Raw genomic sequence first — 144,179 nt, 5'->3', positions numbered from 1 at the left:
ACTTTCTCATATATCATTATTTTTGTATTAGTAGTAGTACAAACAGCAAACTAACACCTCCATGTTCCACTTTCTTTCAGTCCATTCAACAGATGATGGCGGTAATCCCATTTACCCTACAGAAGGTCCACATGTCGACAGTAAGTGTGATTTAGTGATGAATACATTTTTCTTATACATAAGTTGAACTTATCTGGTTTTACATTTTAGCCAATGAAGTCTATCTCAACAAGACATAGATTAGTTAGTAAAAAACACATAGGTCTTTTGAAGCTTCGAACCGAACGGTCAATGTACGACGAAGTTACAGGGCACTTCCTGTTTCATGGGGATTGGTTGAAATTCGCAAAAAATTCCGATGGTTGCCGTGGCCACATCCTTTTGAATCTGCGAGAATTTTTGATAACTTTTCATCGATGTGTCTACACTCTTAGAAATAAGGGTTCCAAAAGGGTCCTTCAAGGGCTGAGGTTCCAACTGGAACCATTTGCTTCTGAAAAACCCTTTCCCAAAGAAAGGGTTTCAAGGGTTCTTGGTAACACGTGGAACCATGTCACCTGACTCCAGGTGGAACCTTATAAAAAGGTTCCACCTGGAGTCAAAAAGGGTTCTCCTATGAGAAAAAGCCGAAGAACGTTATATGGTTCTACTTAGCAGTTTTATTTCTAAGAGTGTAGTGCAAACTGATGCATTTTTGTTAGTACAATTATCGTGCTCAGGCGAGATTGTTTATTTTTTTATTCATTTATGAAACATGCAAATTGAATTGAAAAAGTTGGACGCCAAATTTAAAATGACCGACTTCCTGTTGAGTTGAAGCCATGGTCAACACACAAGAACATGAGGTGTCGACCTACGACTAATGATGCCGTTCAAAAATTATTAAATTGAACGATGTTTTCACAAGCCCTGCTGACACATTTGCCGTTTGTCTCGTCGCACAGTGGGAGCGGCGATCGCCGGTGCCATCATCACAGTCGTCGTGATTCTCTGCATCATCGGAGCGCTGTACTACGTCTTCAGAGTCCGAGGTTACAAACTCAGTGGCCTGACTCTGCCGACACGAGCAACCAGTAAGGTCGATGTGGTAAGTTGTCGAACGGTCAAGGAGGATCGAGACTAAAGAGTATGCAAATGCTGAGTTGTGTCGTTCTTCTGTTGCAGCCTGCTTTCAACAACCCCAACTTTGGAGGAGAATCGGACACATAAACCTTCATTCAGGTTTTGTACAGTTGATCGAATCGTACGTAGTTTAAGAGTCTCCAGAGTTAAATTGTACTGTATATATATTGTGATTGAACTAGATAATCTTTTGTTGTTTTTATGTATACGGCCATTTCATTACATTAAGTCAGGACACATACTGTGAACCACCGTCCTGTTGAAGGACGACCCGCTCTACCACTGATCCACAGGAGTAATTAAGAAAAAGTTGTCTGGCAACTTTCGCCAAACATTAAAATAATGTCATTCTTCTTTCCTTTAAAGAACATTTAAGAGTAAAGAGAGATTTCATTTCCAGTGTTTATTCATCTGTGCACACTGCAACACAAATTCTTTACACATTTCACAAAAGGAAAAAAAAAAAAAAACAGCATCCTTCAAAAAGCTTCCTGATCTTTTTATTTTTTTTCTTCTCCCCAGTAAATAATTATTTGGACAATAAGTGTAAACTTGATTCAGAGTCATTCATAAACAAAGCACCAACACCCAATGATAATGAAAGTAAAGCCACAGGCTGGAAAGACAATAACCCCAAAAAATAAAAGGTGAATTTGGACTATTATGACTGTCGAATGCTTAATTTTTCATTTTCACCTTGTGTGCAGTGTTAAGATTAATACTATAGCAGCCTGTCGATGAGCTATATGTAAAAAATAATCCCTTGTTCTGTGGCACCAGGACACTCGCTCCTTCCTTCAAAAACATTGGATTTCTATCATTAACGTGAGTAAATAAAGTCAGGAACACTCTGTGGTCCTTGTTTAGCCCTTTTTCAGTGTGCTACTGCATCGACACGACGACTGAATTAACAGGCGAAAGAAAGAGAAATGTTTCCAAACTCATGATGCGATATTTAAACGCACAACTCTAAACCAATTTTTTTTTTTTCCTTGAATCATAATTTCATGCTGATAATGTTTGTGTGTCATGAAGACAATACAACTACAATGTCAATATTTGAACTAACAAAACTCATGCTTTATTGCTTAGAATTCAAAGTTGTAATAAAAGAAGAGGAATAGTTTTTCTCCACAAATACTCAAGTGTCTTTTTTTTTTTTTTTTTTATTAAGCTACAGTTGGCCATTTATTTCTCCTTAACATTTATTCAATATGTTAAAGAAAGTGTAGGGGAAAGCGAAGGAAAAGCAGCTAAACTAGTGCAAAAGCAAATAAAAGGAAACATTACTGTACTTTGTTTTCAGTAAAATTATCACGGTAGTTCCATTTTACACAAAAGGTAACGCAAACTGATCGACACGGCCAATGAAAACCACTGTTAAATACGGGTACATAAAGTGAGGGATCTGAAATTATTCCCTTTTTTTTGGGTTGTTGCAAGACGTCTGTGGTCAAAGGATGGATTCAAAGTCTTCAAAGAATACCAACATATGTACACCCAGAGGGTTATTAGTCGCTGTAATCGTCCTCTTTCACCGTTTGTACCGACTGCAAAAGACACATTTTCCTTAAGCTTCATTTATACGACAAAATCCACAGTCAATTTTCCTTTTTTTAAGCATTAAATGTCTTTAGTGTAGCAAGATGTAGACATATAAAGTCAGATGTGGTTACCAATATGGCTCCAATTTGAAATAACATCCCACTTAGTTTGTTAAACTAACACTGCTTATGTCTCAGATGTGACGTAGCGATGCAATTTTCCACAGAGAGGATTGTGAGAACTCTTCAGAGTCAGCGTGAACAGGAGGAGAATCACTGGAGACTAATTTGTTCATCGATAAAGGGCGGAAAGAGCAAACTGTAACAGGATGACGAGGATTAAAAACAAGTCGCTCTTTTCAGCACTGAGAGGCTGCGAACCTGAACCGCATCCTTCGACCATAATAATACCAACATAATAATAATAACAATAATAATACCAACATCAGCAACATGAATCACTGCTTTATCACGCCTCAGGAAACCTGACGCAAAAAAGAATTGAGAACTTATTTCTTCCTAAAACAAAAACAATGACCTAAAATTAAAAGAGCCTTCCTGCTCCATTTTGTCATCACAGGGATTGGATTTAAACGTGTCCAGATCAATATTTGACTCAATAACTTGCACATAATCCAACCCCAAATAATGTATTTTGTCTCACGAACAAACCAAGTATTTTCTTTAAATGTGTAAGAAATGTGTTTCTGACAACAGTGACTGAAAAAAAAACAGAGAATAGCAACGAGGAATGAGCTACAACAAATAATCTGAAAGCTGGTGTAATAGGACGCTGTATTTGATTCATCCTTAGTTCATACTTAAGACCTTATCACGTGTACATCAGTAAGAATCCTTCAGATTGAAATGGTGGAAATGCTTTAAAACTATAAAGTGATAAAAATGATTTAAGTGCCTTTAGTTTACATTTAGGTTTGTGTGAGTACGGCCTTAAGTCAAAGGTATGGTCACAACGTTGAGCTGTCAGTGCTGGCACCAACCACCACAACCCCCCCCCCCCCCCCCCCCAAAAATGGCACTTTTGGTTAAATCTGATGTACTTCCATTTAAATTTAGTTAAGGTCACTGTTGAATAAAGCCCTGATTTGACATTATTATCACGACATCAGCTCAGAGAAGAACACATTTAGGCACATTTAACCTACGGAGGGAGTCGTGAAATGTGTGGATTACAACAAAGTGCCAGAGAGAAAGACAGAGAGAGAGAGAAAAAAATAAATAACAAGTGCAAAAGTCAGTGTGGTAATATCCTTGCTGGTAAATTCCAAAACCAGCCTTAAAAACAATCATAGAGAACATCTGTGTCCATCTTTTGAGAAGAAGAAAAAAAAAAAACAGAAGACGAAATGAGCCTGAGAGACAGTTTCAGGTCAGTATGACGGTCAAAGCACAGGCAGGGAGAAGCAGCATGAAGGCTTTGCAGGTGTCCAGCAGGGGGAGCAGTTTGTTGGTCACTTTACCTTTTGGCTGTCCAGCCTCAGCCAGTGGACTCCCTGTCTGGTATAACGGACCATGGTGTTCATAGTCGACGTGAGACTCAGTGGGCCCAGAACCGTGTCCAGCACTGACAGCATACCTGAGACACCACAATAAAAGGATTAGTACAACATACACATCAATACAGTGTAATTTTTGTTGCTGTGTTTATTAGTAATCAACAACTAAATTGGTATTTTGCTCTTTTATCTCTAAATTTGAATGAATAAGCTGTCATCACTGAACTTTCTTTCATTAAATAACCCCAAAAAATTTAGTTTGTACATCCCTGGATTCATTTACATTTTCCAGTGTGACACTGAGGAGGGATTATTGGCAAAAATTAAATATTCTACCCATAATTATGTTTGTCATATTTGTATAATTGCTCTAAAAGACACATTGATTTGTATGTACTTAACACAAGGGCCTTGCTTTAGGGATGCTGCCATTTTGTGCCACCAAGGAGTGTGATTTCAAACCACACAAAAAGCTCACCAAGTATGCGAAAAAACAACGCGAATGCTGCAGTCGTTCACTGATAGGTGTTTCCAAGATGATCTAAGATAATTAAACTGTGATGTCAACAGACTGCCGGCCACTGATTGGTCAGAGAGTGACGTCACTGGAAGAGTAATGAGGTCGGACTGAAAACAACGTCCGACACAAGACTTAAGTAGAACAAAGACTTCTTTTTCTGAAAACATGCATTAAACCCCTTTCTCGTTGCTAGTTTGTGTGTTTGTGTTGCGCATAAAAACGGTACTATAGTCATGGAAAACCACCCAAACTGTGCCGAGTTTTGCTAGAGCCATATAGTGGAAAAGCGGTATAATTCTTACAGACTGAGCCTTTAATACATCTTCAGTATTTTTGTTATGCAGCACTTGTGTATTTGAAAATATCATCCCAAACTCTAAGTTGAGACTGTGTCACCTCAAATATTTAAGATGAGTCATGCAAGTGTCTTCATAAAATCATCATAAAACATTCAGTGATCAATGATGCTACACATCCCAAAAGCAGAAGTCCCAACATCCAACACACAACAAGTAGCACCGTATTGTTTCTATCTGTTCTTACCGCTGCCGTTGTGCGCCAGCGCCTCCGCCTGCTCCCACATGTCATGAGCGCTCAAGAATAACATGGTGATGTTGACATAGGAGAATGCCACTTGTTCAATGGCCTGTGGAACGACCACTGTGCTGCTGACAGGACTGTGGTTGGAGCCCGGACCTGAGCTGCTGGTCGTGTTGGCTGGAGACGGTGTGTCAGGCATCGGGGACGGCGTTGCTGCGGCTCTATGATGGAGGTGCAGAGGGGGGCGGATTAGAGAGAGAGGCGTCTACTGGACGTCTTTATGCAGTGAATGTGAAATAAGAAAAAGTACATGACTTACTTTGTTGTGTTAACAGAAGCATCGTTTGGTGCTTGAGATGAATTCTGAAAGACAAGTGACCTCAGTACAACTTCACTTAACTGTAACATAACAGTCACACTGGCATCAGGAATCACATTTTAATACTTACAGTGAAATGATCAGTGAGAGTCTTTGAATACTTTAAAGCAGTTTTGTGTTTGTGGCGAAACATGGCCATCTGCAGGAGAGACTGGCACTTCAAACTACAAGAGACAAAAGTACACATCATTAAATAATGCATAAATCACACAACTCACAAAGAAAAACAAAACATACTGATGAACAAGTCTTTCCATCAGCTACATGTTTTCCGAGGTCAACGTCAAACACTTTCAATGTCCATTCCCAGTTCAGAGTTTCCAGTACCTCACAGCTGTGGTTTATTTATATGAATACAAACATATTGATATTGATTTATTTAATTTTTTTAAGTCACAAAAGAGATGGTGTTATGCTATAAACAACTAAAACCCCTAATTTAATCTCTCTGGGACATTAAGGAAATTAAATGTATACGGCCCAATAATTATCTTACAACAACAAGAGCTAAAACAGATGGATAATTGCCTAAAATAAGGTGAAACACTAATGGCGGAGAAAAGAGCATCATCTGCATCTTACCATATAGCTATAAAGTCCTTTTCTGAGGCCGTAGTCGACTGATCCACTGAGTTTCTAAGTTTCAGAACAAACCTGTGAGAGCAAAAGTGTTGTTTTATTTAATGTTATTTAATTAATTCATTAGACAACGTGAATAACAAGGAAAGAGACGAAAGTTCTTACTTGAGGAGATCGACCGTCTCGGCAAACATGGTGTACGAGGACATTGATATCTGTGGATCCTTCTCCATGGCGATGCCACTCTCGACAAAGAACATGGCTGCGTCCAGATAGTTGAGGGCTTTACTGAGCTTATCAGACTGTAGAGAGGGAGCGTCAAGCAAAACACACAGGCTGCTATTTTATACTTGAAGGCCTGTTTAGATTGCAGGATATTTTAGATGATGAATTCAAAACATATTGAATTATAAATGTAGAAATGTACCTCTGCATCTGCTCTGTGCTTCAGTTTTTTGGCCTCCTTTATATAATGCTTCACGGGATACTGCCTACAAGTGGAAAAAAAGCTGTGTTAAATGGAAAAAAAAACATATACAAGAGAATGCAAACTGTAAATACATGTACATGGTTCTCGATTAAAATCAAGTCAGTTCTTGAAAAAGCACATGACTTGTGTTGCTGAAAGCTACATAGATTTGATCATCGCTGAGAACAAGAGCTTATACACAAATCTCCTGACAAATTTTTTTTATATATATGTATGAAAAAAAAGTCCTTTCAATAGCCCAGCTCTCAGGTTCAAACTTCCACAAAAAAAAAGAATGTTACCTGTCCTCAAACCTGAGCATGGGCCTGTTGTTCAAAACGTCCTTGTTGGATTGTGAAGATGATGACGGAATGGCAAGGCAGCTCTTTGGAGGCTTCTGCAAGAAGTGCATAAACAGAAACTTGTTCAAATGGTTCATGAATGCAACACATTCACACATTAGTCATCCATGGAGTTCTTCTTTGGTTCACTAAATACATTTGCATAATTTTTTCCCAGCCTTTTAATAAAGATTTATTACAGATACATACAATGAGGTTGTAATTAAATCTATCAAACATATACCAGCAGTAACATGATGTTCATGTCTTGACCTTTTACCTTTTCAGAGTGCGGCTGCTCTGTCTGTTTGACACTTTTCTGCTTGTGCTTGCACGAGTCCTTGCTCTTCGCTTTCTTCTTACTGGAGTCCTGGGTCTCGGAAGAGCAGCGTTTGTTTGACTTAGATTCTTTTGCCATTTTCTTGAGTGGCAGAGACGCAGCATTCTTCTTTGTCTTCTTTTTGTCCCTGTCCTTTTCTGGATTGCTGGAACTTCTGCAGACAAGATCAGAGAACTTGTAAGATCTGAATACACCGGTTTGTACATACATCACATAGTATTGGTCGTCTCTGGTTACAGGGACTTACTCCAGTTTGATTAAAACATGAGCTGATGAGGTAATCTTGTTTTCCAGTCGTCGTTTCTTACTGGGAGTTTTTTTGTCTACCTCAACCTAGAAGAAGATAAACACACGTATAAATAATAAAAATGGGCTTTGATATTGCAAACATGCTAACCTGGACTCTCAGATTTCTTACATTTGAAGCTTTGCTTTTTTTGCTAGGTTTATGTGTCATAGAAGCACCACCTCCGCCTTTTCCATCCTGCTCTATAACCGGTGCTGATCTCTTTGCTTTGCTGGATGTCTCCCGGTGGTTGTCCGATGTCTGAGGGACTCTTGTGAGCAGACTTAAATCAATCTTCACCAGCAAAGACAGAGGAGCCTTGAGGAGAACCTGAGTACCTTTGAGCGTCTCTGAGCGCTTGTGGGTTGTTTTGCGAGGTTTCTTGGAGGCCCCCTGACAGGTGGTCTCTGCTTTGGGTTTGCTACAAGTGATTTTCACTGGTTGATCAGAAGACAAGTGGACAGCCTGAGCAGGACTCTTGGTGGGGCAGGAGCAGGGGTTAGGATATTGCACACCACAAGATGGACAGTGACCGGCTAGGCTTGGTTTGTCATCGGGCTCTATTTTAATCTTCCGCTTGTCGAGAACGGTGTGTTTGGAAGTCCTTTTACTTTCTTTTTTAGTGTCACTGTCCTTGCTTTTCTTGCAGTGCTTTGTTTTCGTCTTTACTTTGGGCCGATGAGTGAAACACAGGTCTTTGTTTCTTGTGACAACAGTTTCTTCACATTTAACACCGACGGCTGCTGCACTGGGATCTGCGCAGTCTTCCTTTGCTGGTTTTGGCGCCTGTGTCTTGCATGACACTTTCCTGATATTAGGAGAAGGGAGTTTTTGGCTACTCTGCTGGTAACAGTTGTCCTGCAGTTTGTCTTTGTTGTCACTGAGCTCTTTTTGGTGAGTAGGAAGCTGAAGCTTGGACTGCCTGCATGAGTCCACACTGGAGTGCTTGGGGTTGGGCACAAGCCGTTTGTTCTCAGAGACCTGGGTGTTGCCTTGACTTTCAGTGCTCGAGTTCGGTTGGTTGGACCTGATCCAGTTCCCCAACTGCCAGTCACCATGACTTACTGCTGGAACATCAGGCTATGAAAAAAAAAAAACATTGCAATTAAAGAGCAAAAGGACCTCATCACCTTTGATGATTATGTAAAAAATATACAACAGCAAATTACCTCAGTTTTTACTGAGCTGATGTCTGGAGGTCCATGTGGCTCCCCTGTGGTGCCTTCACTGTCCGACTCCGATCTTGAGCTACTCTCGGAGTCGCTGGAGCTGGCGGACTCTACCCCACTGGAATGTGCCGCTTCAAATGAGCTACAACACACGAAACCACAATAACACTCATTATAGAAAACTCAACATTTCTGCCTGCATGCTGCATGCCCAGGATTTGCTGGAAAACTATATTTGCCATGTGTAAAAGAAGCAGTGAGAGTAATTGGGTTTTTTGTATGACCATTAAAGAAATACTTTGGTAACACTTTCTTTTACAGTCCCCTAATTACCTAATTTACCTGGTAAATTCATGGTAACACAAAAGTATTACTAGGTAATTGCCAATTGTAATAAGAAAGTAAATACAGGGAAACTATGGCCAAAATGTTGAGTATTTACCTGGTAACTATATAGTAAATTACAGTGTGTTATTGGGTAATTACTGCTGGTAATAAGCAGGTAGCTATATTCCCCTGATTACTAGCTATTTACCCAGTAAATATATGGTAATAGAAATGTGTTACTAGGATTTAACCTGTAATACAGAAGGTAAGAACAATGAAACCATGGCCAAAAATCCTGGCAGCTTATAACCCAATAATACACTACAATTTACTATAGTTACCTGGTAAATGCCCAGTATTTTGGCCATAGTTTCCTTGCATTTACTTTCTTATTAGAATTGGCATTACCTAGTTACACGTTTGTGTTACCATGAATTCACCAGGTAAATACTTGGTAATTAGGGGACTGTTAAAGAAAGCATTACCAATATTTTAATATATTTAAATTTTCTTAGTAAAACACAGGTGATTAGAAATGACTTAGTTGAGATATGCACAATATCAGCAGTGTCTGCAACTCAAAGTTCAGTTGCTTATCTAGTGTTGTGAATTTACAGCAAACAAAATGGCTTTCAGAAGAGCCGAGGAGTCACTTACAGCGCTGAGCTCTGCTGGTTGAGCTGGGATGGATCTGTAGGACGAGGAGACACAGAGGTAAATACAGACAACAAGCGAACAACAGAAGTGCAGGTCACTCAAATCTCACATGGAGCAGGCACAGATGGAGACAATGTATCTGAACTGCTGTCAAATCAACAGTCAATAGTCACTGTGTCACTGTAGTAGAAAAACAATGAAAATAATGTACAAGTGCATCACAAGCAAACATTATGCAACTGTTGCTGCACTATTTTCCTACCCATTTAAGTCTTGAATCAATATGGGAACACACGTGTACAGTTTATAATCTTCTAAACTCTGTCCCTGCTGTGTGCTTTACATTGAGCTACAAAAAGTTGTGTCCACACACCATTTTTAGTGTTATGCATTATGTAGCCGATGCAACAACAGAAACTTTGGCAAGATTTGCCAAACAAACCAAAAACACCTGGTTGAGCAGAGAGTCATTTAGTCACTGGAAGGTAAAGGACTGACTATAGAACTGACTTTTAAACTGGACTTTACACTTCCTGTGACCTCTGAATAAACAAAATGAGATTTGTAGAGCAACATTTTTTTTTCTGGCCAACAAGAATTCACTGTGTTTATACTGTTAAAAAACACACACACCACCTCCAGTGGGATTATTTCTGGCAGGTAGTTTGAAAGCTTGCTGACATAAGTTCTTTTGACTCATTTCTCATGACAGGCACTTAAAGTCAGTGAATAATTAAGATAACATCGGAGAGAAAAGAATATGTTCTGTCAGACGGTGGTGGATTAAAAGAAGGGACCAAAGCCAGAAGCAATAAAAGAAGAAGTCAAACAGAAAAGAGCAGTGAGGGTTCAGTCTTCCTCTGCTGAATGCTGTCTCTTTCTCTTAGCTGAGGTTAATTTGAGATAAAATTGCAGGGTTATTTATTCTCCTCTGGCATTTTGTGGTCAGTTCATAGAACAGGGCACACTTGGTTGAGCAAGTTTCCATGGAAACATCACTCTGAGGAAGAGCCACGGGACAGAGAAGATCATAAAGAAACTGCTCTAATACCATGAATATTAAAAGATGAAAGTGATATTTGGGTCACAGCAATTTTCAAACAATCAGTCAAACCTGTCATTTTCTTTAATCTCGAGGTTATGGAGGTTTCATGATGGCAGATTAATCTGCCCAAAAACATCTACATATATGTTCATATCCAGTGTACAGTTTGCCTTGTCTTGTTTTAATTGTATTTTATTCATCATGTTCTTGTTCTACCATTGAATTGTACTTTTCTACCCTCATTACTCACTTTGTGATGGACATGATGAGACATGCTCTGCTTCCTGTGAGGACAGAAAAAAACAAAACAAGCTTTAATCTGAGTCACATGTTTGCTGATTGGGATTTGCAACTACATTACACACTAAACCAATGTGTTGTTCACACAGTTGGCATTGCGAGAACATCAATCTGTAATTTATAAAACTAAAGGTCTTTCTAATTACTGTTAACTATGTGTTATTTCATCATTTCTGTGATTTGGTTTTAACCAGGATTTTCTCTTCTCTTTATTCTAAACTTTGACATAAAGCAGATAACAGTATGTAAACATCATCTGCGTACAAAGAGTATCCACAATTCAAATTCATACAGAACACTTCTTGAGCAGATGGTCTGTTGATGTGATTTCACAAGTGTTAGGATTTTTTTTCTGTGACCTTCAACTGACACCAGTCACATAGTAGATGAGGATTAGTGCAACAAATAACTCTCCTCCAGTGTACATGTGGGTAATAACAAGCACAAACATTATTTAGATTTCAGTCATTCTTCATACTTTTGCTCTTACCTTGGCTGAAAACAGGGACTTGGATGGCTCTTCTATGCTTGGTGTGTGTATAGCCGTCAGGAGAGGAGGCCATGCATGAGTCATTTCCTGTGGAAGGTAATAAAGAGAGTGTGACATGTATAAGAGTCTACAAGCATTGGCCAAAAACAGACATGGACAAAACATGCAGTGTATGAAAACAATGTTTGATTCTTGCTTTAAAAGTTACTAAAGTCTGACTTATTTTTTGCTTAAATATTCATGTTGACAAGCTGCAAAGCTTCTCGGAGAACATTCTTTCGCATCGTCACATCAGCTCTATGTTCACGGACAGAACACCCATTGTGAAACAGAGGGTGCTTGCTTATGTTTCAAGGCTGCTTTGCTGCATCTGGCATGGAGTGATTTGAATCTGTGTAGGGCACAATAAAAATCTCAAGACGATCGAGGCATCCGGGAGGAAAAATACTGCCCAGTGTTAGAAAACTCAGTCACAGCTCATGGTTCCTCCAATAGTATAATGACCCAAAACAAACACAAAAAGTACCCAACAAGTCCTCATTAACACTGGATGATTTTTTCCCATCAGTCCTGATGTTAATCCTGTTGGACATCTATGGAAAGACCTGATCTACAGTGTGGTGAAGGAGAAGGCACCCTTCAAACCTGAGAGAGAAACAAGAGCGGCTTGCAGGAAGAGCGGACCAAGCTACTTGTTGGCAGACGCAGATGTGTCAATGGGAGTTACAAAGGTCGCTTTTATAACTGTTGGCAGAAATCACTGCCAACAGTTATGAAGTCCATTATTTACAAATATTTACTTGGATGAAAAATCAAAAGCAAATCCAAATTTGTGTGTTTTTTTTTTTTTAAATGACTTGTAATTGACAATTAATTAATTTCATTAAAATGTGCCAAGAAGCAGCCATATGAGGACCTCATATTTAGCTTCGTCACTATAATTAAAAACACTATAATCTGTATTTTATTTTCTTTAACCTTTTCTGACTTATATTCAAATTTTTGTATACATGTTTATTTCCCTTTCAGATGTTTTTGTATGATTATTTTTCTGTGTGTACTTGTCAAATTTGGCCAGCAAAAAAAACAGTAAATACACCAAAACGTAGGATAAAGATAATAGGGCAAACAAATAAAGGCACATATGCATTTAAATGTTACTTGGGTGTGCTAAGTACACAGTAAGTAATTATTATACATTTGTGTCAAAAAATACTTAAAACTACTGGACCTACCCGCAAGATGTCCTCAACACACAGCGCTTCATTTGCCCTTGTCTGCAAAAAGCAAAGGAATAATTCAGTTTCTCAAATCACTAAGAAAATGTACCTAAAGAAAACATACGTCATTTAGCTTATAGCATCTGTTCAGCTGACTTGCGTTTTTCTGGCAAATTAAAATATTTCAGTTTCACTTTGATGTTAAAGGCTTGAAAGCAGTGAAAAAAGCCCAAAGACATAGATTAACAACTGACGACAACCTTAATAAAATGCAAAAGACAAAACATTAGAAACATCTGTGGCTATAACATAGTCATACACACTACATGTCTAACTACAGTGGATGTGGAGTGCAATATTACATATCAGGCAGCAACTCGGGCCAAATCCCAACATCAGATAAACAATGTGTGAGTGAAAGAGTCAACAGTGATTTCAGCATTTCAGTTTGTTTTCAGACCTTTCTTTCAGTTTTTCCTTCAGAATCAACAATGTCTGAGATAAGGTCAGAGTGAATGGGCCCCCAGAGTAGTTATGTAAGTTGGTGACAAAGCTCATTTATTGTTCTTCTGAGGCCAGAGGTGAAGGTATTGGAGGCAGCTGAGGTCATAAACCAAGCGCACACAAACAGAAATGGCGGACGGCTCGCATCTTACGCGATGTAGGTGTGCACCTAGTAAATCACGAGACTGCGTGTTCAAAAATGTCACATTAGCAGGAAACAATGCACTGATATCAGAGCACAGAATACATCCAGCTTGGTGTCACTCAACATTTTCCCTCATCACGATAGCCTAACTGTGAGTTAGATGTCTGATTGATATTGACTCTATTGTGTTTGCACAAGGAAGTCTGCTCTCTGACCTATGACACCTTTACATTGCCCAGCTTGGGAACAACACATTACTTCTCCCATGCAGTGTGTCTCCCAAAATAAGGCTCCCCATTTCGCTCTCTCTCTCCCTCACAAACACAGCCAAACACACTGTATGACCTGGTGCAGATGTGAACTTGAACTCAGGAGTGTGGAGTCGGTGAGCAACAGAGGAGTGAGTCACTGCTTAGCTATCCTGCACTGGATTAGTCCCAGCAGTGAAAACAACAGCACATTCAACCCTGCCGTCCTGCTGCAAGAGGGTTAGGGGGAGGTGCAGAGAGCTGCAGGTGCAAGGGTTGCATGTGTGCGCATGTGAGCGTGTGTTTACATTTGACAGAGACCAGATGAACAGAGCTGAGCTATTTTTTTAAATGCTTGAATGGTCCAACATCAAAACTTTGAGATTTCTGAGAACATTCTGGGCTCAGCAGAAACACAAGGACACCATATTCAAATCCAGACAAGAGTGCTGAAAAATAAACACAAGGACTTCCCTTGTCCCATCACCTCCTCCACAGTCCCTGAAAGCGCCACACAAGACGTTCAGTAGTACATTAAGCATCGCCACCAAGTGCACTACACCACAATACGCATTTTACTGAATAGCCAAGTTTACTTTCACAACAGTTAGATCATATTCTTCAAAAAGCAGAAATATTCACATATAAAATACAGTAATTGATACATACTACATTTCAAATCTGAAATATTAAGCATTACTTTAAAGCTTGACAGAAACAAGCCCATCAAGTGGTCATGGTTAGCCGAGAAGCAAGCTTTGACTTTCATAATGAACCTTGAGCTATTTTATTAAAAGGAACAGTTCAACATAGGATTGGATGCGACTTTCCCTGATTTAAGATCAATAAAATCACCTCAGAGGATTTATGAGTAATTACAAAAACATTGCCAGCAACTCCACATCACATGCCTCGGTGATCTCACACCAACTCCACCCCATTCACTACACACTTACAAAAAGCATTCATCCTATCAAACTACTGAAATATAATCCACTTTTAAAACTTTGTGTGGTCGCCAAATGGGGACTTTCAGCCTTTCTTCAAACATTTGTAGCAATCTTGTCTACCTCTGTTTAATTTTAATAATTTTAAAGCACACAATATCCTGTTACTGGTCTGAGGACTAAGATGATGCACTCACCTCCAATAATTGTGGCAATATCTTCTTTTTCCCCAGGTTAGATTTGGAGATCGACTCTGGTAGTGGTACATATGGCTCTGGTGAAGGCTTCAGTTCAGGTGAATCACTGACCACCTGATCTTGCCCATCCATAGGCCGCACATAGGCTGTTGGCTTCTGGGTCATGACTACGCTGGGCTGTTTAGACGGCAGGAGTGGAGGGAAGGTCTGGGAGGGCAAAGTGCTAGCCTTGGTGGTTTGAGTCACAGGCCCATCTTTAGGAGACAGCTTAATGTTCACTGTGGAAACATCCATGGCGCTGGTAGACTCCGAGAGGTGATCCGAGGACTGATGCGAATCAAAGGTGTCCTTAGTGTCCAAGTCATTGTCATTATGGTAACTGGAATGTAGGAACGGCTGGAGCTTATCATCAGGAGACTGAGCAGAGGTCTCCTGAGTAAGGCTGACACGCTCACTGACATCTGAGAGGGCTTCCTTCTTTATTTGTTGATGCGCTGAGTTTCCAGACTGCCTGCCCTCACTCTGATTCAAGGAAATATTGGACAGAGTGGATGAATGTCCATGTTGGTTCGGAGAAGAGGCAGCAGACATCATTGTGGGCTGAGAGGAGAAACTGCTACCAGAGGGGCATTTCTGATCGATGTAATGGATGTTGTTGTGGAATGGAGCATTTGCGGATTTATCTGTACTTGGCTGACCCTGATCGGACTGTGAGACGGTTACAAAACTAGGAATGGGTAAAGGCTCGATGGTGAGGGGACATGAATAGTTCACATCTTCATAACAGCCAAGCATCTTCTGGATTCGATTGGAAAGTTCATCCCCTTTGCTTGTCTACAAAAAGACGGGGTAAACATTAAGATAAAATAACGTCTCACTTATCTGACAACCATTTGTCTGACTGAACATTGTTATATTCATAACAGATCAAGTATTTTAAAGCACAGGGTGCTTATAAGGGTGTTATTATATAATTTCCTGAACTTCATGTTTACAGTTTCATTGACAATTTGTGAATTAAAACTCTGCAAATGTAAACGCATAAGGCTAAGAACATTACATTGTTCCTTACATATTGTACTAAAATGCAGTAATGTATAACTTCTTAAAAAAAGGTTGAAAAACAAGCTTGATTTACCTTGTATGGTTGCCCAAACAGTGGCACATTCTCAGGGTTGAGTTCTTTGGCTTGGTTGCTGTCTTGGTTCCTCTGTTCCCATGCTCTGAGGCGAAGAAGGTTCCTTTCTTCATTGTATACACTGTACAACATAAAAAAGAAAAAAAAACTCCTTTAATTAAACATCCATTTAAAATTTATCATTTGAACGTAATCCCTAAATACAACCTCCGATTATATCCTGGAGGTAATTCAGTAGGTGCCTAAAATACTAAAATAGAAACCTGATCATCTTCTTAAGATTAAAAAAAAAAACACAGCAGTTCTCTGTGACTAAGACCACAGCACAGCCTGAATACTTTTTAGATTTCTACACACCTATAACCCTAACCCAGAATGATGAAAGTGAACCATCCTTACAATAAAATCAGTCTCCACTGAAGACTGCCAAAACTATAAAGCGAGCAAATAAGTTGCATCTTTATTACACACCCCTCGACCCGAGGGGCAGAGCAGCAGTCTAATGGGAAAAGAAAATGTCCATCATAAATACAGACAAGTGTAATTACACTCACAGACGCCATGAGAATTGACTGCAACATCTGTTCTCTCTACTCCCTAAAGATATCATGCACCCAAACATGCATCAAATGGATAATTATGATCATTCGTGCTGATATTATGCCAAAAAGGTACAAAAAATAAATAAATAAAACAGTTTACTCTAGTAAATTATATTGTGGAACATCAGACGGCCCCATGGGCTCAGGGCTGTGTTTCACATTTAAAATATACCAAACTGAACTCAACACTTCATTTTGGCAGAAAAATAAAAAACAAATTCTATGAAGTGTTGATCATGTTCACCGGCTGCAACCCCAACGGGATGCTTCCATGGCAACAAGTCTAGCAAATGCAGATTTGGGACCAAGCCAAACAGATGGGTACTCACTCATTATAGTAGCAGAGAGACTGGACAAACTACTACGATATCATAAGGTCACAGACCCTTGATAATACCATCCAGTTAAGTAGCTTACTGCATCTGCATTAACCTTACAGACAAGTCCTCCAAAACAAACACAAAAAGGTTGGGTTGATGACAATAAGATGCAAAAGAACACTGAAAAATCAGAATTTAGAAACAACACCCAAGATAAACAATGGATCAGGGTTTAGGATATTATTTAACTGCCCCCCAGGCCCCCTTTAACAATAAACAACCTATACATAACATATAATTGTGTTACAATAAGTTAGATCAACTGTTGGGAGCTGTTGATTTTATATCTGTACAACAAAAACTGTAGACAAAACAAACGTGACTGAAACAAACTCAAGCAGAGGGGAAATAGAAAAGCTCTATCATGGGAAGCAAAGTATTTCTGTATGTTTGACAGATGTTTATTATCCAGAAAAGTATTTTCAACAAACAACAACAACACTTGTTAGGCAGTGAAATTCAAAGCAGCAACAGGAACTGCAAAATCTGAGGACAAAAAGCAGAGCACAGACACACACACACACACACACCTACTGTATCAACAGGACAGACTGTGACCCAATCAGAATCACATCCAGAGTCTTAACATGCTTTACCCATTTGGCAGAATTTCAAATTAAAAGAAGCCTCAACAGATGAAAAGAAGCCAGGAAACTCAAGTTCAAGAATCTGCTGTTAGCAGTTAGCAAAATTAGAGTTAGATTTTGTGTAAAATGCACTAATTCAATAAAAAAAATCCATGATTTAAACAGAAACTGAGATCTTTAAAGTATATTGTTCTTCAAGGCAATCCAGCAAACAAAGCCACACAGTGTTTAAAATATAAAGAAAGAGGAGAGCAGCAGAAATAATGTGAGGTAATGATTATATAGACACTGATAGGAGTTTTGAGGCCCACGGCAGACGGAGAAATAAACTGTGACAGATTGTGCCTTCATTTGGTGCCAACTATTTTCTATTCAACCTGCTGCAACTGTGATTTTAGTGTTTTTCATTAATAGGCAGAGATAACTCTCCTTTTTTTATGACTAGAAATAGCACACATTGGTCACATTTGTGGACAAGTTACCACATGGATAAACCGTTATGTCATTTAAGCTCTCTTCTAACAGTCCATGTGACAAGCAACTAATAGATTTAGTTAGCTCCTAAGTCCTCTGTCTCCAAGATCTGCACTTGGGAAGCAGATGGGAAATTAACAGTATTGATTATTGCATTCTGAAAACAATCAATTCAACTACAGTTAAATGTATAATTCATAATATATATCCAGGCTGAGACTATATGCTTTGTATCATAATATCTGAGTGGCAAATTGATTTGTAATTCTGATTTATTGCGATTTAACAGAGTTGATAATTGTGATGCGCTTTCCTCTGCAAACCAAAACTGAACAATGGTCAATTTACTAGAGAAAATAACCCATAAATCACATTTCCAAAATCGATGCATATCGCATCAGTCAGCCTGACATTGCTCTAAACTGAATGGAACAGTCGTACATAACATGCAACAGAATATTCTATTCTATGTTACCTGCCACCTTCAGCTGCCCCTTATAATAATAAAATAAATACAATCAGATCAGTCGAAAATAAAGTGGTATTTTCAGGACACAGCACAGGTTGTATAAATATTTAAACTCTGAAAAAATATATAAACATATATTGCAATAAATTACTTTCCCCCCTTGCCTGCTATTATATAAATAAATAATTACAGACCAACAATGAAAGATAGACATAAATGTGTCCTGTATTGTATGTAATTTATAGGGCTGCACAAAAAATCTATCATTATCGCAATATCAATAAGCGCAATTTACATGTCTTTAAAGTAAACTACTTGAACTGCAATGATTGTTGTTGATAGTTCCTTGTGCTTGTGTTTTGTTTGGCCAAGAACTTACCATAGAGGTGGCTAACTCTTTTTGTTCTGTTTATTCGGCCATTTTCTCCCTAAACCCTTTATACCAACTGGGTGAACAGAGACATCAGAAAAGGATTAGTTTCACAACTGCAGCGAGAAACAGAAAAAGATCATGTATACATTTCTCTAAAATTTACTTTGTTCCCAGTTATACATTTGTTTATTTATTCCAAAAAACATACACTTTCATTAGCTTTGCAGAATATGTTTTAAGGGAGCATTAAGGTACTTGTTTTTCAATACAACCATACTTACAATGCATTTAAATATACCCTAGTGTCTGCACTGCATCAATGTTATCTTATTTATTTATCTAAGAGGTAATGTATACCATCTATTCATCAACAACAATAACACCACATTAAGTAATATAATATATATAATAAGTTTCTTAATTTATTTAAATATTTTTATAACACATACTGCAACACTGTGAATTTCCCCCATCGTGGTAAAAAATAATCATATTTTAATTTGATCTTACCTTTGATCATGTATACATTTCTCTAAAATTTACTTTGTTCCCAGTTATACATTTGTTTATTTATTCCAAAAAACATACACTTTCATTAGCTTTGCAGAATATGTTTTAAGGGAGCATTAAGGTACTTGTTTTTCAATACAACCATACTTACAATGCATTTAAATATACCCTAGTGTCTGCACTGTATCAATGTTATCTTATTTATTTATCTAAGAGGTAATGTATACCATCTATTCATCAACAACAATAACACCACATTAAGTAATATAATATATATAATAAGTTTCTTAATTTATTTAAATATTTTTATAACACATACTGCAACACTGTGAATTTCCCCCATCGTGGTAAAAAATAATCATATTTTAATTTGATCTTACCTTTATAACGTGCATGCAGCCCTAATCATTTGTCATAAATATGGAGTTAAATGTAAGAAATGTCCCGACTGCCTCTGTAGTCCAACTATTAAATCAAAGAAACACTGCTTCACAGAAACCAGCGTGGTTTGAAAGTGACTGTGTAAAAATGAATTTACTCGGAAAAGCTGATTGCTTTCCTCAGAGTTGCTGGTGTAAACAGATCAGCTCAGACTAAGCGCTGGTTAAGAGGGAGGAAAAAAACAAAAAAACACACCAGCCTGCTCTTTCCAGCTGATTCCACCTCTTCCTCGCACTGTTTCACAAACTACACCGCTAAAACTCACCACACCCAGACTTCCCTTTTACTTCTCTTACTTTCACACAGTTTCAAACTATAAAATTCCACTCTGAGTCGCTGTCACGCTCGTGTGCACGCTAACCATACCTGGATAATTAATGCTAGCCACGGACTGGAAAGCAGCTAGCGCCCCGCTGCTAGCAGCTAGCTGCGGCTGAGTCTGCTGCCTACCTTGGCTGAGATGCCATAGTGCGCCTGTCGCGGCAGCCAAAGTTGGCTGTCATGTGTTTCTGACAGTCCTCACGGAGCAGCTCCCCTCACTCGGTCACATTGTTGAAGCGCTGAAGATAACTACTTCATTCAAACCACTGTCAGGCCGTGGTTGTTTGATATTTGTCTGCTAACCGTGCGTGTGTTTGGGTCGCCTCGTCCGCTCGCTGCCTTCTGCTGGATTGTTCTACTCAAATCAGCCACTCGGGGACCAAGCGCAGATTTATACGCTCAATGCAGCACAAACTTGTCAGAAAAACCTTCCGAGTCACTTCTGTCACCAGTGACAGCACGAATATGACAAACGAGTCAAACAAAACCGGTCACAATTACTGTTATTTCTCCCTCATAATAGTTGGTCCAAACTTTACAGAGCTACCCCTGCGTGACAGACATGGTACAGTCATCTGTGTTTACATACTGCATGTTTCTACTGTTAGGAGTGACACCTCCTGATTAAAAGCCATGGCTGTGTCATGTTAAAACTGTTCATGCTGAAGAAAAACATCATCACGTTAAAGGGGCATGAACAACCCGAAAGATACAGTTTAAAACAACCAAAATAACCAAAAACTTTTAATAATATAATTTAAAAAGAATTGCTCAATTGCTGCTGTGGTTTGTTCAGTTTCTTACAACCTGCTAATAGATTAAAGTTTTAATAAAAAACCTAAAAAATAGAGATGAAATGAAATGAGCAATAAATGGTGTCATCAGCATAAAAATGATAGAAGGCATCTGACAAATTATCATATGTTGATGTAAATGGAGAATAAATGGGTCCTAAGACCAATCCCCGTGGCACACTTTTGTGAAGAAAAGGGAACGATTTGAACACAGGCATTTTATTGGGCACGTAAACAGCAACAGTATGTTTGTGTATAATCTTTTTTAAATAAAACAATCTGGTTTTCATAGCCTTAGAATAAACCTTTTATGTGTACTTTAGTCAAGGACATTTCTGCCACCTTTTCCTCTACAGTGTACAATTGAAAAATCACATTTTGAAGTGAAGCTTACCACCAAAATAAAGACAACATCCATTTTGGCATGTGAGGAACATGGCCTTCTCTTGCAGTCTCACCATTAGATGTCACCAATTCCACCACAATAGACCTTTACACAAAAACATTTAAAGGATGTCACATTTGTGCCAATGCAGCCATTTCCATTTCAAAAACAATAGGCTACACTTTTGTTGTTGTTATTGATTTCCACGTGACATGTGACAAAGAAGACTTTAATATTGAAAACTCACTGATTCACAACAGCTGTGATGGAGCTGGCAGGGGATTTGTTCTCCTGTCCAGTAACAATGGAGCACTCACAGTCTCTGTGACTGAGTTTGGTGACAAAAACAGCAGCACTTCTGAGTTTTGCCTGCGATTAAGATAAGATAATGCATTATTATTCCCACAATGGGTATATTGACGTATTGGGATAAAACATCCGAACAGAGTTTTGTCTGGGTTTCAAACTTAAGTAGCCCGTGTGTCTTTGTGCTGCTGTTCTTGGAGCACATGCTGTCGGGAAGGGTCTGTTACTGGACACTCACCCTGGCTGGTGGTTACACTAGATCCAAGCGTCAGCCACACCAACAACATCTTTCTTCATTTAGACCTGAGTAGAGACCGAAAGACCTACGACTGACAGCTCGCAGGAACATGACACTGTAATATTATCCCAAAGATAAATGCCAACATACAATTTGGGGGCCTAATTAAAATGGTAACTCCATCATACCATGAAATGAATTGACCGCTGCGCAGTATGTAAAACAAGACTACAGTGACTTTTCAAAAAAACCCAAATACATGTCAAAGTATTTCATGCATATTTTTGTTTTGGCAACAATCTCGGTTTTGCTGTTCATGTAGAACACGAGAAACACAGTTATTTATAGCTCAGTATAGTCTGTTGACTCATCGTCAGTTATATTCTTGAACAACAAAGAATGTCTAGAGAGCTGGTTAAGATGTTGACATGCTGTAACATCCAGGTTTCTATCAGCACTGCAGTTAACAAATGTCCTAATTTTATCCATTAAAAAAATAACTATATATATATATATATATTATAAGAGTAAACAACACAGTGAGACAGTGGTACATTATTACTGTATCTCTCCATTAGATGGCACTATATCCTTCCCCTTGTAGTAAGAGAATAGAACGCACATCAACAAGTCATCGTTTTGTAAAACCAAATGAATGCAAACTGGCATAGGGCTGCTAAAGTAATATGACAAAACATGCACGATGCACTCTCTTAATACAGAAAGTATATAGTGGTAGTATTTCCTATTTCAAAAATTCATCTCAAAAATGTATTCATGTTATCTCCCTTGTTTTCTTGTATTCTCCCTGTATTAAAATGCCACCAAAAATGTTCACTGCAGAGCAAATTTGGGTTTAAAGTCACATAAAGCAAAAACCAAAACTGATGTGTGCAAACATTATTTTCATATGACACTCTTAGAAATAAGGGTTCCAAAAGGGTCCTTCTACAAGGGCTGAGGTTAGCGAATAAAGGGTTTTTCAAGGGTTCTCGGTAACACTAATAGTTCCAGTAAAAAAACATTTTGATCCAGAGAACCCTTTAAAACCCCTGAATAAAGGGTTTTAAAAGGGTTCTTGGTGGAACCCTCCAAAAGGGTTCCAGGTAGAACCTTCTACTTGAAGCCAAAAAGAGTTCTCCTATGAGGACAAGCCGAAGAACCTTATATGGTTCTACTTAGCACTTTTATTTCTAAGAGTGTATAGTAAAAGTATTGAAGGTGGTTTACCAAGGATTTTGATCATTTACATCATAGGAACAGAGACCACCCCCTGTATCTATCACACTGAATCACTCAAGTAAATAAAACATATATAGAAGGAAACAGAAGAAAGAAAACACACTTCAAAAAAATTAACAAAATCTTTTTTTAACTTACTTTTATAGAAACCATACAAGCACATCTGCTCAGTTGAATGAAGGCCCTTTCTATTATTTAAATGTCGTTAAATGACTCAAGGTCACATCTAACCCGATGAAACATAATTCATGGATTAGCTAAAGCACTCGAAGCGGAACTTAACCATTTGACTGACAGATTACTGGAATGTAATGAAGTCAGTGAAAAAAAAAGATTACTGGCAATAATCGGGTAACTGGAATAAACCGTATACATGTCTCGAAGAAATCAGACTATTGACAGAAACCAGAAAGTTGTCTTAAACAGGTTTTTCAAAAACTGATAACTGCAATAAACCGATAATGATATCAGTTTATTCCGTTTACATGAGCACAGATAACTACAGAAACCCGATAATAATCCGTTTTTTTAATGTGCATGTAAACGCGCTCATTTACTGCTGTTTTTCTAAGTAAGTACTGCATGCATCTTGAATTATAGGTTTACAATACAAATATTGGCGTCATTAAGTAAACAACATAGTAATATTTAATTGTGTATAAATCCATAGTTATAAATTTATACACATAATTACATTATGTGCTTATCTAATTAAAATAGATAGGCACATAATGACACAGTACTTAATACTGAAGTACATGTTTCTGATTAGCTTTATGTGCTTTTATACTTTAGTAGCATCCAAATGAACTGGTTGTTGTGGGGGTTTTTTTTCTCGGATATTTCATTTAGTTGGACTGACTCGGATTTCTCTGCCAGAAAGTGACCATATAGGGAGGACATCTAAGAAGAGTGTCCTCCTGGACATCTTCCCGCGTGAGAACCTGGACACAGAACAACGTCCCAGAGTTCCTTGTGCTGAAGCGGCCCGTCACGTCGTAGCGGAGGCCGCACTTCTCTGCGACTGTGGTCAGGCTGGTGTGCTCCTGCAGTCTGTCCACAGTGGGGACAGTGGATTTGACCTCCAGCTGCCCGTGTCCGACTGCAGATGTGTCCACGGGTAACACCACATAGGCATGCTGGAAGCTCTCGTCGGTGTTGCACTTGAGCTCTGAGGACCAGCAGTATTCCCCGAGGTCTCCTGGGAAGAGAGACAAGTCTTGTAAAAATGTGTACAGCAGATGATGATATATTTTATATTACACATACATATATATATATATATATATATATATATATATATATATATACATAGTCTTCTTAACCTTCTTCTGAAATGTTAGAAATGATTTTATTATTGACTGGACTTGCACCCTAAAAACACTATACCCTATATGTAAATGAATTCATGTTTGAGTGAATATCTCTGTCCAATCTGTTTTAAAGACACATTTTTTGTGTGTGTTTGAATTAAACCATTTAAACCAGGGGTCTCAAACTCAAACGACCTGGGGGCCAATGCGCATTTATTGTGGTCAAGAGGGCTAGAGAGCAAAAAGTGGGGGAAAAAAAACAACTGTTCACAATATTGCATACCACCGTATACTTAATAATACTATTTATGATGCAAAATTAATGTATTAATATCTAAAACAGACATTTATTCTAAATAACTTAAATAATAGTGTGGACAACTGTAATTAAAATTTGTGCCAGGAGCCATTTTGGCCACTGCCATTTGTTATTATGACCAAATGTCTTATTATTACTGTTATAAAAACATTGCTAGCAAACACATATTATATTCTATCACCTCGCTGGCAGCTGTGCCTCAGCTACACACTGTGTTTAAAAGACGGTGAGGTCGTGGGCCATGTTTTCATTATAACATGATATTAAGTGGGGGGCCGCATGTAATCGATTAGGGGGCCGAATGTGGCCCCCGGTCCGCCAGTTTGAGACCAATGATTTAAACCTTCTAAGGCTTGATTCATTCATTGTTTTATGCTTTTTTATTATTATTATGTTACCTGTGGCATTAAACATTTGAGCACTTTCACCACCAATGACGTCAATTTTAGCTCGACACATTTCTTTTACAATCAAACCTGTATTGAGTTGAACATGTCCCACTCTGCGGCTCCTTACCTTGCGTGGAGTCCATGAAGCGTATGTTGCGATTATCCCGAAGTTGCAGTTTTCTGATGTACGTCATCCCAGTGCACTCCATTAAACAGTCTGTCATTTGTGCCACCAATCTGGCTGTATGCTTTGGTTTCAGCAGTGGCGTTTCCTCCTCTGAACACTCAACTGCCTCTGTGGCCAGCACAAGTGTGGCCAGTATACCAAAGGACACCCACACAGAGCGATATTTTGACATGCTGATCAATATCAATAAAATATTAAACTGCTCTCAATCTTGCTGTCTTCTTGCAGAGTCGTGGTGTCACTGTGGAGTACGATCTTGCACAACTCATAGGGCTCCACTGCACACAGGAAAAGATGTATAAAAGTCCACAGTGCAAATGCCCACTAAGCAACTGAGAGAAATTAAACGCTAGTCAGAAGTGCGCAGCACGTTTCTCTTGCCCTGACCAACCCCTGATTTTCAGGAGAACAGTGCCAACATTGCTTTCTCTCCTTTGCCCTCCCTTTACAACATTTGCTCCTCTGCCATTTCCCTCCCTCTGGACTGTCTGGAGCTGTGGGAAAAAAGCTTTAAACAACAAACTCTTTAAGAATTCTAGTAACTTTTAGTAAAAGACATTAAACTAGGCATGAAAAACAGCACAGAAAAAGTCGATTTCAATCATCTTTATTGAAGAAAATCAGAGCAAACAACTCATTTAAATTGTACAGGCGATTAGGATGTAAATAAAGCATCAAAAGCACAATAAAACATTGTTTGTGTTTGAATACAGTGCACGGATAAAAGTGTGGTGGTGAAAACAATAGCCGACTTGCAGAGGTGAGTTGTGAGGTAACGTGCTGAAGTGAGTGGGGAGCAACAGACAAAACGTGTGTTCAAAAATGTCAAAAAGATATGCATATTACACAACAAAACAAACACTGTTTAAAAATGAATATAAAAGCATGCATTATAGAATCAAACAAAAACATTGTGGATCAACACATGACATATATATATATATAGAGAATTGACACTCATAAACTGTTAAAATGTCAGTCTAAATAAGTTTTTTTGGGGGGGGTTGTGGGGCAACATCATCCTGTTTATCTTTTCTGCTCGAGTGTGACCAATGGACGGTTTGTGGAGATGTTTGACCCTAAAAACTGCACGGCTGTATTTAGTTTAATTAGGGGTTGTTTTTATTTTTTAAAATGACTTTCATTAGATGTTTGAATTGAAACTTCATTTCCATGGTGGGAAAGAGCTGTTTCACGGCTCAGATGAGCGACAGGCATGTGAGAGGATTTGGCTGCGGGCAGTGTCAAATTTCTGGAGGGAACACGCCGTAACAGTTAGCAACTATAAATAGTGCTCCAGACTCATGACCTCTATTTAGAAATAAACTCCAAGCATTTTCAACAATACTTTTGCAAACACTTGCTAGAGCTGGATTTAATATTTAGTTCAATAATTTACTGTGTTTTTTTTTAAATGTTTTATCTAATTCCACAAATGTAGTGCATACACTGCCCTTGTATCATTCTTCCCAGTTACAACAGAGACACAGGGATGCAAAACTTAGTTTCCCACACTGAGCTTTTCCCATGCAACATGAGAGTTTGTTGGATTTGGGAGGCGTTATCTACTCTTTCTAACGTGTGTTGTTTTTGTTCATGTGCCAGGTCAAGATACCAATAATAGCAACTTTACTGTGTGCTGGCCTGCTGGATGTTTCCAGATCCACAGCCACAGCTGCGGGCGAGCTGCACGGAGGAAATGACGACGGCGCTGTATTCGTCCACGTAGACGACAGGCACCATTTCCTGGGAGCCGGGCTCACAACATGGCACCTGCAGAACAACAGAGAGGGGGCGGGTCGGTGACGCAGTTCGATCACGAACACAAGACTGCACTGAATTTCAGATTAGGAGTATAAAGTTCAGTTTAGTGACATCAAATCTGTGTAAAGGTTAACTGATGAAGTAACAGACATGTGCTGCATGGAATATTGAGGGTTTTAATAAAAAAAAAACTCTTTTTCTCTACTAATGAAGGAAACAGCCACAGGACTTTATCCAACTGTATGCTAAACATACTGATATTTTAATATCTTGAGAGAATTAGACCTGTGAGGTGGCATCAGGGGCGTTGGTGAAGGATGATGGACATTGCAGAGTCTTTGTTTCTGGGTTGCAGGGTGCACACTGAACCATGGTGAGGCTGGGAGGATGGATCACCCAGTTGTCCCAGCCCAGATCTAGCAATCAAACAAACAAAAAAAGAAATATTTTATTAAGGATTACAATGTTTCATATATATACGTGATGAACGGTGTGGATGCATGCAGCATGTGTACCTTTCATGAAGATCTCAGAGGTCACGGAGCAGCATGACAGGCCTGCACCAGTAGTATGTGCTGCAACTGCAGGAGCTTGAAAAAAGATGCACATGGGATTAGGTTCAGGTGGAGAAAAAGTGTAAAAAAAAAAAAAAAGCTTCGATGAACTTTGGATTCCACATACCTGAATTGTGCTCGGCTCTCTGAGACATGGTGCCGAAGGTTCTCTGCCATTGCTCACTGATGGCGTCCAGTCCGCCAGCAGGAAGACGGGGCTCAGTCTGCAGGTTGAGAGCGTTGAGGAGACTCTTCCTGATGGACTGCAGTGACTCACGTTGGCACCTGGACATCACACATTAAAAGATGCAAATACGAGTTAAGAAACATGTGGAAAATATGAGATGTTGTGGACACAACATTTTAAGGATAATGTTGAAAAACCTTTGAGTTTTCTCTGCTTACAAAGAAAAATAACCAAAACAAAAGATAAGCACAAAAGGTGTCACCAGCCTTGAGAGTTTGATACTGACCTGGGATGAGTCAGAGCAGATGTCGCAGGCTCGTCGATGGACGGCTGCAGGACAAACGCGACCGCAACCGAAGAGCCGAGGAGCATAGCCATGACAGTGACTGCGAAGGACATGATGGATGAGCTGGACGGTTCTCCAGATGCAAACGCTTCCGAAATCAGACTGAAATGCTGCGCTCGGTCGTGTGCGTCTGGCTGGTGGTTGGAGATGGGAGTGAAGAGGGCGAGGATGCTGTGTGAGGTATTGATAGACTGTGCCTGGGAACCTGGGGTTTTTATCTTCTAGTACTCTCATTTGGCCTTGAGATACTTAACATTGTTGTCTTCTTGTCCCCTGATCTGTGTGAAAGAGGACTCAGGCCAATGAGAGATGAGAAGGAGGTACATGCCTTCTTTTTTCTTTTTTTTGCCTTTCTTTATTTTCCATGAGAGATCAATCATAACACAGATGAAAAGTGGAAAAGCGATCAATAAGTGCATCCAGTAAATTTGTTCTCCACTACGACATGTTTTACTAAAATTTAGATTAATTTAATTAATCATAATATAGTTTTCAATCTGCACATATATATATATATATATATATACAAATATATAAAACATATAATCGTGAGGCTGCAGCCTGCTGTAAAAACATGGCAGTCCAAGATGGCGGGCTCCATGAAGTAAGACCTTTGTTTAAAGAACACAAAAAAAGACTTAAAGGTGCCATATGTAAGAATGTGGCCAAAAACGGTTACTACATTCAAATTCAAAATTCCGAGGTCTTTTAGGTTTCGTTTTGTGACGTAACTGGCAACCCGTGGTTGCTCGGCAGCTGAGACTCTACTGACTGCAATGATTGGTAGACGGCGGTAGGTCGCGCCACATGCCAAAACATGATTTCAAAACATAAACATGATTTGCAGTCTGCAAAATATTTTTTTTAAATGTTGTTGTTGGTGAGTTAAGTTTGTTATATGAACATTATTCCTGAGTCTCTGTGACATATTATGTCACAGAGACTCAGGAATAATGTTCATATAACTAATATTATTAGGATTTTATGGCCAGTTGCTTTGCTAACCCATTTATTACATAATGCACCTTTAATCTATGGCTGCAGAAGTTGTTGTAAACTGATAATAAACGTATACAAACACTCTTAATGGGTATCACATTCAATTTCATACTTCCCTGGTTGACTCAACCCCTCATAAATGTTCCATACAGGCCCTTTAAAGTTAGAATGTGTGTTGTTCTCATAAGTAATTAATTAATTATCTCTATGTTTTCACATATAGACTGCAAAACTATACCACACAAGCGGTGCATTTACTTCTACATATGGGTGCTCATCAGTTTCTAATAAAACTCCCTCTTTTTTCTGGCGTGACAACAAAGGAAGAAATCTCCCCCGATAAACATTACGAGGTTATTTCTCCTCCTGCAGTTGCCATTCCAGGACAAGATCTGGATGAACAACAGAGGTTCGTCAAAATTAGATAATGAGGGCTGCAGGTGATTCTGATATCTAAAAGACAGAGGTGAGACACGCAAGGAATGATAACTTCATGTCCTTAGATGCTCCCTCCTTTTGCTCAGTGAAGCCCAACATGAGTGAGAACAACATGTTTCCATGCAGCCCATAATATGCAGTTTATTACTGCAGTGATTTATTAAACGGTAATTCGTCAACAGTGCTGCAGCAATACTTGGTACAAGCTGATACAAGCGGAATCCTTATCAGGACACTTACAACTATGCATGTTTTCACTTGAAGGTACAGAGTGTCAAATGTATTGGTGTTGCAGCAGAAAATCCATGTGTGTTTTTAAAAAAGTGGCCTCAGTTAGCACCAAAACTCAAAAAGTTCAATGTTGATTATTTTAAAATGGCAATACTCAGCCTGAATTACTGGCTCTGTTTGTGAATGAACTGCCTCTCTGATGACGTTTCATGGTAAACATCTCACATACAGCTCCTTTAAATTAGGAGAGTTCTTTAAATGTATTACCCTACAGCAAGTGTTGCCCTCAACACTATATCATACTTTTAAGTAAAAAAAAAACAAAAAAAAAACACAACCAGATCTTGCCTCAGACGTTTGACAGGTCTCAACAAACTACGTGTAGCTCACCTCATCTTTATCAGGCCTCAACTTTTCGGGTCTGGAATGTTTCCAACAACAACAACAAACTGTCTGAGCAGATACAACATCGCTGAGTGCACGTACAAAGATGTTCCCTCTGATAAACAATTCAGGATTATATAAGACAAACATGACTATTAAGTAGTCTGAAGACTGGCCTTATTCATGCATATTCATACATTGTTCAGAGTATGGTTTTACATGACTTACTATAAAGAAAAATGAATGACGGAGCATAATCTGACTGATTCTGAATGATGAGGACAGATGAATGGTGAGGACAGGTGAATGATGAGGACAGGTGAATGACGAGGACAGGTGAATGATGAGGACAGGTGAATGATGACGACAGGTGAATGATGAGGAAATGTGAATGATGAGGACAGGTGAATGAGGAGGACAGGTGAATGATGAGGACAGGTGAATGAGGAGGACAGGTGAATGAGGAGGACAGGTGAATGATGAGGACAGGTGAATGATGAGGAAAGGTGAATGATGAGGACAGATGAATGGTGAGGACAGGTGAATGATGAGGACAGGTGAATGATGAGGACAGATGAATGGTGAGGACAGGTGAATGATGAGGACAGGTGAATGATGAGGAAAGGTGAATGATGAGGACAGGTGAATGATGAGGACAGGTGAATGATGAGGACAGGTGAATGAGGAGGACAGGTGAATGATGAGGACAGGTGAATGATGAGGAAAGGTGAATGATGAGGACAGGTGAATGATGAGGACAGGTGAATGATGATGCGGACAGGTGAATGGTGAGGACAGATTACAGGTGAATGGTGAGGACAGATTACAGGTGAATTGGCATTAATTAAGGTGTGTGTGTGAGAAAGTTAAAGCATTTGTGACCTTTGACCCATCTTGACTGTTAGATTAAATCTTTACAGATTTCATTTTGTCAGCACTTTAATTTGTAAAGGTTTGCCTTTAATTAAAAACAATTCATGTGAGTTGTCCTCAACCTCAAACTTGTTATTAAAGCAACTTAGTAATTTTTACCCAGAGTACGTTTTAAACAAGCAACTTTTTTTTTTTTTTTTTTAAATATTGTGAACATAGTGGTACTTTTACTTACTCTTTCCACCATCGTCATGTTCTTATTTAATTTAATTTATTAACACACGTACTCACAAGGTTACGGAAGGACACTAAAACGCCTTTCGACCTCATGTTGCCATACATGAATAATCAGTCCTTGAGTAGCAGACCTCTCCCACGACTTCCTTGTTGGAGCGACTCTGGGAGTCACAGCACTGGCAGCTGCTCCAGGGGAAAGGATGAAGGATTGTGGAGGATGCACGATGCAGATGTGTTGTGCCAACCAGACAACAGAGGTGCCATTCTTGAAATGTACTTCAACAACACAAGGGGAGTTGGCTACTTTTCCATCCATGTTTAATCTAACGTTGTTCAAAAAAATGCCAATGCCAGATAGATATGTACGGAAACACACCTGTGGGAAGCAAGGCTGGAAAGATACTTTTCAAAATGAAAGCCTGATGAATGTGACATGAACTTAATTAATGCTGGTGGACAACAAACCAACTATACAATGTTACACTATGTGATTAAATAGTCATGAATAGAAGAAAGAACCTTTGCAAAGGGTTTTTTTTCAGTGTTCAAGATGAAGATTGCAATGATTTTCACACATTCGTACGAACAGAACAGTATTGTGCTTGTATTCAGACAATCAACACAACACCCTCAATCTCCAAAATCTGTGTTCTCTGGATCATTTTAAATAAATTCTGAAGGGCTCTCTAATGCCTGTTCTTGTCTTATTGTAATTTTGGATGAGTTGTCTTTGCCGATGTGTGTGTTTGTTGCTGTTGCCTCTTGGCCAGGACGCCCTTGGGAAAGAGATTTGCAATCTTAGTGGGATTATCCTGGTAAAATAATGGTTAAATAAATAATAATAAAAAAAAGATTGCAGTGTTTGTTTACACCGCCGTCTGCTTCTGCTGTTCTGACCATGTTTGAGTTCTGTTTTCATAAATTTTACTTGAGCCACTGCTGTGTTTATAACAGAGTAAAATTGCATATTTTCTGCATATATGGATCAGAGCTCACTGCTCAGATTGCTTACACAGGCCAACGCAGCCATCTTCCAAAACAGCCTGCTGCCCTTTATCAGAGCGCTCATCCGTTTACTCAGCGTAGATGCCAGCCGTAGTAACGTGTAATCCTAATCCACATGCATCTTGTTTGGTTTGAGTGATCACAAGGTCGGTCAAAGACACCTGGCTGTGTTGTTCCTAAGCCTTTTGCCGGTCTCTCCGAGTGTGTGTGTGTGTGTGTGAGAGTGTGCGTGCGATGGTCGTGAGCGTTACAGTCACTATAGGGCATGTGCTGCTGTGCGGGAAATGGAAAAGTTGGTGAGGTAATTTGTGGCCGGACAATCTGAGCTGATGAAAAAAAGGTGTGTGAGTGGACAGGTAAGAGTCCTGTGTTTTGTTTTGTTTTGTTTTGTTGTTGTTGTTGTGGATAATGTTCATGTTCAATGTTCAAACATTTGATCACTTTTAGTCAGTCTTGTATGAAGTACCTAAAAGGGATACTTGAGTAAAAGTACAAGTATCTTACCAGACTTTGGTAGATGTTCAAGGCACTTTTTTTTTTAGAATATTACTTAAGTAAAAGGCTTAAAGTATATGACATTTACTGTACTTAAGTATTGAGTTTAGAGTGAGCGATCGTAGCTCAGTGGTAGGGCAATTGTGGAAGGTTGTGGGTTTAATTCCTGGGTCTGCTAGTCTGTGTGTCCTTGAGCAAGACACTTAACCCTGTGTAACTCTTCTTCTTCGGATTTTATTTGGTAGTAACTGTACTTCAGTAGACTGCCAAAGTATTGGTACTTTGTAACATTACAACAGTGCTTTTAGTCTAGCAACACACACGTTTTTATGCATTCTAACTATACATATCTTTACATTTAAGTCATAAAAGTCCCAGGAATTTTAAGTAGTTACAGAATTGTAAAAACATTTTTGATATAATATAATATATTACAATGTTATATAATATAATATAATATTGTATTATCTTGTGTGAAAATATGTGGAGAATTTGATAGCAGATAAAATGTGTTGAACTGTGTAATATTTCATTATTCCCTGGTTGACTCAAGGTTAGATATCTCAGACTCTAAAGTATCTTTGTGTCCGGCAGTGAAGACAGCCGAGGGTCATGGGATGTGGCATGGGAAAACCAAAACAACAGCTGAAGAAGTGTGAAAGAGGTGCAACTTTGACAAAACCATTGAAGGCAATGTTTGAGATTTGAAAGAAATGTTCTCGTTGTAGTAACTATATGTGTCTGTCATTTTCTTCTGTCTGTCATTTTAAGTGAGCTTCTCAGTTCCAGGTAAATATCTGACTTAAACAGCCAGTGTTTTAAAATCAAATCAACGACAAAATGTCAGATTGACTTATATACTTTTTGCAACGTTTACTCACATTTAATGCTCCCTGCGAAGCTGCCATTGGTGAGTCCGTCAGTCTCGATCTGACATCGTGAATTAAAACATGGGACTCCACATGGGAAAGACAAGTCAATCTCCTTCTTCTTCTGTCTCTTAGCCATCAGAGCAGCTCTGTTGATCCAGCGCTGGTACCGTCAGTATGTGGCCCGACTGGAGATCAGACGCAGGTGCACGTGGAACATCTTCCAATCTATTGAATATGCAGGAGAGCAAGATCAGATTAAGGTGAGGACGCACAGTTTCCCACAGAAACACAACAATTTCACAACACAATGTTCAAATAACTAAGGTTAAAGTTGAGGTAACTTTATTAATTCCCATCGTCCACTACATTTTACGCATCCTCTACTAGACTCCTTCCTACACTCTTAGAAATAAAAGTGCTAAGTAGAACCATAAACGGTTCCACCTGGAACCCTTTTGGAGGGTTACCCCAAAGAACCCTTTTAAAACCCTTTATTCAGGAAAGGGGTTTTAAAGGGTTCTCTGGATCACAATGAAAAACACCTTTCTTTGGGAAACGGTTTTTCAGAAGCAAATTGTTCCAGATAGAACCTCAGCCCTTGGAGAAGGACCCTGTTGGAACCCTTATTTCTAAGAGTGTAGAAGTAGAAGCAGTAGGCAACCAATGAGACAGGAGCATTAGCCTAAAACATGTTTTGATGGTGGTAGGAAACCTACGCACCCAGAGAAAACACACAAATTCAACATATAAAAGAACCTTGGACAGACCAGTGACCATTGAAGCACACAGCATGCTGAAGTTCACCATGTTGACATTGTTCTATTATTATGAGTAAATTAACTCATTGGCTATAGATGTAGAACACACTGTTTTATGGGTCTTGGAAAATCAGTCAAAATGCTGTAAAACGTTGGCAGTATGGGGCTGAAAATGGCTGCAGCCAATGAGTTAATACTCCAGTGCTGTCCTTTGACCACCGTGCCACTACGCCGTCTCGTTGTGCTATAGACAGCCCATGGTCAAGAGGAAAGGAATTGGGCTTGTAACCAGAGGGTCATCTGTTCAAATCACAGCATGGGTGCCCCCCTGAGCAAGGCAACCAATCCCCATTGCTCCGTGGGTGTAGAGAAATGCTGCCCACTGCTCCTGTCCTCTGCGTGTCTTGTGTATAAAAAGGATGGGTTAAATGCAGAGGTCAAATTTGCTATCACTCGCTGGCGTGTGTGCAAGAAAAACTGACTCTAAACTGTCCTTTGCTTTCTGTGAATCATCCTCACTCTTCTTCTCATCTCCTCCTGCAGCTCTACAACTTCTTTGTCTTCCTGATGCACCACTTCACCCCGGCCAGCAGTGAAAGTAACACGCCGATTAACTCTTTGTTGTAGATTCCACTAGATTACCGACAGTGAGATAATCTGAGCTCAGTTCCCCCATTGAGGAACGTTTAACAAGCTTTCCCTCCCTCTCTGGTTTTAACGTAGGGAACCTCATTTCTCACATCTTTCCCGAGAACGAAACCTGTCGCGACGGAGAGTGGGAGAAATATTTTTGCTACAAGAGCATCGAGGTACCCGACGGCTACACCGGCCTCCATCTTCACTTCCCTATGACCTTCTGTGGGGTGTCGAAGCTGGTGGAGGCCTTCAAGCACAAACAAGTAGGCACACATTCAGAGAAGTAGCACATGTTTCTATTTGTTGCCTCTTTATCTGGCACTGCCTATTCATACCTGTTCTCTTTTCCCCCAGTAGCAGCTCCATGCTCGGTATGTTTTGCAGCTTCTTGGAGAGACTTGGAGACTTCTACGAGTTCTTACAAACATCAATCATGTCTCCACCTGCCACACAAAGGAGATTACTATATGCGGTAAATCTAGCCGACCTGGAAACATTAAGCCACGGCGCCACATCTACCAAAAATATTAACACCATTAATGTATATTCCTACACAGGAGATTTACACGGGCACCTTGAGGACCTGCTGTTGATATTCTATAAGGTATTAACAACATGCACATCGCCATATTATCAGTTATTGATGTTTATGTTAATTAACACCTTGAACTTTATTTGTCCAGAATGGTTTGCCGTCCTCTGAGAGACCGTACGTCTTCAATGGAGATTTTGTGGATCGGGGCAAAAACTCGTTAGAGCTGCTGCTCATCCTGTTTGGGTTCCTGCTGGTTTACCCCAACGACGTTCATCTGAACAGAGGGAACCATGAGGACCACATTGTTAACATGAGGTACATGCATGATATTTCCAGTGTATTAATCCTACTCAGTGGATCGTTCTGCCTGGGTGTGATTGCTTTTTATTGATGTGTTCTGTTCAAATTTAGTAACTTGCTTATTAACTGTGTTTCCTCCAGATATGGTTTCACTAAAGAAGTACTGGGGAAATACAGGGTAAGTCTTAAAGGTGCCATATGCAAAAATGTGGCCAAAAACGGTTACTACATTCAAATTCAAAATACCGAGGTCTTTTAGGTTTCGTTTTTTAACGCAACTGGCAACCCGTGGTTGCTCGGCAGCTGAGACTCTACTGACTGCAATGATTGGTAGACGGCGGTAGGTGGCGCGACATGCTGAAACATGATTTCAAAACATAAACATGATTTTCAGTCTGCAAAATATTTTTTTTAATGCAAATATTTTGGCTGTGCTGTTGTTGTTGGTGAGTTCAGTTTGTTATATGAACATTATTCCTGAGTCTCTGTGACATATTAGGAGGATTTTATGACCAGTTGCTTTAGATTTATTACATAATGCACCTTTAACCTACAATACTACATTTTACTTCTCTAAAGCCAAACATATTCATCTCATGCTCTACTGCTCTGAAAACGTTTGCAAACACAAATTATTATCTTTTTCTGATAGAAAAGATAATTCAAGGGAAGGATGGGGGATATACACTTGTGGCTAAGATGGGCTGTGGTGTCAGAGCTGGCACCAGCACATTTCTGATTTGGAGATATAAGATATGCCAACTTGCACAGAATATTCAGGAATTGTTGAAGCCATTACTTTTGCAGATATTTGGTCATAAAGCACCAGACAGAGCAGATGATGGTCTTTGATAAAAAGTCTGAAGGAACCAAAGTCATAATGTAAAAAGACCCAAACTTTGGCTCTTATCAAACCTCATGACAATCCAACCATTAAAGGTCCAGTGTGTAAGCATTAGTAACATCTAGTGTGAGAAAACCCAGGTTCGAGACTCTGCCAGAATCAAGGCCTTTCTGCATGGAGTTTGCGTGTGTTTTCTCCAGTTTGCTCACAGTCCAAAAACATGCAGATTTGGGAATTAGGCAAATTGAACAATCTAAAATGGACTGTAGGTGTGAGTCAGTGCGAGAGTGGATGGTTGTTCGTCTCGATGTGGTCCTGTGATGGACCGGCGATCTGTCCAGAGTGTGACCCCAGAGACAGATCGTGAGACAGCAGCAAACAGAGGACTCCTCTGCTCAACCTCCCTTTCCCACAAGGCAACTATATATGTGAACATATAAGAGGGTTATTCTAAGGTTGCAAAAAAGAAATATTTATTTAAAAGCAATTATACACTACTGTATACAATATAATGAATTTCTGCCAAGAAACCTTCTCAAATGTTACACACTGAACCTTTAATGTTGGATTATTTTTTGCCATCACTGACATCCTTAAAGAGCTGCAAATAACGATTATTTTCTCGATTAATCGTTTGGTCCATAAATTGTCCTCAAATGTCTTGATTTGTCCACAAACCAAAAATGATTCAGTTTTAATGATCTCTTTGTTATGTGGAGCAAAGAAACAAAAGAAAATAATCACATTTAAGAAGCTAAAACAATCAGAAATCCTGTTTAAATAATGAAAAAAGCTTCAAACTGAATCATTGACCATCAAAATAGTTGACCATTAATTTAGGGTTAGGGTCAGCTCTAAAAGCCACTAAGCTAAATATTAAAATGTTACTATAAGACATGAGGAATAAGGAGTAAGACATGAGGCTTATAACAACAACACCTAACTCTACTACTACTACGACTACTATTTATGAAACTTAACTGTCGTCTGCAGATGCATGGCAAGAAGATCCTTCAACTTCTCCAGGAGATCTTCAGCTGGATGCCTCTGGCCACGGTGATCGATGGCAAGATCCTGATTGTGCACGGAGGAATCTCAAACAAGACAGACCTCCACACAATAGCCCGCGTGGACAGACACAAAGTAAGAGAGGTCGTCAGCATCAGTCCAACGTGTTGTTTGTGTGAAGCAAATGTGTTTTAATTTTTTTTTTTTTTTTTAATGTGTGCAGTATGTGTCGGCCCTCAGGCCTTCTAAGCCGAGCCACTGTGCAGTCAACAGCAGCAGGACTCGGAACAATAACAGAAATGCTGGCGGACCAGCGGGAGGCCACCGGCGAGTGTGTTCTCTGGGTCACGACAGTTCGGCGACAGCTCAGAGGTGTGAGCTTCCGCGCCGCTCGCTGCACAACCTGCCAGTGAGCGGTCAGCTCAGTTGGACACTGGAAGAGGAGCTGAAGAGGAGGCGCAGGCTGGCTGGGTTTGACCAGACCTATGGAGAGCAGCAGAGGTCTGACTCCGACTCAGACCCTGAGTGTGAAGCAACCACGGAGACAGATGAGTGGAAGCAGGTAAATGACAGAAAATCAAAGAAATCTCATTGGCTGTTCCAAAAAGAACACATTTTTAGTTGTGTTCTTTTGAATCATTTTTTTTGTCACTCACCCAGATAGTGGATGTGTTATGGAGTGACCCCATGCCCCAAAACGGCTGCATTCCCAACAACGTGCGAGGTGGAGGCTGCTACTGGGGGCCTGATGTCACAGAGGCAGTGCTGGGGAGACACAACCTGCAGCTTCTCATTCGCTCCCATGAGTGCAAACAGGACGGCTACGAGTTCTGCCACAACCGCAGGGTGAATGCAGTCACACAACACACTGAAAGCAGAACTGTCATCTGATAGCAGAAAGAGCACGGTCACTTTGTTTAGCAAATTCACATATTGTCCTCTGATGCATTCAGGTGCTGACTATATTTTCAGCATCTAACTACTATGAGGTGGGCAGCAACAGAGGAGCCTACATCAGAATAGGCCCCGATCTGATCCCACACTTCAGTCAGTATCAGGCCAGCCAGACGTGCAGAGACCTCACCCTGAGACAAAGGTGAAAACTGTCACTGTTCATTTCTGTTATTACAAGTTATATTGTGTAAATTGTGCAAACTTTTTTTTTTTTTTTTTTACCTCACACCAGTGTTGGGTGGACGGAGAGATCAGCTCTGCGAGCTCTGAGGAAACAGCTCTTTGTGCATAAGTCAGATCTCATCAGTGCCTTCCAGGAGTTTGATCCTAACAACACAGGTGCAACATATTCACAAACACAGTCGAGTTGTCGTCTGTCAGTTTTTATAAGGTACTTTGTGTAACCAATAAAGTGTCCAGTGTGGTCTTCTGTTTGCTCACCTTGAGGTGACTCTGCTGATTGCAAAAAGAGCATAACATCTTCTAGAAGAGTTGGGATTCTCCATCTCTAGTTTCAGGTCAAGTTTTGTAAATGAAGGCCGTTTAAAGGAAAATAGACAATAAAGTGACAAATGATGCAACATGGTGCCAGTCATATCTCAATGTTTCAAAACCAGAGTTCATATTATTGTGGGTGATGTCATAGATGGTTACCTTGAGTCCTTCATGCCGCCGTGTGATGATTTTCAATAATTTGCATTTACAAGCAGTTGAACAGGTGAATCTAAAGAAGTGGCTGAAGGATGTGTCATCAGGTTGTCTCTCTCTCTCTCTGTATCAGGAACGATCTGTCTGAGGGACTGGGCCAGTGCCACAGAGAGTGTGCTGAAGCTGAGTCTGCCCTGGAGAGTGCTGCGCCCTCAGCTTGTCAACAGCGTGCAGAACGGCACGGTGGACTACCAGCAGTGGATAAGGGAGCTCTCAATCACCGAGCGCAGTCTAGAGGTCAGACTCGTCCCATCTCACTATCCCAGACGCACAGAGTTGCAAAAAACCTTATCGATTTGTCCTGTCCTCTATAGATATCTGACACCAGCATCCTGGAGACGATGTACAGGAACCACTCCAACCTGGAAACAATCTTTCGAATCATAGACACAGATCGCTCCGGTCAGTGAACAGCTTCGCATAATTCTCAGACACACTTTCAGTGCCCGTCTGGGCTTTTTCCTACCCTATTGATTCAGTTCTGTGGTTAAGAATATAAAACGCATATATGCAATGAATTCTCTTCCTCTGTGGCGCCGTGCAGGTCTGATCTCTTTTGAGGAGTTCCGACAGACCTGGAAGCTCCTGTGTTCACATCTTAAAACAGAGATCAGCGACGAGGCCATCGCAGACCTGGCTCAGAGTATTGACTTTAACAAGGACGGCAGCATCGACATCAATGAGTTCCTGGAAGCTTTTCGGCTGGTGGATCCATCGGCACACAGCTGAGACTCTGGACCAGGAGCTGTAGCTGCTGCGTAGACAACAACTGCATGGAAATACTGGTCTGTAGAAAATGAAAATGGTCAGTAGTATCTCAGCTGCGTAACCTGAGGGAGTGCTCTATGGAATATAAACTAGATTTTATCTACCTCTTAGACTTGTTGTTGCGTCTATGTTTGCTTTCTTGTTTTGTACAATACACTTTATACCAGACGTTTAATCTATTTTGGTTGCATACAACTCACTGATACATACAATGGATAATAAAATACCTCATTTGTCACTCTGTCTTTCGTCTTCTATGGCTAAAGAGCTTGTTAAAATCAGGGTATACTAGTGCAGAACCCTTAGGAAGTATGTATTCATATAGTGGGAGCTGAAGAAAATGTATCAGTTATGGTAATGCATGATAAGGTAAGGCTAACATAATACAAACTGGCGTGGCTGACATCTCATCATCTAGCTATGCTAATCGTAAATGAAAACATTTGCGTTGTGCCTAATGAGGTTGTACAGTGTTTGTATTTTTTATTTTTTTATTTTGTTTGTATGTTAGCCCTATGCTAATGCTAATCGTAGCTGCTAGCTTACCTTTGGAAACAGGTTCGCCAAGTTAGCCGCAAAGTAGTAGCATGCTAACGCAAAAATAAATGTGCTGGCATATTGGTGAATGGACACCGACTTTTCAGTATCGTTTCAGTATAACACCATGTGCTGCGGTGAACCGTGTGAAAATGTCTCACCCACCGTGAGGACAGCCTCTTCACTCCCACCTCCCTGCTCCAGACAGCGCAGCTGCTGCTGATGAGTCGATGTCGCAAGATGCGTAACGTCTTGTGTACATGCGTGTCTTACAGGGCGAGCATGCCTGCGCATTGTTGTTTAACAAACGCAGGGAGGAAAAATAAATACATACATTCATGCATACTTTTTGCATTCAAACTCAATGCACAAAATGTAATACTTCATGAAATCGTGATTAAGACTTTTTAAGTGCCTTCATTTTCCCAAAATTGATTTATGAACTTTTAATACTTTTTAAGACCTCGTGGACACCCTGTTAAAGACAGTGCTCTCATTTTACACAACAAAATCATATCACACTGCATATGTGACAGCTACGGTACATAAAACCTGATACAAGAAATTGGCTTAGCACAGTGTGCTACGTTAGCTACTCCTAATATAACACATCTCTGTTGCTGTTTGGGTAATCTAGGTGCAGCTGCATTTACTTTGATTAATTTTTATCTGTCCGTTCTAAAATAAACAATGCTTTTCAAGTGTCCTTTAAAAATTGGCTACAAAAAATGAGTTAATGTGTATGATAAAATAGTTGCAAACCTTGTGTTTAATCAATTACTGTGATTTCTGTGACTATTAACCCATCAGTTAGGTGTGTAATTTATCGACTCTAACCGTTTATAATGTCCTATTCTGTATCAAATGTGTAGGCAAGAACACAACTTCCATTTGTGTTCTCAAAACCAATATCTAATTCATACCCTTAGGTATGTGTGACTGTCCGCACGAGGGGATATAATCTGTCTGAAAGCTGCTGTTAATCTGTTAATCAGTATTTCATCCTTGGGATATGAATCCAGGGCATGAATCCTATCAACTCAAGCCGTAATTTGATGAGATGTAGGAAAGGGCCAGCGTGAAGATGTAAACACCGGGATCGCGACAATGAGTTGACGTCACCTTGACTGTGGCACACGCTTTTAAAAAGGAAAGAGAAGCGGGCGAAAAACTTGTTTTAAATTTAAATGAAATTTTAATAATATTCCTACAGCATAAAAAAGAAATACAAAGATGTATTTACAATGTATTCAATCATGACACGCTTAGTCACACAACCTGTTTACATGCCGCCTGGTATGCATCCATAATCTGATCCGACATAAAGAAAGCCAGCTATTATTAGACCGTGTGTTTCCATTAAGCTGCTATACATAGGCAGGCCTGTCCTTCCCGATCAATCTGTCACAATGGTGATAAAGGACTTATAACAACAGACCGGTCTGTTTAGCAAATACGATCAGATGCTCTTGCTAACAAATCAATATGGTGACTTTTCTTATGAGGCAAAAATGCCCTTTTTCCATGAGACTGTATGAGTGAGAGCATGTGGGTTTAGTGGTGGTGTGGACTCAGCTCAGGATGCCTCCTCTCATGTGTCCACTGTCACTCAGTCCGTGCTCTATAAGTTTGATGTCCTCCAAGTCATCTTTGATGACACTGATCAAATGACTTAAACCCTCCTGCTGCTGCTTCAAGTGCTAAAAGTGAAAGAGAAGTCGAGTTTAACATCTATTTTTTTTTTTTTTTTTTAAATCATCATTCCACAGTACAGTATCTTGTAAAATGTGTATTTATCAAGACACCACAAAAGAAAAAAAAAACAACCGAGCGCCTGTGACTGGTCACATAATCAGTAAATTCTCACCAAATATTACTTTACTAGTTGCCAACTCCAGTTTTCCTTCCCTCCCACGAACACAACACTCCTGATGAATGACTAGTTGATACCACAAGAAATTCCTTTGTCACAGGTGCTCAGTTGTTTTGCATCAGTCATGCAAAGTTTCATGAATACAGACCGCGCCGAGAAACTACACAACGCGCTGCAAAAACAAAACATATTGTTAATTGTTATTGCTATGCTTACTTGTTTGATTTCTCTCAGCAGATCTGCATCGACACTGTAGCGCTCTTCTGATCGCACAGCTCCAAAGTGGTTCTGCATCCGGATCTGGGACATTAATTCATTCAAACGGCCCTGAAAGATAAGAAAACACAAATACTTGAATATTTGGCAAGTAGTAGACTGTTCAAAAATGTAAGAAATCGTAGTCTACGATTTCAGAAATAGAATTGAATCCCAACAAATAGATTGTGATGGTTGAACCTAATTCATCAGTGTAATAATTAAAGCTGCAGTGCGTGATGTTTGGTCTTCCTGAATAAAAACAGTGTAGCATTGTTTGTATGTTGTGTCCATCTGAAAACAGGATCTGTCAAGCAATACTATCAGACCTGACTTGAGGGAGCACATGTGTACATACACCGGCAGCAGGGGGGGTGACGGGAAGTATTTATACTGTCAAACTGCTAAAATACTTTTCTGGCAGTAGAATCCTGAAACTTTTTGTGGGCGCTTCTTTGTGTTCAGCCACAGTAAAGCCATTTCGCTTTACGAGCACACCCTAAGCACTGCTAAACTGAGTTAGCCTGGTGTGAACTCTTGACAATGAACTGATTCTAAAGGACATTTCTTAATATTTAAACTATGAAAATTCTAAAAACAATACCACAATTCCTAATCTATAATTCCAAGTGCCGATCAGTCATGCTCTTCATTAGACTTTATTTAAATTTGAGTCCTTGGCCGATTAAGCCTTTAAACATAAACTTTCAAACATTCAGTTGAGCTCTTTCACCCTGAGGTCGGGTTCATTCGATAAATGGAAAACACAAGGACTCGAGGGAGTGTGCACTTGTAACAGTTTCAGGTTGGATGTACTTGCCTTGAACTGTGTGGGGGCATTGAGTTCAGACTGAGTCGTGTCCAGCTGCACCCTGAGATGCTCCTCGTCCACTTGGATGGCATAACCGCTTTTCCTCTGAATCTCCTGTTTAATCAGCACCTGCCCCCCCCAAAAACAGAGAACGTTAAGGAAGAGAAGGAGTAGAAAGTATGAAAGAATTATTGAAGCACGAAAGATAAAGGGGGGGGGGGGGGTGCAGACAGTGCCAGGGCATTCATTCAAACTGTAGGAAATATTCAGACCATGGCCAAAACAACTAATTTAACTACTTTAAGAAAAAGGTCAGACAAAATGAGGCAGCTACCTGAAGCACCCTGTGAGAGAGATCCATCAGTTTCCTCTTGTACTGGGCAATCTTTGCAACTGTGGTCGCTTGGTTCTTCTGCAGTTCACTGATATCATTAGAGATTATCTGTAATGCCACATGTGACCAAGTGAATGAGTGAAAACCCATACAGAGAGAGGAAACATGCAAGCTTCACACAGAAAGGCCCTGGTTGAACCATTTGGTTTTTTTTACCAAATGTAAGGTATTTTATTATAATGATATTGAGTTAAAGCAAAATATATGCTTTGCTGATGTAAAGAGGACTCTGATGACACTTATTTACAGAACCAAGACATGAAACAGCAGCAGCAGTGTTTTCACTTACATCCACTCTGGTCTGATGCTGTTTTGTCATCTGCTCCTGGATCTGCAGCCTACAAAGAAGCTCCTTAAAACCTACCATAGGTACTGGGATCAACCTGAGGGCAACATGAAAAGACTCTCATTGACAAACTGCAGGTTTTTTAATTACATCGCTTTTTTGTGAACTATACCCAAGCCTGGAAGCACATGCTCTGATTATTTGAGAGAATAAAAGGTGTTACATCTAGTCTCTAGTGTTCTCCCCACATCAATAATACACCATTGTCTAGGAAAATACTTTAAACTGACTAACTTCTCTGGGTCAGGGTTGTCGACCTTGGCCTGTTCCCAAATGATAGGGTCCACCCCTAAAAGGCAAAGATGACATCTTAGATACAATTCAAGGAGATAAAAGTCACAACAATTTGTCGAAGTCCGCGCCAAAAACAAAGCATGCACCCATACCTGCGGGAGCATTCTGCAGCAGCTGTTTGAGTTGTGCTGGGGACAGTTCTGTACGCGTGACAGACATGGCCACTCCAATCTGCGTTAGCTGCACTTTAATGTTGGCCTGCTCCAGAAAATTGAAAAGTGTGGTGGCGGGAATCCGCTTGGAGGTGCCATTAAGGGAGCGCTCCACCACATAAATGATCACCTCTGTCCTGAGGAACAGAAGATTCTTTTACTTATTTTGATAAATTATACAATTTCCTCCAGCTAAATATCCCCTACATTTCTACATTAGGGAGTATGTAGTATGACATGTGATATGGACACTTACTGGTCATTTGGCAGCGCTTTGACACCATCTACATTGACAGTGATTGTTTGGTGGTTTCCCAGCACCTTATGGAGAGACTCCACCAGATGCTGCTGCTGCGCGCGCACATCTGCTTCCTTTTTGCAGACAATCAGGACTACAAACCCATCCTCATCCTTACTCACTGGGACACAGCTATAGCCCACAGCCTAGAAAGACAAAACAGGCAACTATTCAACATCACATGAGGCAAACAAAACGTTTAATCTCTCTAATAAACTCTGGCTTTTTACCTTGAACCTGCAGAATGGGTTTTCCTGGGTAAAGTCCACGGGAGGGTTGTTGTTGCTGTAGAAGCCCTTGCCAGTGCCCCAGTAAGCCTGCAGCTGGTTCCATTTAGCCAAGATGGAGTCGCGTTCATCTCCCAACAAGGTGGGAGCCGACAGAGCAGTGACCTGCTGGTAAAGCTGGGTGGGCTGAGTCTGCTGGGCCTGCTGACCAAACAAGCCTCCTGGTATGAGGAAGGAAGGTAAAGTTACCACTTCTGAAACATTTTAATCAGTTTTCTAAGAAGAAAACTACTTTTAAAATCAATTTTCAACAGCTGTCTGTGTGTGATGTCCAACTTTTAACACATTGCTAGATTAATACCACTGAAACATGCATCCGTCATTTCCAGCTTGCTGTTGCCCTCTGGAGGCAAAATGGCATAACATGAATTGTTTATGTTTGAAAAAAAAGACACCATCTTGATCTAGAACAAACAGATTAAGCAGAAAATATGTGTAGTATGTGTGCTTTTATTCAAAATAATAATTTTGCCCCTTCGTTAAAGAACCAGCAAAACTGTTGCTAACATCATTGCACAAGGGTTTTCTAATCATCCACTAGCCTTCTAACGCGATTAGCAAACACAATGTACCATTAGAACACTGGAGAGATGGTTGCTTACATATTCCATTAAAAAGCAGATGTTTGCAGCTAGAATAGTCGTTTCCCACATTAACAATGTAAAGAGTGTATTTCTGATTCATTTAATGTTATATTCATTGAAAAAAGTGCCTTTTCTTCAAAAATAAGGATTTCTGAGTGACCCTGAACTTTTGACCGGTAGCGTACACAGGGCTGCAGTGACTATTCGATTATGAATCGATTACTACATTAATTGTCAGTTGTCATTTTGATAATCGATCCATTAGTTTCAAAAATTAAAACTCACTTTCTGATTTTTCAGCTCCTCGACTGTGATTTTTTAATTTATTTATTTCCATTAAAATTTAATCATTTTGGTTTGTGTACAAAACAAGTCATTTGAAAACATCATAATTTCGAAGTTTGAGGAACACTGAACACTTTACGGACGAAATAAGTACTCAATTATTCAAGAAAATTATCTTTTGTTGCAGGCGGAGACACAATCCGAACATGATTGGATGACTGACACACTCTGGACAGTCCCTACAGTTAATGCCTTATCGGAACGGGTCTTAAATGGTTATCCTGAAATATTAACTCTCACCTTGCTGTGGCTGAGTTGACTGGATGTTAAAGCCTCCGAAACCACCAAGACCAGTTGTTCCTAATGTAGTCCCAAATCCAGTTGTCCCAGGAGCAGCCCCAGTGCCAAGTCCACTGGAGAATCCAAAGCCTTTGTTCTGTGTGTTACCAAAAAGGCCTCCTGGAACAGAAACACGTGCCAAAAACAGTTGGCAAAATATCCACAGACTCCATAAACATGATGATGACCAGAATCTGGCATTGGCGTACAGGTATATTGTGGTGGAATGAGGGAGGCATCTTGTGGAAGAATTTACACAGAGTACGAGTATGAGGAAGTAAGTTATAGTAAGAGTTATTTGATTTGTTGGGTTTTAAGAGCAACTTTTCATTTCAGTACCGTATTTTCCGCACTAAAGGCGCACCGGATTATAAGGCGCACCTTCAATGAATGTCCTATTTTAGAAATGTTTTCATATATAGGGCGCACCGGATTAAAAGGCGCATAGAATAGAAGATATTGCAGTCAAACGTTTGACTGGGGTTGCGTTATGCATCCACTAGATGGAGCTGTGCTAAAGGGAATGTCAACAAAACAGATAAAGTCAAACTTTACCAATTGATCCATATATAAGGCGCTCCGAATTATAAGGCGCACTGTCGTTTTTTGTGAAAATAAAAGGCTTTTAAGTGCGCCTTATAGTGCGGAAAATACGGTAGATATTTCATCAAGTTCAATTTAAAGTGAAACACAAAGCAGAGCCGAGTTGAATTTACATTTTTAAGGCAGTCTCCAAAAAGATGATTATCATGCCATCATGAAAAAGCACTTTCACTTTAGTGAATGAATTAAACAGTTTTTATTCAGAACCAAAACCACCGATCTCTCTTTTGCAATTCAAAAAAGTGTTGTGGACATATTCTCAATTTTGAACAAAAGACAAACGTTTGTGTCTAGTTAAAAGTGAAGGCAGCTGACCTGTGGCGTTGGCGGGAGTGGCAAAGCTAAACGTGGACCCTGCCGCTGCAGTTGTTGTCGTTGGCCCAAAGCCACCAAACGTGCCTAAAAAGAGAGCAAACAAAAACTGAATTAGAAAAAAGCCATGCAAGGGGATGACAGAATTAAATAACTGATTATTTGACATTAAGAGATAAAAGAGGAGAAAATCATGACCACTCAATTTATTCACAGGAGGAAAAGTGAGTTGTGTTCCCATTAACCTCTGTGCTTCTGTCTTTCATGTAAGGTAAACATTTACTGACTTCATATAGCAATCACATGAAACGAGTGTATAATTCAAAACATTGTCTCCTCGTGCAAATGAAAACGATACAACACGTGAAAAAATCTCAACATGAGATGAAGAAGTACTGCACCACAGAGATGTGAACATGGATGAAAATGTGCGTTTACAGACACAGACTGTACTGAATAGTCAATTAAAGGTCTTCTACCTGTGCTAGCCAGGCTATTACCAAAACTGAAAACAGTGCCAGTGGTGGTTGCTGTACCAAAGCACCCCACATTAAAGCTGACCGCTGCTGGGTTGGTATTTAAACCAAACCCCCCAAAACTAAACCCACCAGCCATGGTGTTTCCAGCTCCAAGCCCCCCAAATCCTGCGACCAGCGCAGGGAAGGCAGCAAGAAAGAGAGAATGATATGGAGGTCAGGAAATCAGGCATAAAATGAATATATCAACTCCAAACATAGTGATCAAGCACCTTAAAAAAAAGACACAGCTTAAAAAAATAACCATTACCATTTATAACCAGCGTATCTTACCAGTGTTGGTGGAGCCAAAACTAAATCCTGTGGCTGGAGCAGCAGCAGCGGTGGTGGTGGCTGCCCCAAAACCAGGGGCTGTGAGTGCTATAGAGAAAACCATAGGCAGTTGTTTACCTAGAAAAAGCTAGGGAAAGTGTGTGCTGTCGCTTTATGCATGCAAAGGAACATAAGTGTGCAGGAGGATGTGGATCTGGACTTACTGCCGAATCCGGACGACGCAGTGGTGGTGGTGGCTGGGGAGCCAAAGCCAAAAGCTGTCGATGCTGTTGTCTTTGCGCCAAATGACCCAAATGGAAACCCAGGGGCACCTTTACAAGAGCACAGAGAGAGCCGATTGTTGAAATCAATAATAAATGTTAGCTCACAATGACAGGCAAAGCTTAAACAGCTTAATTTTCCAGTTATCTTGGCTGATTCAAGCCTTAAATCTTGTGTCATTGTGCTAAGAAACTACTGCATGTTTACATTTGTAAAGCCAGCAGGTCACATTCTTACAACGCACTAAAGACACATGAACATTAACTAATCTGGTTAAAATTCAAACACGTCAGAATAAACAGTGAACGAGTTTTTCACTTGACGGTGAACATTTCACATGGTGTTAAACCCCACTGTCGTGCTGTCATGCTACATGAGCTTCACGTGAGCCATCAGGTGATTATTTACACGCATCACTTAAACACAGACACACGCCAAAGTCACCATATTTTAACAATAAATACAGAGAAGTTTATTAAATATTATCAGTTTGAAGAAAAACGTCCGTACTTGTTGCCGTGGTTCCCGCAGCGCCGCCGAAATTGAACGCCATGTTGTCTGTTACCGGAAGTTTCTACTTCTTCTTCTTCTTCTGTAGCTTTGAGGCTTTATTGTGGTTGGCAAACAACGATTTGGCGCATTACCGCCACCACCTGGTCTGGAGTGTGAATGAAAATGATTGTTGAGGAAAAAATACAAAATAAAATACAGTAAAAAGAATTGTATTATTAATAAACTACGTATATATTCATTGAATCCAAATCTATATATTCTCAATCAATTGTGTTGTTGTAAGAAACTGATATAATATTTGATAACATTGATTCAAGTTATTTTGTAATATGTCTTTTAGAGTAAACTATATTAATATCGCTTAAATTTGGAATCATAATGTCTCTAATATTTGACATTTTTGACATAGGATTAAAATATGCTGGATTGTTTTCTCCTGCTGACAGTAATCACATCTGCCTGTATGATGTTTGCTAACCCCTCCCACTTTCCTTAGGATTAAAAAACAAAAAAAACATCTTCTTTTCTCTCCTCGTTCCATTTTTTTCCATATATTATTTCATTATGGTCTTCTTCATTTCAGTTTTTCAGCCATCTAAAGTCAAGGCGAGGATAACATGCATCAAAATAAAAAATAAGTGCTGCATGAAATCACACATAATTGTATTAACTGTACTTTGTTACAGTACTTCCTTGACCGGAGGATGTTTCCATCTGATCTTTATGACCTTGTAGGAACAGAAGAACTGAAGAACTGCTGATAAGGACCCAAAAAAGCGCAGGTAACACAAAGACATAGGTGCCTCATTATGATTACATACTGTACAGTATTTATTATTCAGTTGTTCAACTTACATCGAACATTGATTGAACCCTGTGAGGATCCAAAAGAAACTACTCCGTGAATACTTACCCCATTCCTCATTGGGGAAAAAACACAACAACAACAATTAAATGAGACAACAAATACTGAACATTTACTGAAACTACTTTTTATTTTTGTGTACAAGGTAAAAACTGCATTAACGGTCAACACTTCAAAAAAGGCTGACAATGCTTTCATGGTCATGTCTGAAAGTATAATCTATGGCACAGTATGGCACAAAAGAAGTTGCACAAGCCTGTGCTTTTTCTGTGTTTTGGTTTCGTCGGTGTAACAAAATAATTTAAACCATTGCAATAATATTGTATAATACTGTGTGTTTGTCTTTTTAAATCAAGAAAATAACCAGCACATTTTCTATTCTCTTTTTAATTTCATTATTGCTAAGTAGAACCATATAAGGTTCTTCAGCTTGTCCGAGAACCCTTTTTGGCTCCAGGTAGAACCTTTTTATAAAGGTTTTGGAGGATTCCACCAAGAACCCTTGTAAAACCCTTTATTTAGGAAAGGGGTTTTAAAGGGTTCTCTGGATCAACATGGTTCTTACTGGAACCATTAGTGTTACCAAGAACCCTTGAAAAACCCTTTCTTCAGGAAAGGGTTTTTCAGAAGCAGATGGTTCCAGGAAGAACCTCAGCCCTTGTAGAATGAACCTTTTGGAACCCTTATTTCTAAGAGTGTATGCACGGTTAACTGAATTAAACTATACATCAAATACAAAAAGAAAAAGTAATATCACACAAGAAAGCAAACGTTTATAAGCGAGACAGCTTCTCCACCATTGTTTACAGCCGAAGTAACTCATTCATAAAATACTACAACTAAGAATGAAAGCAGAAAGAACAGCCGGCCTTGTCACAGTTCCATTTGAGTTGTCATCATATTATTGCCTCATACGGCACCTGAAGTATCATATTTTCACCAGCTTTGAGTGAGAAAACTGTCGCTCTGTACTGGAGTCTACCACTCAAACGAATTATTGTCAAAGTGCAGTTTCAGTCCTTTGCAAAAGCTGAAATAAAAACAAAAAAGGAAGAAAACTAAGATAGCTGCAAGAAAACGATGAAAACTTTAAAAGGCGTTGGTAACACAGTGATATTGATTGTTTTAAAGGCACAGCTACAGCATTTCTTCAGATTAAAACAAACGACTGGACAAGTCTTTTCACCAGCACTGTGAGTCTGGGGCTCATTTTTTCAGCACCAAACATACTGCAACAACAGCATCATCAAAGCACATTTTTAAATGATTAAAAGCTGAATTACACTGTCAGTTAGTATACACACTGTCATGAATTCAGTACTGTATGAAACACTGTTTTCGACAAGAAACCCCCCCCCCCATCACATTCAGGGATCCGGACGGCTGTGGAATCGAGTATCGCTCGTCACGGCGCTAAATCAACATTTTTGACGAAATATGTCCTTCAGTCAACCAGTCCTACATTAAAATTTACAAAAAAAAAAAAAAAGGACGTCTTATTTTACAAAACAGTAACTATCCAAAATATACAGTGTTTTTGCGCCTCTGATATTCAAGTTCAAGACATCTCACACTGTCAATATATATATACACAAAAGAAGGCCACACTCTTAAGTGTTGTCAGGCACATGGACGTTATTTTGCTATGTTAAGTTTAGGACGAAATGCTAAGAAAATATAATATAACACTGGATTTAAAATGTCAGTCAAAAAGGCAGGACTGTATGGCTGTACGTGTGAATTTCATAACCCTGGTCCCCAAATCATCCTCTGTGCTATATCACGTAGACCCTTCAAAACTGCGAGTTCTGAAACTGTATCACCCCCAGGCGTCCGCTTTACAGTGGGCGCTTTGTTTGTTTCTGACCAACACAACCCGTGCTCTCAACCAGAACTGCACATTGATGTCAAGAACCTTCAAACGAACCAAAATCAAGGAATACTGTGTCCTAAGACGTGGACTTCAGGTCGCTCTCCGAGTCCATAAACAGCACTGAGCTGTATGTTTTATGACATTGTGTGGCCTTTATCCCTCTGCCCCCCCCACCCCCCACCCTGAAAATAAACACACTTTTGAAAGTTTTTCTTTCTCTCTCTGGACAACCCCAATCTATATATGCAATTCTGAAGGTCGTCGATGTACAAGGCTCCGTCCCACTCAAGCCACAGGGTCGGCTTTATCCGTCAAACCAATATAGGTTCCATTTTGTGGGTCATCCTTTTCCTTGTCGTTGACTGGAGAGTACGAGGTGTCCTCTTCGGCAGACGTCTGTGGGCGTACATGGAAGATATAGCTTTAAACTTTGGAATGTATGTTTTTGAATGTGTCAGTTTACATTTTTATAGCACATTCTGTTAGTGTGTTACAAACCAGAGGTCTCAAACTCGCGGCCCCGCAGGCCACATGCGGCCCTGCGATTGATTTCATTTGACCCGCTACATAAAGTCAACTTATAATGAGTTATTTCTATATCCTATATGTTAAAATCCAGTACAATCCAAAAATTTGATATAGTGGCCCCCAGGTCATTTGAGTTTGAGACCCCTTCTGTAAAGCATCAGCATTATATTCTGTTAGAAAGTATTACAGTAAGAAAGCGTAGAAAGGTATTGACAAGCCAAAGCTTAGTATCATTTATTTTGCTGGAATGGAATTGTGGAAGATAAGTAGGTAGGTAGCTAAGTAGTAGCTAGCTAGATAGGGGGCCGTACCTATGTTCTCCGGGTCCTATGTTCCCCGCTTTATATGTGACCGGGGAACTTCGAACCTTTTTTCTAAAAAAGGGTTTGAAGTTCCCCACTGTTCGCCCAAAGGTATTATATTATAGATATTATTATTAGTTAAAGGTACCATATGTAAGAATGTGGCCAAAAACGGTTACTACATTCAAATTCAAAATACCAAGTTCTTTTAGGTTTCGTTTTCTGACGTAACTGGCAACCCGTGGTTGCTCGGCAGCTGAGACTCTACTGACTGCAATGATTGGTAGACGGCGGTAGGCGGCGCCACATGCCAAAAACATGATTTGCAGTCTGCAAAATATTTTTTTTCTGTACTGTTGTTGTTGGTGAGTTCAGTTTGTTATATGAACATTATTCCTGAGTCTCTGTGACATATTAGGAGGATTTTATGGCCAGTTGCTTTAGATTTATTACATAATGCACCTTAAAGATATTAACATTAAATTAACAAAGAACCCTTTTTTTAGAAAAATGCATGGTTTCCCGATTTCACTCTAAAGGACCTGGGGAACATCAGACATTTTTTTTTGAAAAAGGGTCCCATGTTTCCCGGTCACATACAAAGTGTGGAACATAGGACCTTTTTTGGGAAAAACGGGGAACATCAGAAAAAAGGTCCGATGCTCCCCAATCGGGGATAGCCAGATAGCTATCTAGCTAGCTAGGTAGGTATAAAGCATCAGCATTATCTCAGAAAGAGTGATGGTTGATAAAAATGGTTTTAAACAATTAAGTAAGACACAAGTTTAAATGAGAGAAATAATAGAAATGTAGACAATCAAGGCAAAGTTGCAAAAAAAAAAAAAAAAACACAAAAACTTACAGCATGGTGAGACTTGGAAAACACAATGCGCTTAACTTCGCTCTGCACAGAGGAACATGGTGATAGACACACGTGCACAGTGTCATTAGTGTGGGGTTAAGCAAAATGGAAAAATTACACAAGCAAAAAAAACATTCGCAGCAGAGCCAACAACAAGCTGTTCAGCTGATAGAGTTAGCTGAGGTGAAGCGGCGTCGTACCTTCTCTCTGTGAGCCCGCACCAGAAGGACGACGAGGACTAAGAGCAGGATGACGCCCAATCCCACGATGAAGAGCGGGAAGTTGGACACTAGATTGGAAATCAGAAGCAGCTTCTGTACTCGCGCTGCAGACGCATCGTCGATCACCACACTCTGGATTTTTAAAGATAACGGGAGAGAAGGAGAGGGAGATTCGTCATGGGAAGAATCCTTCAGTTTGTATGTCTTATCTTGGAATATTTAACACAACAGAACATTTGCTGTGCATCTCCTTCCAAACAACCTCAACATTACTCGTGTTGAATACACTCTCGATTCTTCATACTTGTCTGTGTTGTTAAAAGTTGTTTTGTTGAACAAATGGGTTTAATTCTGAGATACATTCATATTAAGAAAAGCAGGAAACACATTTGCAACCGTTACATTAGAACCATCATCTATTACATATTTGCTTAAGTGTCCGTGAAAACGTTCGGATGCTGCATTGACCAATAACGTTTTCACACCCTCAACCTTCAGTGTGCTTTTGACGTTTTCTTACCTCATTGATGAACATCACAGGGACGATTGTGTCTTTCAGGTTTCTCGTAGTCCTGTTATCAACGCGAGGAAAAGAGCGTCAGTGTGTACGCACGCAGCACAGTTACACACATACGTATTAGGATTGTAGAATAATATTTGAACGAGTGGATGCAAACACTCACGGGAATCCCTGAATCTTTTGAAGCAATACGTTTATCTGCGCTCTCTTGTTTGCACGCACGATCACACCTGTGGTCTGTAATGTTGACAGAACAGAAAACAACAGTTCATTCGATCGCAGCGATAATAATAATAATAATAATGCATTATATTTAAGGCGCCTTTCAAGACACTCAAGGTCGCCGGTGATAAACAGCATAAGCGATGAAAGAAGTCATATCCACATCTGTGAGGATAACAAAGTAAAATACTGGATGGATAGATAGATAGATAGATAGATAGATAGATAGATAGATAGATAGATAGATAGATAGATAGATAGATAGATAGATAGATAGATAGATAGATAGATAGATAGATAGATAGATAGATAGATAGATAGATAGACAGACAGACAGACAGACAGACACACAGACAGACAGACAGGTAGGTAGGCAGACAGAGAAAGGTAGGTAGGTACACTTAGAAACAAGGGTTCCAAAAGGGTTCTTCTACAAGGGCTGAGGTTCTACCGGGAACCCGAAGAAAGGGTTTTTCAAGGGTTCTTGGTAACACTAATGGTTCCAGTGAGAACCATTTTGATCCAGAGAACCCTTTAAACCCCCTTTCCTGAATAAAGGGTTTTAAAAGGGTTCTTGGTGGAACCCTCCAAAAGGGGTCAAGGTGGAACCTTTATAAAAATATTTGATTGTACCTGAAGCCAAAAAAGGTTCTCCTATGAAGACAAGCCGAAGAACCTTATACGGTTCTACTCTACTTAGCACTTCTATTTCTAAGAGTGTAGATAGATAGATAGATAGATAGATAGATAGATAGATAGATAGATAGATAGATAGATAGATAGATAGATAGATAGATAGATAGATAGATAGATAGATAGATAGATAGATAGATAGATAGATAGATAGAATAAACATGTGCACTACTGCTCTCGTGCCACTAGGTGGTGAAGCTGTACATGTTCCATTTCACACAGCTACCGTGTGCATGGAGTGAAATGTGCAGTGTGTGACCAGCACTAACTGATACTGTCTGAGCTGCAGAGGTCAAAGTGCATTTGTGCGTCGTCACCCGCGGCCTGGTGACTTACCGGGTTGAGGTCGAGGTACGTTTGGTGATGCTCTCTCTGTGGGGACAGTCCGTCGACGGCGTCCACATATTTATCCTCCGCCAGGTAGAAATGAGGGAAGGAGGCGACCACTGGCGCGCCTGTGAAAGGAGAGGAGGATTCAAGATGACGTCGACGTAATGACGTTACTGAACTGTGTCGTGAAGTGCAAAACTAAAGTTTTATTATTAACGATGACAATGACAAATGTGTGATTAAATGAACACGAGTATGCAATTACAACAAGGGGGACTTGCGCTGCCTCCCATCAAATTTGCAAATTCAGAAGTTAATTAGTATGCATCCTTAGCTCAGCGCACACATCATCACAAAGGCGTTAATTGTCGTTTTAAGAATACAAGTCAAGACTAATTAATATGTTCATTTGTTTCTTCGATGGGTTTGTCTTAATAATGTGCGCGTACACAGGCTCCCCGAGAAAAACAAACAAACACAACACTGACTGAGCGACACGAGGGCTGAGTGGGTCATTTCAGTGGACGCAAAGATTACAACGTTTTCATCAAATGTCACACTTCCTGCTGTTTGATGTATGATCTTATCAGGAGACCAGAGAGACTCCACAGGATGAGACGACCAGATATGGTTTGACCCGCCGCTGTAAGGACACGTTGTACGCATCTCAGCGTCAAACGTCCCGGGGAAAAAAGCCATTAATGTATCAGAACAAAGCTAACGAATAATCGCGTTTGTTCTCATAATGCAGAATCTTTTATCGAGGAGGAACATTGGAGCGACATCCTTCAATGTTTCCTTAGTGATAAGCAAAAAGGACGTCGATGTCAATCAGACGTTCATTCTATTTTCGTATCGGGTCATTCTGGGTGTCTGGTAAAAACAAAACAAAAAAAACAGTGTCCCAGCTCTCTCACATGTGAGCAGCAGCAGCAACAGGGTCAGATGTTACAAAGTGGGGCAGAGGTGAGGGTTTTCCTGCCCTTGTGTTCGGCAGCAGACTGAAAACAGTGGACGCCCAGCAGTCACCTGAGAGGCTGTTGTCGTTACAGGCGTCAAGGTCACTGTGGCGCACGCGCACACATATTTGTATTGGTACGCTCCAAAGCAGCACACCATGTCGTTCTGCCGTTCTGTCTTATTTATTTTCACAAAACCAATATTTTTGGTGTCATGCCACCATTTACTGCGACTCTCTAGTGTTTGCTCTCATTTCATTACACTATGGACGTTCGCTTCAACTTCTAATGCACCCCATCTATTTTAATCTAACAAAAAACAACAACAAAAAAACATGTTTTTCTTATTGTTTGCTGCTATAAGAAATGTGCACTTCTAACTTCAATCTTGCCTTGTGATACCATACATTTGAAATGATTTGTGCAGGAAAATAAAAGAAAGTTAAAAGAATGCAAGAATGCATTTACGAAACAAAAACAACTTGTTGGTTTTTTTTTTTTCAAGGGGAATTTGAGGACAACTGAGCAGTGGACGTAGGCACTGAGGAAATGCCCAGTCATATTAAAAGGCTAGAATCAGGTGACTGAGCTTAACGCCCCCTCAGCTACTGGGTCAGTCAAGGTCAGATGGCGCATGAGGTGTGGAGCGGGGCTGCAGAGCTGTGTCACATGGGTCATTTAGGGGGTTTTAGCAGTAAGCACTGGGGAAAGCAGAAGGAGAATTAAAGGCAGCCGATGGCCAAGAGAAAAATAATTGGGTTTGTTACTGAAAGGTCTCGGGTTCAACCCCAGGATGGGCAAAGGTGCTGAGCAAGGCACCCAATGGCTTGTGTGTATTCACAACAGGTGTGTAATAATGTGCAGGGCAAACTCCCTTTTACTGGTTTGGTGTGTTTGTAACCTGTCTTCTTCATCCAATCTGGGGCGACCAAGGGTGACCGCTTGTTCCAGGTCACCCGTGGAAATGAAATTAATGGGTTTCCTACCTGGTTAAATAAAGGTTAAATAAAAAAAATGTAATATAATAAAGGGTGTGCCGCAGGGTTATTATAGTTAAAGAAAAAGTCGAACTAAAACTAGCAGTGAAAAAAGAATTTTGTGAACTGAAATCAAAATAAAAACGTAATAATACCTAAAAAACTAAGCCTAATAAAAACTTTACTGAAACTATACTAAATAATTTGTTGAATTAACTAAAACTAAATAGAAATAAAAAAAAGTGCTGAAAATGTTAAACCATAATAACCTTGGTGTGCAGGTGAGCGAGCATACACTCTTAGAAATACATACACTCTTAGAAATAAGGGTTCCAAAAGTGTTCTTTTACAAGGGCTGAGGTTCTACATGGAACCATTTGATTTTCAAGGGTTCTTGGTAACACTAACAGTTCCAGTAAGAACCATTTTGATCCAGAGAACCCTTTAAAACCCCTTTCCTGAATAAAGGGTTTTAAAGGGATTCCTGGTAACCAGGTGGAACCTTTTATAAATACAAAAAGGGTTTTCCTATGAGGACAAGCCGAAGAACCTTATATGGTTCTACTTATCACTTTAATTTCTAAGAGTGTAGAGACCCAAACCCCTATTTTGAAAAACCATATGGAGCTTTCAAAGTTTGAGTTGCCAGATGCCCGCAAGAAGTGAAAGAGGCACGTGAAGAGTGTGTGGCGTGCGTGAGAAAACACCACAGTCTGACGTTTACCTTTTCGACAGGGGCTGACTTTGAGGAGGCCGGTTCCCAGGCACTCCTTCGGGCGGACACAGAAACCCTCATTGGCTGGATTCTCCTCTTTGCTGGCCAAAACGGAGCGAGGCGGTGTGAAGCGGTACGCTGGGATTCCCTTCACCTCCACGTCTTTCTCAAACTCCATATAGATCGACCTGGATAAAGGTCAAGGTTTGACAGTATTTACAGTATTATACGGTATCTTCTTTCTTAATATCTTAATAATCTTAATAATGTAAGATGGATAGAGTTTGATTTTTTTTTTGCTCCTGAGTGAAAGTTGGAGAAACCAGTTAAAGGTGCAGTGTATAAGCTCTTTCATTCGTTCAATGTCTGCTACTCTATCCTCCACATGGCGGATTGGCCCTGGACAGGTCACCAATCAAACAACTATTTTGGACCAACCAACGTGTTTTGGACTGTCGGAGGAAGCCAGAGAACCAGGAGAAAACCCCACGTACACATGGAAAGAACATGCAATCTCCACACAGAAAGGCCCTCGGTTGGTGTGGAGCCTTCTTACTGTGAGGCAACAGTGCTACACTCTTAGAAATAAAAGTGCTAAGTAGAACCTATTAATAAAGGTTCCACCTGGAACCCATTTGGAGGGTTCCACCAAGAACCCTTTTTAGACCCTTTATTCATGAAATGGGTTTTAAAGGGTTCTCTGGATCAAAATGGTTCAAGAACCCTTGAAAAACCGTTTCTTCTGGAAAGGGTTTTTCAGAAGCAAATGGTTCCAGGTAGAACCTCTGCCCTTGTAGAAGGACCATTTTGGAACCCTTATTTCTAGGAGTGTAGACACTACTCTGCCGTGTGGCTCAGTGTATAATTTATTTGAAATACAAATTAAAGTGGTTATCATAGTCCCAGAATAAGTGTTTTCACAGCAGCCTAAATAATGTAATGTTATCTGTTTAGGAAATGGAACAATGGAAATATTACAGCGCTTGCTCCACAGGGCTGGTCGAGGAACATTGGTAATAAAAAAACACATCATAGAGGAGCTCTATGTAATTACTGGATTAAGTCTTCCTTTATAAGTGTAATCCATATCCATTCCCAGGTTGGCCCACATGCACATGCATAAACCCTTCATTATTCCCACAAGCTACAAGCGCCATGAAAAAGTAATTACGTTCCACAACAGTTATTTTGCAGAAAATGTGTTTAGGTGGAATTAACACTTTTGTATAAGTTTGACCCTCCTCTCGAATTGGGAGTGGAGAAATAGTGTGTGGTCTTTTTTTCTTTTTCTTTTTTTTCTTTCTCATGTTGTGTTTTTACAGCTTCCAAGAGAATCACATTATTGTGTGTGCCGTCCGTCCTTGTTCTATGTATCTGCAGTTCTGTCCTGTCTTGGGAATCCTGACGATTTCTCAGCGAGAACAAAGGCGTCTATACAGTGTTTGCCAACAAGCCGGGAGGATTCTGCCCTTAGCTACGCAGCCCACCAATTGTGCAACAATACTGTACAGACCTTTCCCTTGACCTTCGCGGGAGAAGCCAAGTAAAAAAGACTGATGTGTTTATTCACTAGAGCTGAGCTCAGAGGCGCTGCCTTGTACTGCTATGCATTAGCTTGGCAAAAACATGTTTGCAATATCAATAAACACATGCTAAGTAGAACCATATAAGGTTCTTCGGCTTGTCCTCAAAGGAGAACCCGTTTTGGCTCCAGGTAGAACCTTTTTATAAAGGTTCCACCTGGACCCTATAACCCTTTTGGAGGGTTCCACCAAGAACCCTTTTAAAACCCTTTATTCAGGAAAGCAGTTTTAAAGGGTTCTCTGGATCAAAATGGTTCTTACTGGAACCATTAGTGTTACCAAGAACCCTTGAAAACCCTTTCTTCGGGTTCCAGGTAGAACCTCAGCCCTTGTAGAAGAATCCTTTTGGAACCCTTAATTTTAAGAGTGTACCTGCCTACCTACCCACCAACCTAACCTAACAACCTATCTATCTATCTATCTATCTATCTATCTATCTATCTATCTATCTATCTATCTATCTATCTATCTATCTATCTATCTATCTATCTATCTATCTATCTATCTATCTATCTATCTATCTATCTATCTATCTATCTATCTATCTATCTATCTATCTATCTATCTGTCTGTCTGTCTGTCTGTCTGTCTGTCTGTCTGTCTGTCTGTCTGTCTGTCTGTCTGTCTGTCTGTCTGTCTATCTATCTATCTATCTATCTATCTATCTATCTATACTCTTAGAAATAAAAACTTATTTACGTTTTTAAAAGCTTTTGAAACAGTCATAGCCTTTAAATGTATAAATAGCGGAAAAAAAAACGAACCACACCTGTTAAACTAAAGATGGTGCCTACAGAAAAGATTAATGTGTACTAAATGCCACGTTGGTATTTCAACAATGCAGTTCGTCAAATCTTTGAGGTATTTGTGGTTCAGCTGTCAGTCGCAGGGTCAATACCCCTTGTCCGGTCACAGATGGGAATTCTTGAACCTCTTTTTTTTTGTGGTGCCGCAGATCAGTCCCAGAGGAGCTCCATTTTATCAAAACACATGTTTTAACTCTTATGGGTGAATTGAGGCTGAGAATCCGCGAGCCCTCCGGCTGTGTGTGAGAAAAGCTACATACATGACTTCATTGGACATTTCCTTTTCACATTATGGTGAAAAGCACAGGAAGCAAGGGAGGGAGCCTTCCCTTTAGTCGTAATAAGGCAGACAGGCAGTGATGAAGCCAACAAATAAGTAGGTGAAAGTTTTCAGTCAACATTTGGGAGAGGTTTTTTTTTTGACGCTTAGCCAATTGGAGTCAAAGGTAAGACCAGACCACGCCAAGAGATTCTTTCCACCCTCATCGTAAAGGTTAAAATGTCAGCATGGAGTTCGTTTTTAGTTCACTAACTTCACTCTCACGATTGTCATTCTCCTTCTCAACTGCCTTCTCAAACAGAGCCTCTCTTTTTTATTATTATTATTATTATTATTATTATTATAATATTATAGGCAGCAAGGCTTTGGTGAGAAAACAGAGGTCACCTGTGGTGCTGTGTGTAAGTGAGCAGGATGTCAGGAAAACAATGCATGAGATCCAAGGCCTGTGAACATACCATAGCAGAGATGAAAGCTCCACCGTGCTCTGTGGGGACCAGTGGGCCAAGATTTTTAGTTTAGGTCATGCTCCGGGAATAGAATTCACTTCATAACTTATCACAGCCTCACCAGCCACAGGTAGAACGCTATGTTTGACTTATTGCGTGTCCTGAAATGGTCTTCTTCATACCTCAGTCGATGTGCGGTTATTTGAGTTACTGTTACCTTTCGAAACCAGTCTGGACCTTTTCCTTCAACCTTTGGCAACAACAGGGTCAGTAAATCTGTAAATCTTACAGATTGCTGTGTGTGAAAATCCCAGTAGATTAGCATTTTTTTTTTTTTTTTTAAATACTCAGACCAGCCTGTCTGGCACCAACAATAATAGCTGCCCAGAGACCACGATGCCAAGACTTTCCTTGCAGGACTTTGACACAGATTAGGATTAAAACTAGGACATCAACCCTAACTGGTAAAGCAATGAAGATTTATAGCTTTTTTAAAGGTACCATATGTAAGACATGTACTACAGCAGTAGCTGTAGCTGGTCTTAGTAACAGGGGAAGCTCATTTTCAGGCCCACTTATTTATACATACATTCTCATTAATAACAATGGTGCAGCCCATTGAGTGTCGCAAACTGTTTTTACGTTTTGGTTTGGTGATTTGTTGCCACCCACCACCAATCACTAACTAAGCCTAAAAAGCCTGGCTACCGCTCTCAAAAACATCTCAACCAGAGAAGAAGAAAAACAAGGGTCCGCAACGGCGATATATTTAAATATAGACGATTGATAGTGGACAGGAAGCTGAAAAACCACAACGGACATGCGACACTGGATACTTTTCTCCCAAGCGGGGAAGTCAAACTTCAGCCAAGGTTAGCAAAACACAAGGTCTCATACACTTTGTCGGTGAATATTTAAAGTATACAATGGTATTGTTGTCCGTTATTGTTGCCTTGTTGCTCTCATGTTGCATGACATGCTAAAATAAACCAAATAGGTTATTTCTTTATGAAAGTAAAAGAGGGTGGGACAGTTATGTAGGTGTATGTGCAGCATCTTATTTCCATATTAATGGGAACTATGTTCAGAGTGGTGCTTAGCCGTACCTGCACAGGTCTGGGGTGAAGATGTAAATGCGCTCGTCCTTGTTCAGCAGAGGATGGAATGCACTTCCGTCGGATCCATTGATGCTGTTGCTTTGGTCAGACGTCCAGAACGTCAGCGCGCTGCAAAACATTTTATCACAAAACATGAGCGTCGTACACATTTTTTTCCACATTACGGGGGAACTTAGGCTGTTAACGGTTTCTTCTTCCTTCTTAAAACCTCCACTTATCGACGCCATCTTAACGACACCACATTATAATTAAATTGAAATGTTTCTTTGCTGATCAAACACAACTTTATCTTTAAGTCATAGTGGAAGAAAGTTTCCCAGGAGCCAGAAGGGCAATTACTGCAAGGAAACTGAGGAAGGGGAACTGAGACAACAAAATAAGAAACCAAAGGTCACTTAAAAGCCATTATGAAGGCATTCCAAGCATCAGGATGTCCTGCCCTCTATTCTACACTACCAGCTCAGACCAATGGGCAAATAAACATAGACATAACCAGTCAGCAAATGGCATTTGGCATAAAGCAGTCAATTGGAGAAACCTTCCTCAGTTTGGATTAAGGCTATGTTCAGTTCACCAGCCACACTGTTCAAAGTGGATTCACATCTGATTCATTACATTAGATTTGATGGTTCGCATCACAAGTGTCCTGCGTCTGAACGTGACAGCATGCGTCATATTTATCCGATCTTGAACAAAAAAAACCGGTCTGATCAATGGAAAAAAAGAGGGAAGTGTGTGTCAGTATGATGCTTCTACCTTTGACCTTTCCACGACTTGACCCGGCCATAGTCCATGTAGTCCTGCTGCCCGGTGTGGTAGATAAATTCCCCATCATTGCTTCCATTTTTCTGTATGGAACCAAACGATTATGGCATTAAAATGTTTTCAAACAAACTCAAAATGTCTTTCCAGCTAAATTGATTTAATTGCGTCCTTTCTGGGGAAATGACTGAAAACAATTACGATGCTCCTGTGTTTGTTTAATACGCATTCTATTAGAGAGTTTGATTAAATTTGACCCACTTTTTAAAATGTATTTATTGAATTTTTTTCAGATCTAACAATCAAATAACACATTTCGCATTATACATAAAAATATTGCTTTTTATATCGGTGTACATGCCTTGTACATGAGGCCAAAGGTGGTCTCCACGTCAGATGACACGGCAGCGAGCTTGGTCAGCAGGCGATCTTCGTAACCCCAGAGCAGCTCATCCACAGTTTGAGTGGTGAAGAACTCGACGCCAAAAGAGTTCACCATGAGGGACTTGAGGAAGCTGCCTTTCACTTTGTTCATGACAGCCTAGGACACAAGAAATGAAGGGAGGATTATTACAAAACACACGCTCCACTTTGACCCACTTGAATGTCCACTTTCCTCTATTTGTTCGAGGCGGTTAGTTTTGTGACTCACCCATGCGGGGATGTTGACAGTGGTGATGTTATCCACCGTTGGATCACCCACTGACCTCTCTCTCAGGAACACAAAGCGTTTGGTGTTGTACGCGGACACCATTGTGTCATTTTCCACCATGCTCACATTTTCCTTGTACCTGTACTCCCTAAGACAAAAAAAAGTGTAATGCAGTTAAAATTTTCATGACAATATTTTATCTGTTGCAATATCTCTAAAGCAAGTTGCGTCTGTGTGTCTGTCTGTCTGTCTGTGACAGGCTTATCTTGCTGACCGTTAGTCAGATCGCCATAAGATATTGGATATGGGTTGAGCATGGCCCGATGGTGTGCATCCTTGATTTTAATTTTTTTTGCCAGGAATTTTAATTTTTGCTGATTTATCACGCTACACCAGGCAGGCAGCGGCTCATCAGCAGCGGCTGCGCTGTCTGGAGCGGGGAGGTGGGAGTGAAGAGGCTGTACTCACGGTGGGTGAGACATTTTCACACGGTTCACCACAGAACATACTGAAACAATTAAGTCGGGGTCCATTCACCAATACGCAAGCACATATTTATTTTTCATTAGCATGCTACTACTTGCGACTATCTTGGCAAACCTGTTAAGTTAAGCTAGCGAGGCTACGATTAGCATTAGCGTAGGGCTTACCTAATACAAACACCGTGCAACCTCATTAGGCACAATGCAAATTTTTTCACTTTCGATTGGCATTAGCGTAGCTAGATGTTGAGGCTGTTGTGGCCGACAGTCACGAAACAGCAAGCTACGCTAATGCTAATTGAAAATTAAAACATTTGCGTTGTGCCTAATGAGGTTGCACAGCGTTTGTATTGTTAGCCTTTACATTCCTTATCATGCATTACCATACAACTAAAAAGTCCTTCTTCAGCTCCCACTATAGGAATACATACTTCCTACTGGCCCTGCACTAGTCTGTGTTAAAAATGACAATCACGCATAACCAATAATCCTTAATGCATTTGAGAAAAAGACATTCAAATATTTGAATATGTGTTACATGGCCGGAAGAAAAAGGAAAACATGTAAGAATGAAGAGGATGTGACGCGTCATTACTGTCTCAAGATCCAATTGAGTTCAGAGTCTTAACTGACTTTACAGACTTGAAGAGTAGACGCAGAGAGAAGCTGCATATGATGTTCATTCGTCTGATCTCCGCTGGAGTTCAACCAATCTGTGTCCAAATGCCGATCTTTGCAAGTTAGTGCAGCAGATGTCTGAGGGCGCATACCTCCTCTCAAATGGTGCAACAGTAGAAAAACCCTCAGCCCGCGCACTTTATCAGTAGTTTAACCGTTGGCTCGTGAGGAAACTGCACCTGCTCCTTCAAATGAAGTAGAGAAGAGTGGAGGGCAGGACTGTAGCTAAGCCAGCTCTGTGTTTGTGTGCAAACTGCGACTGAAATTGTCAAATTGCCGCTTCTGTCCATAATGTATGTTGAACAGATAGTTTGATTACAGAGCGTTTATGTCCATATTCTGTACAAACAGTGATGAACAGCAGCATTAGTGTAAACCGGCATGTGTGTGTGTAATTGTGGGTGTGGTTATTGATACATTTTCCTGTGGGTAGATGAAATCGCACAGTCCACATTGCACAATTTGCACTCCCTGTCCAGATTTTTCTACATATCTCTCTCTATCTTTTTTTTTTTTTTTTTTTTTTTTGTTACTGCCGCTGTTCTCGTGAGAGTGATCAAAAACATGTTGTTGTACAACTAAAACGACAATAAAACCTATTCTATTCTGTATTTTTTATCACATTATAGGGACTTGGATTCATTTACCAATTATTAAAATATATATATATAAACTGGTCTACTAATATTTAGTAACTCATTTTTCCCTCTGAGTAATTGTTTTCCTGTTTTTCGTGCTATTTTTTTTTCCTGAATTATCGAGAACTCGCGAGAACCTCCAACCTGCAAGTGACTCCCATAGACCTACACTCTTAGAAATAAAGGTTCCAAAAGGGTCCTTCTACAAGGGCTGAGGTTCTACCTGGAACCATTTGCTTCTGAAAAACCCTTTCCCGAAGAAAGGGTTCTTGGTAACACTAATGGTTCCAGTAAGAACCATTTTGAGCCAGAGAACCCTTTAAAAGCCCTTTCCTGAATAAACGGTTTTAAAAGGGTCCTTGGTAACAGGGTTCCAGGTGAAAGGCTCTACCAAAAAGGGTTCTCCTATGAGGACAAGCCGAAGAACTTTATATGGTTCTAATTAGCACTTTCATTTCTAAGAGTGTATGGTGACATACATGTGGCACACCGTGCGGATCCAATATTTTCAGCAGTTTTCTGAGTCACCACATAGCCAGCCTGAAAGCATTTCAAATGCATCATCTTGTATCCATGGAGAATGCCATATCTGTGCAGATCTGAATGGGCTTTCCTTCTGAACAACCGCAAAGTCCTCAGGTGCCTGCGTAAATTCGACAAAATAATGGTCATACCATCTATGTGACTTAAGGACAGGACCATCTCCCAGTGTCCTTAACCCCGATCAAAGTAGAACCTGATTAAACTAAACAGGCCGTCCATGTTTTTATAAATCGAACTCTCAATAAAGGAATGAATGCGATTATTGTTTCAAAGGCTCTCTCTAAAAAAAAAAGACCAAAAATAAATTACTCAGAAAAACGGAAATAATTACTCAGAACCTTGAATGCAATGCGTTTCCGTACCAAACACCACATCTCAGGAAGAGGTGATGCAGTGTGGTTGATCTGCCTCGATCAGATGTTTGATGCCGTTTTTATTTTGAAACTTCGGTAACACTTTAGATTAGGGAACACATATTCACCATTAACTAGGTGCTTACTGACATACATATAAGTAGCATACTAGCCCTTTATTAGTAAATATAAAGCACCTTATGTCGGATAAGGTGTTATTATGTGCTTAATGGTTACTAATAAAGGGCTAGTGTGCTTACTTATAATATAAGTATATGTTAGTAAGCAGTTAATGGTGAATATGGTGAATATATGTTCCCTAATCTAAAGTGTTACCGAAATATCAATTTCATGTGAAACGCGCCTTGTGACCTTCTTTACGCAGCTGCAGCAACCTACCTGTATGTGTAGGGTCCAACCTGGTTGACCGCCATCTTGGCTCCTTGAAGGAACTCGTTGACATTGGTCAAATTGAAGAAGAAGAACTCCATGTACACGGGAGGGGGAGGGGTTTTCCACGACTCAAACACACGGCTGCCCTCAACCAGAACGATCTCCTGTGGAGGCAGAAAGTGCATAATTTGGTGTAAAACTATACATCATCATCGATTAGCGCTATAGTTACACTGTAGTTTTTCTGACAGGGTTTATGTTGGGAACATGAAGTTTGACTCTGTGACCTTTTATGATCTAAGGACACGTATAGATAACATAATTAAGTTTTATTTCCTTGGAAATTAAAGGTTTATAGGTGTTTGTGTCTTTTTAAGGTTTTTATCAAAATCAAAGACATTTTCAAGATATTTCCAAAAAACGTCTTCTATTGCAGTCACTTTTAAGTGACGAGTCGCGATAGCAAGCACATGTTCTGGAGTTTTCCCAGTCTGCTCCGAGTGAAAACAAGCCAGAGAACAAAAACATCCTCAGGGGGGGGAGCTGCTGTCTGAGAGTAAGACAAGCCCATTGGCTGCACACATGAATGATATTAGGGGAGACCCTTCCACACAGCCCCATTGTCAGTGGCAACCACTGACAATGGGGCTGAACTGGGGGAGAGCCACTGATGGATCATGTGAGGAGGGGGAGCTGGATGCCCACTGGCTGTGCAGGGCTGCTGCGACCTTAATCATCAGAGCACATTCCTCAGGACCGAGCCTTATGAGGCCCCCAAACAGTGAAGTTCAGACACAAACTGATACAATCCTGCTTCATTACACATCAAACTAGATAATTGTCTCGGCACGTAATGTTGCCTCTGGACGATCGCGATAACCAGGATACTAAAAAATAAATAAATATGAGTGAGAGACGCACAGGAAGGCGAGAGGAGATTATTAGAATTTTCATTTAACGACACAGCCGGGGGGGGGGGGGGTCCAGTTTGGCCCGATTGTGTCAGATTTGTGGTAAAAAAAAAAATATTGAATAAATAATGTGTGACATTCTTGTGTCGGAATATATGAGCTGATTAGACAAGGAGGTGACAAAAACCAGTGCTCCAGTGACACAAGCAAGTCAGTGGCGTTATTTATTTATTATTATTGTCTTCTTTAAACTAAACTGTGAAGACTTCCGGATGAATAAATAACATTACTAGATACCCATGATACACAAATGTGGTTTAGGCATCATCCTCTTGGGTAAATACCAAGTGAAACAGAGAGCGGAAGGAAACATCCGGCACTAGTAGATAGTGTGTTGTGGTGTTTTTATTTTTTTATTTTATTGTGTGCATTCATCACAATTGGATCACCTTCTACTCACTTTTGTTACTCTTTTGCGTGAGAGACCACTTTGCAGCAGTAATGACCTTGAAAGCAACGGTTTTACATGGTGGCTCAGTGGTAGAGCGAGTTGTCAACTCAAGGTAGTCAATTCAATTCCTTGCTCCGCTCGTCTACACTTAACCCTAAAAGATGAAGATTTTTTATTTTTTAGCGGTTGTGCTGCCAGCAGTGTGTGTGTGGGTATGAAAGATGAGCGATAAACCCATTAAAAACACCAATGAGTCCCATTGTTTGAATGCTACAGACTAGAGTCCAGCCCCCTCCTCCATCTTCAGGGTCCCTTCTACTGGTTTTGAGACAAAAGGTTTAACCGAGTAGCCAAATACAATAAAGCTGCCACCGTTGATTAGGACAAGGGAGCGTTCCATGGTCTCATTCTATGTCTTTTATAATCTATAAACGACTAATAAAGCTCCCAGTGCGCTGCACGAAGACCTTCTTGGAAAGCAAGAACAAAGAATCCCTCTTATCTCAGTTTTTGACACCACTATATTAAAGCCACTCCCTATATGAAAACACGTGTAGCAGGTGAATAAACAAATACGAAAACTGCTGCTGCTTTGATGTTGAGAACGGTGAACACATGTCGATGAAAAACACCGGGGGAACAGCAAGGGGCCATTCTTTCAACCCTGCAGTCGCGGAGCACAAGCTTTGCATACTCTAAATGGCTTTTTCCCAAAAGAAACACTTTGGACACAATGGAATAAGTATTTATGAATTCAACTTAACGACTACTAACAACAATTTAGTGTAATTTAGTCGAGTAACTATTGAGACCATGATGATGAGCATGATAAAGATTATGTTAATTTATTGTTATTATCACTGTAAACATCTTTAACATGCTGGAATTAGCATTTAGCTCAAGGTACAGCGTGGTTGAAGCAGTTAAAATGTGCAGGGCCTTCATTCAAAACCAGAACAGATCTTACGTCAACTGGACGACACTCTTAGAAATAAAGGTTCCAAAAGGGTCCTTCTACAAGGGCTGAGGTTCTACCTGGAACCATTTGCTTCTGAAAAACCCTCTCCTGAAGAAAGGGTTTTTCAAGGGTTCTTGGTAACACTAACGTTCCAGTAAGAAGAATTTTAATCCAGAGAACCCTTTAAAACATCTTTCTAAATAAAGGGTTTTAAAATGGTTCTAGGTGGAACCCTCCAAAAGGGTTCCTTTATAAGGGATCCTTTATAAAAAGGTTCTACCTGGAGCCAAAAAGGGTTGAGGACAAGCCGAAGAACCTTATATGGTTCTACTTAGCACTTTTATTTCTAAGAGTGTACACTCTTATAAATAAGGGTTCCAAAAGGGTGATTCTACAAGGGCTGAGGTTCTACCTGGAACCATTTGCTTCTGAAAAACCCTTTCCCAAAGAAAAAGTTTTTCAAGGGTTCTTGGTAACACTAACGGTTCCAGTAAGAACCATTTTTATCCAGAGAACCCTTTAAAACATCTTTCCTGAATAAAGGGTTTTAAAACCCTCCAAAAGGATTCCAGTTAGAATCTTTATAAAGAGTTCAACAGGAATGGAATCAAACAACTCACTTCCTGTGTGCAGCACTGGAACATTGGTGGGCGAAACAGTCATGCAATGCTACCCAACATTTGGTGAATCATTTGACATTTCGTTTTTATATTATTTGTCATATTAAAAGTTTCGCAATGCAGCTTCAAATCCATTGGGAAGAACATAACAATCTAAAAATGTTAGTCCCCAAGCGAATATTCAAGATGGAGCAGAGGGGCCCCTAGACACTATTACAAAATGCCTGTGAAGGGACAAGTCATTTTTCATCATCATTTCATCAGCGGGTCATTGCATGCTGACCTTGCTTGACTCGCAGAGAAACTGAGTGGATGCCAATCCAGCCAGTTTCCCAATGAACTCAGCGGTGTGAAAGAGGCTCAACACGCAATAGTATAGTCTGCTGTGGGTGTAACCCTAACCCAGGCTGTCTGATGTGGGAAATCGATAAGGAGTTGCGCCAATTAATGCATGTGCAAGGCAAGATTGATTGATTGTTGTGCTGTCTCTCTGTAACTCTGTGTTGCACTGTTTTAAAAATAAATATAAAAACTGAGTGACTGTGTTTTCGTAGCGGGGAACGTCGAATTGTTGCTTTAAAGCCTATGCTCTTCTTTATTAAGAGAAGAAAGACTACTTCTGACGACGAAAACACTCTCACCAGCAATTTCCACAACAGCATCCAAATCAAGATCCTGCAAACTGGTTCAACTGGGGGTAAACTTGATACGGCAAACGTCTATCCTATTGTCAGGTCAACTCAGAACAACATGAAATCTGAATGTGAGCATGTACGTGTATAACGAGTGTACGACAAGGGAATTCTATGGAAAAGTAAGTAAGTATATTAGTAAGACTTTCAATCAGACGGATTTTCTTTTCGGGTTTATAACTTTTTCACAGCGTGAAAAACATCAACAAAACGTAAACATTGCTTGCCTATCAATGTGAAAACCTAGCTATGGTAATACATGGTGTGGTTGCACAAATAATGGCAAAATCATCAAAATCATCAACATCCAATATTTCAATATCTAAAGCCAAAGGCACTGCAATTATTCTATGGCGACAAACTGTGTGATCAAAAAACAATGTCACATTCTGCACTCGAGTAAATGATGATTCACCATATTTCGCAGCTTTATGTAACGATGTATGTAGAAGTACAGCAGTTCCTCTAATAACAAGGCAAGTCTATGAATTCTCTTTTATAGCTGCAAATGAAATAAAAATTAATAGTGGCTGTAAAGGTGTTGAAATAATGTGGTGCCATTACTTCATGTGCCGATCAGGCATGTAAACAAAATTAACTACAACCATCACTCTAGCGTAGTCTTATCAGCAGCAAATGATTAACTCTCCTTTATGGATTATTTTGGTTTTCTATTACCTCCACTTCCAGGAGCCGATTGTATAAAAGTGACATTTTCTTTACATCTGCAGCATTAAAACCAACTCGTAGCACAAGTAAAACAGTCAGGTTTAATAACCAGGTGTGACAAATGATAAATTTGTGCCTCCACTTTTATCTTCTGGGAAAGCTCTGAACTTTTAGAAACGACATTGAGTAGAGATATGAACTGAGCAGTAAATGTCCACTGCACATTTGCACTGACACTGCCTCGCTTCCATGAGCTTCTGTTACAATTTCTGCTATTTACCACATTTCACTTTCTGCGATCCGTATCAGTTTTTTTTGTAATCTGCTGAACTTGTGTCTTGTACATTCATGTGACCTGGGATCCCCCCCCTCTCTGGCTCTTCCTGAGGTTTTTTTTTTCCCCTTGTACAAGGTCTTTTTTTCCCCTCACTCGGTGTGAGGTTCTCAGGATAGAGGCTGTTACCAGCTGTACAGACTGTAGAGCCCTTCCCAAACGGTGTTTGAGCTATGTGACTTGACCTGACTTATTTACATTTATGCCCACTGGTAGATAAGGAGAGAACATTTGGTCTTCTAAAACCTTATATGGGTGAGAACGAAAAGGATGAAATGCAGCCGTTCCACTGGAAAACGTAGCCAGTAGCTCAAGCGAGACAATTAAATAGCTCAAATACCTTTTTGTTGGTAAGAATGTCAACAAACATTGACAATGGATGCTCTCCCGACCTTCTCTAAAGAAGTACATTGCTGTTACACTATTACAGTCTTCCTAACCAACCGTGCCAATGTAGACGTATGTGACGGTTACGTCGTTTGAAACCGACACATCGCTTTTCTCGCGCAGAGCTGCAGAGGGAGAATGTGAAGAAGTGTGCGAGAATGACGACGCTTGCAATAAATTCAAATGTCTTTTTTTTTTTCCCCATCAGTTATTAATTAGTGACACAGATGCAGACACTCTTCAGCACTCTTCACCCACAGACCAAAGAATGTGATGAACCAGCAAAGCTGAAGATGACAACGGCATGTCATCACATACAGTGGTGACATTATGAAAGTCTAAAAATCTATCTATCTATCTATCTATCTATCTATCTATCTATCTATCTATCTATCTATCTATCTATCTATCTATCTATCTATCTATCTATCTATCTATCTATCTATCTATCTATCTACATTCACTGTACACTCTTAGAAATAAAAATAGCTAAGTAGAACCATATAAGGTTCTTCCGCCTTGTCCTCATAGGAGAACCCTTTTTGGCTCCAGGGGAACCTTTCTATAAAGGTTCCACAAGAACCCTTTTAAAACCCTTTATTCAGTAAAGGGGCTTTAAAGGGTTCTCTGGGTTTATTTGGGAAAGGGTTTTTCATAAGCAAATGGTTCCAGGTAGAACCACAGCCCTTGTAGAAGGACCCTTTTGGAACCCTTATTTCTAAGAGTGTACAAACACACACACATATTTGATTTTTTTTTTTGAATTTTTGAATTTGAATGACTTTATTCCTCCCCCGGGGGGGAAACACACATTTACAACAGCTCAATTAAGGCGACAAGAGGTGCAGAAATGTGCAAGGGCATAATAAGTAAGAAGAAAGACAACGTAAAGATAAGAGTAAAAATAGGGTAAAAAATAAAATACTATATGGTAAACAAGTCACACTCTAAATATAAGTAAGACTCTAATAAAAAATAAAATACAGTAAGGTAAAAATACGCTCTAATATAAGTAAAAAGAAGTAAAATGTAAGATGAGAGTAAAAATTTAATAAAAATAAAATACAATATGGTATTAGGAATCCCTCTTAATTTGCCTTTAATCTCGTTCATATCTCAGGCCACATCATGCTTGACTTTATTCCAACTGCATTTATTTATGTGTTTGTGAATAGTAGACAAAAACTCTGAGCTCCTGTGTCCTCAGCAGCTCTTCCTTAGACACGTGTTAAAAATAACAACCAATACCTAGAACAAGCAACAGTGACCCAGCCCTTCACTTATTCTTAGCTGCGGAACTTGCCTACGAACCAACTCCTGACATAATGACGTGTACTCAGGGCAGAAGCGCACATCGACAGGCCGTTAGGAATTCCTCCAAGTCTACCGACAGCTGGAAGCAGTCTCCTCTGATGAAGACTTCTAACAGAACGTGTGGGTAAATGCCCCGTGATGAAAGACCAACTGTATCTAAACCTATCATCTCGCTGTAGGGAGAGGAACATTTTCACTGCTTTAGCACAAGGCACACAGACCTGATAACGTACGCTTATAGCCAACCTTTCACCAGAGGTCTAAAGATACTCAGTTTGGTTCAATAAGACATAACACACAGTCACGGAAGTACGAGAAAAGTTAGGTCTGCAGCTGTTCTTTATAAAACCACAACTCACGTAGGGCTTGAACTATTTGTTGACATTCATTTAAAACGATTGCAAACCCCCCCAAAAAATACATCTCAGACACAGTTGTTACTCAGTAGATTCTTAACGTCAGTCCAGAGCGATCGGGTCATTTTCAGATTAACGTTAAGTACACGTCTGAAAACTCGAGGTCCACCGTCAGAGCTGATCACAAAAACCAGATTCAGGGGTGGTTTGAGGACGCAGGTGGTCGCATTCCTGAGCTGCATGAACGTAATCTGTCCTAAGAACTGAGCAGTGACCACCTCCTCTGACCAACGGCAGTTTCACAGTTTTTGCACTAAACAGCACTCAAAATACATTCAGGACACATTTAAGTGCCTAATGGGAACGGTCACACTTCATGTCCACATGTGATCAGATGTTACTACCACACCTGAATGGGGCAATAAAAAATAATGAATTATCCAATAACTGTGACTCGCTGGTCAGGAACAGTCCACCAGCCAAACATGAAACTTGGGCGCTTTGTAAACAGTACAGGGTGTAACAGGGTGAGGGAGGCTTAGTACAAAACATTCCAGTACCACAATCTGATAACTCAATGGCTATAAAGAGTTAATGACAAAATTATTGGCTTATCAATTTCATAGAACAGCTACAGGGCATTCAGAGCAACAGAAATGTGGGTTGCCAGGTTTGGGGAAAAATACGTTTTTTTCTTGTGCTGGTCTTTCCAAACAGCTCATTGATTGATGCTTTGGAACCAAAATCTGTGTGTTGACATTAATAACATCAGACGTAAACCTGTTACCTGCTATAAATAACAGTTTATTATTATTATTATAATTTTAATACAGATATTATGTCTTGGCAACCAAAATGTTTTGTTGATATTGCTGAATGATAAAGCGTGCACTATGCAAAACCGCTAACATACTTATGCTATTTCAATCAGTTTTAATTCCAAACTTCTTGAAAAAGCAATAAAATATTTGCATATCTCAATTTCTAAAACAGTCTATGTGATGTTTTTCTAAAAAAAAAAAGCAGAGGTTTTAATAATGGAGTAATATCTGTACGTTTTCTGTAATAAATAAAATTTACATCATAAATAGATCAACACAGACACTTTTATTTTGAAATTCAACCGCAGAGTTGCTTTTTTCACAAACAAAAGTTGGACTGGTGACCTCAAGGTCATTTGAGTTTGAGAGCCCTGTTTTTTTTAAAGATTAAATAAAAACTTAATAAACATGTTGCCCCAATCTGGCAACCCAAATATTTGCTGATGTTGGTAAATAAATGATAACACAATAATTGGAGCTTATGAAGCCTTTACATCTTCTTAACCAGAAAGAAGTAGTAATTTTATTGTGGACAAAAGTTACAGTAAACTTCACCACAAAATGTTTTATATAGATTAAACGATTAATCGACTATAACTGGGGGAGTTTCTGCAGGGCTGCAGCCCCGTTCTCGCTTCACTCGCGCATGCATAATGAGTCAGTGTGAGGGTGAACTTTTGTTTACCTTCTTGAGGCGGTTGTGCATGAAGTTGCGGCAAGTTTGAGCCGCAAATAAGACGATCCCGGTGAGAAGCAGCAGAGAGCAGGTGACCCCGACCGCATAGATGGCGCACGACCTCCGCGTCATGGTTGCAGGTGGTGGTGGTTAAACTGAGGCTCCTGATCAGGATGGAAGGATGAAGGATGAAGGAGGAGGAGGAGGAGGACCAGTCTTCACACACAAATCCAACAAAGTCTTCCTAACAGTGCAGACTGAGAAGAAAGGGCACTCTTAATCCCACCCCACTTTTGTCTTTCTTTCTTTGTTTACTTGAAAAGTAAAAGTTTTTCCTCCACTCCGTGGACGTGTACAAACAACTATATGGGTCACACCGTGACAGCCACGCGGTTCCCACACACTCGGGTGAAAGCTGCGCCCTGTGGACACATGGACAATAAAGTGTGCAGTGGAGTATTTGTAGCGGTCTGCGAAGGCGCTGCCTCCCTCCGAGAAACGAGCGCGCTGATTGGTCCAGAGCGTCTGCACATACGCGGATAGGGGAGGGGGGGCGGCGGGAAGCGTGGGGGTGGAGTGAAGTGGAGAGGAGAGGGGGCGGTTGCGCAAAATGTGTGCGAGTCCAAAACTTTGCAGCTTCCTCTGCAGGGCACGCGGGACTTTATAGTAGATATATATTCTACGTCTACGCCAGACGCAGCTCACAGAGGAAGCGCTCATAAGTTATTCAGACTTTTACTTATCTTAATTTGAGAAGTAGCCAGTAACCGAAAGCTGTCGAGTTATTTTTAACTTTGCTCTGATAGAGCAGGTTGTGACTGTTTCACACCTCAGTGCAGACACAACCAAAGCCAGAGAGACATTAATAAAACGTTAAAATAAACTGTTAAAGGAGAGTTACAGACATTCTAGGCCAATTTTCAGGTACACTCTTAGAAATAAAAGTGCTAAGTAGAACCATATAGGGTTCTTCGGCTTGTCAACATAGAGCCCCCCCCAAATCAATTACATGCGGCCCCCCACTTAATATCATGTTATAATGAAAACATGGCCCACGACTTCACCGTCTTTTAAACACAGTGTGTAGCTGAGGCACAGCTGCCAGTGAGGTGATAGAATATAATACATGTTTGCTAGCAATGTTTTTTTTTATAACACTGGTCATTATTATCCCATTATTAAATGTATCATATACAACATTCAATTACATATATAAATACGGTTGTTAGGGCCCCGAGCCACGAATGTCAGTGGCCCGAATCAGCTCTTGGTACGAATTTTAATTACAGTTGTCCACACTTTTATTTATGTAATTTAAAATAAATGTCGGTTTTTGATATCAATACATTCATTTTGCATCATAAATAGTATTATTAAGTATATGTGTGATATTCTGAACAGCTGTTTTTTTGCCCCACTTTTTGTTCTCTAGGCCTGGGCCGCTCTTGAACACAATAGATGCGCATTGTAGAAGAAGACTTTCGGAACCCTTATTTCTAAGAGTGTAATAACGAGTTCATACTTTGTGTTGGTATCCAGTGTTGTAATATAACAAAGTACAAATCATTTTTTACTGAACTTAAGAACAAAAGTCTTAATCTGTACTTTTACTAATCAGCACATGTAACTTTTACTCCACTATATTTCCTCTAACTATCTTTGTTACTCATTACTACTAACTAAAATCAGAGTTTTTCTCATCTTGGTGAGCTGCTTTACACTAGTTTTGCCATTCACACACTACAACATGGGGTTAAGTGTCTTTCTCAAGGACACATGGGACAGAAATTGAACCCACAGCCTTCCAGTTGAAAGACAACTCACCCTACCACTGAGCCACCATGCCTTATTTCTAACTCCTCACTTTTAAAATATACTTTTACTTCTACACACAAAACTACTTTTGATACTTTAAAGCAGAACTAGACCGGAAGTTCCTATTATCGCTGGTTTTTTGGTGTGTATCTGCATCATTACCTTGTTTATGAAGCCCTGACGGTTCGAAACAAACAGTTCAGCCATTGCTGAAAACGTTGTGTTTTATTGTAATCTCGAGGCTCAACGAGATCACTGAAAATCCCGTAATAGTTACGTAAGCAGCGGTTCTCCTGAACAACCGATCGTCCTGCTCCGGGCGGTAGTCCGGGCACATCCGGTTACGTACATTGAACCGCAGAAGAAGAATAACGTCTGTTGTGGAGGTGTTTCACGAGCAACAGTGTCTTCTGACTCTGGGTCTGACTCCGGTTTAAAGTCATAAAAGGGACTGCTGCGGGGAGTCATGACGAAGCTATTTTTAAACACTGTTAAAACAATGTTTTGATAATGAGGAGCAGTGCATCCGCCGTTCCAGAGGGGGGCGCTGCGCTTCTGAGAACGGATGTGCTGGATAGTACTGGCCAATCACAAGACTCTGTCTTCAGGAGATGAAAGTTCAGTCTGAAATCTCGCAGCAGAAAAACACTGTCAGAAAAGAGGATTTCTATCGGCTAGTTCACAGCAACTAGGAGGTTTTTGACCATAAAAACAAGTTAATATATGTAAGTAGACCTCCATAACTAACATTTATGTGCAACAGGACCACTCTATGTGACCTTTAAGACGTTTGCTTGAGTAATATTATAAAAAGGTGACTTCTACTTCTACCAAAGTCATTTTCAAGTATCCCGGCTTTAAGGTACTTTATACAAGACAGTATTGGTATCACAATCACGTCAACTCGATGATGTACAGTATAATTGAAATGTATACATGCATTTTTAAGTTGTGACATTGTCACATTTTGCTTTGCTGTTTTTATCATAATAAATACATGTTTTTGACGAATAGATTGATGTAGTTTGGTGAATCATTTAAGAGTTTTTTTTTTATATCTAGTTTCTAGAACTTATTTTGAGCTATTAGTCCTTTTAAAGTCACTGTGGTGGAGGTGAGTGATCAACAGTGATCGTGGTGAGCAAAGACATTCATCTTAGGTCATATATTTTGTGTCATCGCACAACTCAACACAGGTAGCATTATGGACTCATAAGGAACAATTCATATACTTATTTAAAACAGTTGAACATGCTGAGGGCTCAACACTGAAAGGCACATTTCCCCACACAGTAATGACTCTGTGAAATTTTACTGTTGCCAGCAGAGAACGTGAGACACAGCGAGCTACGGTTATGGGTTGAACGTTAGGAAACCTAAAATGAGTCACTACCCCTCTCAAAAACGCCTTGACCAGAGGAGAAGCAAAAAGAGGATCTGCAATTGAGATGACAGATGACTGAATACAGAGAGGGAGTTGATACTACATTTCTCAGAGGTACTACTTACGATCCTGCATCCATCCTGTCCAAAAAAGTTCTTCACCCAGTGGCGCCTGAGGTGGAGAAGCCCCTCCTTCTAGGCAGCGGAAGAACGTCATACCTCACCCACGGCCGCCTACCGTGCCAGATAAATCTTGAAATAAGTAGCTCTAAAATAGTAAAATAAAAAAATAAAAAATAAAAATAATAATATATATCATGAACATCAGAGCTTAGAAAAGAAAAAGCAGCCAAGGCAGCACATTCATCCTAATACTCTCTCCTGATGCACTCTTAGAGATAAGGGTTCCAAGAGTGTTCTTGGTAACACTAATGGTTCCAGTAAGAATCATTTTGATCCAGAGAACCCTTTAAAACCCCTTTCCTGAATAAAGGGTTTTAAAAGGGTTCCCACCTGGAACCAAAAAGTGTTCTCCTATGAGGACAAGCCGAAGAACCATATATAGTTCCACTTGGTGCTTTTATTTCTAAGAGTGTAGAGAAAGGGGTGGCATCTATGCAGCAAGCATTTAAATGCTTAAAGTCACTGTTATTATTATAATAATAATAATAATACTTGTTATAATAATAATAATACATTTTATTTATAGGAGCCTTTCCAGAGCCGGGGAGCAGAGTGGCTGAAAGCTTTGCTTCCCATGGTGCTGAGATGGTGTTAAAGTCCCTGAACCAATCAAGCTCTCCTGTCTTCTTTACTTTTAATTCTGTACAGATACTTTTTCTTCTTTTTTTCTTTATTTTATTCAATAAAATGCCTGTGCACACACCCATTACCAGTCACACATTATTCCACCTTGATGTGAACAGAGAGGGTGCATCACAATGAATTATGCCATTATTATTGTTATTATTATTATTATTATAATAATAATTCACACTTCTGTGCCATTTATTTGTGCCACTGTTGATGTGCAAAGGCCTTTAGAATAAGCCTTTCATAATGTACTTCAGGCAAGAGCCTTGCTTTACGGAGGCTGAATGGAAAAACAAGCCAGAGCGTGAGATCTGAAGCAGAAGATAAACAAAAAAAAGAACGGCAGGTTGCCATAGTTCCTTGATGGGAAGGGGAAGGAAGAGCAGAGGAGAGTCTTGTGTGTTTGTTGTAGACTTCCTTCTCACCATTTCACGTCACTAATCCTCATACACAAATGTAACTGACTGAGGTTTTACGTGTTGACTGTTTACATCAATTAAAAGCCTGCTTCTCGATCACAAGTTGCAACCCGAGACGCACAGAAGGACAAGTATTTGTCGTTAAACTGAATGTCACTGAAGTCAGGAAATGATATGTTTCTTCTTTAAACAGAGGCCACGCTAATCTCCAGCAACATAAACCAAGGCCACGAGGCAGTCATCTCAATGACTCAAGTCGTGGTTTGTCCCCCCTCGTGTCTTGATTTGTGCTGAAGACACTGCGGCTGTGACCACCTCAGCACTTCCTTCTGCTCCTTTGTGTCAAAAGACACGGTAGGACTCCACAAATAGAACTTAGGGTGTGGAATCAGCATATTTACTGTAGCTGAGAAGAGTTTTTTTTTTTTTTTTTAAACTTGGGACATCTTTTCAATAAACTTGACAAATTATCGTGTCCCATAAACACACCCATACACCATTTGTTATACTTTGAAATGGTAAAGGTCATTGTTCAGCTATTATTAAAAGGTCCTAAAAATGGCTTGCGCTCACTAAACACAAACACAATATCCACAACACACTGAGTCAGCGGCAATTAGACTTTTAGAAGTTTTTCTTGAACACGTTTCCAGTCCACTTCAAACTTCAAGTCCAATTGCCACCTACACTCAGCGTGTTTGGGATATGTTATTATAACCTTGATGAATGACAATCAACAGGGACACAAACAAAACACACCCACACAGATTCAAAATCTCTGGCCTCGGGCATGAGCAGTAAATATTCCAAAATTGTCGAGATATGACTCTTAGATCACACTGTTGAAACTTTTTTTGTGTGACCTGCTTCCACGTGTGAATTGTCTCTGTAAATTGTCCCATTTTTTCTCAACAAGGAGTCTAAACAGCGTAAGTGCAGTTCACTAATAATACCTCTGTGCAGAGGTGGAAAAAGTACTAAAATATTGTACCAATAGTACCAATACTTTGATGAAATATTACTCAAGTAGAAGTAAAAAGTAGTTCATTTGAAATGTACTTTAAGTAAAAGTCACTTAGTTACTTTGCGTGGGGTGTGAGGGTAGTAGAAATATGACAAGGGGTCAGAAATCCAAAACTATTTTGAGCTCACACGCCTGGCAGGATATTACATCACTTTTGGCGCGCGCCCTCTATGTTCACGTGCCAGTGCTGGTGCTAATCACATGGTTCTGGTGTATATTTTCCCCCCTGTAGGTCTTCATTGTGCTGAATTTTTATTTTTACTCAGTAACGGATAGGATTTATAAAGTAACTAAGTACAATACTTGAGTCAATACGTACTCAAGTAAAATACAAAATCCTGATTTTAAATTGTACTTAAAAGATACAAAAAAAAAAACACAAAAAAGTATTCAATACAGTAACTTGAGTGAATGTATTTCGTTACTTTCCGCCTCTGCTTCTGTGATAATTTTATTCTCAAAGTTTTTTTTTTTTTGCTTGTCGTGAACTCGTCTAAACCAGTTTTAATATGTTGCACGTGGCCTGTATTGCTGTGAACAGCATCCTGAGCATCTTGAGGCAGTTATTACACAATTTCCAACCGCAAGGCTGTGACTATACCACCAAAAATACTTTTTCATTTCTGCATTTCTTGGTGCACAGAATGTATAAGGCTGAAATAAATAAATGAGACAACCCTGTGGTGATCCAGTAAAAAAAAAAAAATCAACCCTGACACACTGGGCTCTGCCCATAGTCAACAACCACTCAAGGGTAGAGTCACATTATTCCATGCTGTTCTGAAGAATGACCCTTATTTCTGTTTGCTATAACTACTTCTGTGCGTGGTGACCGCGAATAGATTTCTTCCTCACGTGACTGTAGGTGGTGAGTGGGGAAAAGCCACAGTTGCTCTCTGTAAACACAAATTCTAAAGTTCACTTTCAGCCGTGGAGAAAAAAAAAAAAAAAATCCACTTCCTCTTTGTGTCACTGCACTGACGTTAGGAAGTCCCATACGACTGAGAAGGAACTGCACTCACCTACTCCTGTACCTTGAATAGCTAACTCATTCACCAACAGCCTTGAAGATCACATGCCCTTTTCCACTCCACCGCTATTAGCCCACAGCCGCCGGCACAAGCTTGGAGCGTGTTTTGTCTAATAACGACGGTAGCTTTGAGAATCAAACGGGCACAGATGCAAGCACAGACAAAATACAGGCTCCTGTAACTTCAAACACCATTGAAGAACAAAATCAAGAGTTTCTTTCATCCGCTCTCCTGATTTTCTATAAATTGTCCATAGAGGAAAAAAAAAAACGTTTATTGTCTCTTGATGTCGCCGTCCCGCCACCCGTGGTTTGCATTGTGTAGGCTACGGGAGCCTGAAAGTCCAAGAAACAGCTGTTCATACACATCAAGCTTGGGTTAAACATAACAGGAAAATGCAATCAGTTTGAATTGCCATTGTGTGACGAAACAATGGTTGATGTAAAGGAACAAGTACTTAAAGTACTTAAGTTATTGCACAGGTCTTTGATTGATTTAATGCAGTGTGAGCATAATATTCACTGATAATATAAACTCAGCTTCTGCACTCATAGGCTAAGACTTCTGCACTTGGATTAAACCCACAGTGACAGTGAAGTACAGTATAAAGCTGAGTACAGGCTTTTCATGTCGACACATAAAACCTGCTGGCGAGTTGAGCTCAGGTCACATGGCAGTAAAATATAGTCTCAGTTTACTTCCTGCAGCAGCAGAGTGTGAGTCAGTATTGCATGTATGACACAGACGCCTATAAAAGCTGGTGTATGACATGGTTAGAGTTAAGAATAAAGCACATTTGATGATGGATTCTGTGTCTGTTTTAAAAACAGCTAATAGCGAATGCAGAGTCATGACTCAAAGTTGTTGCATGTATGAAAACAAGTGAAACAAAGCGGATTAGTCTACAGTCATGCTGGTAGCAGTGAGATATAGTGATATCGACATGCTTAGTATTGTATCCAGGGTCAGATTAGCTACTGCTTATGATGTAAACATAAAATCCATATATGTGTAGTCTTCCAGGTCCCTTTAGAAGCAAACCAGAAAATGAGAATATATATAAAATAAACTCAGTTGAAGAACAGGAAATGGAAATCTATGGCAAAATAACATGACATTCACTTGATTTATAATGTCAGTAAATGATTAAATGAGCGGTTAATGGTCACAATCACTAGTTTCGAGTTTTTCTTCAAATGAACATTCATTCATTCATTCATTCATTCTTCCTCTACTGCTTTATCCTCCATGAGAATAAAGGCAGGGTACACCCTGGATAGGTCCATCACAGGGCCATAAACAACCAACCACTCAGTCAATGTAGGGCAGTGGTCCGCAATTGGTGGCCCGTGGGCCAAAACTGGCCCGCCAGCTTCAGCATCTGGCCCAGTCAGATGATTTAACAAATCTGATCTTAAATTATTTGCTTATCTTACAATTTTTTTTTTTTTTTACATTTTTACAGTACAGAGCTTTTATTTTGAAAAAATACGTACTGATTCAAGTAGATTCTGTTGCTGGAATTGACAGTTAACATAAACTACAAACACTGCTGTTGCCATGGAACGGCCAGGTTTGGGAAGTAAAAAAAAAAAAAAAAAGTAAAAAATAATTACAGTACGAGTACAAATATTCAATTACTTAGAAAAAAAATTGCCATCTGCCACATTTACTTGCTGATCCCTGATGTACAGTGTCCAATTTGCGTAATCCAGAATGTTTTTGAACATGCAACATGCAAACTCTGAATGCGGGTCACGTTCCAGTCAAATCGCAATTCCTTAACTGTCACAATCAGTTGGTTTTGATCCAAAGTATTGGACAAATACAATGTTTTTCCTGATGGTGGTGCTGTATGAAGACAGAAAATCCTACCAAGGTTGCTTCAGTAGGTGAAATTAAAAGCATCAACTTTATTATTAATGCCTTCAATTGTTTTAAACAGCAACAAATTTGTCGTTGTGTCTATCAGTGAGGTACTATAAGTTTATTGTAACCGTAATAGTGGAGCGAGAGGAAAAGTCAGGGAATTAATTTTATCCAATTGAATTTCATGGCAACCCATTGAATATTGAGATATTTCCACAAAGATTTACCATCAGGAGCTTTTCTGCTATTATTACTATGCATCTATCTATAAAGTCTGTGTGTGTCTGTCCGTCATTCCCATATCTCTCCGGTCCGATCGATTTCAAACTTGACAGGTGTCTTGCTGAGCACAGTGCCAAGTTTGACGTTGTTTGGATAAGCAATGCAAAAGATATTGTTAAATATATCGGTACAAAAAGTACACGTTGACTTTCGCTGCTCTACTGTAGCCACTCCCCCTCTAACCCACACAGCACTCTGGGCTACCTGAGAGGATAAGTGCCTTGAAGCTGAGGCAGGCGAAGAATGCAGTGCTCAACTGGCAAGCGACGCCGCTCACAATACTAATGCTAATATGAGGTGAAAACACCTGAAATGCGAGCGGATCGCCAGATGCGCGACTGTCAACGACACAACCTTCTGAGAGAGGAGGACGCCCCTCAGCGGCAAGAGGAACGACGAGCAACGGATGCCATCAGAATATGCATCGAGCAAACTAAATTTAAATGCATTTGTGCCTCAGATAATACGCCTGCAGACCCTATATCACCTCTGCTAATTTTTGAGACAATGATTCCCCGGCCACTGCACAGGGTGTATCATGTTCTTTTCCAGAGCACATATGTTTATCACACTTCCTAATGTTTTTCCAACACAGAGTCAGGATAAAGACAGGAAACACCGGAGGAGACGACAGAACAACCCACGCACACCACACACAAAAGCCAGTGTCTGTTTCACAGTGCTTGGTACTGATACTAGTATCTATTAGGAGATCCTGTCATGAAGATTCAGTCGTGTTAGTAGAGCAAGGGAAACAAAATACTGATATGTTGTATTTACATTCATTCATTGTCTACAGCTTTATCCTCCACATGAGGGTCACGGGAAGGTGGAACCAATCCCAGCTGACATAGGGCAAAGGCGGAGTGCAGGTCGTCAGTCCATCACAACAACCATTCACTCTCACACAGAGGCAGAAAAGTAATGAACTACATTTACTCACGTTAGTGTAACTGAATAGGTGTTTTATATACTAAGTCATTTTTAATATGTGTAATTTCATTTTTACTTAAGTGTGTTTTTTGGAAGTATTGTACGATTTAAATCACATCTGTTACTGAGTAAAAACAAATGTTGGCTTAAAATAAAAAAATAAATTCACACACTTCAAACTTTGATAGGAAGTGAATAATGGGGACAGGTGAATGAAAATGAGGACCGGTGAATGATGAGGACATGTGAATGACGGGGACAGGTGAATGATGATGAGGACAGGTGAATGACAGGGACAGCTGAATGATGGGGACAGGTGAATGATGAGGACAGGTGAATGATGGGGACAGGTGAATGATGATGAGGACAGGTGAATGATGGGGACAGGTGAATGAGGACAGGTGAATGATGGGGACAGGTGAATGAGGACAGATGAATGAAAAAGGACAGGTGAATGATGAGGACAGGTGAATGATGAGGACAGGTGAATAAGGATGAGGACAGGTGAATGTTGAGGACAGGTGAATGATGATGAGGACAGGTGAATGATGAGGAAAGGTGTATGATGATGAGGACAGCTGAATGACAGGGACAGGTGAATGATGGGGACAGGTGAATGATGAGGACAGATGAATGATGGGGACAGGTGAATGAGGACAGGTAAATGAAAATGAGGACAGGTGAATGATGAGGCCAGGTGTATGATGGGGACAGGTGAATGATGGGGACAGGTGAATGATGGGGACAGGTGAATGAGGACAGGTGAATTGGCGTTAATTAAGGTCCCCGAGTGAGTAAGAAAGTTTTTTTGACTGATACATTATGTGTTTACTTTCTTTTTAAAAAAGTTAAAGTTTAATTTATTTTGTCAGCACTAAAATTTGTAAAACGTTTTTATTATAAGGTTTTTTTTGTGTGTGAAAATGTAGTGTTTTTCTATCCACTTAAAAACTGTGTCTGAATTTGTTAATCTCCAGATGACCTTTATCTTGACTTGGCTCAGGTTGTTCATTGTTACACGATGCCTGTATTTCCAATTAATATGTTCCAGCCCCTGTTCTTTATTTACTTTCCGTAAGGCCAATTGTTAACATGTCAATGTTGTCATCTGCTGTTGTGATATTGTGGTATTACTAATAATAGCAGTCATGGCAACAACAATGGTAAAATGTGAGTGCTTGTCTTCCTTCACAGATAATAGTAATTTCCATAGTATTTTTTTTCTGTGACTTGATAGCAATAGGCCAACTAAAATAAAATAAAAAAAATTTTGTAGCCTTTCTCTGCATCTTTAATTTCATTTAATCAAAGGTTGTAGATGAAGAGATTGTACGTGTGCTTCTGAGCACCCTTTTCTTTAAAGGAAGAGCAGATTTCAGACATGGAATGGTGCGATCACACACGTCTAATAACATCAACACACAAATCTAGTGATAATGTTTACCGTCTCAGACCATTATGTAATCCAGGACTACATTGTTTGGTGTTGTTGTTTCCTCATCGGTGCAGACAGAAACATCACCGTGTGGCAATAGATCTTTAGGAGCACATCCTGTAGTCTGTGTCAAGGCCACCGAGGTACAAAGGACAAAACACATGAAACAATAGCTCATAAATCATCATACCGTTTCTAATGTAAGATGTATTAAGCATCACTGAACACCACTCCCTGTTATTGACTCATTGATGTCATACTGTATTACACAAAATAACTTTGAGATCAAGAGACCGAGAGTGACTAGGTTGTGTTCAGGACATCTATCACTACTAGCATACATCAAATCAAACCTTTTCACTGTACAGTTTTCGAGAAATTGTAAGTTAAATGTCCCCTATCTGCACTTTTTAATAACAAAAAGAAACGTAGAGATACAGATGAGATTCAGTAACACAGAAAATGATTGTTTATGGTTCACCAAAGTTATTGCTTCTCATATCTTGGGAGCCACACTACATTTCCTCCCACTCTTCACACGTTCCAGAGAGAACAAAATCATCTTTCTGACACCCTGTCAAAAAGTATATGTTAAAGTAGGTCCTAACATAAATTACAGAAATACAGTGACGCTCTATCGACACATCTATCAAGATCTATCAACACATGCCATGTTTATTTCTGGTGCGTTTGTGTCTCTGTAAATAAAAAAGAGTGAGTGAGAGATGTCTGCCTGCTCTCTATAAAAGTGTTCCAAGGGATTTTGGCTCTCTGCAAACAAACATGATTTTATTTAACAGGTGCCATGATGTAGTAGTTATTGGATTTAGCTGAAGCTTTTCTCAGAGACAGAGACTGCTGCAGTTTTCACCCAAACACCACCAAGGTCTGCACTGCCAATATGTTTGAAGCCTATCAAGTGAACCAATGGCCAGTTAAGTTATAACAGATGGTCACACAGAATAATAGAGAGAAGACAGGGTTTTTCATATGAGATTGTGACACAAGATGGACAGGATCAGAAATGACCATATTTGAGGGACAGCTGAGGTCGAACTTAAATTTGGTTTGGTCACGCGGAAATTTGGAATTGGAAATTGTCGAAGATGGAGCTGCCAGGACAGGAGGAAAAGAGGAAGACGACGGAGAAGGATCGGGGGCAGGTGAATGATGGGGACAGGTAAATGATGAAGAGAGGTAAATGATGAGGACAAGGTAATGATGAAGACAGGTAAATGATGAAGACAGGTGAATGATGTGGATAGGTGAATGATGGGGACAGGTGAATTGGCATTAATTAAGGTCCCTGAGTGAATAAGAAAGTTTTTTTGACTGATAGATTATGTGTTTACATATTTAACTTTGTCTGCTGAGGTTCTACAGTAAGAACCATTTTGATCCAGAGAACCCTTTAAAACCCCTTTCCTGAATAAATGGTTTAAAATGGGTTCTTGGTGGAACCCTCCAAAGGGGTTCCAGGTGGAACCTTTATAAAAAAGGTTCTAGTTGGAGCCAAAAAGGTTTCTCCTATGAGGACAAGCCGAAGAACCTTAAATGGTTCTACTTAGCACTTTTCTTTCTAAGAGTGTACAGAAATGAAAGATGATTGAATTCCAAGGCAGAAACTGTGCCAACTTAATCCTTCCCCTGCAAACAAACTCTATCAAAGACACCCACTCATATCCCTCTTTTCCTGGAAGAAGAAACATACATTCATACTTCCATACATTAACATAACTTTGTGTCATTTCACAGAAGTTCTTCTCTTTACTTTGAAGTCTGCCAGTAGTCTTCACTTACACGGAGACTATTACATCCTCTGCTGGACAGAAGCAATCCTCTGTGTGTGCAGTTGCTCTCGTCCAACACCGAGCACAAAATCACAATGACATGAACCCAACACAAACAGTGTCGAACACGTTTTTGTCCACACATGCATAGCCAACAGGGGGCAGCGGAGCTCTGCCGCATTATTTCTCCTCCCACTATCCTGTCAGCAGAACCTGAGCCGATATCTCCAGCCAATGGCTTGCGTGGTGGTTGACAAGGCAACACATGCAGTCATTACAGTGATTTCATATTTTTAATGTTATGTTGAAATGACTGTGGTGTAATTTGGGGGACACAGAATTTATCCCTGCTCGAAAAAGCAACCACAGCCTCTCTCTCTCTCTTCCCCCCCTCCATGTATAATTGGATAAAGACTCTTCTTACTTCCAGACAGCCTTGTTTTAAAGGGAGCGTTCATGCATCTAATTAATGTATGGACAATTCAAATGAGTCCTTTCTTCTCTAACAGTTTTTCACCGTTTCTTTGTTCCCACTGTTGATGAGTTTGTGTCGAAAACTGGGGGAATTCTTCTTAAAGCAAGGTTTTTTTTTTTCTCTCTTGGTTTTTGGCAAAATGTCAAATGTCAGCTTGTAAAGTTTATAAAGGCACCGGCTGAGATTGCGATGTGCATCAGATGAAAGAAGAAAATAGATGTGGGAGTAAATGCTGATGCCAGGCTGGTGGTTTCTTAGACAGCGAACGCCAGAACGCTGATGGATTGAAATTTTTTACAGCGAGATGAAAGATGCGGACCAATAAAATGAATTTTAAAATTCAAATCTCTCTCTGCTTTGAAGGTTTTAAATTATACAACCCTAAATGTACACACACTCATGCATGCACGGCCTTGTTAGTCTCTCCGTTTGTGCGGTACTGTATGGCCGTATGCATTTTTAATATACACCATTCACTGGATGCACTCGTTTCCTCGGTCCTGCTCCAACATTTCCATGTCTCGTTCAATAGATTTTAGAGGTTTATGCTTAATTCCTCTGAACTGCTAACACTTAACATTACAGTGCAGTTGAAACATAATAATAGTATGGTAATCGTTTTTAAATAGTGAGGTAATCTAATCTATCTATGTTATATAGCTTGTTCTTCTGGTATTTTTCAGTTTTGTCCGGTCTTTGATGTTGTCAGTCCACGTTCTTGGTCTCCCCCGTCCCCCGTCCTCTTCCATCATTTATCTTTCCTTCCATGCAGCAATCGTTGTAGATCATCTCCTCTTAGGATATGCACATTTTCGCCTTCTGATCTTTTTTTTTTTGTGGTGGTCTTCCTTTCAACCCAACCGGTCGAGGCAGATGGCTCATTGTGTGAATTGGTGGGTTTCTCTGCTATGCATTATGTTGTCTACACTCTTAGAAATAAAAGTGCTAAGTAGAACCACATAAGGATCTTCGGCTTGTCCTCATAGGAGAAACCTTTTTGGCTCCAGGTAGAACTTTTTATGAAGGTTCCACCTGGAACCCTTTTCAAGACCCATTTAAAACCCTTTATTCAGGAAAGGGGTTTTAAAGGGTTTTCCAGAAGCAAATGGTCCCAGGTAGAACCTCAGCCCTTGTAGAAGGACCCTTTTGGAACCTTATTTCTAAGAGTGTATTGACAGTGCCTTGAGATAATGTATGTTATGATTTGGCGCTATACAAATCAAATTGAATTGAATACTTTTTACCATAATGTTACAACACCTGTCTCCACTGATGCAGACTGGAGCATAATTCACAACCTGGCTTGTCCTGAAGTTGATGATGATGAGCTCCTAGGTCTCCCCAGCGTTCAGAGACTATATCTCCACATCATTGTTGGCGATGAGTCCAGCCAATATTGACGATACTGTTAGGAAATACAGGATGGAACTGAGCACACAGCCCTGTGGTGCGCCTGTGTCATGGTGATGGTGGCCCAGTCTGATTCCCCGTAGATTTCCTGTCAGGAAATCCTGGGTCCAGTTGAAGAGAGCGATGTGCTCAGGCCCGAGGTGGAGCAGTTATGGTAGTCAGTTTGCCGGGGACGACAGTGTTAAGGGCACAGCTGTAGTCCACAAATAGCATCCTCACATACTCTGTGTGTGCTTTGTCTCTCAAGGTGAGACAGTGTGGTCTGAAGAGCCAGCGAGATGACATCCTCTGTGGATCTATTCAGTCAAAGTGAAGTGCATCTATTGTGTGCCTGGGATGGATATTTTTGATGCATGAGATCATCAAGATCTGTCTTTCAAAACACTTCATCGCCATGGGAGAAGTGTTTAACTCTGAAAGAATTGTGCGATAAACCTGGAAGTGCCACAAAAAGAGGAAAGCTTTCAGAGCAAGTCTAAATGTTTGTTTGGATGCACACAGAGGAAGGATAGAAATGGCATATATCATATTCCTGCACTCTCGATTAGGATATATTTTTTATCCACATTAACATCCTTGCATGGTTTGTATTTATATAGCGCTTTTCTAGTCTTGATGACCACTTAAAGCTGCTGTACACTACCGTTTCGCCATTCACCCATTCATGGCCATTCACTCACACTTTCATACAGTGCATCTATGTGCAGCACATTTTCTTTGGCTCATCTTTCACACCCATTCAAACGCTGCCGGCACAGCTGTCAGGAGCAACGTGGGGTTAAGTGTCTTGCCCAAGGACACATCGGCATGTACCGTCGCTCCTAAATGTCTCGAGTGATATTTCGTTACACAACTGGTGCATAATAACGAGACCTGTGTACAATTCGAGCATTAGCCACTTTAATTTAAATATGCTTTCGAATGAATTCCACTATCTGCCTTGAATCTTGCCTCTGTCACGGTTAGTTCCAGTATCGTACCAATTGCACCTTTAGTTTCTCAATATTGAATGAGAAATTTAACAAAACCGAGCTGCTCGAACTCTCTAAATCCATTTTCAGGATTTAATTTTCCATTTGTATATGCAAATTCACATGAGTGCTCTGCTTTGTGCAGATGATTTTGAGTCAGACATTTTTATTAATTTTCTTTTTTTTTTTAAAGAGAGAAGTGATAAAAAGAATAGGGTAACACATTAAATTGAATCACAATAACAATATGTAATATTATCAATCAATCAATCGATCAAATTTTATTTATATAGCCCACAATTTACAAAACACGGGGCTTCACAGGGTTGGTAACATCCTCTGTCATTGGACCCTCGGCCAGGGTAAGGAAAAACTACCAGGGAAAAAAACCCTTATAACAGGGAAAAATAATATTATAAGATAATATTATGGGAATTATTTTGCAGGAGGGAAGTAATAGCATGGTTAATAGCTTTGTATTAACAATGGGAAATGTACCTTATATTACACTAACAGTAGCATTATAGTAAATAAAAAAAAGTAAGTAAAAACAAAACAAAAAGAAGTCTGTACACACAATAAATATACAATTAAATGTCATATAACACAATAAAATATGTTGCAGCATTTGTAAAACACACATCTTTCATTGAAAAAAAAAAAAAAAAAAATCTATGTTCTGCTGTAGGGGTGGAGACCGTGTGGTTTATAAATTGTTAGGTCCAAACACATGCGCACACACACACACACACACTCGCACATCTATGTCGGCAATATGATCGATGGCAGCACAAAAAACCTGTTAAAGAAATGTGCTTTGTGTGGAGATAGAGTCCAGTTGAGCGCTCAAATCCAATGGTGTTTATTCCCTGAACACATGTCAAGTTTGATAGGTAAAAACAAGAGTGAGCCTGGTGTGACAAGAGAACAACAATATGTGGCTCCAAGGGCAGTTGTTCACTTTTGTTTAGTCTATAATCCAGCCGTGTTCCTGACATTGGACTTCCCTGCTGTGCTGCTAAAGTGCAGCCTATAGGAGCAGCTCTGGCTCCTGGCAGTAGAGACATCAATACAATATTGCTCCCTCCTCTGCAATTTTCTACTTGCTATTGGAATGCAGCTGCAAACAGCTAAGGGTGCAGGGAGTGGAGCAGAAAAATAGTCAATAGCATATACGACCTACAATATAACAGCTTGTTACCCTAAAAGGGTGCTCGATATTTTCAAGGTTACAACTTCTATACAAGTACACAACTTCAAAATGTTTTTTTTAACTCAGTTTCTTCCAGATTGAGTCTTTGATATGTTGTCATTAATCATCAAAAAAAATGTAATCCCTGTAATTCATCCAGTCAGCCACAGCAGCGCATCTCCCCAAACAAAAGCATGCTCATCAGTGTCTCTACATTACTGTAAAAGCATTTTAATTCAGCTTTGAACACACTTTGTGCCGTGTGAAGTTGTTTTTCCTCTCATCTATCTGTCGCTTTCTTTTCATTTCACAGATGGTATCACTTCAGTGCTCATCTCATTAGGGATAATTTCGGTGCAAAATGCTGCTATCATCTGCTATGGAGATGTTGGATGGCGATACACAAATTTGTCCTCATTGTAACAAGACAGGGAATGGACATTGAGATTGTGATATCTGGACTGGACACCTGGACTACACCATGCTGCTGCAGGCCTCAACGGGAAGGGGAAGAGCAGGCTCTACCCTTTGGAGTGCAGGAAATGCTCCTTAATCCTTAAAACACAAAGCATTTTGGCTGCTATTTTCCATTACTATGTTTAAACTTACAGTATACAATTTGGGTATAAGAATGTGCAATATAGAGTGTCATATTTATCTCTTTTTTCAGCACAACCTAGGCAGTCTTTTCATTTTCACCAACTATATAAACACACATTCCAATTTGGAAATACGTCACAGTTGCAAGTTCACTAATTCGGCTCGTTTTAATGAACAAACAGAAAAGGAAAAAACGCTCTGTTTTTGCACAATTATTGCTACTTTATATCACTAGTAAACATGTGATATTAAAAGGTGCATTATGTAATAAATCTAAAGCAACTGGCCGTAAACTCCTATGTGTCACAGAGACTCAGGAATAATATTCATATAACATACTGAACTCACCAACAACAACAGTACAGCCAAAATATTTGCATTAAAAAAAACATTTTGCAGACCACAAACCATCACCTACCGCTGTCTACCAATTGTTGCAGTCGGTAGAGTCTCAGCTGCCGAGCAACCACGGGTTGCCAGATACAACTGATCTACAATGGCGGAGAAAATGAAACCTAAAAGACCTCTGTATTTTTAATTTGAGTGTTAACCGTTTTTTGGCCACATTCTTACATATGGCACCTTTAAATGAATGACAACTTTGACTCAACAACACAGAAAACGACAACAAAAAACCTATAAGCACACACCCACAAGATGTCCATATGAGGAGGAAAGAAGGTTTAAGACCTTCTATGACTGTAGTGGCATCAGCCACCTTTTCTGAATGGTCTGCTGGGGCAGCTGCATCTCAAGAGCAGGTAGGAAGAGGCTGGTCAGACTGAAAAAAAAAAAAGCCAGCTTGGTCCTAGGGTGCCCATATTATCATCTCTGAAGGACAACCCATCCCGCCACCCCCTACACTACACCATCACAACACTGGGCAGTATCACAGGTCATTCCTTCCTGCTGCTGTTAGACTGCACAACCAGCACTGCTTCAATTAGACCATATATAATTATATACACTCTGAGTAATAAGGGTTCCAAAAGGGTCCTTCTACAAAGGCTGAGGTTCTACCTGGAACCACTTGCTTCTTGGAAAAGGGTTCTTTGGGAAAGGGTTTTTCAAGGGATCTTGGTAACACTAATGCTTCAAGTAAGAACTATTTTGAACCAGAGAACCCTTTAAAACCCCTTTCCTGTTTTAAAGGGTTCTCTGGATCAAAATAGTTTGGTCTACCTGGAGCCAAAAAGGGTTCTCCTATGAGGACAAGCTGAAGAACCTTATATGGTTCTACTTAGCACTATTTATTCTAAGGGTGTATATAACACTGTCATCTTCACACAAGTGCAATACTCAAGAGAATTATTTCAAGAGCAATCTTATATCAACTTCTTCTTCTTCTCACTCCTAACTTTTTATAAAGAGCTGTGAAAAACACTCTCAGCTGGCAACACCTCCACAACGATCTTCAATATAAGTTGACATTTGCAAAATGATCCACGTTAATCTTGCGTAAAACCCAGTTTCCATCTTGGCCGACATCCCTCTGAGTTACATTGACATAAACATTGATATTTTTTGGGGGGGCCGATAGTAACTGACCATGACTGACCAAGCAGCAGTCTGATGAATGTGTCCCAGAAAATGTGTGAAAATGTAACAGAGGTTGATACGGGCACTTCAATGTGATCCATAGGAGTTTTGTTTCTTCACTCCTAAAATTGGGCTTTGCACTAAATTAGCGGTGAAATCTGACAGAGTCAGAGTGACTCCAGCATGACGAGATGAGCTTTAATATCGCAGAGAGAAAAAAAGTGACATGTTGCCCTCACAGTACACACACAATAATGTGTCTCTATTACTGGCACCAAAAATATATATATTTTCAAAGTAATGCTTTGCATATTGGACTGCAGGTGCTTTCTAAGAAAAAGGTAATCTTCTCTTATCCACCGAAGGAATTCAGAGGGAGGTAATATTTCTTTAGCGGCAATAGCATTTTCAAAGGCCACAGCCTTCAGCCTTGTAAGCGTCCTCTTATATCTGCTGACACGCTGAATGGAAATGAAATAATTAAAATTGTTCACACTCCTTATTACTGGGATTGTCTAACACAAAAACTCTGAGAAGCGTTTTGCTCAGTGCTTCTCTATAGGATCTTCAAGTGTTATTACAGCGTGTGCTTATTTGTCTTTTTTAAGGCTTTGTCGCACAAGAAAACCTTTCTATTAATATTGTCTTACTCTTCAGTTACTTGCCCTTGATAGTTGTTTGTTTGTTTGTTTGTTTGTTTGTTATATACTACATGACGTGTTCAGGGAAGTTTTGAGCCAATCTGTCAATGTACGGCCTTTTAACATTTTGAGAACTGGGTGTGTTGTAGGCGTCGGTGGCAGATTTTTCAGGATATAACATCTAAAAATTTAGACAGATGATGATGGAAAATATGATGGAAATATGACAACACAAGTGTAAGGACAAGAAATGATAACAGAATACGCCACCCACCTTCCTAAGTTATTTCATTTCAAATGTTAAGAGGTTATAATGTCCAGTTTCCAGTATATATATTGTTCTGTGTAGTAGTGTAGTTTACACAATAGTATCTGTGCTCCAGTTTCTGTGATGGGAAGTAGCACATACACTCTTAGAAATAAGGGTTGGGTCCAGAAGTGTCCTTCTACAAGGGCTGAGGTTCTACCTGGAACCATTTGCTTCTGAAAATCCCGTTTCCGAAGAAAGGGTTTTTCAAGGGTTTTTGGTCACACTAATGGTTCCAGTAAGAACCATTTTGATCCAGAGAACCTTTTAAGCCCCCTTTCCTGAATAAAGGGTTTTAAAAGGGTTCTGGGTGCAACCATCCAAAAGGGTTCCATGTGGAACCTTTATAAAAAGGTTCTACCCGGAGCCAAAAAGGGTTCTCCTATGAGGACGAGCCAAAGAACCGTATATGGTTCTACTTAGCACTTTCATTTCTAAGAGTGTACAGAGAGGTGTGGTTTCTCCTTTTGGCCACAAGGTAGAGTATCCGCTAAAGTGAGCACTGCTCAGAAGTAAACAAGGCAACTACTTTGTGCAAACAATGTACTGTAGTGCTAAGTGCAGTATTGGGCAGACACTTTTCTGCCAATTCTGATTCCCGTGCCAATTTTTGTCCATTTTCGTCATCCTTTGAAGATAATTGTTTTTTCGAGGAATTCTAATAGGTCCAATTTCAGATATTCCCCTTCTCGTGGTTGGTAGAGCAGATGCAGGATGGACAAAACTCACCTGTATCTTCTTCATTCTATGAGTTTTACTGTGCTCCAGTGCTAAGAAGGGAGCTCACTGCTGGGATCATATAATAACATCAATACCCACGTGTGCTATACAGTATATCTGGGCAGTGAGTGTCCATTAAAGTGTCCATACAATTCTAACTTTACGTGTCACTTGCCGATTGTCATAAAAATTTAAGAGAATCTGTAAAATGGACCCTGATATTACCGGCTATATCAAATAGCCTGGCAATGATACAAGAGAGAGAACGGAGCCTCTGAAATGTTTGTTTCACTGCTAATAAACTTTTGGATTCTAATTCTTCCCTGAGATGTATTGATTCAAAGTAAAAATAAATCAAATTAATGGTAAATTAATGTTTTGGTCATTTCAGTCCACATTTACACTTCCTCTATCATTCTTGATTGTCTAGAGAGACTTAACTACAGAGATCATAAAATCCTTCTATTGTAGATGAACTCCCATCGAACCAAAGTGAATATAATGAAATCTTTAAAAAAAAAAGCATTAATATTTATCAAGTTGAGTTTCATATGCAGGATATTAAAATGGTCACACAGCTTTTTTTGTTTGTCTGTTCTGGCTGTTGTAGAAATATTGGTGCAAGGCGGTGGTCTTTTTACAGCAGCTGATAAAGGGCTTATCTTAAGACTTTGGAAACCAAATTATTTTTTATTTCACAAATCGCTATGGCGACCCCTAGAGAGGGAAAAGCCCCCCAAAAAAGAATACACTTATGCAAACACACTTATGGGTAGAATATTCAATAAACCGTCCCAAATCTTACACACGAGACCTGTATTATTAAAAATAAATAAAATCAACAACGCAACTAGCATAGACAGCGTCGTGCAGCACAGAGTCCAATGTTTGTCTTTGGCTTTTCTGTTACAGTAGGTACAGAAGGAACAACTGATTTTCGACACAGTATTTATGAAATATGAGACTTGGCTAGCAGAGATTAAATAATGCCTTACTATATATATTTATACACACATATATATATGTGTGTATATATATATATATATATATATATAATCACCTCAATTAAAGTATATATATTGTGCTTTCATTGAGAAGATTTTTTTTTCACCTACATCGGACCTAATTATTGATGTCAAATAGTAATTTAATTAATAAACTTAATAACCCCCCACAAAAAAACATCAAGAAAGTGAAAATATGAATAATTTTCAAGTATAATTTGTTTATGTTTTGTGAATTATTACAGGCTGGGCTAAGTCACTGAGAGGGAGGGGGATTGTGACCAGTGCCATCTAGTGGAGAAGTAGTAAAGTAGTAAAACTATCACTGACAAATCGATCCAAATATACAAGATTGACACCCAGATATAGTACAATGCATGCATCATGCTTTAATGGAAATTAGATCGAAAATTACAGTTTGAATGGCACACCACGTTTTTGTACACAGTGTATTTTAGACTTACTGTAGGAGCAGAGCTGGAAATAACAACGTGAAATAACAACAAACAACCTTGTCAAAATTCATACTATATGCATGAACACAGACAAAATTACATATGCGCTTAAAACGCTAAAACTGCCCCTACAGTTAAGCACAACGCAACATCAAAGAATACTACATTTCCCAGAAACCTTATCGCGCTGCGGTCACTGCTGGCGCTACCGGGTTCGCTTTTATTAAATACCGGCGTACACAGGAATACACCCGGCTCAGTTACGCGAACTTTTTACTGGGCAAACTTACTTAGTATTCGCTGGTCGACCCTCTTCCAACCGCAGGCAGTTTATGGCGGTGCACAGACGAGGCTTACTGTGACCACATGCTAGCATGTAGTTTTGGCACACATACACTGCGCCGTATCCACTTAAATACGTGACTTACTGACACACACTGACATCATTCACACGCCGAAACATATTAGCCTGGTTTAATGTGTGTTTTTAGAGAGTTTCTGTAAGTTTTCCGTTGTCGTTTAGCTACTTTATACTCTGCGGGGATGTGAAGTCTACAAACATAACAAACGCACCCTCAGCACGCACGAATTGTCAGCTAGGTGCTGACACAGAGGAGAGTTGTCCTGACTTCAGTTTGGAAGTAAAGGTAAGCCGAGCCACACTTTGACTGTCTCTCACATGTGCACGTACATTAACTACTGTTTCAGGGCCGGTTTGTGGCTTTTTATAGAGCTATAACCACACAAAATGGCTTCTTGTTGTTTTTGTATAGTGACACTACAATGTCAAAACTAATTCAGTTCAAGGTTTGCTTAGCATATACAGTATTCTTTCTCTCTCAATGCCTTTATTGGCATTGGAGACATATGTTTACATTGCTAAAGCAAGTGTTTACTAAAACAACATTGTGTAGTGACAAAATGAACACAAGATAAGGCATGCAACAAAATATAACCATGTATATACAGATGACAATACATTGTATATATGTAGTATGATGCTATCAGGATAAAAATGCTGCTCTTTCAAAGAGAAATATAAATAAGGTCCATGTACACTGTTTACTTGCATATATGACCTTTTAGGACCTACAGGATAATTGCACTTAAACGTTAAAATGCATAGTACAGTACAGAGATATACATAAAGCCATGGTGCAGGTAGTGCAGGGGCGTACATCAGGAGGAGGGGGGCGCTGGGCTCTCACTCCTGTTCAAGGTGGTTGTAGCGCACAAGAAGTCCTTTTTCCTGTCACAACATTTCTCAAATCGGTCTCTGGTAGTATATGGTTTGTGCCCACGAAAAACTCCTCCTTTCTTGTATGTGTAGGCCTTTGTATTTCCCTGACGTGCATGGACAATGGAGGGCTGAGCAGCAGCGGCGTCTAATTGTTTCAGCTTATAGTCTCACTGTTAGATTTCACAAATTCTTACCCATTGGCCCTTTAACATGCTTTTTGACAGCAAGATGTGTCAATGTGTGCCACTTTGGACTTTAAATGAGAACCTAACTTGCACTGAACCGTCCGTTTCAAAGTCCAGCTGTGTTTGTTGCAGCAGGTGAGAGTTCACATCTGTCATTCACTGCTCTGCTCTCACTGTGTTGCCATTTTGTTTACTATTTGTATCACAGCAAAGGTTGATAAAAACTTTGCAATTTCAACTATAAAATAACTTTTACCTAAAATAACTGACGTGACAACATTTTGTTGAGTCTGTGGTTTGTAATAGGGAGAGGGATGCCCTTTGAATTCCCACTCTGCACCTTACTATCTGTTCTCGCACTATGCAATTTTGCATCAGTGTGTAGGGACACTGTGAGATGTGCAAAATCAACTTTTTGATTCCTTATATTTGGGACTCTGGAGTCACTATCAGTTGGCAAAGTGTGAAAAAATATGACTCATATTTTTGATGTCCCCCTCAGTCTAAGTACAGGAGATAACACACGTGATGTTGACTTCCACGCTCACTGGGACGTCACAATGCACTAAATTCCTGGAATTGTTGTCTCGCGGAGCTCAACTTTATCCATAAAACACACGAGAGTGCTGGCGAGGGCAACAGTGTCCGAAAACCGGAAGTCCGCGAAAAGTTCTATTCTTGGCTCGACAGTGCAGCACAGAGTCCTACAGAAACTTCCAGCCTCGGAGGATTTATCTGTCCAGTGAATGCATGTTATATATGACGGCAATGTGCCTACTAGAGCCTGCAAATGCTCACGTTAGCTCCCTGTAGCCTCTGTGGCTGATGTCATTTTCTGTCCCTTAAGTTTTTTTTTTTGTTGTTGTTGTTTTTTTAAGGTCAGGGCTGTTTTGGCAGGGTGATTGAACTGCTGTGGTGCTTCATCCTTATGGTATTTTGACCAAAGCATGTCACAGACATGTTCATTAGGACACCAGGGAACTAGGTTAACTTGGAGAAATAGGGTATAATATGACTCCTCTAATGAGTCAGTGAAACTGCAACAATCAACCATAGTTCAAGACCAAGAATACTGCTGAAGTGTTGCTGAGATGTAAAGGATGTAAAGGTTGTGTGTGGTAGTGTGTTTGCTACACCTGCAGTGCAGTCAGTGCAAAAGATAGAAAGCCATTGGGTGCGTTTATGTAACACTAGGTGGAACAGTTCGATAACATTGTTTTTGTGAATAGAGGACATTTAAAGAATGCGTTACTGCAATCGCCCTCCCACTTCCAGTTTTTACTGAGCTGAAATAGTGGATAGACTGTGTGGGAGAAGGAATTAGTGGACCAAAACATTTGTCCACTTAGTGCAAGAAACAAATGTTTATTTTCATCATCAATTGCACCTTGTTTTTCTTTGGTGACACAGGCGTTGGATTCACCCACTGCTTTTCTCTGTAAATTTCTCTTTAAAAGGATGGCAACACACACATGAATGTAAATCTTTTTAGCTAATCTATGAAAATTGGCTTAGATTTTGCTACATATGCTAATAGAACCTAAATACTGTTTGTCTCGTAAGGGAAAGAGAGTATTGATGAAATGGTCACTTGCAGTGAACCAAGTCTCATAACAACAACAAAAAAGAGAATAGAAAAATACAAATAATTGAAGAGCCAATTTTTCAAGACGCACAGTGAACCAAAGTATTTACTGAAATAATTACTGAACAGAGCAGCGTTTATCAAAGAAACCCACAGAACACATACAAAAGACTTAGATTGGTGAACCTGTTTTCTGTTTACACACTGAACCCATGTATTCACTCCTGGAACAAGCCCTCCCAGAACAGAAGTCATAGAAGAAACCAAAAGATGTGTGTTTTGAACATAGTACTGCTAAAATAGAGCATCGATGCAGCCAAAAATGCAATTTCTCAAAACCCCATCTGTCGTTTGTGTTTCATTTGCACTGAGCATTCTGTCTGATATTGTGCTTTCATAGTCCTTTCATCATGGCACTGGCTGGAGTGAGAGTCATCGAGCTGGCAGGCCTGGCTCCGGCTCCTTTCTGTGGCATGATCCTGGCAGACTTTGGAGCAAAGGTGATCCGCGTGGATCGCACCAAGGTTTCTATGGCGCTGGACAAACAAGGACGGGGGAAACTGTCTGTGTCCATCAACCTGAAGACGGCAAAGGGTGTCACTTTGCTCAGGAGGCTCTGTGTCCAGTCTGATGTGGTCATTGAGCCCTATCGTAAAGGTCAGGGCACCAAAGAAAGCATATCTTGAGACTGACTATATGTATTCTATTTAAATATTGATGTGATGCCAACTAGTTGAAGTTTATTTAATAAGTTTGCTCTGGAGGTTCCAGTCTCCAGTTTCTGTACATGCACACATACATACATTTTTAATAAATGTCTGTTTTAGCCTCAAATAGTGATGAGATGTTCGGAGATGTGACAGGGTCGAGGGACATGCCGTCATATAAAATTTGTCAGTAAAAAGGGCATTTAATTTTGTATGGCAGGGTAGATCCACATGATTTGAACCATAAGCGTTTTCAGTAGACCCTTTACTAAAAACGTATAGTATAATTTAGTGTAATATTGATAAACTGTGATTGCATATTAATGCTTATTATTGAAATGTGGAAGAATAATGTGGATTTTTTCATTTTGTCATTGAAGGGGAAAGAAATTCCTCTCGTCGCAAAAGACCCTTTTTCATGAATGTGTCTCGTGACAGATAAAGTACTAATTGGTCCATAAAATTATTTATTTAATTTTTCTAAAAATATACTCTCTGACTCACATGTGATGATCCAGGTGTGATGGAGAAACTGGGGCTTGGTCCACATGATATGTTGAAGGAAAATCCTGGTCTCATCTATGCTCGGTTGACGGGATATGGGCAGACTGGGGCTTATGCCAATGCAGCCGGGCATGACATCAACTACCTCGCCATGTCGGGTAATAACCTATGTGTTTGTTTATATTACTGGACTGAATATTACCAGTGTACTTTGAGATAGTGGGGTGAGATTACATGCGTGTAATTCACAGCTTCCTCTCTAGTGTACTAATTATACACATCTTGCTTTCAACGACCTTTGAAATTTGTGCATTTTCAGCCTTTTCTTTGCCTTGATTTTATTTAGCGACGCACCGTTCTCGTCGCTCTTGCACTTGGTAACACTTGACTTTGGAAACTTGTAAGACAAGTTTCATTTTTAAAACCCGAATAAAAACAGCACTTGAGGAAAGTTTGCTTGGATTTGTTCAGAAATCCAGTCCAGTGTTAACTCCCCATGGTATTAGTAGTTAGAAAATTTACTATTACATATTAAAATATGTATTTTTCTACATTTCTAACTTAAGGAAACCCGAGCGAGCTCCCATTTCTGCTCATCGTTTGATGACTGAAGGCAGAGAGATGTTTTTTCTAACACTGTCATGTGTGAAAATGTCCCAGCACTCTTAGAAATAAGGGTTCCAAAAGGGTCCTTCTACAAGGGCTGAGGTTCTACCTGGAACCATTTGCTTCAGAAAAAACCTTTCCCGAAGAAAGGGTTTTTCAAGGGTTCTTGGTAACACTAATGGTTCCAGTATAAAACATTTTGATCCAGAGAACCTTTTAAAACCCCTTTCCTGAATAAAGGATTTTAAAAGGGTTCCAGGTGGAACCTTTATAAGAAAAGGTCTTACCTGTAGCGAAAAATGGGTCTCCTATGAGGACAAGCCGAAGAAACTTCTATTTAGCACTTTTATTTCTAAGTGTATGTATTTCTACATGAGAATCTTTCATGACACTCAAGGTTCACCTTACAGGAATAATTAAATGTAAACAAAACAGATGCAGAGGGGTGAACAATGAGAGTTAGAAAGGACTGTCCATAAAAGGTGGGTTTTCAGATGGGATTTGAAAGTGGAAAATGAGTCAATGTTCCTGATGCTGGGGGTGTGGGGTGTTTAATGTAATATCTGAGTGGGTTGCACGGAAGCAAAATGACTGGCTTTGTAGAAAAGTTTAATGCTAATCAAACCATTAAACCAAGTTTTTTTGCATAATTCAAATCAAGTTAAATCATTTGTGCTCTTTTGTCTAATTAGATGTCTTAATTAGAATTAATTCTTTGCATACAATTAAAAGTGTTCCCGTTAAATGAGCTGTGACCTTTCCTTTCCGACTTATTGTTTCGGAATCAACTACTTATTTCATTTCATTAAATTCCTCTCAATTTTGGGGCTGAGCATGTGTCAGCATTCAATTATTCTTCCTCACACAACGCTGTCATTCGTGTAAAGTCTCCTTTTCCCCTCACAGGGCTTTTATCTCGACTGGGACGCAGTGGAGAGAAACCCTATGCTCCACTGAATCTGCTCGCAGACTTTGCAGGCGGTGGACTCACCTGTGCCCTGGGAATAGTCATGGCACTGCTGGAGAGGACCAAGTCAGGGAAAGGTCAGATCATCGATGCTAGCATGGTAAGCGTTTTGTCAGATTCCAAATGTACTTTGGCACAGAGGCCGCCATTTAAATGTGACGTGAAATATAATCTGCTTCTCGGGGTACTGGAAGGAGCAGATACAGAAAATGTCATATTGATAAATGTGCCAAAAAATCAGTTTGTGTTCACGAAACACAGGCCAGGGTCAGGACTCATTCAGAGCCCTCGAGCAAATAAACTGCAAGTTAGAGAATGTTATGGTGTGGGTGTATTCCTACACCCATTCAAATAATTTTACCCTGGTTGAAGACTTCTCAAACACCATAAAGGGGGTTTATTCTTCCTGGGGGCAACATCTTCTCATTCATGAAAGCACAGCTAATTTTATCCGCCTTCATGCAACATGTTCATTCTGTAGTGGGTTATATTTCCATGTAAAATTGATGCTAGCCCTTTTTACTGCAAGTGGTTTCTTGCCTTTAAAGGCCAATTTTGACAAGACTTCCTTACTTAAAGCTCTTTCCAGGCTAAGTATTTGGATGTAGAATGTAGATAGTGTTGTCTCTGTGTGAGATCTCGTTAATTGCGTTCTCTGAGAGTTCTTTGTAGGTGGTGGGCATACATGTACATAGATAACTGTAAAAAGAGATTAAATATGTGTTGGGGCTGATGCTGTGTGTCTGCATGCAGGCAATATAATGTATGCATCGTTAGTCCAAATTCTTTTTCCACTTTAACAGGTAGAAATAATTTCATTTAAGCGCGAATATTGCCAATATTTATTCTTAGCTTATTTAATAGGAAATGGACAAGTGCCCCTACGGAAGTCTGTGTCCGCTAGAAAAAAAAGATAAAGGTATGAAAATTCATAAATACGAGATAAAAAAATTGAAATTATGAAATAAAAAGTCATAATTATGAGATAAAACAGTCCTAATTATGAGATATAAAGTAATAATTATGAGATAAATAAATCAAAATTATGAGATAAAGTCATAATTATGAGATAAATTGTGAAAAAAGTGGTTTTCCATTGCAGTTATTTATTATTCAGTCAATGGCATTACAATGTTATATATATATATATATATATATATATATATATATATATATATATATATTAATGCTCTATGACATAAAAACGGATTGTTCCAGGTAAAAGGAACACTTATATTCTGCAGCACTGTGTGTGTGCGTGCGCGTGTGTTTCTTGTCCTTTAATCCAGCTGTAAATGGGTTAACGTTGAGTCATACTTAATGCCTGTGCTGGTTTGTTCTCCCTCAATATATTGAATTCAAGTTACAAATATTTGATAACAAGCCTCAGCCTTTTAAGTTTGTACACACATTTCATAAACAATCTCACGAGGCGCACATCGTAAAAAATAATGGCAAGCAGGCAAACACAACATTATTATTATCATATAATAAGGTGCAGTGTGTCGATGTTTATTTTTGGTTTATTTGTAGGACTACTTAGTATAAGTATGTTTGTATAAGTGCATAATTGCTTTAAAAACCTGTTTTTTTTGTTGTTTTCGAATGCGTTCTGGGCAAAAGTCCTCCTAGAAATCATCATGTCATGCAGCGTATAAATGGATTACATTCGGAGGCGTGAATCGAATATCAGAAAAGCTCCGTCTGTCACCACCACAGCCAAGTGAGCAGACATGATTGATGGCTGCAAATGTCTCTCACACAGTCGGAGCGCTGTGTTTTTCAAATTACTTGTTATATCTTAGTGACTAATGCATCAGCCCTATTTCACAGCTTAGTGATTTTGTTTTGGTTTGAAAAAGTAATAGGCTATCTGAGACTGATATTGGTATTGGGAGGAAATCAGGGTTGTGACATTAGTATATCAGTATCTTTATTCCCGAGTACAAAGTAGCAGAGTTGTAACTTTTGTTATCTTAAGGTTTATGGAGTGATTGTATTGCTGAGATTGAGATTGCTTACCTTTGCTTATATTACCACAATCTTTCCCTAACCTTAACTAAATGGTTGTGTTGTAATACCATAGACATCATATCGGAAGACAGATATTTCAGTTGAAAGGTCATTTATTGTCTTGTCAACATTTCACAGATATTTTCGGATGCAGTCGCAGTTAGCAGCCCATCTGTCCCCAACAACACTTCTTCAGGACTGAGCAATATTTCTTGACATGATATCAAAATCTTCCCTCAAAACATGAGCGGAATGTGCTCCGGTTGAGTTCATTCAGTCTGCAGCATTTTGTCATTTGCACTCATAAAAAACCTCTGGGACCCTTCTGAAGCCAACCAGGAAATGAGAATGCATTGAACCGTCCCAAAGGGGGGGGGGGGGCACTCGGTTATATTGGTCAGAAAAACGTAAAGTTTTGTAAATCCATGTTTCCATTTAGAGGAAAATGGATGATAAAGTATGGTGCACGAGGCCAGTCATTAAAAAAAACTTATATCGTCCAATAGGAACATGTTCAAGGAATAATCACAGCTTTCGCCCCCGAGTCCAAAGTTCATACACGGTTCTCAATTTTGGCCCAAATTAGTTCCATGTTCCAATTTCCATGGCTGGACTCTCTCTGCACTGAGAAATGCAAAAAGAAAAAAATGAATGAGCTGTTTTTCTTTATAAAAGTTCAGTGTAGCAAAAGAAGAAGAATCTCCTTTTCTTGTTCAGGCTCTTTGCTCTGAAAAATATATTCTGAACAGCAGAACTGATTGATTGTGTTGTATTATCAGCAGTGATGGAGGTTTTTTTTTTACTATTCCCGCCATTGAAAGACACTCTGGCTTTTTCACAGGACAGTGGTGTTTTTTCTTATCATATTTATGTGTTTAACTTGACTGTCTCTCCAGGGCAAACAAAGGCAGTGAATCATTTGTATTTTGGTTATGGTTCAACCCAGTAGCTGTTTTTTTGTTATTCATTCAGCAGCTGCTGCTGCAGCAGCGATAATGGCTTGTGCACATTAAAATACATAATATATATATATATAGATGGCTAGAGGTTTACAAGGTAATTGTCAGTGGAAAATGTCCTTTTTGAATTTTTTTTTTTACTAGCTTTTTCAATTATTCGACAAGTAATTTTTATGTTTTCATGTATATGAATATGACAATATGTTTTATTAATATTGCACTTTTAAAAACAGAGGATACTGACCAAGTGAATAAGAGCAAGAGAACGATATAAAAGGGGTTACACGGGGAAGCAATGGCTGACATATGGATCCTAAAAGCAAGAAGGTCATCGTTTTGCATCCTGGTTTGACTGAGGGTGTTTTTGCATGTTCTCCCCCGGCTTCCTCCCACAGTGTAACTTGCCGTGTGGCGATTAAACCGATTGAACACACTAAATTGACCGTTAGGTGTGAATGTGAGAGTGAATGCTTGTTTAGTCTCTGTGTGTTGGTCCTGTGATGGACGGGCGACATGAACCCCCCACCCGCTGGGATTTGCTGCTCCTCCCCGGGTGACCCTCATATGGTGGATGAGCGTGAACAGGAAATAAAACAATAAATAAGAGCAAGACGGCAAATAAAAGAGTAAACTCAAAGCAATAACACTAAAACCAGAGATGTAAGGATGACATAATTCTGTATGACATTTCATCTTTTGTGTGCATTTTCCACTTTGATCTGCTGCCCACAACTAGTGTAACATATCAAATTTCAATACACTATATTTTCTCTCTGGGCAAAGCATTAATTAATTAATGATAATAAAAAAAAAATCAGCTTCACTTGCTTTACATGTATTTTGCTGCCCTTTATAATTTATTTATGACTTATGCATGGGAAATGTATACGTTTCCCCAACCCTCTATCCTCAGGTGGAAGGAGCTGCATATGTTGGCTCATTTGTATGGAAAGCCCGAAGTATTGGTATGTGGGACCGTTCTAGAGGCGAGAACATGCTCGACAGCGGAGCGCCCTTCTACGATACTTACGAGACGTCGGATGGAAAGTACATGGCCGTGGGTGCCATCGAGCCGCAATTCTACCAACAGCTGCTTCAGGGTGAGTACTATTCTAATATAGACTGAAGGCACTTTACCAGCTTCAAGATATAATATGTAACATTTCTGTATTATAATACGTTGAATCGACAACACTATTGTTATATAGTTTGTTATGTACGAACCAAAAAACTCCTACAGTCCATAGAAATCAATATCCTATCATCATCCTACATTAAAGGTCACATGTTATGCAAAATCAACTTTTTAATCATTTAAATCCTTATATATTTGGGACTCTGGAGGCCCTACCAGTCACCAGTGTGAAAAAAGATGACTCACTCATGTTTTTGTGGTCCTCCTCAGTCTAAGTACAGGAGATAAAACGGGCAATGTTGACTTGATGCTAAATTCCTGGAATTGTTGTCTCGCAGAGCTCCGCTTTGTCCGTAAAACAATCGAGAGTGCTGGCGAGGGCAACAGTATCCGAAAACCTGAAGTCCACGAAAAGTTCTATTCTTGTCTCCACAGTGCAGCACAGAGTCCTACTCAAACTTCAAGCCACAGAGGATTTATCTGTCCAGTGGATACATGTTATATATGACGGCAATGTGCCTGCTAGAGCCAAATGATCACTTTTACAAATGCTAACTGCTGTTAGCTCCCAGTAGCCTCTGTGGCTGATCATTTCCTGTCGCCTTAAGTTTCGTTTTACTTTTTCTTCTTTTTTTTTTTTACTAAACGGAGAGTTCTGAACAGGGCTGCTGTGGTGCTTCATCCCTATGGTATTTCATTAGGACACCAGGGAACTAGTTTAACTTGGAGAAATAGCATATACTATGGGACCTTTAAGAAATTACTTCATGCATTGTATGTTTTAATTTCTCTATGACGAGTGTTGTCTTTGAAATCATTGATGATTAAAACCTCAGTTGGGAACTCAGTTGGGAGGGTTAATGAAAACATAGCATTTTGATGAAACACACTCTTCTCTTCTCATGTCTTCGGTCTTAAAGAAATCTGGATGAATGACGTGATTGAAACAGCAGTTCAGTTCCTAAGCAACTGCTCGCAGTCGGGGTTTGGGACATTTATTTCTACACACTACCACAGTCGGATTTTCTAATGTGTGGACTGTGAGAGTGGTTTGCTATCCAACCGGTTTGCTCAGGAGAATGTGTTCACCTTGATGATGTGCTGGAGGCAGGCTGCTTCTCACACACTTTAAACCTTATCTGCACAGCAACAACACTCGGTTTTAGTTTTCAGGCACTAGAAAAAGTAACTAATGACCTTATCATGTGTTATTATTATCATTATATCTTATAGCACTATGAAAGCAGGGCATTTAAGTAGAAGGATGCAGTGGTTATTTCCTCATCACAAACGAGAGCTATAAACAGTGGTGGCAGTACCACAACAAAACATCTCAATGTCGCAATAACTTGATAAATTTGAAAGTGTTGTCTTGGTCTCATGATGTCAAAATGTGAACATCATGAAGAAGAGGACTCTTTGAATAGAAATTGCCATTAAACCAGAACTTTTAGGTGTTCAATAATAATTGGACCACAACAACAGACAGTTGTTGTGATTTTTGCGGTTAATCACCTTGTTAGAGAACAGCATGTTATTCAATAAGTCCTGAAACTTTGAACAATTGGACATGTGCATTCAAAAGTTTAAAAAAGGTTAACTTTTCACCTGTAAAGGTCATAATGAAATTAAGTCCAGAAGCCAATCATGTGTGTGTGCTCATAGAGAGACCAGCTTCCTCTCTATAATAGCACTCTGCCTATGTGAAGTGCCTTGAGCATAGCTTGTATACAGCAATTGGTGCAATTTGTTCTCAGTTTAATAACCACTAAACACTGTATTTGTAACTTACAGTTGATTCACTGTACATTTCTCAGGGTATTGATGAAATGTCATTGCTTGAATTGGATAAGACAAATATCTTTTCCTTCTTCTACCAGGAGATTGGAGTATGACCTTTAGAAGTGACAAGTAGCACTTAACGTGCTATTGTGCTTGTAATCTATGTACCATCAGTATAATTATAGGAGTTGGTGGAACTCCGTGTGATGAAAGCTTCCTTGTTATTATGTTACCTCCTGTAGCTTATTGGTTAATATTTTTTCTCCGCAGGTTTAGAGTTGGATGCTGGAGCTTTGCCTCCTCAGATGAGCTTCAGTGATTGGCCAGGGCTGAGACAGATATTCACCGAACGTTTCGCTTCAAAGACGCAGGCCGAATGGTCGAGGGTGTTCGACGGCACCGATGCCTGCGTCACACCTGTGTTGTCTTTCGACCAGGTGAGCTCACACCCACATAACCAAGAAAGAGCTTCTTTCGTGAAGGACTCCGGTGGCGAAGAAAGCCCCCGCCCTGCCCCTGCTCTCTCTCGCACCCCTGCGGAGCCTTGCCTCACTCCTGACCCCGTCATTGGCGAGCACACCGTCGAGGTCTTGGAGGAGTACGGCTTTACGTCAGCAGAGATAAAGCAGATGTTAGGGGCAGAGGTCATAGAGTGTAATGCAAGCAAAGCAAAATTGTAGCAGAGCACAAATCGAAGGCCTCAAAATGTCTGTCTGGATTAATTTTTTGTTGTTGATTATTTTAACCATAAAAGGGAAACAGAAAATGCAGTTATTTGCAGGTTACTGCAAGTTAAAATAGTGTATTAACAATTTAAAATGAAGAAAAACGAAAAACATTGTTTAGAAAAAACACTGTAGTTGTACACAAACAACAGATTTTGCGTGTGAAATTTGAAATTTCAACAGTATGACACATTTAAAGTAACACTGGCTAAAAAACCTCTCTCCTCTGGTGACAAAGACGCTGATTTGACAGGTTTCACGCAACAGCACGACTGAAATTACCGTAATAACCACATGTTGCTATGCAACTTCTCCACGCTTTCAGAAACCGTCGCAACTTTTTCCAAGGCACAAACCATCGTGTAATTGCAGTAATGAAAACTGTGTCGTCTGCGATACGCTCAGTGTTAAAGGGTTAAGAAAGCACACACTGTAACTGAAATAAATAACTGATTAAGAATGAATTAGCCAGTGGCTCATGCTTGGTGATTTGTCCATCTGCATTCTCCTCTTTTGTGCTACTGCTGTCCTCTAAATGAAATCTACATAATAAATACTTGAAGCTTACATCATCTCTACAGGTTCTCCATCAAACTGTCTTACATTGGTTGACATGATCACAAAAAAGGTCCAGTGTTTATTGTCATATAATAATCCTTTTATATGCAAGGTCTTTCCTTTACATAGGCTGCCATCTTAAGCTGCCATGTTTCTGCAGCAGGCTGAGGAGACGTGTACATGGTGGTGGTTACATGTAAGCCCAATGCATGAGCCAACAATGATGAAAGGGGTAAATGTCAGATAGAGGCATGAAAGAGAGTTTACATCTTTTCTGCGGTGCAATGACGTCGGTTCTTACATACTGAACCTTTAAGTTGCATCGTTAATATCTTGGTGGGAGCTGTGGCTGCTCACAGCACAGCTGATGTCTTTTTGTTCATGGTTGTTATTTTTTTTCTTCCTTTTTGTGACAATGGAATAATTATTTAACAAAGACAAATGAAGAATTTTATTAAAGCACCTTTCAATCATAAGAGGAACTTGCACACAATAACGTGAAGTTTATTTAACGACGTTACAAAGTAATTAAGAAATTAATTAAGAAAAATATGAATAAATTATTGCACATTCAATTAAATGGAACAAGTATTGCATGCAAAGAGTGGAAGTGAAATAAAATTAAGAATGGAAAGGATGAACTTAAAGATTGGAACAAATGTATAACTAAGTAAAAGCAACAGGTGACTGCATAGGCTTTAAAAATCAAAATAAAAGTCAGTTGTCGACAAGCCTTGGTTCCAAATCACAAGTGTAGCTTGAGCCGTTGTGGCAGACGTCGACTTTACATTGTCACGTAAAGCAAAAACGCCTCAGGCAGGGCTCTCAAATTCAAATGGCCTGGGGTCCACTTGACATTCAAGTCTAGCTTGGCTGTTTGTTTTCATAATAAAAGAACACATTTATCATGCAAAATGAGTCTATAAATATTAAAAACAAATATTTAAGCGGCGGGGGACACATTAAATTGTTTGACGGAGAACAATCCAGTGGATGTTCAATATCAGTTTGGTTTTTATGGTACATAATAATAATAATAACATGCAGGGAATTATGAAAATACACAGTATGAAAACCTTTCCTGACACCGAGAAAACTCAAGCCAGTTCTGCACTTCCCTCATCCTTGAAATAAAACCTGCAAGGTTTCGAACATATTAAAATCATTTTCATATATAATTTATTCAGCCAGTGACTCCTCCATGTGCAGCAATTATTTCATCACTTTGCCGCAGACCAGTGATGTTGTGACAGGTTTAAATGAAATAAATGTTTCAGGCCTTGAGGGACAGGAAACCTTATGATCGCTAATGAAGTTTCTTCATGTAAATCGTATGCAGTGTCTGTGTATTTTATAAAAATATCTTCTGTGGTGATTGTATAAACAACTGTGTAGGACGGCAGCACCGCAATTACTGACACACAACCGCTGCTGAGGGAGGAAATATAGATCCAAGTCTTTGGCTGCATAAAGGTTTGGACAACAACAACGTTCAGGCCAATTTTCTGTGCATAAAGTATGAGAAAAATACCGTGTTCTTCCAGGATGCGCATGGGTTCTGAGTGAGTGATGGAAATGACTTTGGACTGACTTTGTAGCTCAACTGTAAACCTGTGGACTTTAGGTAATAGGATCCAGTGCAGTGTAGATTAAGGATTTATTCCACTGTGCATGTTGTCACGAGCCAATCTGTTTTAAGCTGTGTGAAAGTCAGCATCAGGAATTTCACAACATGCTAAGAACGTAATGTCGTCAGACATCTCGAATGTGAAAAGAGTGCATGTTCGTTTTGCTGCAAATGTATAAAAAGTCACTACAAAGTGGAGCTGTAATCGATTATTAGTCGATAACTAAATTCATCGTCAACTAATTTGATAATCGATTAATCGGTTTGAAGGCAAGATTTCTGATTGTTTTAGCTGCTTAAATGTGAATATTTTCTCTGTTTCTTTGCTCCACATAACAAAGAAATCATTCAAACTGAATCATAATGAATCACAAGCGACACTCTTCCTACTTGTTCCTGGTGACATCGACTTTACCAGACCAAGGTCTCTGTAAGGTGAACTGAAAATGTGGTCCTCAAAACGGTAACAGTAACAAAAAATGATTTATTTATTTATGCAGAAAATGTGTGTATGAAGATATGTTGTTGTGTGGTGAGTTAATCTATGAAGGGAATATGCAACATACTGGCTTTAAAAAAAAAAAACAGCAAAGCAGTGTGAGAATTTGCCTGAAAGAAAGATATATAAATATTTATAGTTAATTATAGTTAAGTGTTTATCATTGAATGGTTCCCGCTTCTCAAATAATATGACGTACACAGTCGGGCGCTGCGATTTGTTTCCTCCTTTGATGCCAAGCAAAGTGTATTTGTTATGCAGTTCATGCAGCCCCCCGCATTAGCGGAACTAACCCTAGATTTTCATGTCAAATCAGATTTCAGTGTCATTTTGATGTAACGTCGACCAACTACGAGACAGTGTTTCAGTTGAGATGCAGAATACATATGAAACTAGAAAAGCACTCGGAGAGCGCAGATCTCCGCCAAGGCAGCTCAGCCCCCCTATGGATCACGCCCAGGTCCCATTGTGGACATTTCCTGAAAATTTTATCCAAATCCGTCCGTGACTTTTCGAGTTGTTGCTAACAGACATACAAACTCTGGCGAAAACATATACCTCCTTGGCGGAGGTAAAAAATTCTGCTCCTTACCTTCAAGCCATCCATATTCATACTCCCCACCTCCCTGAACTCCTGACCATTAACATCTCCTCCATCCACCTCCCTGTATTGTCTGTCTGTTTACCCTGCCCCACACCTCTGGACCTCCCTCCCACCAAACATCGCCCTCCACTCTGACTGTCTTTCCACTTTCTATCTGTTCAACTTTTTCTTTTAATCTGTTTCAATCTCCTCTGTTTACAATGTTTTGATGCGTTCTGCACTTGTTTTCATACAGTTATTCTAACTGTCACAGTGTTTTCTTTAATGACAGGTAATACACCCATCCATCATCTACAGCTTTATCCTCCACCAGATGGTCGCGAGGGGTGCTGTGCCAATCTCAGCTGACATTGGGGCGATATAGACCCTGGTACACCCTGGATAGTTCGCCAGTCCATCACAGGGCCACATACGGTCAATTAAGAGTGACTAATTCACCTAATCCCCATATCGCATGTTTTTGGACTGTGGGAGGAAGCCAGAGAACCCGAAGAAAACCCACACACACGGGGAGAACATGCAAACTCCTTGCAGAAGGGCCCTTGTTCCGAAGTTGTTCCAAACGGGGCTCGAATCCAGGAACCGAGGTTTTCTTGCTGCAAAGGCAAGAGTGCTAACCACTACACCATTCATGGGCCCCAGGTAATACATATTAGTATAATTAATAGCACATTTGTGATATTGGGTGATACAGAGAGCGTTTATTACTCAGTTGATAACACAGAAATAGAGCCTGACAGATTAATCGATTGTTTGATCGCTATTGATTGCAGCCTTACGTGGAAGTATTGAGGTTGGACACCCAGCAGAGTTGGTGGTGTACCGCTGCTGAATGATCGTAGGGAAAACACTGCTTCATATGCTAAGCCTCTTCTATAGTTCTGCGACCTCAACAACCCCTTGTGGAGAGATCAGAATATGTGGAGCTGTTCCGTGACCACGGGTTGCACTGGAAATGGGTTTCTCATATCTATTTGTTAATATGCTATTCCTTGTATTGTGCGTGTTTTGTGTTCTCCTGATCTACATAGACTTTGTTCCCAGCAGGGCATCTGCTTGTCACTAAGCAACCTACTGATGCAGCACCACAATGTCCCTTTTACTGTACATTCAGCTTTCTCAGAACATGTTACTGTTCCCTGAAGACACACCATAATTGTTCTTATACCACCAGGCACTATATCACTAAAACAGCTGCCCGCTTTGTCCACATAATTGCTCTCTATGTACATATTACGCTACTCTACCGTTAGACCTTAAGGCACGCAAGTATGCGAGGAATGTCTGCTGTGTGACACGGATCATCGGACTCTCACCTTGCCAAGTGAGCACATGCGTGGCACAGGATTAGCGCCTGCTTCAAACTCGGAGGACTATACATGGGAGATGATTAGCGTGGAGAAGCTGAAGCTTCACCGTGCACTTGATTTTCAGTGAATAAACACTTAAACAGCTTGTTAATGTACAGCCAATCAAAGCGGCAACAACTCAATGCATTTAGGCATCCATCCATCCATTATCTACCGCTTTATTCTACACCGGAGGATGACAGCTGACATAGGGCGATAGGCGGGGTACACCCTGGACAGTTAGCCAGTCCATCGCAGGTCCACACAGAGACACAAACAACCATTCACTCGCACTCTCACACCTACGGTCAATTTTGGAGTGACCAATTCACCTGATTCCCAAATCTGCATGTTTTGGGACTGTGGGAGGAAGCCGGAGAACCCGGAGAAAACCGCATTTAGGCATGTTGAACAATATGACCTGCTGAATGTTTTTGCACACAACCCTCTCTCGTTGCAGTTTATAGAGAATGGTTTCTTAATTTTTGGAGATTTATTTATTTTTTTTTTGGTACGCACATGAATTCATTAACCTTACTGTGATATAGTGTAGTGCAGCGGTGTTAAACTCATTTTCAATGAGGGCCACATCAGCATAATGGTTACCCTCAAAGGGCCAGATAACTAAATAAATGGAATAAATATAATGTAAAATAGAGGTAACTACTCCGTAACATATTGCTAAATAACATTCTGTACTTATTACTTATTCAAGTTACAAATATTATGCATTATAGATGTAACCAGGTCTTGCGATGGTGTTTCTTGACAAACTAACAGTTTTAAGAGTCTGTATCTGGTCGGGGCAAACCTGCTCACACACCTTCAGCAGGCACTGCTTTAAAAACGCACCCTCAGAAAAAGACTTCACGAGCCATTTCTTCAGCTAAAATAAAGCTATCTTTCACTGCCTTATGGTCAACGCACGCCTTAAAGCAGCATCGACCTATTTTAACACAGATTTTTAAGACCAATTAATCACTCGCGGGCCACATAAAATGACGTGGCGGGCCACATCTGGCCCCCAGACCTTGAGTTTGACATGTGGTGTAGTGTCTCAAAAATGGCTTCATTGGTCTCCCTTTACCTTTGCACCATGACAACGTAGAGTGACTACACTACAAACAAGTTTAGTTTACGTATGACGTTAACCTACCAGTCACACCATCTCTTCACACTGTAAACTGGAAATGATTTTTGCTCATAACATGACCACAACTGGTGACAAAATCGTCAATCGATAAATGATAAAAGAGTTTCTCTCTCACAAAAGTTAGGAGCTTCTCCTTTCAAAAGTGATAGTTTGCCTTTACAATTTTTTATATACTTTATATCACCATTTTATTGCTTTTGTAAATGCAGTCAAGACAAAATCAAAGTGTTTCTTCTGGAACTGAATTGCAATAAAAGATTAGCCGTGCGACGGCAGAACTGCAAACATGATTTTTATTTAAAAGGGTCAACATACAACAATGAAATGAATGAAGAAAAATAAAAATCTATTCAATTCAACACAAGTTGAGTGGGTAGAAGTCTAGACTTATCACATTCCACTTCTTCACCCTTCTTTATATTCTATGCTTACCCTGCTTCCTTAATATATAAGAAAGCATTTTTTTTTTTATTTTAACTGAACATAAACTCATAAATACTGACTTAAATTCCCTCCTGTGATCATCACACCCCCATCTCATGCCCATGTCCCGTGAAAATACGACATGCATCACATGCACCACATCAGCCCCTCAAACCAAAAAAAAACTTTAAAAAATTCTGGGCTAACCTTTGTGTTTATGCACTAATGTGAGTCAGTATTTTATTATTTTTTTCTATGTCTGTTTTCAGCATTCATTGGGAGAAAAGTGACCTTTCGGATTGTCGTCCCTCCTTCCTGACTGTGCTGCCACCCCCTGTGTTCCTGAGCAGCATCCCCCCGATCACATGCATCATCACTTGATCAGCTGTAAGTGCTGCTGTAACAAGCCCACAATAGAGCCTTTGTGATTTCACGCTTTGGTGAAGAACTTGTAGATCAGAACAAAGTCTTCAGGAGTTGATGGATTAAACCCAGGGGCAGTGCAGGCCGACTCTTTCAAATTCAAATGCGCTCAATCAGACTAATGTGAATTTTATTTCAACTGTGCCAAGGAAAGATGGCTGTGTTTACTCTTGACATTTATTAACTTGTTCATTCACATTCGATTCGACTCGATTAGCATTCCTGTGCATTGTCTCGCAAAAAAATACTCCACTTTGAACTATAGCACATGACGATCTCATGGCACATGATTAAAAAAAAAAATTCTCAGAAAGTCTTAGCCCTGTTGTTGGAATTTCGGCAGCTTTAAACACACGCACATGTAAAAACACAGCTATCCTTTTAAGGATTCTGCTTTGAACCGTTATCCTTAACCTCAACTAATTAATACCTAAACCTAACTGTAACCACAATTCAAATCTTGGCCCTATTTTTAACCAGTTCCTCAGAGATGAGGTTCATTAACATCAGTTTAGATTTGCAGCTATGGCAACTGAAGTCACTCATGGAAATCGCTTTGTTTAAATATACATTTTTGATCATAATCATTCACATTTAAAACATAAAATGAAAATATATGCGGTACTTAAGGCCACCTCAGTTACTAAGTGCATTATAGCCTTTCACATCACTTACAGGGTCTCAGTCTTTCTCCCTTTAAGTGCCTGTTTTCTTTTCTCTTTATAAAATGATCCATATCTTTAAGTAGCATGGTCACCCACAGAACCAAGGCCATTGTGAGGCTACAATAGCATCAATGTTTACAGCTGATCGGGATGTGACCAATCAATCCACGGTGTAATCAATCAGAGATTTGTGCAATGCAATGAAGAGTGACCGAGGCGCTGTCGCACTTATTGCACTAGTAAATATGAGTCAAATCAGGACTGTTTCTAGCTTTGTGGGGGCCTTATGCAAGATGCTGCTTGGAGGCGCCTAGTTTGCCAAACTACGATAGAGAGATTCCTAATCCTTTACATGAGCCATGAAGATACTGCGATTTATTACACTTCATGAGCAAATCAGCCTGCAGTCATGATAGTCTCATTTTTTCACTCACTCATCTGGCACTTTATCCTCCACATGAGGGTCGCTATAGCGCCTATCTCAGCGAACAGCCATCCACTCTCACAATCGTGGTCAATTTCAAGCGTCCAATTTACCTAATCCGCAAATCTGCATGTTGTTAGACTGTGGGAGCAACATGCAAACCCACACTCGAAATCCGGGTTATCTTGCTGCAAAGGCAAGAGTGCGAAACCCTACACCAAGTGCACGGCCCTCATATTAAAGTTAAACTTCTTACATAATAATAGCATAAATAAAGTGGGCCAAGCCCAAGATCAACAGAAAATGAATTAGACTATTACATGGGGTAAAAAAAAACAAAGACCATGAGCCAGCATCCATATCAATGTGAAATAAAATAAAAACAAAAAAAAACCTTTATGAATAATACTAATATTCTACTGTAACACTCAAACCCCTTCAGGACCATTTTGGATCTGTTAGATTGTGTAGTAATTGCACATAATAAACATGATAAATCAACATAGACCGTAATGACTCTAATAAACCACATACAATAAACCAGCATTTATTTCAACACAAAAAAAACAAAACAAATAATTGTACTTGTTTTTTTTAGGAAATATAAAACTGTATAGCAGAACCAAACTACTTAGTGATGAGTATATTTATCCACCGTCACCCTACTTCAGAATCAGAATACTTTTATTATCCCGGAGGAAATTGTTTTGTTACAGTTGCACCATATCAGACTCAGTAACTTGCAGAAGAAGACAAGACAGAGCACACAAATGAAAAATAAATACATTAAAGAGCACCAAAAAGAGCGCAAAAAAGAGCACTTTTATTATTATTATTATTATTTTTTCATTTTTACGTTTCTCTGCCCCATTAGAATCTTTTATTTTATGCCATAGCGCTGTTTGCTGTTAATCCCCTGCCAGCCACAGCGCATCATTGCAGCTTCTTTTATTTATACCCTACATTTATTTTGTATGTTTTTTTACAAGGGTTTTATTTAACGAACACATTCTCCTCAAATGAGGCCGAACATGCAGCTGTTAGGGCCCCCTGGTGGCTTTTGGGGCCCGCATATAGCAGGAAAATTAAACTGATAAATGTTAGAGCAGGGCCCTCCATAACAAAAGATGAGTCACAAAAAACACCTCAGGTTAATCATTAGATTCCAATAAATACATCATTAGAATAAATAAGCCCTTTTACAACACTCTCTCACGTGTTTCTCACAAAAACATGTGACACTCACCCATGAGCTGCCTCATGCTGTCATCACTGCAGAAGACGACACACAGAGACTCCTGGTCGTCTCTCAAATACGCACTTTGCTTTCTCTCCTCCCCTCTCATTCTCTTCTCCCTTAAGTTCAAACTCTGCTCTGCCTCGGAGCAGGAGGCAGACCCCAAAGCCGCATGGATCGTGGACTTCATTGCTCAGCTATGCAGTAGAGAGGAGGATTAGCCCTGCGAGCTGAGCACCGGTGCACTGGACCTTTAACCATCACCAGGCTGACCAAGAGAGACAAAACTTTTACCTTCTTCTTCTTCTTCTTCCTCCCCTTCTCCTGTTGTCTCACCCCCTCTGTCTTCTCTTTCAACGATGACCCTTCTATCAGACGACCAGTCTGTGCGGCCCCAGCCCTGGCAGCTCCCAGAACACTCGAGCACTTCCCTGCACCCGTACTCAACAGACTGCATTGGCTCCAAAGAGGACTACATGGACAGTGAGGACAGAGCTGTGTTTGCAGCCACGGAGCCCCCCAAACGCTCTCGGGGTCGCCTTATTCTTCACGGCATGGTCATGTTTGGAAGGGAATTCTGTTACGCCGTGGAGGCGGCCTTTGTCACTCCGGTGCTTCTGAGCGTGGGACTTCCCCGAAGCCTCTACAGCCTGGTGTGGCTCATCAGCCCCATCCTGGGCTTTCTGCTGCAGCCCATCATCGGCTCGGCCAGCGACTATTGTCGGTCTGCGTGGGGCCGGCGGAGGCCTTACATCCTGACCCTGGGCATCCTCATGCTGCTGGGACTCACCCTGTTCCTCAATGGAGATGCTGTCATCTCAGGTGAGGGAGAGGTGGTGGTGGTGGTTTGAGTAAGAGTTTCAGAGTGAACTTTTATTGTGAAGCCGACTCCGAGGGAATGGCAGAAATGCGTCATCGCTTCTTTCCCGCACAGAGAAACAGAGGCATTGTGAAACTGTCTGAAGCTGTGGAAAGTTGACAGTGCTGTGATCTCTGTTTTGAATTTTACATAAAACAATTATTATTCATGCAGTTCCTTCTCCCGGACATTCAAGCAATACTCAGCAGTACTCCTTACCCTCAAACTGTCTGGTTACACATATAGATCCACAATTCATGCACAAGAGTGTTCATATATACGCTTAAGGGAGCAGCTGAACTCTGAGGAGAAGGTGTACAGAAAGAGACGTATGGAGTAAATCTTGTATATTACAAACAGAGAACTTTATGTTTCTGTCAGAAAACAAGCAATAAACCTATTTATTCCCCTATCCCCCTAAGAACAGATGCTAGTTGTGTCTTTTTTCCAAAAGGTTAACTTGAAAGTTTGTTTTTGACTCATTGTGAATGTTTGTGGTAAATGTGGTAAATATTAATTTAACTCATGTCTATAAGTTTTGTAAGTTTGAAACTCATTTAAATTGTCAGCCTGAGTTAACTCAGGGGGTGACCTTTTGAAATACTGTATCTCCAAAATGAAGTCAGCATCTTCTCTATCTCTCTCTCTCTGAACGGCAGCTCACCTATCAGGAGAACATAAAAAAATTCATTTTTTGAAGTATGATGAGGGACAAAAACTCATTGCACATTCACTCCGAGCACTTTTCTTTGGACTTGTGCCAGGCTCCAGGCAGCATCACGAGAAGAAAGAATCTGTCAAAGCACATTTTTTTAAATATTAAAAAAAAAAAAAAACCGAGCTAACCTCTCTGCGCAATCACAGAACTGCTGTGTTGTTTCACAGAATCACTGGGGACAAGTGTTTGATTTTCACAGTTCAAACAGTTTTGGAGTCATATCTGATACTAGCACTGTGCGTGTGTGTGCTGTGGGGACCTACGTCTGTTCACACAGTCGTAGTATGTGGACTTGTCTTTCCCTATGGGGACAAAAAGCAAGTCCCTGCAATGTAAATGATTACATTTAGAGGTGAAGACAGGCTGTATGGCAGTGTTGTAATGTAACAAAGTACAAATACTTTGTTAATGTACTTCAGTGCTTTTACTCCACTACATTTCCAAGCCAGTAATTGAATCCACAGCCTTCCAGTTGAAAGACACCTGGCCATCATTTACCAAAAAAAAAAAGTACTTTTCATATCAGAAAATTACTTTTGCTACTTAAGTACAGTAAATGTCACTTTTACTTAAGTAATATTATAAAAAGTTTTTTTTTTTTTACTCAAGTATCCCTTTAAGGTACTTTATACAAGACATGTTGTATGGTTAGGATGAGGTTGGGGTTAGATTAAGGTTAAGGTCAGGGTTAGGATTAGGATTAGGCCAGTAGTAGTCATGGTTAAATTAAGAGTAAGCCTCCAGGACATTCATGTAAATCAATGTGATGTCCTCTGAAGTCCATGTAAACCAGACTCTCTGTGTGTGTGTGTACATGCCTTTAGTCTGTGTTGGACCAATTGTCTTTGTGAGGACATTTTGACCTTGAGAGTCCTCACTATGAAAGTGTGTGAGAGTCTTAAGCATTATACAGCCAAGAAGGTATTTCGCTTTTCTAACATAATCTTCTGGGTAAACTGATTTTATTTCGGTGTTTCTTTAAAAAAAAGTGTACAGGAAGTGTGCGACATGTCGCCCTGTGGGAACGGTCCTTTGTAGATATGGTTTTTTTACTCTCCTATTTTTTTTAATAGCCAGAAAAAAATTACTTTTTAATACTTCATGAGCAACACTGTGCGGTGGCAGGATGTAGTGCAATTATCCAATAACTACTGTACATATCATGGCATAATTGTGGTGTATAAGTATTAATACTATATATTAATTAACAAAAGTTCAATATAATGCTGTAGCTCTGTGCGAACACACTTTGAAATACAACACATAAAAGCTATTGAATGCTTTGCCTCAGATTAGTGAGCGGTTTCTCTCCTCTTCAAGTTTCTCGTTGTTTCTTTTGATTGGATCTGAACTTAATACTGTTGACAGATTTGAAACTTTTCTTATTGTCACACTTTTAGCTTTGTCACATCTATTCAGCCTTTTCTTGAGTGTTGTTATCACTGGCGAAACACGCTCTTCTACTTAATTATAAAAAAATCCTTTGAATGACACAAGCTTTGCTGATGATTTTCATAATTTATTCATTTCCTCGCCTCACTGAGACCTGTCAAAGGTAATTGGCTGTCTTGTGCGGTTAATTACACTTAGTTGTTCTTTCGGGATATCTATTCATTCAGTACGTACAGCTGCAAATGTGAAACCTGAGGCAACTTGACTGTGCTGACCTTCGATGACGGATGTTCTTGCTGTGTGTGTTGCAGAGCTAATCGTTGACCGGTCACAGAGGAGTACGTGGGCCATCGTGGTGGTGATGCTCGGCGTCGTGCTGTTTGACTTCGCCGCGGACTTCATTGACGGGCCCATCAAGGCCTATTTGTTTGACGTGTGTTCGCATCAGGACAAGGAGCGGGGTCTGCACTACCACGCTCTCCTCACAGGTTTGTGACTCTCTTCGTTCTGTTGCACTCTAATGTTTCTGTGGTGGCAGTTTTTCCTTCGTCTGCTTCACATGTTGATTGTTCTGCTCTGTGGGGGCCCCGACGGTTGGTGCAGTGGTTAGCGCTCTCGCCTTTGCAGCAAGAAGACCCAGGGTGAATTCCAATTCCTTGCTTATCCCTCAATCTCAAAAATGCGCGCTCCCTCTAGTGCAAGTGCTGTCCCGATTCTCAGAAAAATTAAGTTGAGGGGCGAGTTTAAGGGCTGTATCGCCCTCAATATTGAGATTTTCCGAGACCACCCTTGGGAGCAAGGGCTACCCAGAATGCATTGTGTTTTCACATAACAAAGATGGCGCCGAAAGCAGCGAAACGAGTACGCTACAAATTAAGTATTTTCTTTGTTAATAGAGATATAAAAATGATGAAAACCACTGTATTATCTTAGTTTAGGCCCATATTATAGATTACTGACGTCATTGTTGTGTAACATTTATTTTTATTTTACGATCTTTTGTCAATAGCCGGCCGGTGCGGACAAGCGATCGTTTGCTATGGTTTACTTTTCAATAAGTCGTGGTGTGTGGTAACTGTCAGCTGAATATGTCTGTGGTTGTGGTATTTGTATGAGTATCATCTTATAACTAACTGACAACCTAATAACTTGACTGACAAACGGATCGTAATAAATAATCGTGACGTAAATGTGTTCTTCTTCTTCTTTTTTGGAGTTGACAGACTGGACGCAGCTTTCGCGTTATTCTGCCCCCTACAGTCTGAAGACATATCTGCATTTAAGGGGTGTCCCATTTCTAAGTGACAAAATAACCCTCAACACTTGGTTTTCAAGGCCAGTTAAGATTAAGGGTTAAGATAGGAATTGGAATTGGCTCCCAGTTTCCAGGGTTCGAGCCCCGGTTGGAACAATGGCCTTTCTGCAAGGAGTTTGCATGTTCTCCCTGTGTGCGTGGGTTATTTCTCCGGGTTCTCCGGCTTCCTCCCACAGTCCAAAAACATGCAATATGGGGATAAGGTAAATTGGTTACTCTAAATTGACTGTAGGTGTGAGAGTGTGAGTGAATGGTTGTTTGCCCTATGTCAGTTGAGATGACCTTCCGTTGGAGGATAAAGAAGGTAGATGATGGATGGATGTTTTGCTCTGCATCGTTTTGTGCTAATAAGTGCTTCGTGGACCTTTTTGTGGCTGTACAACTACCATAGACCATATATAAAAAGTGACTGGTTTGCTGGAGGAGGCTGACCCGAAGGTAAAGATGTATTGAAAAGAGCTATAGGGCTTTCAGTCGGACGCGGTTCACGGTTCGACATTGGTGCTTTCTGGCAAACCAGCCCGTGTTCACTCCAATTTCAATTTAGTGGGAGGAACCAAAGTGGGAGGATGTTAACACAGTAACACAGCAACGGCAACATAATGGCAGATTACGATTCGCAGGGAAGAATCAGGTATTTCTTGGTTCTCTCAAGTACCAACTTTTCTGGTTCCGAGCCTGTTTTTTTTTTCAGTCTAAATGCGCCGACCGGTTCGAATTGGTAAAAAAAAACAAAAAAACATCCACTTTCACACTCACATCTATGGTCAATTGGGAGGAAACCGGAGAAAACCCATGCTCACACCGGGGGAAATGACGTTGATATTTGTAAATTATGCTCCCACTTAAAGGAAAATAGAGGAAAAAGCATTGCACTTATGAGTCAACGCCAACGTGATTGACAGCTGCTATTGTCCAATAGGAGCCTGGTGGCAGGTGAATTTAAAACCTTCAAGACTCAGTCTCTTTTGTGTGACACCACTGCTGTTTTCCTTTCTGAATGAAAGTGGATTTTCTTAAAAGCTGGAATGCCCAACTCTTTGGCTTAAAGTGATGATGTCAGAGGCAGAAATAGAAAATATCGCCCATGTGAATGTTTGTATAATGGCTGTGCAGTGAAGCAACTTTCACTTTTATTCACATAGTGGCCACCAGGGCAGGGTTTTTTGTGGGAAAATTCATAGGAACTCCATTATACTGTGTCTAAACGATAAAAGGAATAGTGGGTTGTACCATTTTTCTCTTTTTTGCCTCGTCAGTGCGTGGTTGAAAAAAAAAGAATACGGCGAGCGTAAATGTTGCGTCCTGAGGTTGTTGCCGCCTGTGATGCCGTGTACGAGGCACAGCATTTGTAGCTAATTGACGAGACATTTTGTGAAACACACTTCATTTGCTCTCTCTCAGAATTATATGGCATCACTAATTACCTGCCCATGTCTGCGTGCTGTACACTCTGTAAAGGATTTTTGATTTTTTTGCTAAATGACTGGAAACGAGGGGAGAAATAGCTCGTCTGACCATGTTATCGTAAGCAACAGCTTGTTCGTTTTCTTCTCCTGGAGTGTGCATATTGTCAAAATGCATCTCAGCACAGCCCGACAGGCTGTTCCTATTGTTATATGAACCATCAGCTCCTTTGAATTGACATTTGCCCATTGACCTGCGAAGAATACTTCAGGTGTCTCCTTCCACTATTATCCCAAAAGTCAGTGCATGCCAGCGGCAGAGCAATAAAAGTGGTGGTGATGCACCTTTCAGCGGGTATAAAAAACCCTTTTTTACAACACTACAGGCTTAGTGGAGCCTGGAGAATTGAATATCAAACACAAAAAATTAATGAAGGATTTCTAAATGCTTCCTTTTAAACTAAATCCCTCTCTGCGAGAATAAAATGCAGTCAAACTCTCTCACTCGCTTTTGGCTGCCTCTACAAAACATTTAGTTCTCCTCAACTACTTTTATTTTTCATGTCCAAATTGTTTCTTTGACGGATTAACTTTGATCGAATTAAGCTGTGGCTCCATGTATTATTAGATTACTCACTTGTATTGTGACAACCACAGCAAACCATCGAATCAAAGTGATTCAAAGCTTTTCCAGGGATCATAGCATGAATGCAAATGTCCTGAGATGCATTTGCTGATGTGAACAAGGCTGTAGATGCATTTGTGAAAGCCTGGAGGAGAACTTCAGCCATGTAAAGCCCCCTAACATCCATCCATCCATCCATTATCTGCTGCTTTATCCGCCACCTGGAGGGTCACGGGGAGTGCTGTGCCTATAGGTGGGGTACACCCTGGCCACATATAGAGACAAACAACCTTTCACTGTCACACTCTCACACCTAGAGTGTCCAGTTTACCTAATCCCCAAATCTGCATGTTTTTGGACTGTGAGAGGAAGCCGGAGAACCCGGAGAAAACCCACGCACACACTGGGAGAACGTGCAAACTCCATGCAGAAAGACCCTTGTACCCAGGTCTTCTTGCTGCAAAGGCAAAAGTTCGAACCACTACACAAACCCCCCCTAAAATCAACAGGTCTGAACCAGTCTGTCCAGCATTAAAACCCTTTAAAACTGAGCGTATCTCTGACGACATGTTTGCATTACTGTAGTTACGCGACAGTTTTGTGCTATCGGAAAACATCCCAAACGGTTTCTGAAAGCTGAGAAGTTGCACGTCAAAGCCAACATGTGGTTATTACGGTAATTTCACTCGAATCAGCGTCTCTGTCGCCAGAGAGGAGAGAGTGGGAAGAACACCTGTGCATACATGTCATATTTTGGTTCACCTACTTTTGCACATTGAGAGACAAAGAAACATGTTATTGAACATATGTTTTATACTGTTCAAGTGAGAACAAAACAGTATTTTAACATGCAGTCAATTGTAAATAGCTGCATTTATTCTGGAAAAATGGGCAAAACACTTACTCACAGGACATTGTCTGGTCCTTTTATGGTTAAAATACGCAAAAAGCAAACAAAAAAAAACAAATTTTAAGGGTTAGGTGTAAAAGGGTTAAACAAATACAATTTAAATACTTGGGAGGCAAGTTTATGTTTTGTTGGTGGATACAACAGGCAGTGGGTGATGTGAGCATGAGTGCCGGGCAGTAATCCAACCCTGAGCTAGTCATGTGTTGCAGTCATGGGTCTTGGCTAAGAGAGACAGAGGGAGAGAGAGAGACAGAGGCCGGGCACATGACCCTGTAGACAACCACATGTGTGTGTTTACAGAGGACGGATCGAGAACTGTGCTGTGTTTTCTCTGTGATTTATAAGTTTGTAAGTAAATGCTGGCTGTAAAAGACTATTATGGAGCTACATCAATGCTCAAACCTAACAGACAGACAGACATACTGTGTTTTATAAATGTCCAGCTACTCCATCTACATCTCTATCTCTATGCTCTCTCCTCCATACTACCATATACTAAGTACATGGATAAAAGGGTGCCCTCATAAACACAATTTCTTCACATGTATAAAAGAAAACTTTCCATCGCCATCATTTATTCCCTGTTATCGTGATTTAGTGCACCGTGCGACGTTATTGTACCTATTTATAGTGAAATGTTATTCTTTTGTGATCTTATTTCCCCTCAACATCCTGTCTGTTTGTGGACATTTCCGTCATTAGTTTCATTATTCTTTTTTCTTCAAAACGACACGATTTCCATTATGTGAATTGTGTTTTTGTTCACATAAGATTTGACATCAATCATTTGGCACAGGTGCATATCAGGCCCAGACGATGGACGTAAGCGTTCCCCTGAGTTTTTATCTGCTGTCACTTTATGGGGTTAACGTTTGAATGGCAGTGGCCTCAACAGGTGTAGGAGCACATAAATGCAGGTATTGCATATTTTATTAATTCCTTATGGAATGCTGGAATCGGTGCGCACTTGGGATTGACACACGGGTGATGGGTGTGTCATTATAAGGCATATATTGCAATAAATGACTGCTCTCACCAGTTCGCCGGCTGCTGTTTGTTGACGCATAGGGTGTGCACGGTGGACCTTTTGTAGACTGCATCATTGCGTATTTATGCTGTTATTTTTTTTGTTATTATTTTGTTGTTGTATGGCGACCCAAATATAATGCATTATTATTATTATCATTATTATCATGTGTTATTTCCCCTCTTTGATAGCACGAGTGGTAGAGCCACAAATAATCACATGCGTTTGTGCGCCCGTCGTCCGTAAGCTCCCGTGTTTAGCCTACAGCGGTTTCCGCTATAACAGGCCTTTCATTTTCATCTGCTGCAATTTAAGTGTATCCCACTACTTTTGTCACTTAGAGTGAAATCTGTTAAAGGAACAGTTCTAAAGTAATTCCACTCTCTTTTTCGGCCTCTCTGCGTATATATTATATAGTGTTTTTATATTTACAGAGCGTTCGCCTCATTACATTACAGGACGTCAGAGGCACATGACGAATGTGTGTGGACATGAATGTTAAAGCTGTGTGGACCGTGATGCGGAACAGAAGTGACTCATGAAGTGCTTATTACTTTACCTGTCATTCGCTGAGATGAAAAATGGCCTTCATTCGTCGAGGCCACTTGTCGGGAGCTCCTGTACATGTCTCTTGAGGACGGCACGATCGGGACAAGTGGAAATGCCGCTGAATGAATCAAACGTGTCTTTTACCTCCGCAAAGAAGGTTATGAACCTTTGTTGTTGTCATCGTTACGTTATGTCAGAAGGGTTACATACTTCTGAAGCTGGTGGAAGGAAGAGGTCTTGGTCAAGCACCAGATCCAGACCTGTTTTTTCTTCTTGTTGATGATGATTTGGTCATTTAATTTAACATTGCCAATATGTTTTCAGCATTGTCTTAATTGTCTCTTAAAAGTATCAAGAAATGTGTCTGGAGCTTCATTATTAACGATCTGACTCCATTGTGCAGCAGATTATTTGACCTTGGTTGCATGTGCAGGGCACTTAGAGAGATTTCATTCCGCAGTGTGTGTTTGTGGGCTTTGTGAGGAGCAAAAATTATACACTATAGTGAGGACATTTTGACTGTTCTTCACATCTTTAAAGGATTTTTGGGGGGGTTAAATGGTAAAGGTTAGGGCAAGGGGCTAAGGATGGGTCCTCACTATGATGAAAGTAGAGCTAAAACAATAACTCGATTAATCGATTATTAATCTACTTTGATCAGGGGTGTCAAACTCATTTTCACTGAGGGCCACATCAGCATAATGGTTACACTCAAAGGGCCAGATGTAACTGTCATACAGAATAAATATTACTAAATATAACCAAATATAATGTAAAATGAAGATAACTACTCTGTAACATAGTACTAAATAACTTTCTGTATGTACATGTCTTTCTGCGATCTAGTGGCGGTGCCGTCCCTTTGCGGGACACGCAATCGCCATGCATTGTGGGAAATGTAGTTTATGGTCAATGCACGCCTTAAAGCAGCATAGACCTATTTTAAAGCGGAACTAGACCGAAAGTTCCAATTAACGCTGTTTTTTAGTGTGTATCTGCATCATTACCTTGTTTATGAAGCCCTGAAGGTTCGAAACAAACAGTTCAGCCATTGCTGAGAACGCTGTGTTTTATTGTAATCTCGGGCTCAGCGAGATCTCTGAAAATCCCGTTATAGTTACGTAAACAGCGGTTCTCCGGAACAGCCGATCGTCCTGCTCCGGGCACTAGTCCGGGCACTAGTCCGGGCACATCCGGTTGCGTACATTGAACCACAGAAGAAGAATAACGTCTGTTGTGGAGGTGTTTCACGAGCGAGCGACAGTGTCTTCTGACTCTGGGTCTGACTCCGGGTCAAAGTCATAAAAGGGACTGCGGCGGGGAGTCGTGAAGAAGCTATTTTTAAACACTGTTAAAACAATGTTTTGATAATAAGGAGCAGTGCATCCACCGTTCCAGAAGGGGGAGCTGCGCTTCTGAGAGATGGTGTGCCGAATGTCACTTCCGGGGTACTGGCCAATCACAATACAGTCTGTCTTCTCAGGCGAGATTTATGTCTGAAATAGCGTGGCTGACAAGAGCTTCAAGAAGGACAGATTTCTATCGGCTCGTTTACAGCAACTAGCAGGTTTTTGACCATAAAAACAAGTTAATGTATGTAAGTAGACCTCCATAACTGACATATATGTGCAACAGGACCACTCTATGTGACCTTTAACACAGATTTTTAAGACCAATTAATCACTCGCGGGCCACATAAAATGACGTGGCGGGCCACATCTGGCCCCCGGGCCTTGAGTTTGACACATGTGCCTTTGATCATCGATTAATCGGTTTGAAGATTTCTGATCGTTTCTGCTTCTTAAATGTGAATATTTTCAGGTTTATTTGCTCCACATAACAAAAAAAAGCATTAAAACTTAATCATTTGTGGTTTGTGGACAAAAACAAGACGTTTGAGAACATCAGTTCACATCAGTGTTTGTCATAATGTCCAGGATGGACAAACACTGATCGACATTTTTCAACATTTTCTGACATTCTATGGACCAAACGATTACTCGATTAATCGAGAAAATAATCGACAGATTAACCGATTATGAAAATAATCGTTAGTTGCAAACAAACATTAGATTTAGCCCCATTTACATACTGAGCGAGGCACTTTTTCTTTTAATAATTCAGATGTTTCTCGAAGTTATCAGACCTTTCACTTTCCTTTTGTGTATGTTATATGAGAATAGACAGACTCATTTTTAGCTTTTAACGAAACCAATTAGTCTTAATGACAAAGTGCCAATCCAAATAACCGAAAGGCCTCAACCACTGCCTGGAAATAATGAGTTTGACTACGTTATATAACCCACTGAGCTTTATCTAAAATAATAATCTGACATGCCTCATTTCTACTCCATAATTTAAGACATTTCCTATGCATCATTTGATGTATGTGTGATGCAACAAAATCGTGCAGCCTTTCCTTTCCTTTCCTTTCATGAAATAATATGATTCTCAGTGAGGAAGTGCTGAAACAAAATGGATTGATAAAGACGACTGAGGGTACAGAAGAATGAGGGAGCAACTGAACATGCCCGCAGCAGAAGTAAAGGTGGATTTAAGTGGAGCCACAATAACAATAACACAAACTGTAGTGGTCATTCTCTAAAGAGCGGTGCTACTCACAATATGCTATTTACAGCAACTGGCCTTGACAATATTTAAGTCTCTCTGTCACAAATATATATATATATATATATATATATATATATATTTACATATACATGCACACACACATATATATATATGTGTGTGTATGTATATGTATGTATATACATATACACGTTTGTATATGTATATACATATATATATATATATATATATATATGTATGTATATATAGGAATTAAAGTTATATAATACATACCTACGTCATGATGTTGCAATTAAAATATAAAGACGATATTGCACACCATTTCAAAGTAAAAGTGTTTGTTTTGATGTGTAGTTTACAACAACAACAACATATTTATGATGCACAATGAATCTGTAAGTAACAAAAACAGACAGAAATAAAGTAGAAAAACACGAGACAAGCTTATATGTAATTAAACCTTGAATATAATAACGTGATAAACTTACGTATAGGGCCGCCAGACATCAACTGGGGTGGCCCGGGCCCCCGATTTGGAGACCCCTTACTTAGAGGCTAGATATACCAATAATTCCCTGCAAAAATTATTCGCAACTGTTTACTACAACATGAACATCTGCTGCTTCTTTCAGCTGAAATAACTGATTCTATTCTAGTCTCTACTCTCGGCCACACAACAGCCTCTTATGTCCTGTGTACCTGAAGTGTAGTGTTTTGTAATGTTCTACGAGCAGTAACCAGTGACATCTTCTACTGCTGTAGCTCTCCTTCATTGATCAAGAGGTTGTTTGTGTTCAAAAAATGGACTTTTCCACATCTTGTTTGGAGTTCATCATGCTTTATCATCATTTGGAACCAGCCCGGTCATTCTACTTGACGAGTTCTGGCACCAAACGGCATTTTGTCCTTGATACATTCGCTGTCAACTCTAGAGTTGTCTGTGTGTGATAGCGCCAGTAAATCAGCACTTTCTGAAATACTCAGACCATCTGGGCAACCAACAACCACGCAACAGGTCTCCTTGACCTTGACTACGTGCCTAAGTGCACTGAGTTGCTGCTGCGTGATTTGGCTGATTTGTCGTTTGTGTTAACAGGCAACTGGATGTGTGTATCTAATGATATTATTATGCAATGTATTTGACAAACACGCTCACACTAGTAGAGACTGTGCTCGAGCTGCTAGTCCAGTAATAAGAAAGTTATAGACACCATCCACTCCTGTTTTGCATAGCACAATCGAGCCTTTGTGGCCACTCAAAGCCTTTTTACGCTATGGTTTTTTGATTCACTCCCACATTCCTACAGTGCATCCTTTTCTGTCGCACATCTGTCATGCCCATTCATAGCTGCCAGAAGCAAATTCAGTTAAGTGTCTCCTCCAGGGACATCAACACACCGCCACATCTGAATATTTATTGATACTTGAATACTAACAGGTACAGCTGAATGTACTCCTTACGCGAGCAATCATTTTCCATCTGCATGGTGCCTTAACTCCAGTATTTCCCCTGTGTGTTACAGGCCTGGGTGGAGCATTTGGTTACCTGGTGGGAGCGATGGACTGGGGCCATTCCGTGCTGGGCCAGTTGCTGGGCTCAGAGTACCAGGTCATCTTTTTCTTCACAGCGTTGACCTGGGGCATCTTCCTCACTGTGCATCTCTTCAGCATTCCAGAGGAACCTCTGGGCAAGGACGAATCTGCCTCGGAGTCTTCACCCCCTAATGCCCTCCTCATACTGGGATCCCACTGCAATGGCTACGGAACATTGTCAAAAGACAGCGTCCGAACATCTCTGCCAGACCTTAGGCCTCGATCATTCTCTGCCCTGGGAGAGGCCAACTCAGTGACGTCCAGTGCCAAGCAGCCTAACAAGGAGGTATGTGATCTGTGAGATGAAGAATTATGTGTATGGTAAGCAGAATACACTGCGGCGTGTAACAGCAGCCATGTAACATGATTTGTCAGCAGTGTCCATTATCTGTCAAGAAGTGCTACACTCTTAGAAATAAGGGTTCCAAAAGGGTCCTTCTACAAAGGTTGAGGTTCTACCTGGAACCATTTGCTTCTGAAAAACCATTTCCCAAAAGAAGGGTTTTTCAAGGGTTCTTGGTAACACTAATGGTTCCAGTAAGAACCATTTTGATCCAGAGAACCCTTTAAAACCCCTTTCCTGAATAAAGGGTTTTAAAAGAGTTCTTGGTGGAACCCTCCACAAGGGTTCTCCTAGCCAAAACGGGTTCTCCTATGAGTGCAAGCCGAAGAGCCTTATATGGTTCTACTTAGCACTTTTATTTCTTATTTCTTTATCATGCCTGACCTTTTTGTGGATGCTCCTGTCTCCAACCCGTTTGCAGCCGTCCCACTTTACGAGCATGGGTTTCGCCGTCGCTTCCACCCTTTGACACAGAACATAAAAGGAAATCACTTCCTGTGTGCAGTGCGGCAAAGTTGACACGAGATCTAAATATACTGAGGAGCACAGCGAGAGCCGTGTGGAGGTGATGGGCTTAATTAGCGCTGTGTGAGTTCAGTGGTTTGAATCTAACAGACATTTTTTTTTTTTTAAATGATGCACCATGGCTCTAAGTTATGATTCAATAAATGTAGCAGTAAGGAAGTGGAAAACAAACTGACATTATAATTGTGCACAATATGACATGCATTTGCATTTGTTTTGACTTCTTATATATATTTTAGAGCATGAGCGTAAGACACAGTGGCAGTGCAGCAGAAGCTGAAAGGAATGTTTTGAGACCCGAGAAAATGTTGAATAAAAATGTTCTGGCTATTTATCTACTAGTAACCTCAATGAACATCTGGGCAAATTCTACAGTTGTTGTACTTTCTCAGTCTGGATTCAAATAGAAATGACAAGACCCTTTGTTCATTGTATTGATCAATCGTTTTTCGTAAGAACCTTTCCTCTTTCAAAGTCACCTAAATCACTTTTCTTCCTCGTTGTGTTGCTCAGCTTGAACTGCGACAGGTTGTTTTTGACCACGTCTTCATGCCGAAATAGCTCAATATTTGTGTTAACAAGCATTTAAACAGCTGTACCTAATATAGTGTGTATCTTCTGGATTTGTTAATCTTAAAAACCCATGGTAAAACTATTGTACGTGCATAAATAGTTTTGTAATTCATACATTATCCATATCCATATTACAAAAATAACACTGTAGACAAACATTTTATGTTCACAAGTTTTTATTCTAAACACACATCCACATACTAAGCTCTTAAGACTTAGACTTACCAAACACAAGGTACTAAAAATAGGGAAATTTATTTTTTTTATTTCCCAGGTACAAGGTTTTTTCTCTGCAGAAGAACTAAAATAACCTCCTCAGTCTGTTACGCAATAGTGAGGTTAATATAACATTTATATATGTTTATAGATTAAAAAAAGGGATCCATGATCGCAGGTGACGTCTGACTGAATCCAATACATTTTCATTTAAATAATATTACTTAATTTAATATTTCATAATCTGCTCTTCTAAAACCTTGGTGGAGTGCTGAATACGAGAATCTTACATTGATCCCCTTTCGCTTCAAGGTTTTATTGTTTCATTCTAGCGCTGAAATAGAACGATATAGCAACGAGTGCTACTGTGAGAGGAATCTAATGTTTGCATGTTTCCACAGGCACAGAAGAGGATGACGATTAGGTCCCTGATGAAAGCTTTCATCAACATGCCAAAACACTACCGCTACCTGTGCGTCAGTCACCTGCTCGGATGGACGGCCTTCCTCTGCAATATGCTCTTCTTCACCGATTTTATGGGACAGGTAAACAAAGAAATAAATGTTTAAAATGTTTAAGTTAAAAAAACCGCATTCATTTCACAAAGGGGGGAGTGTGTGATTAAGGCTGCCATCTGTCTGAGCTCCGGCTCATTTCCCAGTCATTTCCCCCTGCTTTCATCAAATCTGTTGTGAAATTTAGATGAGGAGTCCCTTTTTTTGCAGAGTAAATTTGCATCTGGCAAAAAAAAAAAGAGAAAAGAAAAGATATTTTAAAATGTCACCTTTGGCTCTGCCATGCTGAACATCTTGAACATCTACACACACACACACACTCACACAATCATCTCAAAATGTAACTGCCATCGGGTTCATTCAGAATACTGATGTTAGAATCTAATCTTCATTTGTCGTTTCTGGGATGCGATGCTGTGGTATAATCTGCCAGTTGGCCAATATGCAGGCTGTGTGCTGGGTGGTTTATGTGTGCCTTCCTCAGACAACGGCGCTGATAGTTGTCCAGACTCCAGAGGGACCAGGACTTTTGTTTGCCAGTAATGAGCTCAGCACTTCTTACTTCTCCCTACTCTCTCTAACGGGACCTTTACCAAACTTTTTTCAAACGTCTTTTCAACACTTACACTTGTAGGAGTTGACAAAATGTGTTCAGATCTAACGGTAATATGTGTAAAATATGTAAAGCAGCACACTTAAGGCCCTGTTTAGAACTGGTATTAACATCCGTCCTCAGTGATCCGATCATAACCAGATTGGGACAAAGTACAACTGTTCTCATCGCCATGGTGAAGGTCTAGCTCTCTCCTTCGCAAAGTCTTTGAGACGCTGATCCGTGCTTTCATAGCATCTCGGCTGGATTACTGTATTTCTCTCTATGTAGATCAGTCATCTAGATCAGCGACTCCAGCTGGTCCAGAACACCACCGCTCGTCTTTTGACAGGCTCGCTCCACTTGCTTCCTATTTGTTTCAGGCTTGATTTTCAAATGTTACTGTCTGTTTTTAAAGCGCTAAATGATTTGGCACCATCTTACCTTTCTTTGCACCCCATTCCGAGCTCTAAGGTCTAATAATAATTTATTCAATTACACACTGACTTCATGACTTCACACTGACACAATTATAATTTTAACAAGTTTAATGATATGCAGGCATGTGTTTGAGTGAGTGAGTGTCAAAAGGAGAGCGAGAAAGAGAGGGGGAAAAAAGAGACAAGACGAGCTGAGTGAATCAAAGCTTTCCACATGCTATAAAAGAAGATTTGACCGTAATGAAAAGGCAATCGATATTGATTTTGTGACAGTAGCTTGCAACTAAATGAATGAATGTATGAGGACTGATAAGTGTAGTAATGTGAAACTGCACAATGTCAGCTGAGAAGGCGGTTTCTAATCAGATCTGAGGATGCATTGTGGCCATTCAGACCTGCTCAGTCTGGCTGTCATCAGATAACTAAGGATGGATGCTAATACTAGGTGTCAGTGTCTTAGTGTTTAAAGCAGTCTCAAATTGAAAACACCGTGGTAAATGTAGGATGCCACATTTGATATACTATGGAAATAAGATGCTGCGGTTACACCCAGTGTTACACTGTGTTCTTGTATAATTAAGGGTGACGCAATTTGCCAAATCCTCGATTAGATTCCTTTCTTTTAGCACAGATGGGTCTGCCATTTTTTTGACTACTAGACTAGTTTCTTAGACTTTTTTCTGTCTAGTTTAGTCAGTTTTTAATTCCCATTTCGCGTGTCTACACGGTGTCATTTATTTGCAATGCACCACACTAAGGCCTTATTGTCAAATGTAAATCGTTTATTCACAATATGAATGCAACAGTTGAAATTGTTGTCTATGTACAGTGCCTTGAGATAATAGATAGATATGTTGTGATGAATGTTGAATTGAATTGAACAATAACCAATCAGTTGGAAACTAAGTGTGTTGCTCTGAAGGTCCAGCAATCTGTTATTAAGGTCACTAAATCTGACCTCTGACCTCCATTAACGGTATCGTACATGGAAGGCAATGCCTTGACCTGTTTGGCATTCCATAGCGTGGTTTCAGTACGTTAATTAAATGTTAAAATTCAGAGTTTTCCACCACTGAATAAGGTCACATGTCTGATTCTACAAACGCGTCTATAGCACTAATAATCGCTTTAGGGTCGCTTGAATTTTGAGGAAGTTTTGTCTTTGTCGTTATGATGTATGCGTAACATAACATAGCATAGTTTACCCACCGTGGTTTTCTTGTCTTGAACATTGTTGACAAAACTCACGGCGAACGCAAAATATCTTCACACTGGTGATTTCAGAGAAGTGGGAGGGGGTTCGCATTCGGTCAGTGTGGCAGCAGCTTCGGGTTAGCAGAAGGAGGTAATGTGTGTTTGTGCTACAATGGCTACAACCAAAACTCTGTTTATTTGTCACACTGGGGGGGGCGTGGTTAAATGTGGCGTGGATCCATTCCACCTTTTCTTCAGAAGAACGAGATTGTGATGTCGTTGTGATCAATAATCAATTTACAATTGTGATTGTGACGCCCCTAATTTTCACACAGCAGAGCCGTGTCTTTCTCCTTTCTCCTCCATTTTTGAGAGGGGTACCGAGGCTTTTTTGGAACAAGAAACCAACACATAAATAGAGTTTGAGGCCCAGAATAATAATTCTACTTGTGTATACACAATATCACTGACACAGTATTTCACATCTTGATATAATCCATATCTTTTTTCATGTCAAGTTAATTGTGTTTCTGTCTTCTCTGGAATGCAGCTTTAACTCTTTGACATTGCAAAGTGTATATTTGGGTTTTGTTGTCGCTGTTGTTGACATTTAAATGCATCATTATTTGCAATTCAAAGTGTGATTTCACGTCAGACGAGACAAAGTGACGAGCTACATTAAGTCGTCTTTCTCTGAGCGCAGATGGAGGCTGTGTGTGTGTGTGTGTGTTGTGCGTAATCATCAGTTGACGTGTGGGAATCCTTCAGAGTTTCACAGCGTGCTCGCTGATCAAAGCATATGCTTCACACCATGGTTCACTGAGATATAAGGCATCAACATATGAGCTAACTCTGCAGGCAGCGTTATAGAATACATGTGTAGCCCGTGGGTCTTGTGTTGACTTAAAGGGAAATCACCTTGCTTTTGAATAAAATATGAGAGCATGCATCAAGGACAGAATATTATAGCCTGTAGTTTACAATGAACCTCCTGTATATGAGTTGGGTATTCACTACTGATCTTCTTACACCTCATATGTAATTACCTTTTATTTACAGAAATGACACTGAGGATGTGAGTTTCATGATTAATTTTTTACAGAACTGAGACATAGGCTCAATTTTTCACGAGACAGATGGACAAAAGTGTTGTAACAGTTTCTCCCATTGGGAAGTGAGTGACACTTTCCTGTGTTTTTTTCTATGTTTTTATTGCAGATTGTGTACAAAGGAAATCCATACGCAGAACACAACTCGACAGCCTACCTCACATATGAGAGAGGAGTTGAAGTAGGCTGCTGGGGACTTTGCATTAACGCGGTCTCGTCCGCTCTCTACTCCTGTAAGTACTCGTGTTATTGCATTAAAGTGTAAGTGTACGAATATGTCCTAAAATACACAGTACATGTAGTTACAGAGGTGAGTCGTTTGAGTGCCTCACGTCTTTGTGTTGCCATAGTGAATGGAGACTGGTAAAATGGAAAAAAAAAAGGGAGGGGGAGGGAGGGAGGACAAAACTAATTGGAGTTTGAGGTTATCAGAGCTGGACTCCAAGAAACTTACATTAGTAAAATCAGTTTCTGATTTAAATTGTTTTAAAGTGATTGTTTTTCCATTGCGGTTGCATGACACATTATGCCGTGTTTCCACTACATGGTCCCAGCTCGGCTCGACTCTACACAGTTTGGTTGGTTTTCCAGTACCTCCTCAACGTGGACGGGGTCACCACAGCGGCTGCATGAAACGACACACACACACAAACTAGTGACCCGTGACTTGTAAAGCAGTTGTTTTCAGTGCAACTCGATCATTAATCAGTTAATTACGATTCGATTCAAAATCGATTCTCGATTCAACCAATTTCATTCATACAATGCATAGTGTGTTAAGGCAAATTATGGCATCAAAACAATACAGTTTGTATAAGATAATGTGATAATGTGATCGCACAAAGCCAAACTTAAGACAAAAGTTAACATTTATTCATTCAAAACAAATAAAAACGTACTTACTGTACAAAAAAATAACTAGCTAGCCGCCTTTTTCTCCCAGAAGTTACAAAAATAAACTGCACACAAATGACACAAACTGGTGTTTTGTGTGGTTTGTCAAAATAGAAACTTTAAAAAAAATATATATATATATATAATTATTTTTTTTAAATCGATTTTTGAAGTTTATGAATCGATTCAGAATCGTGGATGATTAGAATCGCGATTCCTATGTGAATCGATTTTTTTTCCCCCTGTTTCCTTTTTGCTAAATGTTTGAGATTAACCCACATTTCCAGTCTTTTTAACTGATCTACAGTTCACCATTGCTCAGTTCGATTCTTGTGCCTGTTCCTGTGAATCGACGGACCAGGTGCCAGGTACTGTTGCTAATGGAAAAGCCAAATAACCATGCAGTGGAAACCAATAGTCCGTGCTGTCGTCAAGCACCAACTTGAGACACAATTACACAATGTACCTTTAAGCTTTCAGAGTTGTTGTTTTTTTTTTTCTGACAGACTGATGTGCACACTACGCTGTTTCATGATCAACACCTTGTCACTATGATTGTTTGTGCTCCTGGTTGTTGTCAGAGCTGTTACCTGAAGACGAATAACAGTCTCAGATAAGACAAAAGGGACATGTAGCTGGAGGTGATTCTGCTCCAAGGGAACTTCACTTGAGGAGGTGGCCTTCCTGTGCTGAGCCATGCGTTTGTTTGTTTGTTTGTTTGTTTGTTTGTTTGATGGTTGTTTGCTCTCACTACATTCGAGAACTGACCCGAGTGAAACATTTACAGCGTTACAGAGAGCAGAGAAACCCGACAATCCACACAAAGAGTAAAGCACTACGCATCAGTGGAGAGGAAAAAATAAAAAAACAGAGCCAGACTCTAACAATGTGCAACATCTGCCTCAAGTGATTGGGGTGAAAGGGAAAAATGGGACAACAGACAAGGGGTGAGGGACAGACAGGACAAGAGCGAGGTGAGGTAGAGACACAAGAGAGGGACCAGGAGCATATATATATATATTATATATAAAAATATAGGTTTAGACAGGATACATCTGACAGTGTAGTACATGTTTATAGAACGACAATGGCAGTTATATATACGCAGTAGCATAGATTGTTGGTAAAACTTTATAACTTTTATATTACGACTTAATTCTGGAAAGATTACGGCTTTTTTCTCATAATATTTTGACTTTATTCTGGAAAGATTACGACTTTATTCTCATAATATTACAACTTTTTTCTGGAAAGATTACAACTTTGTTCACTTAACATTACAACTTAATTCTAGAAAGATTTTTAAAACAAAGAAAATTTTTTAAAAAGACCTCAGTTTTGGCCCGAATACTTCATAGTATATCGATATAATGTTTAAAAAAAAAGTATTTCTTTGAATGTTGTACCTTAGGTGTGTGAAAGTGTTCGTAAAGGCGTTTAAAATCAACTGCTTTCTGCCTTTTTCAATCTGAATCTGATTCTCAAAAGCCTTTAATTGTCTGACTTTCATTCATTCATCCATCCATCTTCTACTGCTTCATCCTCCACATGAGGGTCGCTGGTGCCAATCCCAGCTGACAAAGGGTGAAAGGTGGGGTTCACCCTGCACAAACAGACAAACAACTATCCGCTGTCACGCTCACACCACAGTATCCAATTTGCCTAATCCCCAAATCTGCACGTGTTTGGACTTTGGGAGGAAACCAGAGAACCTGGAGAAAACCCATGCACACACACAGATGGGGAGAACATGCAAACTCCTTATTGTCTGACTTTATCGTGATTTCGTCCATGCCCCAATTTCTTTTCAGCTTTTCTCTGACAGTTCACGTGTGCTTGTGTGTTTTTTTTTTAGATGTGCAACGTTTCCTTCTCCAGTACATCGGCTTGAAGGGCTTATACTTCATGGGCTACTTTGTGTTTGGTATGGGCACCAGCCTCATTGGCCTCTTCCCCAACATCATCACCACGCTCATCCTCTGCACCGTCTTCGGAGTCATGTCCAGCACGCTCTACACCGTCCCATTCAACCTGATCGCAGAGTACCAGCGCGAAGAACAGGTACTGTACTCGCTGCGTGAATGTTTAGATGTATGCGGCATAGGATTAAAATAAAAACTTTAGAGAACAAAAACAAACAGAACTGTTAGGATGTTCCTTTTATTTATTATTTATAGTGTGGGGAGAAAAAATCATGTAGGTTTCAGTTTGAGTCTGTCTTGAAAACAATGAAAAATTACGTCTACATTCACGGGTTTTTTCTTGGCACAAAGCACGGATCCACTCATGAAAACAAGCTGCTCATCTGGAGCTCTGCAAGGTTAAAGTATTACAAGGGGAACCAATAAAAAACAATGTGTTTGTTTCCTCTACTTACTGCCAAAGACTTCATTAAGTGGCGTCTTCTAATCAGTGTCCTCCTCTTTCCCCGCGTATTACACTGCACCTGTCACTTTTTGGGTCTGTTTGTCCAGAGAAAAGGTTGCTAGGTTACTAAGTAAAGTAAGTGGTATAGAAACTACAGCATGTACTGGTTATAAAGAAAGGTTGAGCCATATGAAATGAGAACATGCAATTTTGTGTTTTATTGTTTTTACTGATTACTGTAATTGTATATCTTCCATTTGTGCATTGTTGTTTTAAGGGTGCTCTAGAAATATAGTTTGAGTTGAGTTGAATCAAGACATTTTTTTGCCGATTCTAGTTATTTATACTTCTTTCATAATTCTTTTATAATTCTTTCTGAACATTGAACACTTTCATAATGTTAGTAGGGCTAACTCTGACTCTACAGACTGAAGAGAACATGTTTGTTTCTTACAGATCTGCACAAATAATCATTTTAAATATGTTTTTCGATTGAAAATGAGTTAAAAAAAAATCACCATTCACCATTGCAATTAGATATTTAGTCAAAATTGTTCAGCCTTAAAGGCGCCATATGTAAGAATGTGGCCAAAGACGGTTACTACACTCAAATTCAAAATACCAAGGTCTTTTAGGTCTCGTTTTCTGACCTAACTGGCAACCCATGCTTGCTCGGCAACTGCGACTCTACTGACTGCAATGGTGGTAGAGGGCAGCCACATGCCAAAACATGATTTTAAAGCATAATCTTGATTTGCATTCGCAAAAGTTTTTTTTAATGCAAATATTTTGTCTGTACTGTTGTTGTTGGTGAGTTCAGTTTGTTATATGAACATTATTACTGAGTCTCTGTGACATTAGGAGGATTGTACGGCCAGTTGCTTTAGATTTATTACATAATGCACCTTTAAATACTGCACAGTATCACACAAAGGAATAAAAGAAGGCAGTGATTCCTGGGAAATGATTACTATATCGCTATATGACGGCTGTTTTTCTACTTGATCCCGAGCCTGATACTGAACAAATTGCCTACACTTAATCTTACACTCAACGTCGATATGAATGCTCCTGTTGGCGCAATGATAATCATTCTGTCCACTAATAGTGACTGTCAACATAATCCGTGTCAGAAATCAGGATTTCACTTCACATTCAGAGAAAATCTGTGGACAACAAACGTGCACTTGGCATTTAAATACGGCGCGTTCCATTAAATCAGCAGGGCGTCCCTATCTGGAAGAAAATAGGATTTTAAATGTCTCTTCATGACATTTGGACGGAAGGCAAGTCCGAGTAGGTTTGGACTCATAAAAATCGATTTCAAAAACAATAACTTGAAATTAGGAGACGGTCTGGAAAAATTGCAACTGAAACCATGAACACAGTATATGAGACTGTCTCTTAATCTACTTTATTTTTGTTTTCACAAAGTTGATTCTGTCTATGCTAATTTGATAACAGTGATAACATCAGATCGTGCGCTTATTTTTCTTTTCCTCTGTTGCTCCAATCGTCCATCTCCAGGAGAAAATGACAAGGCACGGAAACGATGAAAGTCCGCGCGGCACCGGCGTGGACTGTGCGGCGCTCACCTGCATGGTCCAGCTGGCTCAGATCATAGTGGGCGTGGGACTCGGCGCTTTGGTCAACTTGGCAGGAAGTGTGATTGTGGTGGTGCTCTCGGCCTCGACCGCGTCGCTGTTGGGCTGCGTCTTCATCGCCCTCTTCATCAGAAATGTGGAATGAGTCTGCTCCAATTGACGTGTTTTAATGGTGTTTGTTTTAATAAATAAGTGAAGATTCTTTATAATATTTATTATCAAGTGTCTTTGACTCCAGTTGTTCCTTTAATTAACGGCTCAGTGTGCAAATAATGTGAGACTGCAGATTATAACAAACTTTTGCAAACCGGAACCAGTGCCGGAGTGAAAGCCCTAATAGAGCAATAATTTGATCTCAAATGGCCCGGACCAGTAAAATAATCCCATAATAACCTATAACAAGAACAACAAGAACTCCAAATGCTGTTTTTTTCCTGCCGAGAGCAAAGTTTCTCCATGTATATACAGTCAACAAAAATATAAACGCACAAAGAAAAACTTGTAGTTGTGATCCAAAAAATAACAGTTCAACTTTATCAATAAAGTGGCTTTAATTTGCGAGCATTAGGATCAATTAATGTCCTGGAGTAATGGCAGGAAGAACACAATGGGGGTCGATGATCCAAGTTCACAAACTTCAATAAAGTGCGTGTCCACCATTAGCCTCACGCAGAGCGCTGCACCGGCGACGCATGGACATCACCAGGTTGTCGATCATGGCCTGGGGGATGTTGTCTCATTCCTCCTGCAGAGCCACTTGAAGTTGTACGGCCGTTCTGGGGAACTGGAACCCGCTGGCGGACACAGCCTCTCCAGAACATCCCAAAGGTGTTCGATAATGTGACATGTCTGGTAAATACGGCGTCATTCAGTTGTGTTGCCACAGCTGTAAACGCTCAACCCAGTACTCCAATGGCACGCTCCCTCATGATTTGTGACCTCTGTGGCATATTGACAAAAAGTGACAAAAGTCCACATTTTGGTGTGCCCTTTTTTGTGACCAGACCATAAGGAGTGTCTGTGTACTGGGTCACACATATTTACCACCACTCTGCCATTGCTCCATGACTCTGGTGAGTTGAAATACTCAATCTGAGATTGTAGTCAATAGGAGTGGCCAAGTGACACTGGACTACTGGGTTTGAGCAAAACAAATCATTCCATAAACAAATGCATCGAGAATCTGAGCAAATGTCATGACATTCTATTTTTGTTCACCATTTCAAGTTTGTGTTTTTGTTGAGTATATTTCTCTTACACTATAGTTTGAAGCCTTCTGTCTTTGGTGTTTCACTGCAGATGTCGGCCTTAGTGGTGAATTATTTGTGGCGCCGATCCTGCCTCCATCCATTCCAAGCTTACACTTTGCACACACCGAGACTGGACTTAAAAAAAAAAAAAAAGGAACCCACACCAGAAAGAAGTTATTATCCAAAGATGAATAAGTGCAACTCCTGCACTCTATGAAGTAGAGCTGGTTAATGCAGCTGCTGGCAGAAATCCATTTGCACAAGAACGAGAAAAAAAAAAAAAAAAAAAAGCGTGTATCACAGGAGTGGTGGCCACCTTTCCCTGTGAGCGGTGGATGATTTCTTCCATTCTACATGCTCTCCATTATATCTTTTCTCCGCTGCCAGGCTATTGTGGGGGCCGAGATCAGAAGGCAGCTCATGTTTCAAAGCATGTTTTCACTCTGTCGTACAACTGAAACACATGGACACCTACGGAGGACAGAGGCCGTGTCTGATGGCACCGTAAACACTCCCAGCTAAATTCCACGGCCGTCAAGGTTTTTTTTTTTTTTTTTTTTTTAAACACAGTGAATCAGACACGTGTGATTTTTTCTTCCCCTCTTCATTTTTCACATGTAAATCAATTTTCTGAACGTATTTGAAAATCAAGTTCAAAGCAAATCGAAAGGTCTTCGGCGGCACAATGTGATTATTTCACTTTTATTTAGTGTTAGATTAGGGTTAGGGTTAAGTTTAAATACTTGGTTGTGATGGTTAAGGTTAAAGTAAGGGGTTAGGGAATGCATTGTGTCTATAGTGTGTGTGTGTGTGTGTGTGTGTGTGTGTGTGTGTGTGTGTGTGTGTGTGTGTGTGTGTGTGTGTGTGTGTGTGTGTGTGTGTGTGTGTGTGTGTGTGTGT

At 40.0% G+C, this 144,179-nt stretch overlaps 7 protein-coding genes across 10 annotated transcripts; 3 read left to right on the top strand and 4 right to left on the bottom strand.

Annotated features, from left to right (window-relative positions):
• Positions 1-3,722: 3,722 nt before the first annotated feature.
• On the bottom strand, positions 3,723-16,091 carry aff1 (AF4/FMR2 family, member 1). The gene is made up of 18 exons (XM_083891548.1): positions 16,025-16,091; positions 14,887-15,720; positions 12,861-12,902; positions 11,626-11,712; positions 11,086-11,119; positions 9,791-9,824; positions 8,807-8,948; positions 7,770-8,717; positions 7,599-7,684; positions 7,292-7,505; positions 6,973-7,067; positions 6,629-6,692; positions 6,367-6,503; positions 6,205-6,276; positions 5,693-5,786; positions 5,563-5,606; positions 5,247-5,464; positions 3,723-4,263 (listed from the first exon to the last, which is right to left on the bottom strand). Exons 2-18 carry the CDS (start codon positions 15,679-15,681, stop codon positions 4,139-4,141), a joined length of 3,231 nt encoding a protein of 1,076 aa, XP_083747674.1. The 5' UTR covers positions 15,682-15,720; positions 16,025-16,091; the 3' UTR covers positions 3,723-4,138.
• A 7,399-nt stretch (positions 16,092-23,490) lies between these two features.
• Positions 23,491-25,730, bottom strand: gsdf (gonadal somatic cell derived factor). The gene is made up of 2 exons (XM_083901587.1): positions 25,295-25,730; positions 23,491-24,347 (listed from the first exon to the last, which is right to left on the bottom strand). Exons 1-2 carry the CDS (start codon positions 25,524-25,526, stop codon positions 23,995-23,997), a joined length of 585 nt encoding a protein of 194 aa, XP_083757713.1. The 5' UTR covers positions 25,527-25,730; the 3' UTR covers positions 23,491-23,994.
• A 7,749-nt stretch (positions 25,731-33,479) lies between these two features.
• On the top strand, positions 33,480-40,211 carry ppef2b (protein phosphatase with EF-hand domain 2b; the record flags this gene model as incomplete). Its single annotated transcript, XM_083903106.1, has 16 exons — positions 33,480-33,531; positions 33,872-33,999; positions 35,041-35,095; positions 35,221-35,396; positions 35,491-35,605; positions 35,691-35,737; positions 35,817-35,983; positions 36,110-36,146; positions 37,806-37,955; positions 38,044-38,382; positions 38,481-38,666; positions 38,774-38,916; positions 39,007-39,113; positions 39,556-39,719; positions 39,797-39,884; positions 40,027-40,211. 16 exons carry the CDS (start codon positions 33,480-33,482, stop codon positions 40,209-40,211), a joined length of 2,139 nt encoding a protein of 712 aa, XP_083759232.1.
• Positions 40,212-42,056: 1,845 nt separating this feature from the next.
• On the bottom strand, positions 42,057-49,255 carry nup54 (nucleoporin 54). 3 transcript variants are annotated; one of them, XM_083888123.1, is made up of 15 exons: positions 49,201-49,255; positions 48,633-48,740; positions 48,430-48,516; positions 48,100-48,264; positions 47,624-47,707; positions 46,667-46,825; positions 45,441-45,658; positions 45,169-45,356; positions 44,853-45,049; positions 44,701-44,755; positions 44,410-44,503; positions 44,061-44,168; positions 43,736-43,855; positions 42,877-42,987; positions 42,057-42,487 (listed from the first exon to the last, which is right to left on the bottom strand). In XM_083888123.1, exons 1-15 carry the CDS (start codon positions 49,241-49,243, stop codon positions 42,359-42,361), a joined length of 1,866 nt encoding a protein of 621 aa, XP_083744249.1. In that variant the 5' UTR covers positions 49,244-49,255; the 3' UTR covers positions 42,057-42,358. The 3 variants fall into 3 exon arrangements, with proteins under 3 accessions (XP_083744249.1, XP_083744247.1, XP_083744248.1); XM_083888121.1 differs by having other exon boundaries at positions 48,229-48,264; XM_083888122.1 differs by lacking the exon at positions 48,100-48,264.
• Positions 49,256-52,141: 2,886 nt separating this feature from the next.
• LOC310931625 (lysosome membrane protein 2-like) lies at positions 52,142-75,615 on the bottom strand. 2 transcript variants are annotated; one of them, XM_083894841.1, is made up of 13 exons: positions 75,206-75,615; positions 67,014-67,171; positions 63,921-64,068; positions 63,630-63,809; positions 63,263-63,354; positions 62,495-62,614; positions 58,280-58,458; positions 55,626-55,744; positions 54,538-54,611; positions 54,375-54,426; positions 53,834-53,986; positions 53,634-53,675; positions 52,142-52,337 (listed from the first exon to the last, which is right to left on the bottom strand). In XM_083894841.1, the coding sequence occupies exons 1-13, from the start codon at positions 75,326-75,328 to the stop codon at positions 52,227-52,229; spliced, it is 1,551 nt and encodes a 516-aa protein (XP_083750967.1). In that variant the 5' UTR covers positions 75,329-75,615; the 3' UTR covers positions 52,142-52,226. The 2 variants fall into 2 exon arrangements, with proteins under 2 accessions (XP_083750967.1, XP_083750968.1); XM_083894842.1 differs by lacking the exon at positions 53,634-53,675.
• Positions 75,616-97,868: 22,253 nt separating this feature from the next.
• Positions 97,869-110,054, top strand: amacr (alpha-methylacyl-CoA racemase). The gene is made up of 6 exons (XM_083894950.1): positions 97,869-97,951; positions 100,715-100,971; positions 101,540-101,683; positions 103,038-103,198; positions 106,984-107,170; positions 109,258-110,054. Exons 2-6 carry the CDS (start codon positions 100,725-100,727, stop codon positions 109,665-109,667), a joined length of 1,149 nt encoding a protein of 382 aa, XP_083751076.1. The 5' UTR covers positions 97,869-97,951; positions 100,715-100,724; the 3' UTR covers positions 109,668-110,054.
• Positions 110,055-119,033: 8,979 nt separating this feature from the next.
• Positions 119,034-142,174, top strand: slc45a2 (solute carrier family 45 member 2; the record flags this gene model as incomplete). Its single annotated transcript, XM_083898461.1, has 7 exons — positions 119,034-119,496; positions 121,955-122,131; positions 131,588-131,943; positions 133,716-133,859; positions 137,274-137,397; positions 139,914-140,119; positions 141,953-142,174. 7 exons carry the CDS (start codon positions 119,034-119,036, stop codon positions 142,172-142,174), a joined length of 1,692 nt encoding a protein of 563 aa, XP_083754587.1.
• Positions 142,175-144,179: the final 2,005 nt, after the last annotated feature.

Source organism: Microchirus variegatus, assembly GCF_963457635.1.
Source record: "Microchirus variegatus genome assembly, chromosome: 1".
Classification (NCBI taxonomy): domain Eukaryota; kingdom Metazoa; phylum Chordata; class Actinopteri; order Pleuronectiformes; family Soleidae; genus Microchirus; species Microchirus variegatus.
This window is presented reverse-complemented; position numbering and strand designations above follow the sequence as displayed.

Excerpts from the sequence above, each read along its gene's own strand:
- aff1 (XM_083891548.1), bottom strand. The coding sequence starts at position 15,681 with ATGCTTGGCTGTTATGAAGATGTGAACTATTCATGTCCCCTCACCATC. Across the intron at positions 7,685-7,769 it reads AAAAAAGCAAAGCTTCAAAT|GTTGAGGTAGACAAAAAAAC; the intron begins GTAAGAAATCTG and ends ATCTTCTTCTAG. Across the intron at positions 6,277-6,366 it reads GAGACGGTCGATCTCCTCAA|GTTTGTTCTGAAACTTAGAA; the intron begins GTAAGAACTTTC and ends TTGCTCTCACAG.
- gsdf (XM_083901587.1), bottom strand. The coding sequence starts at position 25,526 with ATGTCAAAATATCGCTCTGTGTGGGTGTCCTTTGGTATACTGGCCACA. Across the intron at positions 24,348-25,294 it reads CTTCATGGACTCCACGCAAG|GAGACCTCGGGGAATACTGC; the intron begins GTAAGGAGCCGC and ends CTCTCTTCCCAG.
- nup54 (XM_083888123.1), bottom strand. The coding sequence starts at position 49,243 with ATGGCGTTCAATTTCGGCGGCGCTGCGGGAACCACGGCAACAA. Across the intron at positions 48,517-48,632 it reads TGCGTCGTCCGGATTCGGCA|CACTCACAGCCCCTGGTTTT; the intron begins GTAAGTCCAGAT and ends TTTTCTCTATAG. Across the intron at positions 45,050-45,168 it reads AAAGCGCTGCCAAATGACCA|GACAGAGGTGATCATTTATG; the intron begins GTAAGTGTCCAT and ends TCTGTTCCTCAG.
- LOC310931625 (XM_083894841.1), bottom strand. The coding sequence starts at position 75,328 with ATGACGCGGAGGTCGTGCGCCATCTATGCGGTCGGGGTCACCTGCTCT. Across the intron at positions 53,987-54,374 it reads CTGTGATGTTCATCAATGAG|AGTGTGGTGATCGACGATGC; the intron begins GTAAGAAAACGT and ends TTAAAAATCCAG. Across the intron at positions 52,338-53,633 it reads TTTCCAAGTCTCACCATGCT|ACGTCTGCCGAAGAGGACAC; the intron begins GTAAGTTTTTGT and ends GTACGCCCACAG.
- amacr (XM_083894950.1), top strand. The coding sequence starts at position 100,725 with ATGGCACTGGCTGGAGTGAGAGTCATCGAGCTGGCAGGCCTGGCTCCG. Across the intron at positions 101,684-103,037 it reads CAACTACCTCGCCATGTCGG|GGCTTTTATCTCGACTGGGA; the intron begins GTAATAACCTAT and ends TTCCCCTCACAG. Across the intron at positions 103,199-106,983 it reads AGATCATCGATGCTAGCATG|GTGGAAGGAGCTGCATATGT; the intron begins GTAAGCGTTTTG and ends CTCTATCCTCAG.